Source organism: Leptodactylus fuscus, unplaced genomic scaffold (assembly GCF_031893055.1).
Source record: "Leptodactylus fuscus isolate aLepFus1 unplaced genomic scaffold, aLepFus1.hap2 HAP2_SCAFFOLD_133, whole genome shotgun sequence".
NCBI classification, from domain to species: Eukaryota; Metazoa; Chordata; class Amphibia; order Anura; family Leptodactylidae; genus Leptodactylus; species Leptodactylus fuscus.
In genome coordinates, this window is record NW_027440155.1 from 1 (window position 1) to 119,442 (window position 119,442).

General features: G+C 42.5%; 1 protein-coding gene across 1 annotated transcript; it reads left to right on the top strand.

The window, feature by feature from the left end:
- The first annotated feature begins 34,204 nt into the window (after positions 1-34,204).
- Positions 34,205-108,660, top strand: LOC142187075 (pancreatic lipase-related protein 2-like). Its single transcript, XM_075261439.1, has 13 exons — positions 34,205-34,257; positions 36,672-36,741; positions 41,322-41,370; positions 44,429-44,577; positions 50,672-50,800; positions 53,336-53,470; positions 53,649-53,757; positions 91,440-91,568; positions 96,125-96,243; positions 96,313-96,433; positions 103,161-103,275; positions 107,670-107,834; positions 108,572-108,660. Exons 2-13 carry the CDS (start codon positions 36,715-36,717, stop codon positions 108,621-108,623), a joined length of 1,299 nt encoding a protein of 432 aa, XP_075117540.1. The 5' UTR covers positions 34,205-34,257; positions 36,672-36,714; the 3' UTR covers positions 108,624-108,660.
- Positions 108,661-119,442: the final 10,782 nt, after the last annotated feature.

The following is a 119,442-nucleotide window of genomic DNA, read 5'->3' on the forward strand; positions in this document are numbered from 1 at the left end:
TCTTCTCAGGGTATGGGGGGGAGAAGACAGGAAAGGTGAGGAGAGGACTTCTCAGGGTATGGGGGGAGAAGACAGGAAAGGTGAGGAGAGGACTTCTCAGGGATTGGGGGGGAGAACGCAGGAAAGGTCAGGAGAGGACTTCTCAGGGTATGGGGGAGAAGACAGGAAAGGTCAGGAGAGGACTTCTCAGGGTATGGGGGGAGAAGACAGGAAAGGTGAGGAGAGGACTTCTCAGGGTATGGGGGGAGAAGACAGGAAAGGTCAGGAGAGGACTTCTCAGGGTATGAGGGGAGAAGACAGGAAAGGTGAGGAGAGGACTCCTCAGGGTATGGGGGGGGGGAGAAGACAGGAAAGGTGAGGAGAGGACTTCTAAGGGTATGGGGGGAGAAGACAGGAAAGGTGAGGAGAGGACTTCTCAGGGTATGAGGGGAGAAGACAGGAAAGGTCAGGAGAGGACTTCTCAGGGTAGGGGGGAGAAGACAGGAAAGGTCAGGAGAGGACTTCTCAGGGTATGAGGGGAGAAGACAGGAAAGGTCAGGAGAGGACTTCTCAGGATATGGGGGGAGAAAACAGGAAAGGTCAGGAGAGGACTTCTCAAGGTATGGGGAAGGGGAGAAGACAGGAAAGGTGAGGAGAGGACTTCTCAGGGTATGGGGGGGGGAGAGGAAAGGTGAGGAGAGGACTTCTCAGGGTATGGGGGGGGGAGAGGAAAGGTGAGGAGAGGACTTCTCAGGGTATGGGGGGAGAAGACAGGAAAGGTCCGGAGAGGACTTCTCAGGGTATGGGGGGAGAAGGCAGGAAAGGTCAGGAGAGGACTTCTCAGGTTATGGGGGGAGAAGACAGGAAAGGTCAGGAGAGGACTTCTCAGGGTATGGGGGGAGAAGACAGGAAAGGTCCGGAGAAGACTTCTCAGGGTATGGGGGGAGAAGACAGGAAAGGTCAGGAGAGGACTTCTCAGGGTATGGGGGGAGAAGACAGGAAAGGTGAGGAGAGGACTTCTCAGGGTATGGGGGGAGAAGACAGGAAAGGTCAGGAGAGGACTTCTCAGGGTATGGGGGGAGAAGACAGGAAAGGTCAGGAGAGGACTTCTCAGGGTATTGGGGGAGAAGACAGGAAAGGTCAGGAGAGGACTTCTCAGGTTATGGGGGGAGAAGACAGGAAAGGTCAGGAGAGGACTTCTCAGGGTATGGGGGGAGAAGACAGGAAAGGTCAGGAGAGGACTTCTCAGGGTATGGGGGGAGAAGACAGGAAAGGTCAGGAGAGGACTCAGGGTATGGGGGGAGAAGACAGGAAAGGAGAGGAGAGGACTTCTCAGGGTATGGGGGGGAGAAGACAGGAAAGGTGAGGAGAGGACTTCTCAGGGTATGGGGGGAGAAGACAGGAAAGGTGAGGAGAGGACTTCTCAGGGTATGGGGGGAGAAGACAGGAAAGGTCAGGAGAGGACTTCTCAGGGTATGGGGGGAGAAGACAGGAAAGGTCAGGAGAGGACTTCTCAGGGTATGGGGGGAGAAGACAGGAAAGGTGAGGAGAGGACTTCTCAGGGTATGGGGGGAGAAGACAGGAAAGGTCAGGAGAGGACTTCTCAGGGTATGAGGGGAGAAGACAGGAAAGGTGAGGAGAGGACTTCTCAGGGTATGGGGGGGAGAAGACAGGAAAGGTGAGGAGAGGACTTCTCAGGGTATGGGGGGAGAAGACAGGAAAGGTGAGGAGAGGACTTCTCAGGGTATGAGGGGAGAAGACAGGAAAGGTCAGGAGAGGACTTCTCAGGGTATGGGGGGAGAAGACAGGAAAGGTCAGGAGAGGACTTCTCAGGGTATGGGGGGAGAAGACAGGAAAGGTGAGGAGAGGACTTCTCAGGGTATGGGGGGAGAAGACAGGAAAGGTCAGGAGAGGACTTCTCAGTGTATGGGGGGAGAAGACAGGAAAGGTCAGGAGAGGACTTCTCAGGGTATGGGGGGAGAAGACAGGAAAGGTGAGGAGAGGACTTCTCAGGGTATGGGGGGGAGAAGACAGGAAAGGTCAGGAGAGGACTTCTCAGGGTATGGGGGGAGAAGACAGGAAAGGTGAGGAGAGATCTTCTCAGGGTATGGGGGGAGAAGACAGGAAAGGTGAGGAGAGGACTTCTCAGGGTATGAGGGGAGAAGACAGGAAAGGTGAGGAGAGGACTTCTCAGGGTATGGGGAGAAGACAGGAAAGGTGAGGAGAGGACTTCTCAGGGTATGAGGGGAGAAGACAGGAAAGGTCAGGAGAGGACTTCTCAGGGTATGGGGGGGAGAAGACAGGAAAGGTCACGAGAGGACTTCTCAGGGTATGGGGGGAGAAGACAGGAAAGGTGAGGAGAGGACTTCTCAGGGTATGAGGGGAGAAGACAGGAAAGGTGAGGAGAGGACTTCTCAGGGTATGAGGGGAGAAGACAGGAAAGGCCAGGAGAGGACTTCTCAGGGTATGGGGGGAGAAGACAGGAAAGGTCAGGAGAGGACTTCTCAGGGTATGGGGGGAGAAGACAGGAAAGGTCCGGAGAGGACTTCTCAGGGTATGGGGGGAGAAGACAGGAAAGGTCAGGAGAGGACTTCTCAGGTTATGGGGGGAGAAGACAGGAAAGGTCAGGAGAGGACTTCTCAGGGTATGGGGGGAGAAGACAGGAAAGGTGAGGAGAGGACTTCTCAGGGTATGGGGGGAGAAGACAGGAAAGGTCAGGAGAGGACTTCTCAGGGTATGGGGGGAGAAGACAGGAAAGGTCAGGAGAGGACTTCTCAGGGTATTGGGGGAGAAGACAGGAAAGGTCAGGAGAGGACTTCTCAGGTTATGGGGGGAGAAGACAGGAAAGGTCAGGAGAGGACTTCTCAGGGTATGGGGGGAGAAGACAGGAAAGGTGAGGAGAGGACTTCTCAGGGTATGAGGGGAGAAGACAGGAAAGGTGAGGAGAGGACTTCTCAGGGTATGAGGGGAGAAGACAGGAAAGGCCAGGAGAGGACTTCTCAGGGTATGGGGGGAGAAGACAGGAAAGGTCAGGAGAGGACTTCTCAGGGTATGGGGGGAGAAGACAGGAAAGGTCAGGAGAGGACTTCTCAGGGTATGGGGGGAGAAGACAGGAAAGGTCCGGAGAGGACTTCTCAGGGTATGGGGGGAGAAGACAGGAAAGGTCAGGAGAGGACTTCTCAGGTTATGGGGGGAGAAGACAGGAAAGGTCAGGAGAGGACTTCTCAGGGTATGGGGGGAGAAGACAGGAAAGGTGAGGAGAGGACTTCTCAGGGTATGGGGGGAGAAGACAGGAAAGGTCAGGAGAGGACTTCTCAGGGTATGGGGGGAGAAGACAGGAAAGGTCAGGAGAGGACTTCTCAGGGTATTGGGGGAGAAGACAGGAAAGGTCAGGAGAGGACTTCTCAGGTTATGGGGGGAGAAGACAGGAAAGGTCAGGAGAGGACTTCTCAGGGTATGGGGGGAGAAGACAGGAAAGGTCAGGAGAGGACTCAGGGTATGGGGGGAGAAGACAGGAAAGGAGAGGAGAGGACTTCTCAGGGTATGGGGGGGAGAAGACAGGAAAGGTGAGGAGAGGACTTCTCAGGGTATGGGGGGAGAAGACAGGAAAGGTGAGGAGAGGACTTCTCAGGGTATGGGGGGAGAAGACAGGAAAGGTCAGGAGAGGACTTCTCAGGGTATGGGGGGAGAAGACAGGAAAGGTCAGGAGAGGACTTCTCAGGGTATTGGGGGAGAAGACAGGAAAGGTCAGGAGAGGACTTCTCAGGTTATGGGGGGAGAAGACAGGAAAGGTCAGGAGAGGACTTCTCAGGGTATGGGGGGAGAAGACAGGAAAGGTCAGGAGAGGACTCAGGGTATGAGGGGAGAAGACAGGAAAGGAGAGGAGAGGACTTCTCAGGGTATGGGGGGGAGAAGACAGGAAAGGTGAGGAGAGGACCTCTCAGGGTATGGGGGGAGAAGACAGGAAAGGTGAGGAGAGGACTTCTCAGGGTATGGGGGGAGAAGACAGGAAAGGTCAGGAGAGGACTTCTCAGGGTATGGGGGGAGAAGACAGGAAAGGTCAGGAGAGGACTTCTCAGGGTATGGGGGGAGAAGACAGGAAAGGTGAGGAGAGGACTTCTCAGGGTATGGGGGGAGAAGACAGGAAAGGTCAGGAGAGGACTTCTCAGGGTATGAGGGGAGAAGACAGGAAAGGTGAGGAGAGGACTTCTCAGGGTATGGGGGGGAGAAGACAGGAAAGGTGAGGAGAGGACTTCTCAGGGTATGGGGGGAGAAGACAGGAAAGGTGAGGAGAGGACTTCTCAGGGTATGAGGGGAGAAGACAGGAAAGGTCAGGAGAGGACTTCTCAGGGTATGGGGGGAGAAGACAGGAAAGGTCAGGAGAGGACTTCTCAGGGTATGGGAGGAGAAGACAGGAAAGGTGAGGAGAGGACTTCTCAGGGTATGGAGGGAGAAGACATGAAAGGTGAGGAGAGGACTTCTCAGGGTATGAGGGGAGAAGACAGGAAAGGTGAGGAGAGGACTTCTCAGGGTATGGGGGGAGAAGACAGGAAAGGTGAGGAGAGGACTTCTCAGGGTATGAGGGGAGAAGACAGGAAAGGTCAGGAGAGGACTCAGGGTATGGGGGGAGAAGACAGGAAAGGAGAGGAGAGGACTTCTCAGGGTATGGGGGGGAGAAGACAGGAAAGGTGAGGAGAGGACTTCTCAGGGTATGGGGGGAGAAGACAGGAAAGGTGAGGAGAGGACTTCTCAGGGATTGGGGGGAGAACGCAGGAAAGGTCAGGAGAGGACTTCTCAGGGTATGGGGGAGAAGACAGGAAAGGTCAGGAGAGGACTTCTCAGGGTATGGGGGGAGAAGACAGGAAAGGTGAGGAGAGGACTTCTCAGGGTATGGGGGGAGAAGACAGGAAAGGTCAGGAGAGGACTTCTCAGGGTATGAGGGGAGAAGACAGGAAAGGTGAGGAGAGGACTCCTCAGGGTATGGGGGGGGGGGAGAAGACAGGAAAGGTGAGGAGAGGACTTCTAAGGGTATGGGGGGAGAAAACAGGAAAGGTGAGGAGAGGACTTCTCAGGGTATGAGGGGAGAAGACAGGAAAGGTCAGGAGAGGACTTCTCAGGGTAGGGGGGAGAAGACAGGAAAGGTCAGGAGAGGACTTCTCAGGGTATGAGGGGAGAAGACAGGAAAGGTCAGGAGAGGACTTCTCAGGATATGGGGGGAGAAAACAGGAAAGGTCAGGAGAGGACTTCTCAAGGTATGGGGAAGGGGAGAAGACAGGAAAGGTGAGGAGAGGACTTCTCAGGGTATGGGGGGGGGAGAGGAAAGGTGAGGAGAGGACTTCTCAGGGTATGGGGGGGGGAGAGGAAAGGTGAGGAGAGGACTTCTCAGGGTATGGGGGGAGAAGACAGGAAAGGTCCGGAGAGGACTTCTCAGGGTATGGGGGGAGAAGGCAGGAAAGGTCAGGAGAGGACTTCTCAGGTTATGGGGGGAGAAGACAGGAAAGGTCAGGAGAGGACTTCTCAGGGTATGGGGGGAGAAGACAGGAAAGGTCCGGAGAAGACTTCTCAGGGTATGGGGGGAGAAGACAGGAAAGGTCAGGAGAGGACTTCTCAGGGTATGGGGGGAGAAGACAGGAAAGGTGAGGAGAGGACTTCTCAGGGTATGGGGGGAGAAGACAGGAAAGGTCAGGAGAGGACTTCTCAGGGTATGGGGGGAGAAGACAGGAAAGGTCAGGAGAGGACTTCTCAGGGTATTGGGGGAGAAGACAGGAAAGGTCAGGAGAGGACTTCTCAGGTTATGGGGGGAGAAGACAGGAAAGGTCAGGAGAGGACTTCTCAGGGTATGGGGGGAGAAGACAGGAAAGGTCAGGAGAGGACTTCTCAGGGTATGGGGGGAGAAGACAGGAAAGGTCAGGAGAGGACTCAGGGTATGGGGGAGAAGACAGGAAAGGAGAGGAGAGGACTTCTCAGGGTATGGGGGGGAGAAGACAGGAAAGGTGAGGAGAGGACTTCTCAGGGTATGGGGGGAGAAGACAGGAAAGGTGAGGAGAGGACTTCTCAGGGTATGGGGGGAGAAGACAGGAAAGGTCAGGAGAGGACTTTTCAGGGTATGGGGGGAGAAGACAGGAAAGGTCAGGAGAGGACTTCTCAGGGTATGGGGGGAGAAGACAGGAAAGGTGAGGAGAGGACTTCTCAGGGTATGGGGGGAGAAGACAGGAAAGGTCAGGAGAGGACTTCTCAGGGTATGAGGGGAGAAGACAGGAAAGGTGAGGAGAGGACTTCTCAGGGTATGGGGGGGAGAAGACAGGAAAGGTGAGGAGAGGACTTCTCAGGGTATGGGGGGAGAAGACAGGAAAGGTGAGGAGAGGACTTCTCAGGGTATGAGGGGAGAAGACAGGAAAGGTCAGGAGAGGACTTCTCAGGGTATGGGGGGAGAAGACAGGAAAGGTCAGGAGAGGACTTCTCAGGGTATGGGAGGAGAAGACAGGAAAGGTGAGGAGAGGACTTCTCAGGGTATGGAGGGAGAAGACATGAAAGGTGAGGAGAGGACTTCTCAGGGTATGGGGAGAGAAGACAGGAAAGGTGAGGGGAGGACTTCTCAGGGTATGGGGGGAGAAGACAGGAAAGGTGAGGAGAGGACTTCTCAGGGTATGGGGGGGAGAAGACAGGAAAGGTGAGGAGAGGACTTCTCAGGGTATGCGGGGAGAAGACAGGAAAGGTCAGGAGAGGACTTCTCAGGGTATGGGGGGAGAAGACAGGAAAGGTCAGGAGAGGACTTCTCAGGGTATGGGGGGAGAAGACAGGAAAGGTGAGGAGAGGACTTCTCAGGGTATGAGGGGAGAAGACAGGAAAGGTGAGGAGAGGACTTCTCAGGGTATGGGGGGAGAAGACAGGAAAGGTGAGGAGAGGACTTCTCAGGGTATGAGGGGAGAAGACAGGAAAGGTCAGGAGAGGACTTCTCAGGGTATGAGGGGAGAAGACAGGAAAGGTCAGGAGAGGACTTCTCAGGGTATGGGGGGAGAAGACAGGAAAGGTCAGGAGAGGACTTCTCAGGGTATGGGGGAGAAGACAGGAAAGGTGAGGAGAGGACTTCTCAGGGTATGGAGGGAGAAGACATGAAAGGTGAGGAGAGGACTTCTCAGGGTATGGGGAGAGAAGACAGGAAAGGTCAGGAGAGGACTTCTCAAGGTATGGGGAAGGGGAGAAGAAAGGAAAGGTGAGGAGAGGACTTCTCAGGGTATGGGGGGAGAAGACAGGAAAGGTGAGGAGATGAATTCTCAGGGTATGGGGGAGAAGACAGGAAAGGTGAGGAGAGGACTTCTCAGGGTATGGGGGGAGAAGACAGGAAAGGTGAGGAGAGGACTTCTCAGGGTATGGGGGGAGAAGACAGGAAAGGTCAGGAGAGGACTTCTCAGGGTATGGGGGGAGAAGACAGGAAAGGTGAGGAGAGGACTTCTCAGGGAATGGGGGGAGAAGACAGGAAAGGTCAGGAGAGGACTTCTCAGGGTATGGGGGGAGAAGACAGGAAAGGTGAGGAGAGGACTTCTCAGGGTATGAGGGGAGAAGACAGGAAAGGTGAGGACAGGACTTCTCAGGGTATGGGGGGAGAAGACAGGAAAGGTCAGGAGAGGACTTCTCAGGGTATGGGGGGAGAAGACAGGAAAGGTCAGGAGAGGAATTCTCAGGGTATGAGGGGAGAAGACAGGAAAGGTCAGGAGAGGACTTCTCAGGGTATGGGGTGAGAAGACAGGAAAGGTGAGGAGAGGACTTCTCAGGGTATGGAGGGAGAAGACAGGAAAGGTCAGGAGAGGACTTCTCAGGGTATGGGGGGAGAAAACAGGAAAGGTCAGGAGAGGACTTCTCAAGGTATGGGGAAGGGGAGAAGAAAGGAAAGGTGAGGAGAGGACTTCTCAGGGTATGGGGGGAGAAGACAGGAAAGGTGAGGAGATGAATTCTCAGGGTATGGGGGAGAAGACAGGAAAGGTGAGGAGAGGACTTCTCAGGGTATGGGGGGAGAAGACAGGAAAGGTGAGGAGAGGACTTCTCAGGGTATGGGGGGAGAAGACAGGAAAGGTCAGGAGAGGACTTCTCAGGGTATGGGGGGGAGAAGACAGGAAAGGTCAGGAGAGGACTTCTCAGGGTATGGGGGGGAGAAGACAGGAAAGGTGAGGAGAGATCTTCTCAGGGTATGGGGGGAGAAGACAGGAAAGGTGAGGAGAGGACTTCTCAGGGTATGAGGGGAGAAGACAGGAAAGGTGAGGAGAGGACTTCTCAGGGTATGGGGAGAAGACAGGAAAGGTGAGGAGAGGACTTCTCAGGGTATGAGGGGAGAAGACAGGAAAGGTCAGGAGAGGACTTCTCAGGGTATGGGGGGGAGAAGACAGGAAAGGTCACGAGAGGACTTCTCAGGGTATGGGGGGAGAAGACAGGAAAGGTGAGGAGAGGACTTCTCAGGGTATGAGGGGAGAAGACAGGAAAGGTGAGGAGAGGACTTCTCAGGGTATGAGGGGAGAAGACAGGAAAGGCCAGGAGAGGACTTCTCAGGGTATGGGGGGAGAAGACAGGAAAGGTCAGGAGAGGACTTCTCAGGGTATGGGGGGAGAAGACAGGAAAGGTCCGGAGAGGACTTCTCAGGGTATGGGGGGAGAAGACAGGAAAGGTCAGGAGAGGACTTCTCAGGTTATGGGGGGAGAAGACAGGAAAGGTCAGGAGAGGACTTCTCAGGGTATGGGGGGAGAAGACAGGAAAGGTGAGGAGAGGACTTCTCAGGGTATGGGGGGAGAAGACAGGAAAGGTCAGGAGAGGACTCAGGGTATGGGGGGAGAAGACAGGAAAGGAGAGGAGAGGACTTCTCAGGGTATGGGGGGGAGAAGACAGGAAAGGTGAGGAGAGGACTTCTCAGGGTATGGGGGGAGAAGACAGGAAAGGTGAGGAGAGGACTTCTCAGGGTATGGGGGGAGAAGACAGGAAAGGTCAGGAGAGGACTTCTCAGGGTATGGGGGGAGAAGACAGGAAAGGTCAGGAGAGGACTTCTCAGGGTATTGGGGGAGAAGACAGGAAAGGTCAGGAGAGGACTTCTCAGGTTATGGGGGGAGAAGACAGGAAAGGTCAGGAGAGGACTTCTCAGGGTATGGGGGGAGAAGACAGGAAAGGTCAGGAGAGGACTCAGGGTATGAGGGGAGAAGACAGGAAAGGAGAGGAGAGGACTTCTCAGGGTATGGGGGGGAGAAGACAGGAAAGGTGAGGAGAGGACCTCTCACGGTATGGGGGGAGAAGACAGGAAAGGTGAGGAGAGGACTTCTCAGGGTATGGGGGGAGAAGACAGGAAAGGTCAGGAGAGGACTTCTCAGGGTATGGGGGGAGAAGACAGGAAAGGTCAGGAGAGGACTTCTCAGGGTATGGGGGGAGAAGACAGGAAAGGTGAGGAGAGGACTTCTCAGGGTATGGGGGGAGAAGACAGGAAAGGTCAGGAGAGGACTTCTCAGGGTATGAGGGGAGAAGACAGGAAAGGTGAGGAGAGGACTTCTCAGGGTATGGGGGGGAGAAGACAGGAAAGGTGAGGAGAGGACTTCTCAGGGTATGGGGGGAGAAGACAGGAAAGGTGAGGAGAGGACTTCTCAGGGTATGAGGGGAGAAGACAGGAAAGGTCAGGAGAGGACTTCTCAGGGTATGGGGGGAGAAGACAGGAAAGGTCAGGAGAGGACTTCTCAGGGTATGGGAGGAGAAGACAGGAAAGGTGAGGAGAGGACTTCTCAGGGTATGGAGGGAGAAGACATGAAAGGTGAGGAGAGGACTTCTCAGGGTATGAGGGGAGAAGACAGGAAAGGTGAGGAGAGGACTTCTCAGGGTATGGGGGGAGAAGACAGGAAAGGTGAGGAGAGGACTTCTCAGGGTATGAGGGGAGAAGACAGGAAAGGTCAGGAGAGGACTCAGGGTATGGGGGGAGAAGACAGGAAAGGAGAGGAGAGGACTTCTCAGGGTATGGGGGGGAGAAGACAGGAAAGGTGAGGAGAGGACTTCTCAGGGTATGGGGGGAGAAGACAGGAAAGGTGAGGAGAGGACTTCTCAGGGTATGGGGGGAGAAGACAGGAAAGGTCAGGAGAGGACTTCTCAGGGTATGGGGGAGAAGACAGGAAAGGTCAGGAGAGGACTTCTCAGGGTATGGGGGGAGAAGACAGGAAAGGTGAGGAGAGGACTTCTCAGGGTATGGGGGGAGAAGACAGGAAAGGTCAGGAGAGGACTTCTCAGGGTATGAGGGGAGAAGACAGGAAAGGTGAGGAGAGGACTCCTCAGGGTATGGGGGGGGGGAGAAGACAGGAAAGGTGAGGAGAGGACTTCTAAGGGTATGGGGGGAGAAGACAGGAAAGGTGAGGAGAGGACTTCTCAGGGTATGAGGGGAGAAGACAGGAAAGGTCAGGAGAGGACTTCTCAGGGTATGGGGGGAGAAGACAGGAAAGGTCAGGAGAGGACTTCTCAGGGTATGGGGGGAGAAGACAGGAAAGGTCAGGAGAGGACTCAGGGTATGGGGGGAGAAGACAGGAAAGGAGAGGAGAGGACTTCTCAGGGTATGGGGGGGAGAAGACAGGAAAGGTGAGGAGAGGACTTCTCAGGGTATGGGGGGAGAAGACAGGAAAGGTGAGGAGAGGACTTCTCAGGGTATGAGGGGAGAAGACAGGAAAGGTGAGGACAGGACTTCTCAGGGTATGAGGGGAGAAGACAGGAAAGGTCAGGAGAGGACTTCTCAGGATATGGGGGGAGAAAACAGGAAAGGTCAGGAGAGGACTTCTCAAGGTATGGGGAAGGGGAGAAGACAGGAAAGGTGAGGAGAGGACTTCTCAGGGTATGGGGGGGGGGAGAGGAAAGGTGAGGAGAGGACTTCTCAGGGTATGGGGGGGGGAGAGGAAAGGTGAGGAGAGGACTTCTCAGGGTATGGGGGGAGAAGACAGGAAAGGTCCGGAGAGGACTTCTCAGGGTATGGGGGGAGAAGGCAGGAAAGGTCAGGAGAGGACTTCTCAGGTTATGGGGGGAGAAGACAGGAAAGGTCAGGAGAGGACTTCTCAGGGTATGGGGGGAGAAGACAGGAAAGGTCCGGAGAGGACTTCTCAGGGTATGGGGGGAGAAGACAGGAAAGGTCAGGAGAGGACTTCTCAGGGTATGGGGGGAGAAGACAGGAAAGGTGAGGAGAGGACTTCTCAGGGTATGGGGGGAGAAGACAGGAAAGGTCAGGAGAGGACTTCTCAGGGTATGGGGGGAGAAGACAGGAAAGGTCAGGAGAGGACTTCTCAGGGTATTGGGGGAGAAGACAGGAAAGGTCAGGAGAGGACTTCTCAGGTTATGGGGGGAGAAGACAGGAAAGGTCAGGAGAGGACTTCTCAGGGTATGGGGGGAGAAGACAGGAAAGGTCAGGAGAGGACTTCTCAGGGTATGGGGGGAGAAGACAGGAAAGGTCAGGAGAGGACTCAGGGTATGGGGGGAGAAGACAGGAAAGGAGAGGAGAGGACTTCTCAGGGTATGGGGGGGAGAAGACAGGAAAGGTGAGGAGAGGACTTCTCAGGGTATGGGGGGAGAAGACAGGAAAGGTGAGGAGAGGACTTCTCAGGGTATGGGGGGAGAAGACAGGAAAGGTCAGGAGAGGACTTCTCAGGGTATGGGGGGAGAAGACAGGAAAGGTCAGGAGAGGACTTCTCAGGGTATGGGGGGAGAAGACAGGAAAGGTGAGGAGAGGACTTCTCAGGGTATGGGGGGAGAAGACAGGAAAGGTCAGGAGAGGACTTCTCAGGGTATGAGGGGAGAAGACAGGAAAGGTGAGGAGAGGACTTCTCAGGGTATGGGGGGGAGAAGACAGGAAAGGTGAGGAGAGGACTTCTCAGGGTATGGGGGGAGAAGACAGGAAAGGTGAGGAGAGGACTTCTCAGGGTATGAGGGGAGAAGACAGGAAAGGTCAGGAGAGGACTTCTCAGGGTATGGGGGGAGAAGACAGGAAAGGTCAGGAGAGGACTTCTCAGGGTATGGGAGGAGAAGACAGGAAAGGTGAGGAGAGGACTTCTCAGGGTATGGAGGGAGAAGACATGAAAGGTGAGGAGAGGACTTCTCAGGGTATGGGGAGAGAAGACAGGAAAGGTGAGGGGAGGACTTCTCAGGGTATGGGGGGAGAAGACAGGAAAGGTGAGGAGAGGACTTCTCAGGGTATGGGGGGGAGAAGACAGGAAAGGTGAGGAGAGGACTTCTCAGGGTATGCGGGGAGAAGACAGGAAAGGTCAGGAGAGGACTTCTCAGGGTATGGGGGGAGAAGACAGGAAAGGTCAGGAGAGGACTTCTCAGGGTATGGGGGGAGAAGACAGGAAAGGTGAGGAGAGGACTTCTCAGGGTATGAGGGGAGAAGACAGGAAAGGTGAGGAGAGGACTTCTCAGGGTATGGGGGGAGAAGACAGGAAAGGTGAGGAGAGGACTTCTCAGGGTATGAGGGGAGAAGACAGGAAAGGTCAGGAGAGGACTTCTCAGGGTATGAGGGGAGAAGACAGGAAAGGTCAGGAGAGGACTTCTCAGGGTATGGGGGGAGAAGACAGGAAAGGTCAGGAGAGGACTTCTCAGGGTATGGGGGAGAAGACAGGAAAGGTGAGGAGAGGACTTCTCAGGGTATGGAGGGAGAAGACATGAAAGGTGAGGAGAGGACTTCTCAGGGTATGGGGAGAGAAGACAGGAAAGGTCAGGAGAGGACTTCTCAAGGTATGGGGAAGGGGAGAAGAAAGGAAAGGTGAGGAGAGGACTTCTCAGGGTATGGGGGGAGAAGACAGGAAAGGTGAGGAGATGAATTCTCAGGGTATGGGGGAGAAGACAGGAAAGGTGAGGAGAGGACTTCTCAGGGTATGGGGGGAGAAGACAGGAAAGGTGAGGAGAGGACTTCTCAGGGTATGGGGGGAGAAGACAGGAAAGGTCAGGAGAGGACTTCTCAGGGTATGGGGGGAGAAGACAGGAAAGGTGAGGAGAGGACTTCTCAGGGAATGGGGGGAGAAGACAGGAAAGGTCAGGAGAGGACTTCTCAGGGTATGGGGGGAGAAGACAGGAAAGGTGAGGAGAGGACTTCTCAGGGTATGAGGGGAGAAGACAGGAAAGGTGAGGACAGGACTTCTCAGGGTATGGGGGGAGAAGACAGGAAAGGTCAGGAGAGGACTTCTCAGGGTATGGGGGGAGAAGACAGGAAAGGTCAGGAGAGGAATTCTCAGGGTATGAGGGGAGAAGACAGGAAAGGTCAGGAGAGGACTTCTCAGGGTATGGGGTGAGAAGACAGGAAAGGTGAGGAGAGGACTTCTCAGGGTATGGAGGGAGAAGACAGGAAAGGTCAGGAGAGGACTTCTCAGGGTATGGGGGGAGAAAACAGGAAAGGTCAGGAGAGGACTTCTCAAGGTATGGGGAAGGGGAGAAGAAAGGAAAGGTGAGGAGAGGACTTCTCAGGGTATGGGGGGAGAAGACAGGAAAGGTGAGGAGATGAATTCTCAGGGTATGGGGGAGAAGACAGGAAAGGTGAGGAGAGGACTTCTCAGGGTATGGGGGGAGAAGACAGGAAAGGTGAGGAGAGGACTTCTCAGGGTATGGGGGGAGAAGACAGGAAAGGTCAGGAGAGGACTTCTCAGGGTATGGGGGGAGAAGACAGGAAAGGTGAGGAGAGGACTTCTCAGGGTATGGGGGGAGAAGACAGGAAAGGTCAGGAGAGGACTTCTCAGTGTATGGGGGGAGAAGACAGGAAAGGTCAGGAGCGGACTTCTCAGGGTATGGGGGGAGAAGACAGGAAAGGTGAGGAGAGGACTTCTCAGGGTATGGGGGGGAGAAGACAGGAAAGGTCAGGAGAGGACTTCTCAGGGTATGGGGGGGAGAAGACAGGAAAGGTGAGGAGAGGACTTCTCAGGGTATGGGGGGAGAAGACAGGAAAGGTCAGGAGAGGACTTCTCAGGGTATGAGGGGAGAAGACAGGAAAGGTCAGGAGAGGACTTCTCAGGGTATGGGGAGAAGACAGGAAAGGTCAGGAGAGGACTTCTCAGGGTATGAGGGGAGAAGACAGGAAAGGTCAGGAGAGGACTTCTCAGGGTATGGGGGGGAGAAGACAGGAAAGGTCAGGAGAGGACTTCTCAGGGTATGGGGGGAGAAGACAGGAAAGGTCAGGAGAGGACTTCTCAGGGTATGAGGGGAGAAGACAGGAAAGGTGAGGACAGAACTTCTCAGGGTATGGGGGGAGAAGACAGGAAAGGTCAGGAGAGGACTTCTCAGGGTATGGGGGGGAGAAGACAGGAAAGGTGAGGAGAGGACTTCTCAGGGTATGAGGGGAGAAGACAGGAAAGGTCAGGAGAGGACTTCTCAGGGTATGGGGGGAGAAGACAGGAAAGGTCAGGAGAGGACTTCTCAGGGTATGGGGGGAGAAGACAGGAAAGGTCCGGAGAGGACTTCTCAGGGTATGGGGGGAGAAGACAGGAAAGGTCAGGAGAGGACTTCTCAGGTTATGGGGGGAGAAGACAGGAAAGGTCAGGAGAGGACTTCTCAGGGTATGGGGGGAGAAGACAGGAAAGGTGAGGAGAGGACTTCTCAGGGTATGGGGGGAGAAGACAGGAAAGGTCAGGAGAGGACTTCTCAGGGTATGGGGGGAGAAGACAGGAAAGGTCAGGAGAGGACTTCTCAGGGTATTGGGGGAGAAGACAGGAAAGGTCAGGAGAGGACTTCTCAGGTTATGGGGGGAGAAGACAGGAAAGGTCAGGAGAGGACTTCTCAGGGTATGGGGGGAGAAGACAGGAAAGGTCAGGAGAGGACTCAGGGTATGGGGGGAGAAGACAGGAAAGGAGAGGAGAGGACTTCTCAGGGTATGGGGGGGAGAAGACAGGAAAGGTGAGGAGAGGACTTCTCAGGGTATGGGGGGAGAAGACAGGAAAGGTGAGGAGAGGACTTCTCAGGGTATGGGGGGAGAAGACAGGAAAGGTCAGGAGAGGACTTCTCAGGGTATGGGGGGAGAAGACAGGAAAGGTCAGGAGAGGACTTCTCAGGGTATGGGGGGAGAAGACAGGAAAGGTCAGGAGAGGACTTCTCAGGGTATGGGGGGAGAAGACAGGAAAGGTGAGGAGAGGACTTCTCAGGGTATGGGGGGAGAAGACAGGAAAGGTGAGGAGAGGACTTCTCAGGGTATGGGGGGAGAAGACAGGAAAGGTCAGGAGAGGACTTCTCAGGGTATGGGGGGAGAAGACAGGAAAGGTCAGGAGAGGACTTCTCAGGGTATGGGGGGAGAAGACAGGAAAGGTGAGGAGAGGACTTCTCAGGGTATGGGGGGAGAAGACAGGAAAGGTCAGGAGAGGACTTCTCAGGGTATGGGGGGAGAAGACAGGAAAGGTCAGGAGAGGACTTCTCAGGGTATGGGGGGAGAAGACAGGAAAGGTCAGGAGAGGACTTCTCAGGGTATGGGGGGAGAAGACAGGAAAGGTCAGGAGAGGACTTCTCAGGGTATGGGGGGAGAAGACAGGAAAGGTCAGGAGAGGACTTCTCAGGGTATGGGGGGAGAAGACAGGAAAGGTGAGGAGAGGACTTCTCAGGGTATGGGGGGAGAAGACAGGAAAGGTCAGGAGAGGACTTCTCAGGGTATGGGGGGAGAAGACAGGAAAGGTCAGGAGAGGACTTCTCAGGGTATGAGGGGAGAAGACAGGAAAGGTGAGGAGAGGACTTCTCAGGGTATGGGGGGAGAAGACAGGAAAGGTGAGGAGAGGACTTCTCAGGGTATGAGGGGAGAAGACAGGAAAGGTCAGGAGAGGACTTCTCAGGGTATAGGGGGAGAAGACAGGAAAGGTCAGGAGAGGACTTCTCAGGGTATGGGAGGAGAAGACAGGAAAGGTGAGGAGAGGACTTCTCAGGGTATGGAGGGAGAAGACATGAAAGGTGAGGAGAGGACTTCTCAGGGTATGAGGAGAGAAGACAGGAAAGGTGAGGAGAGGACTTCTCAGGGTATGGGGGGAGAAGACAGGAAAGGTGAGGAGAGGACTTCTCAGGGTATGAGGGGAGAAGACAGGAAAGGTCAGGAGAGGACTTCTCAGGGTATGGGGGGAGAAGACAGGAAAGGTCAGGAGAGGACTTCTCAGGGTATGGGGGGAGAAGACAGGAAAGGTGAGGAGAGGACTTCTCAGGGTATGGAGGGAGAAGACATGAAAGGTGAGGAGAGGACTTCTCAGGGTATGGGGAGAGAAGACAGGAAAGGTGAGGAGAGGACTTCTCAGGGTATGGGGGGAGAAAACAGGAAAGGTCAGGAGAGGACTTCTCAAGGTATGGGGAAGGGGAGAAGACAGGAAAGGTGAGGAGAGGACTTCTCAGGGTATGGGGGGAGAAGACAGGAAAGGTGAGGAGATGAATTCTCAGGGTATGGGGGGAGAAGACAGGAAAGGTCAGGAGAGGACTTCTCAGGGTATGGGGGGAGAAGACAGGAAAGGTGAGGAGAGGACTTCTCAGGGTATGGGGGGAGAAGACAGGAAAGGTCAGGAGAGGACTTCTCAGGGTATGGGGGGAGAAGACAGGAAAGGTGAGGAGAGGACTTCTCAGGGTATGAGGGGAGAAGACAGGAAAGGTGAGGAGAGGACTTCTCAGGGTATGGGGGGAGAAGACAGGAAAGGTCAGGAGAGGACTTCTCAGGGTATGGGGGGAGAAGACAGGAAAGGTCAGGAGAGGACTTCTCAGGGTATGGGAGGAGAAGACAGGAAAGGTGAGGAGAGGACTTCTCAGGGTATGGAGGGAGAAGACATGAAAGGTGAGGAGAGGACTTCTCAGGGTATGGGGGGAGAAGACAGGAAAGGTGAGGAGAGGACTTCTCAGGGTATGGGAGGAGAAGACAGGAAAGGTGAGGAGAGGACTTCTCAGGGTATGGAGGGAGAAGACATGAAAGGTCAGGAGAGGACTTCTCAGGGTATGGGGGGAGAAGACAGGAAAGGTGAGGAGAGGACTTCTCAGGGTATGGGGGGAGAAGACAGGAAAGGTCAGGAGAGGACTTCTCAGGGTATGGGGGGAGAAGACAGGAAAGGTGAGGAGAGGACTTCTCAGGGTATGAGGGGAGAAGACAGGAAAGGTGAGGAGAGGACTTCTCAGGGTATGGGGGGAGAAGACAGGAAAGGTCAGGAGAGGACTTCTCAGGGTATGGGGGGAGAAGACAGGAAAGGTCAGGAGAGGACTTCTCAGGGTATGGGAGGAGAAGACAGGAAAGGTGAGGAGAGGACTTCTCAGGGTATGGAGGGAGAAGACATGAAAGGTGAGGAGAGGACTTCTCAGGGTATGGGGAGAGAAGACAGGAAAGATGAGGAGAGGACTTCTCAGGGTATGGGGGGAGAAGACAGGAAAGGTGAGGAGAGGACTTCTCAGGGTATGGGGGGAGAAGACAGGAAAGGTGAGGAGAGGACTTCTCAGGGTATGGGGGGAGAAGACAGGAAAGGTGAGGAGAGGACTTCTCAGGGTATGCGGGTAGAAGACAGGAAAGGTCAGGAGAGGACTTCTCAGGGTATGAGGGGAGAAGACAGGAAAGGTGAGGAGAGGACTTCTCAGGGTATGGGGGGAGAAGACAGGAAAGGTGAGGAGAGGACTTCTCAGGGTATGGGGGGAGAAGACAGGAAAGGTGAGGAGAGGACTTCTCAGGGTATGAGGGGAGAAGACAGGAAAGGTCAGGAGAGGACTTCTCAGGGTATGGGGTGAGAAGACAGGAAAGGTGAGGAGAGGACTTCTCAGGGTATGGAGGGAGAAGACAGGAAAGGTCAGGAGAGGACTTCTCAGGGTATGGGGGGAGAAAACAGGAAAGGTCAGGAGAGGACTTCTCAAGGTATGGGGAAGAGGAGAAGACAGGAAAGGTGAGGAGAGGACTTCTCAGGGTATGGGGGGAGAAGACAGGAAAGGTGAGGAGATGAATTCTCAGGGTATGGGGGAGAAGACAGGAAAGGTGAGGAGAGGACTTCTCAGGGTATGGGGGGAGAAGACAGGAAAGGTGAGGAGAGGACTTCTCAGGGTATGGGGGGAGAAGACAGGAAAGGTCAGGAGAGGACTTCTCAGGGTATGGGGGGAGAAGACAGGAAAGGTGAGGAGAGGACTTCTCAGGGTATGGGGGGAGAAGACAGGAAAGGTCAGGAGAGGACTTCTCAGTGTATGGGGGGAGAAGACAGGAAAGGTCAGGAGAGGACTTCTCAGGGTATGGGGGGAGAAGACAGGAAAGGTGAGGAGAGGACTTCTCAGGGTATGGGGGGGAGAAGACAGGAAAGGTCAGGAGAGGACTTCTCAGGGTATGGGGGGGAGAAGACAGGAAAGGTGAGGAGAGATCTTCTCAGGGTATGGGGGGAGAAGACAGGAAAGGTGAGGAGAGGACTTCTCAGGGTATGAGGGGAGAAGACAGGAAAGGTGAGGAGAGGACTTCTCAGGGTATGGGGGGAGAAGACAGGAAAGGTGAGGAGATGAATTCTCAGGGTATGGGGGAGAAGACAGGAAAGGTGAGGAGAGGACTTCTCAGGGTATGGGGGGAGAAGACAGGAAAGGTGAGGAGAGGACTTCTCAGGGTATGGGGGGAGAAGACAGGAAAGGTCAGGAGAGGACTTCTCAGGGTATGGGGGGAGAAGACAGGAAAGGTGAGGAGAGGACTTCTCAGGGTATGGGGGGAGAAGACAGGAAAGGTCAGGAGAGGACTTCTCAGTGTATGGGGGGAGAAGACAGGAAAGGTCAGGAGAGGACTTCTCAGGGTATGGGGGGAGAAGACAGGAAAGGTGAGGAGAGGACTTCTCAGGGTATGGGGGGGAGAAGACAGGAAAGGTCAGGAGAGGACTTCTCAGGGTATGGGGGGGAGAAGACAGGAAAGGTGAGGAGAGATCTTCTCAGGGTATGGGGGGAGAAGACAGGAAAGGTGAGGAGAGGACTTCTCAGGGTATGAGGGGAGAAGACAGGAAAGGTGAGGAGAGGACTTCTCAGGGTATGGGGAGAAGACAGGAAAGGTGAGGAGAGGACTTCTCAGGGTATGAGGGGAGAAGACAGGAAAGGTCAGGAGAGGACTTCTCAGGGTATGGGGGGGAGAAGACAGGAAAGGTCAGGAGAGGACTTCTCAGGGTATGGGGGGAGAAGACAGGAAAGGTGAGGAGAGGACTTCTCAGGGTATGAGGGGAGAAGACAGGAAAGGTGAGGAGAGGACTTCTCAGGGTATGAGGGGAGAAGACAGGAAAGGCCAGGAGAGGACTTCTCAGGGTATGGGGGGAGAAGACAGGAAAGGTCAGGAGAGGACTTCTCAGGGTATGGGGGGAGAAGACAGGAAAGGTCCGGAGAGGACTTCTCAGGGTATGGGGGGAGAAGACAGGAAAGGTCAGGAGAGGACTTCTCAGGTTATGGGGGGAGAAGACAGGAAAGGTCAGGAGAGGACTTCTCAGGGTATGGGGGGAGAAGACAGGAAAGGTGAGGAGAGGACTTCTCAGGGTATGGGGGGAGAAGACAGGAAAGGTCAGGAGAGGACTTCTCAGGGTATGGGGGGAGAAGACAGGAAAGGTCAGGAGAGGACTTCTCAGGGTATTGGGGGAGAAGACAGGAAAGGTCAGGAGAGGACTTCTCAGGTTATGGGGGGAGAAGACAGGAAAGGTCAGGAGAGGACTTCTCAGGGTATGGGGGGAGAAGACAGGAAAGGTGAGGAGAGGACTTCTCAGGGTATGAGGGGAGAAGACAGGAAAGGTGAGGAGAGGACTTCTCAGGGTATGAGGGGAGAAGACAGGAAAGGCCAGGAGAGGACTTCTCAGGGTATGGGGGGAGAAGACAGGAAAGGTCAGGAGAGGACTTCTCAGGGTATGGGGGGAGAAGACAGGAAAGGTCAGGAGAGGACTTCTCAGGGTATGGGGGGAGAAGACAGGAAAGGTCCGGAGAGGACTTCTCAGGGTATGGGGGGAGAAGACAGGAAAGGTCAGGAGAGGACTTCTCAGGTTATGGGGGGAGAAGACAGGAAAGGTCAGGAGAGGACTTCTCAGGGTATGGGGGGAGAAGACAGGAAAGGTGAGGAGAGGACTTCTCAGGGTATGGGGGGAGAAGACAGGAAAGGTCAGGAGAGGACTTCTCAGGGTATGGGGGGAGAAGACAGGAAAGGTCAGGAGAGGACTTCTCAGGGTATTGGGGGAGAAGACAGGAAAGGTCAGGAGAGGACTTCTCAGGTTATGGGGGGAGAAGACAGGAAAGGTCAGGAGAGGACTTCTCAGGGTATGGGGGGAGAAGACAGGAAAGGTCAGGAGAGGACTCAGGGTATGGGGGGAGAAGACAGGAAAGGAGAGGAGAGGACTTCTCAGGGTATGGGGGGGAGAAGACAGGAAAGGTGAGGAGAGGACTTCTCAGGGTATGGGGGGAGAAGACAGGAAAGGTGAGGAGAGGACTTCTCAGGGTATGGGGGGAGAAGACAGGAAAGGTCAGGAGAGGACTTCTCAGGGTATGGGGGGAGAAGACAGGAAAGGTCAGGAGAGGACTTCTCAGGGTATGGGGGGAGAAGACAGGAAAGGTGAGGAGAGGACTTCTCAGGGTATGGGGGGAGAAGACAGGAAAGGTCAGGAGAGGACTTCTCAGGGTATGAGGGGAGAAGACAGGAAAGGTGAGGAGAGGACTTCTCAGGGTATGGGGGGGGAGAAGACAGGAAAGGTGAGGAGAGGACTTCTCAGGGTATGGGGGGAGAAGACAGGAAAGGTGAGGAGAGGACTTCTCAGGGTATGAGGGGAGAAGACAGGAAAGGTCAGGAGAGGACTTCTCAGGGTATGGGGGGAGAAGACAGGAAAGGTCAGGAGAGGACTTCTCAGGGTATGGGAGGAGAAGACAGGAAAGGTGAGGAGAGGACTTCTCAGGGTATGGAGGGAGAAGACATGAAAGGTGAGGAGAGGACTTCTCAGGGTATGAGGGGAGAAGACAGGAAATGTGAGGAGAGGACTTCTCAGGGTATGGGGGGAGAAGACAGGAAAGGTGAGGAGAGGACTTCTCAGGGTATGAGGGGAGAAGACAGGAAAGGTGAGGAGAGGACTTCTCAGGGTATGGGGGGAGAAGACAGGAAAGGTCAGGAGAGGACTTCTCAGGGTATGGGGGGAGAAGACAGGAAAGGTGAGGAGAGGACTTCTCAGGGTATGGAGGGAGAAGACATGAAAGGTGAGGAGAGGACTTCTCAGGGTATGGGGAGAGAAGACAGGAAAGGTGAGGAGAGGACTTCTCAGGGTATGGGGGGAGAAAACAGGAAAGGTCAGGAGAGGACTTCTCAAGGTATGGGGAAGGGGAGAAGACAGGAAAGGTGAGGAGAGGACTTCTCAGGGTATGGGGGGAGAAGACAGGAAAGGTGAGGAGATGAATTCTCAGGGTATGGGGGGAGAAGACAGGAAAGGTCAGGAGAGGACTTCTCAGGGTATGGGGGGAGAAGACAGGAAAGGTGAGGATAGGACTTCTCAGGGTATGGGGGGAGAAGACAGGAAAGGTCAGGAGAGGACTTCTCAGGGTATGGGGGGAGAAGACAGGAAAGGTGAGGAGAGGACTTCTCAGGGTATGAGGGGAGAAGACAGGAAAGGTGAGGAGAGGACTTCTCAGGGTATGGGGGGAGAAGACAGGAAAGGTCAGGAGAGGACTTCTCAGGGTATGTGGGGAGAAGACAGGAAAGGTGAGGAGAGGACTTCTCAGGGTATGAGGGGAGAAGACAGGAAAGGTCAGGAGAGGACTTCTCAGGGTATGGGGTGAGAAGACAGGAAAGGTGAGGAGAGGACTTCTCAGGGTATGGGGGGAGAAGACAGGAAAGGTCAGGAGAGGACTTCTCAGGGTATGGGGGGAGAAAACAGGAAAGGTCAGGAGAGGACTTCTCAAGGTATGGGGAAGGGGAGAAGACAGGAAAGGTGAGGAGAGGACTTCTCAGGGTATGGGGGGAGAAGACAGGAAAGGTGAGGAGATGAATTCTCAGGGTATGGGGGAGAAGACAGGAAAGGTGAGGAGAGGACTTCTCAGGGTATGGGGGGAGAAGACAGGAAAGGTGAGGAGAGAACTTCTCAGGGTATGGGGGGAGAAGACAGGAAAGGTCAGGAGAGGACTTCTCAGGGTATGGGGGGAGAAGACAGGAAAGGTGAGGAGAGGACTTCTCAGGGTATGGGGGGAGAAGACAGGAAAGGTCAGGAGAGGACTTCTCAGTGTATGGGGGGAGAAGACAGGAAAGGTCAGGAGAGGACTTCTCAGGGTATGGGGGGAGAAGACAGGAAAGGTGAGGAGAGGACTTCTCAGGGTATGGGGGGGAGAAGACAGGAAAGGTCAGGAGAGGACTTCTCAGGGTATGGGGGGGAGAAGACAGGAAAGGTGAGGAGAGGACTTCTCAGGGTATGGGGGGAGAAGACAGGAAAGGTGAGGAGAGGACTTCTCAGGGTATGAGGGGAGAAGACAGGAAAGGTCAGGAGAGGACTTCTCAGGGTATGGGGAGAAGACAGGAAAGGTCAGGAGAGGACTTCTCAGGGTATGAGGGGAGAAGACAGGAAAGGTCAGGAGAGGACTTCTCAGGGTATGGGGGGGAGAAGACAGGAAAGGTCAGGAGAGGACTTCTCAGGGTATGGGGGGAGAAGACAGGAAAGGTGAGGAGAGGACTTCTCAGGGTATGAGGGGAGAAGACAGGAAAGGTGAGGAGAGGACTTCTCAGGGTATGAGGGGAGAAGACAGGAAAGTTCAGGAGAGGACTTCTCAGGGTATGGGGGGAGAAGACAGGAAAGGTCAGGAGAGGACTTCTCAGGGTATGGGGGAGAAGACAGGAAAGGTGAAGAGAGGACTTCTCAGGTTATGGGGGGAGAAGACAGGAAAGGTCAGGAGAGGACTTCTCAGGGTATGGGGAAGAGGAGAAGACAGGAAAGGTGAGGAGAGGACTATATGCTATTGTGTTGTAGATGTGAAGGACCTTGTGGTCTCATGACCAGATCTGTGCAGGTCCTTCAGGCTCAGTCCTATGTATGGACAGATCAGAGCCGGACATGAGGCAAACTGTGCAGGGAGCATGTCCACTGTGATGTGCAGGGGTGAAGCAGAGAGGACAATGACTGCAGAAACTGTACATATACATACATATACATATATATATATATATATATATATATATATTCGATATTCGTTTTGAATAGCCGCTCAATATTGGACTATTGGAAGGAATATGGAACCCCATTATAGTCTATGGGAGAAAATGCTTCGTTTCAGGGGATCCCACCATTCACCTCAGGAGAGTCACCAAGTCCACTTTGACACCCCAGGAAATGATGCCAACACCTCTGCAATGCAACTGGGCCAGCAGGGGGAGCATGTCTGGCGGCATCTAACACACCAAAGCCCCTCTATTACCCCAACATCACAGCCTAAGGGGTCATTCACACGGAGTAATGCGAGGCGTGTATCACAGCTGTACACGCCGGCATTACGGCAGACTGCTGAACACTTCCCATTCACTTCAATGGGAGCGCTCGTAACAGCGGCGTTTACAAGCGCTCCCATTGAAGTGAATGGGAAGTGTTCCGCAGTCTTCCGTAACGCCAGCGTGTACGGCTCTCATACACGCCTCGCATTACTCCGTGTGAATGACCCCTAACAAATACACACTATACACACTCACTACAACCTCTATAACTGTGGGAAATACCTGGAAACCTTCTTTACTCCCCAAATGGAGGGACACAAACCCCAATATAAGCTCCACAAAAATTACCAAGCCCCCCTTTATATCACATTCCCCATGAAAACCACAGATGGAATAGACAATGGGAAATCCTTCAGTCCCCCCCTGACCTGTCATTGTGGATGTGTGTGATGTGGGGAGACCTTCCAAAATTCACTTTTGTGGCCCTTAACATGAGCCCGTACAAATGAAGTTCCAGCCCTTAAGCTCTGTGTTACTCTGCCTATGGAGACTACAAGGTCTGGAAATCTTTAGCCACTATCCTATATGAGGGAGATATTGCAGACTTACCTACACCTGTTACTAGACTGGGGGCGCCCGCCCGTATTGTGAATATTCTTCCAGTATCACTTTCCTGGCATATAGATCTCCGTCTTGGCCTCCTGTTTCTTCCACCAATCTGCTAGAAATCCTTTCTTCTTCTCTGGCCGTGTTTGATGAGAACCAGTAGAGACATTTGTATGACGGGACCTGCTCTGTCTGTCCCAGATGGCTCTGATGTGCTACTTACTATGTATTACCACCTGCATTGTATACTGTGACCATATCGCTGCATGAGAATGGAAGACGACTATTTCTACCTGTAACATGTATATACATTGTATATAGCATCTATGTTCTCACTAGTCTGCACTGTATAGAATACATATGGTGTCTGTGTCTGCTCACATGTCGTACTAATGGATTGTATTCCCTCTGTAGAGTCTGAGGACGCGAGAACCTTCACATGTGCACCGTCTCTTCTCAAGTCTACAATTGTCTCAAATACATTTTGATTGCATCCAAACATCAGTGGGATCTGTATAAACCTCCTCCGCACAGTTACAGTCCTATGAAAAAGTTTGGGCACCCCTATTAATCTTAATCATTTTTAGTTCTAAATATTTTGGTGTTTGCAGCAGCCATTTCAGTTTGATATATCTAATAACTGATGGACACAGTAATATTTCAGGATTGAAATGAGGTTTATTGTACTAACAGAAAATGTGCAATATGCATTAAACCAAAATTTGACCGGTGCAAAAGTATGGGCACCTCAACAGAAAAGTGACATTAATATTTAGTAGATCCTCCTTTTGCAAAGATAACAGCCTCTAGTCGCTTCCTGTAGCTTTTAATCAGTTCCTGGATCCTGGATAAAGGGATTTTGGACAAACAATTCAAGTTCAGTTAAGTTTGATGGTCGCCGAACATGGACAGCCCGCTCTCAAATGATCTGAAAACAAAGATTGTCCCACATAGTTGTTCAGGGGAAGGATACAAAACGTTGTCTCAGAGATTTAACCTGTCAGTTTCCCCTGTGAGGAACATAGTAAGGAAATGGAAGACCACAGGGACAGTTCTTGTTAAGCCCAGAAGTGGCAGGCCAAGAAAAATATCAGAAAGGCAGAGAAGAAGAATGGTGAGAAGAGTCAAGGACAATCCACAGACACCTCCAAAGAGCTGCAGCATCATCTTGCTGCAGATGGTGTCACTGTGCATCGGTAACAATACAGCGCACTTTGCACAAATAGAAGCTGTATGGGAGAGTGATGAGAAAGAAGCCGTTTCTGCACGTACGCCACAAATAGAGTTGCCTGAGGTATGAAAAAGCACATTTGGACAAGGCAGCTTCATTTTGGAAGAAGGTCCTGTGGACTGATGAAACAAAGATTGAGTTGTTTGGTCATACAAAAAGGCGTTATGCATGGTGTCCAAAAAAAACAGCATTCCAAGAAAAACACTTGCTATCCACTGTAAAATTTGGTGGAGGTTCCATCATGCTTTGGGGCTGTGTGGCCAATGCCGGCACCGGGAATCTTGGTAAAGTTGAGGGTCGCATGGATTCCACTCAGTATCAGCAGATTCTTGAGAATAATGTTCAAGAATCAGTGACGAAGTTGAAGTTACGCCGGGGATGGATATTTCAGCAAGACAATGATCCAAAACACCAAAGCTCCAAATCCTCAGGCATTCATGCAGAGGAACAATGACAATGTTCTGGAATGGCCATCCCAGTCCCCAGACCTGAATATCATTGAACATCTGTGGGATGATTGGAAGCGGGCTGTCCATGCTCGGCGACCATCTAACTTAACTGAACGCGAATTGTTTGTCCAAAATACCTTTATCCAGGATCCAGGAACTGATTAAAAGCTACAGGAAGCGACTAGAGGCTGTTATCTTTGCAAAAGGAGGATCTACTAAATATTAATGTCACTTTTCTGTTGAGGTGCCCATACTTTTGCACCGGTCAAATTTTGGTTTAATGCATATTGCACATTTTCTGTTAGTACAATAAACCTCATTTCACTCCTGAAATATTACTGTGTCCATCAGTTATTAGATATATCAGACTGAAATGGCTGCTGCAAACACCAAAATATGTAGAACTAAAAATGATTAAGATTAATAGGGGTGCCCAAACTTTTTCATAGGACTGTATTGCTGCAAAAAACGCGCCAGGGAAGGTGGGAGGGGACACGAATATTTACTGCGTTTGCGGCCTGGTATTCGATGGAACGGCGTTGGCTCATCTCTAGTTACCACATAACCTATCTATCTGCACGGCTGGGGTGTTATGACTGCTGACATATCCTCTGCAATGTGAGGTGTACAGGGTTACAGGTGTACCCTGTGTTTGAAGTGCTGCACCCCACCGATTATTTTATAGGTCTTGAGGATCGGTTTCCAATAAAGATGAAGTGGACCGCCCCTTTAAGTACTGCGCTGTTGTAAAATGCTGTCTCAGCTGAAGTGTCACGTGTCTGCGACTGTTCTCCTCTAGGTGTCCCGTCTGATGAGCGGTATATGGACATAATAGCAGAATGTTCTGGAAAGAAATGATCACTTACCTTTAAGTCCAGAGAGCGCACTGAGAATCGGAAGAAACGCGTCCATGACCTGGAAGAAGCGAGAAGAATGTCAGATGTGAGAAGCTTCCACCATTGTATGAGGATGCAGCCAATGCTCTCTGGGATCAGCTGACGGCCAATACTCAGTAATATCACCGCACTCTTCCAGAGCGCAGCACCACGCCTTAAAGGGGTTGGTCACTTCTGCAATAATCTTCTTATAACAGCAAAAACAGAAGAGAATAAAGTGAGTCTGCAAATGCTTGAGCTACAAATCTCCTCCAGTTTTGTGTCCTCAGCTGTGGTGCAGAGCGATGCGTCTCAGTGGTTACAAGTCACCTGACCCTGCCGTCCTGTCTACTGTCTATAGATCAGGGCCATATAGATGACGCACCACGTAGGTTCCTATACATAGACTAGACAGCAGATAAAGGGTTAATGGCTGAGCTGATGACATAGGACAGATCATTACCAGGTAGTATGCTCGTCGCCCCGGGGCCGTGGTGTGTTGGTGCTCGGAGTAGTCACCCTCTTATACGCCTGAGAGTGGGAGGGGCCATGTGTCAGGAAAATTCCCGGCTGATAACGGGGTCAGAAGTCGATTATAACAGAATAATCTTCACCAATAAAAAACATGAACCAGGAAATCCAGGCCCAGGAGAGCGGCAGAGGACACGAGGACCCACAATGCTCTGCTCCAGGATTATATGGCGACGTCGGATTTCTCTTCCTCTCATTCTTCCCTTTTAATTGAACACTTTGTAACATGATCTACATGACAGGTAGATATATAGATAGAGATAGTGTCAGTGTGACCTATAGACTGTGACACTGACACTACACCCATCAGTCACCTATAGACTGTGACACTGACACTACACCCATCAGTCACCTATAGACTGTGACACTGACACTACACCCATCAGTCACCTATAGACTGTGACACTGACACTACACCCATCAGTCACCTATACACTGTCACACTGACACTACACCCATCAGTCACCTATAGACTGTCACACTGACACTACACCCATCAGTCACCTATAGACTGTGACACTGACACTACACCCATCAGTCACCTATAGACTGTGACACTGACACTACACCCATCAGTCACCTATAGACTGTGACACTGACACTACACCCATCAGTCACCTATACACTGTCACACTGACACTACACCCATCAGTCACCTATAGACTGTCACACTGACACTACACCCATCAGTCACCTATAGACTGTGACACTGACACTACACCCATCAGTCACCTATAGACTGTGACACTGACACTACACCCATCAGTCACCTATAGACTGTGACACTGACACTACACCCATCAGTCACCTATACACTGTCACACTGACACTACACCCATCAGTCACCTATAGACTGTCACACTGACACTACACCCATCAGTCACCTATAGACTGTGACACTGACACTACACCCATCAGTCACCTATAGACTGTGACACTGACACTACACCCATCAGTCACCTATAGACTGTGACACTGACACTACACCCATCAGTCACCTATACACTGTCACACTGACACTACACCCATCAGTCACCTATAGACTGTCACACTGACACTACACCCATCAGTCACCTATAGACTGTGACACTGACACTACACCCATCAGTCACCTATAGACTGTCACACTGACACTACACCCATCAGTCACCTATAGACTGTGACACTGACACTACACCCATCAGTCACCTATAGACTGTCACACTGACACTACACCCATCAGTGTATAGGTGACTGATGGGTGTAGTGTCAGTGTCACAGTGTATAGGTGACTGATGGGTGTAGTGTCAGTGTCACAGTCTATAGGTGACTGATGGGTGTAGTGTCAGTGTGACAGTGTATAGGTGACTGATGGGTGTAGTGTCAGTGTGACAGTGTATAGGTGACTGATGGGTGTAGTGTCAGTGTGACAGTGTATAGGTGACTGATGGGTGTAGTGTCAGTGTGACAGTGTACAGGTGACTGATGGGTGTAGTGTCAGTGTAACAGTGTATAGGTGATTGTTGGGTGTAGTGTCAGTGTCACAGTGTATAGGTGACTGATGGGTGTAGTGTCAGTGTGACAGTGTACAGGTGACTGATGGGTGTAGTGTCAGTGTGACAGTGTACAGGTGACTGATGGGTGTAGTGTCAGTGTGACAGTCTATAGGTGACTGATGGGTGTAGTGTCAGTGTGACAGTCTATAGGTGACTGATGGGTGTAGTGTCAGTGTGACAGTGTATAGGTGACTGATGGGTGTAGTGTCAGTGTGACAGTGTACAGGTGACTGATGGGTGTAGTGTCAGTGTGACAGTGTATAGGTGACTGATGGGTGTAGTGTCAGTGTGACAGTGTATAGGTGACTGATGGGTGTAGTGTCAGTGTGACAGTGTACAGGTGACTGATGGGTGTAGTGTCAGTGTGACAGTGTATAGGTGACTGATGGGTGTAGTGTCAGTGTGACAGTCTATAGGTGACTGATGGGTGTAGTGTCAGTGTGACAGTGTATAGGTGACTGATGGGTGTAGTGTCAGTGTGACAGTCTATAGGTGACTGATGGGTGTAGTGTCAGTGTGACAGTGTATAGGTGACTGATGGGTGTAGTGTCAGTGTGACAGTGTATAGGTGACTGATGGGTGTAGTGTCAGTGTGACAGTGTACAGGTGACTGATGGGTGTAGTGTCAGTGTGACAGTGTATAGGTGATTGTTGGGTGTAGTGTCAGTGTCACAGTGTATAGGTGACTGATGGGTGTAGTGTCAGTGTGACAGTGTACAGGTGACTGATGGGTGTAGTGTCAGTGTGACAGTCTATAGGTGACTGATGGGTGTAGTGTCAGTGTGACAGTCTATAGGTGACTGATGGGTGTAGTGTCAGTGTGACAGTCTATAGGTGACTGATGGGTGTAGTGTCAGTGTGACAGTCTATAGGTGACTGATGGGTGTAGTGTCAGTGTGAAAGTCTATAGGTGACTGATGGGTGTAGTGTCAGTGTGACAGTCTATAGGTGACTGATGGGTGTAGTGTCAGTGTGACAGTGTACAGGTGACTGATGGGTGTAGTGTCAGTGTGACAGTCTATAGGTGACTGATGGGTGTAGTGTCAGTGTGACAGTCTATAGGTGACTGATGGGTGTAGTGTCAGTGTGACAGTCTATAGGTGACTGATGGGTGTAGTGTCAGTGTCACAGTGTACAGGTGACTGATGGGTGTAGTGTCAGTGTGACAGTGTATAGGTGACTGATGGGTGTAGTGTCAGTGTGACAGTGTACAGGTGACTGATGGGTGTAGTGTCAGTGTGACAGTGTACAGGTGACTGATGGGTGTAGTGTCAGTGTGACAGTGTATAGGTGACTGATGGGTGTAGTGTCAGTGTGACAGTCTATAGGTGACTGATGGGTGTAGTGTCAGTGTGACAGTCTATAGGTGACTGATGGGTGTAGTGTCAGTGTCACAGTGTATAGGTGACTGATGGGTGTAGTGTCAGTGTGACAGTGTACAGGTGACTGATGGGTGTAGTGTCAGTGTGACAGTGTATAGGTGACTGATGGGTGTAGTGTCAGTGTGACAGTGTACAGGTGACTGATGGGTGTAGTGTCAGTGTGACAGTGTATAGGTGACTGATGGGTGTAGTGTCAGTGTGACAGTGTATAGGTGACTGATGGGTGTAGTGTCAGTGTGACAGTGTACAGGTGACTGATGGGTGTAGTGTCAGTGTGACAGTGTATAGGTGACTGATGGGTGTAGTGTCAGTGTGACAGTGTATAGGTGACTGATGGGTGTAGTGTCAGTGTGACAGTGTACAGGTGACTGATGGGTGTAGTGTCAGTGTGACAGTGTATAGGTGACTGATGGGTGTAGTGTCAGTGTGACAGTGTACAGGTGACTGATGGGTGTAGTGTCAGTGTGACAGTGTATAGGTGACTGATGGGTGTAGTGTCAGTGTGACAGTGTACAGGTGACTGATGGGTGTAGTGTCAGTGTGACAGTGTATAGGTGACTGATGGGTGTAGTGTCAGTGTGACAGTGTATAGGTGACTGATGGGTGTAGTGTCAGTGTGACAGTGTATAGGTGACTGATGGGTGTAGTGTCAGTGTGACAGTGTACAGGTGACTGATGGGTGTAGTGTCAGTGTGACAGTGTATAGGTGACTGATGGGTGTAGTGTCAGTGTGACAGTCTATAGGTAACTGATGGGCGTAGTGTCAGTGTGACAGTGTATAGGTGACTGATGGGTGTAGTGTCAGTGTGACAGTGTATAGGTGACTGATGGGTGTAGTGTCAGTGTGACAGTGTACAGGTGACTGATGGGTGTAGTGTCAGTGTGACAGTGTACAGGTGACTGATGGGTGTAGTGTCAGTGTGACAGTCTATAGGTGACTGATGGGTGTAGTGTCAGTGTGACAGTGTATAGGTGACTGATGAGTGTAGTGTCAGTGTGACAGTTTATAGGTGACTGATGGGTGTAGTGTCAGTGTGACAGTCTATAGGTGACTGATGGGTGTAGTGTCAGTGTGACAGTGTATAGGTGACTGATGGGTGTAGTGTCAGTGTGACAGTGTATAGGTGACTGATGGGTGTAGTGTCAGTGTGACAGTGTATAGGTGACTGATGGGTGTAGTGTCAGTGTGACAGTGTACAGGTGACTGATGGGTGTAGTGTCAGTGTGACAGTGTATAGGTGACTGATGGGTGTAGTGTCAGTGTGACAGTGTATAGGTGACTGATGGGTGTAGTGTCAGTGTGACAGTGTACAGGTGACTGATAGGTGTAGTTTCAGTGTCACAGTGTTTGTTACTTAAAGGAGTTCTCCAGTTTCTAATAGTAATGGCTGATCCTTTGTATAGATCCTCAAAATTAGACACAAAAGGGTCTGACACCCAGGAACCCGAATATCGGCTGCTCCGGGGCACTGCAGGGCCTGCTCATGTTTGCTTGTCAGTAACCACGCTGCTCACCCACCATAAAGAGTCGCAACAGCGTGCGGGTGACAGAGTGACCTCTTATATCAGAGCCCAGGAGCCTCTATTACATTCCTGTGAGCTGTGACTGTATTCACCTACGAAGTGTTTGGTAAGAATGTGGCGAGACCAGAAAATGTAACAAAGTAAGTGCACATAGTGTACATAGTGTACAGACTGTCATGTATCTGGTCGGATTGCTACTTTCTATTGTTGTATCTAATCCATATTGTCTGTTCCCATCTTATATCTATTCCTTCTCTTCTTATTATATCATCTTATTTCTGGATTTTTATACAATTATTGCTATTTACTTATTAATAATATTATTGGCATAATAATGTATTTATTATTACTAATAATAACAATAGATAGATGATAGATAGATAGATAGATAGATAGATAGGAGATAGATAGATAGATAGATAGATAGATAGATAGATAGATAGGAGATAGATAGATAGATAGATAGATAGATAGATAGGAGATAGATAGATAGATAGATAGATAGATAGATAGATAGATAGATAGGAGATAGATAGATAGATAGATAGATAGGAGATAGATAGATAGATAGATAGATAGATAGATAGGAGATAGATAGATAGATAGATAGATAGATAGATAGGAGATAGATAGATAGATAGATAGATAGATAGATAGATAGATAGATAGGAGATAGATAGATAGATAGATAGATAGATAGATAGATAGATAGATAGGAGATAGATAGATAGATAGATAGGAGATAGATAGATAGATAGATAGATAGATAGATAGATAGGAGATAGATAGATAGATAGATAGATAGATAGATAGGAGATAGATAGATAGATAGATAGATAGGAGATAGATAGATAGATAGATAGATAGATAGATAGATAGGAGATAGATAGATAGATAGATAGATAGATAGGAGATAGATAGATAGATAGATAGATAGATAGGAGATAGATAGATAGATAGATAGATAGATAGGAGATAGATAGATAGATAGGAGATAGATAGATAGATAGATAGATAGATAGGAGATAGATAGATAGATAGATAGATAGATAGATAGGAGATAGATAGATAGATAGATAGATAGATAGATAGATAGGAGATAGATAGATAGATAGATAGATAGGAGATAGATAGATAGATAGATAGATAGATAGATAGGAGATAGATAGATAGATAGATAGATAGATAGATAGATAGATAGATAGGAGATAGATAGATAGATAGATAGGAGATAGATAGATAGATAGATAGATAGATAGATAGGAGATAGATAGATAGATAGATAGATAGATTAATACAAGAAAGCTCTTCCCACGGCAAAGAGTCAAGAAAATCCACAGCCCAACCATTGAAAAAGCCAATACCGTCATTTACAAGCCTTTCTTCACTACCCCGAAACACATTGTCATACACACAGGCACAGAAGATCTCCCTGACCAGCCCCAACAGACAGCGGGCCAACTGGTCCAACTAGCAGAGAAAGCAAAGCAACAGTTCCCAGACAGTAGTATCATCCTGTCATCTCTGCTCCCACCAGAAGACATCTCTGAAGCTACCATCATGGGGATCAACAAAGAGCTGGCGACCAGAATCAGACAAACATCAGGCATCACCCTGGCACAACACCCCTCCATAGATAAGCGTCACCTATATGATGACAAACACCTCAATAAACATGGCGTCAGCCTCCTAGCGAAGGAATTCAAAGACTTAGTGCTCAACAGAGCCCCCGGGCCTAGACAACAAACAAGACAAAGAACCATGGAAATAATACCCGACAACCGCCAATATCCAAGACAGAACCCCCCAAAGATGTCACCTATCAAGAAAAAGCCAACCAGAGCAACCCAGAGCACCAACATAGAGACAATAAAGAGAATAGAGCATGCGGTCACTACAATGGCCACAACAGCAATGCACATAAACCAATACCTGGCCACACTGCAACCAACCAAGAACCCAGCCCGTCCTCTGCAGGACAGCTCATTACAAGGTTTACACACTGAAGATGAAATCACTAACTATCAGTAGTTGGAACATACAAGGGCTGAACGCCTCAGCCTATAGATCTAACCCAAAAGATCCAGACTTCATAGACAGACTAAAAAACATCATCAAACACATCATGTATCAGCGTCATCCTATCAGTATCTGACCTATAGACACATCATGTATCAGTGTCATCCTATCAGTATCTGACCTATAGACACATCATGTATCAGCGTCATCCTATCAGTATCTGACCTATAGACACATCATGTATCAGCGTCATCCTATCAGTATCTGACCTATAGACACATCATGTATCAGCGTCATCCTATCAGTATCTGACCTATAGACACATCATGTATCAGCGTCATCCTATCAGTATCTGACCTATAGACACATCATGTATCAGCGTCATCCTATCAGTATCTGACCTATAGACACATCATGTATCAGTGTCATCCTATCAGTATCTGACCTATAGACACATCATGTATCAGTGTCATCCTATATTAATATGATCTATGATCCCTTATTTCTTACACTGACACTTCTCACTTTTGAAGTTTCTTCTTTGGATTTGTCTGAGGTCATTATGGCTGACTGGGTTCTGTCACCGTTGTGCAGACAAAAGCCAACATTGTGCTCATATAAGCGGATGTACAGCGAGAAGTGCGGCCACTTCCCTGAGCTGTGGAACATTCTATCCTGTAACTATTGGCTGATCTGTACAATGAATTGCGAAATTCTCCAGAACTATTACATATATATCCTGAAGCCAAAGGCTCCGCCAGTCACTGACACTGCAGACTCAGGTGAGAGCTACATATATACTCATGGAGATATTCTATACAGAGATAGATAGATAGATAGATAGATAGATAGATAGATAGATAGATAGATAGGAGACAGATAGATAGGAGATAGATAGATAGATAGATAGATAGATAGATAGATAGATAGATAGGAGATAGATAGATAGATAGATAGGAGATAGATAGGAGATAGATAGATAGATAGATAGGAGATAGATAGATAGATAGATAGATAGATAGATAGATAGATAGATAGATAGATAGATAGGAGATAGATAGGAGATAGATAGATAGGAGATAGATAGATAGATAGATAGGAGATAGATAGGAGATAGATAGATAGATAGATAGATAGATAGATAGATAGATAGGAGATAGATAGATAGATAGATAGATAGATAGATAGATAGATAGGAGACAGATAGATAGGAGATAGATAGATAGGAGATAGATAGATAGATAGATAGATAGATAGATAGATAGATAGATAGGAGATAGATAGATAGGAGATAGATAGATAGGAGATAGATAGATAGATAGATAGGAGATAGATAGATAGATAGATAGATAGATAGATAGATAGATAGGAGATAGATAGATAGATAGATAGATAGATAGGAGATAGATAGATAGATAGATAGATAGATAGATAGATAGGAGATAGATAGATAGATAGATAGATAGATAGATAGATAGATAGAAGATAGATAGATAGATAGATAGGAGATAGATAGATAGGAGATAGATAGATAGATAGATAGATAGATAGATAGATAGATAGATAGGAGATAGATAGATAGATAGATAGATAGATAGATAGATAGGAGATAGATAGATAGATAGATAGATAGATAGGAGATAGATAGATAGATAGATAGATAGATAGATAGGAGATAGATAGATAGATAGATAGGAGATAGATAGATAGATAGATAGATAGATAGATAGATAGATAGATAGATAGATAGGAGATAGATAGATAGATAGGAGATAGATAGATAGATAGATAGATAGATAGATAGGAGATAGATAGATAGATAGGAGATAGATAGATAGATAGATAGATAGATAGATAGATAGATAGATAGATAGGAGATAGATAGATAGGAGATAGATAGATAGATAGATAGATAGATAGATAGATAGATAGATAGGAGATAGATAGATAGATAGATAGATAGATAGATAGATAGGAGATAGATAGATAGATAGATAGATAGGAGATAGATAGATAGATAGATAGATAGATAGATAGGAGATAGATAGATAGATAGATAGATAGATAGATAGATAGATAGGAGATAGATAGATAGGAGATAGATAGATAGGAGATAGATAGATAGATAGATAGATAGATAGATAGGAGATAGATAGATAGATAGATAGGAGATAGATAGATAGATAGATAGATAGATAGATAGATAGATAGATAGATAGGAGATAGATAGATAGATAGATAGATAGATAGGAGATAGATAGATAGATAGATAGATAGATAGATAGGAGATAGATAGATAGATAGATAGATAGATAGAAGATAGATAGATAGATAGATAGGAGATAGATAGATAGGAGATAGATAGATAGATAGATAGATAGATAGATAGATAGATAGGAGATAGATAGATAGATAGATAGATAGATAGATAGATAGGAGATAGATAGATAGATAGATAGATAGATAGATAGATAGGAGATAGATAGATAGGAGATAGATAGATAGATAGATAGATAGATAGATAGATAGATAGATAGATAGATAGGAGATAGATAGATAGGAGATAGATAGATAGGAGATAGATAGATAGATAGATAGGAGATAGATAGATAGATAGATAGATAGATAGATAGATAGATAGATAGATAGATAGATAGATAGATAGATAGGAGATAGATAGATAGATAGGAGATAGATAGATAGATAGATAGATAGATAGATAGGAGATAGATAGATAGATAGGAGATAGATAGATAGATAGATAGATAGATAGGAGATAGATAGATAGATAGATAGATAGATAGATAGATAGATAGGAGATAGATAGATAGATAGATAGATAGATAGATAGGAGATAGATAGATAGGAGATAGATAGATAGGAGATAGATAGATAGATAGGAGATAGATAGATAGATAGATAGATAGATAGATAGATAGATAGGAGATAGATAGATAGGAGATAGATAGATAGATAGATAGATAGATAGATGATAGATAGATAGATAGATAGATAGATAGATAGATAGATAGATAGATAGGAGATAGATAGATAGATAGATAGATAGATAGATAGATAGATAGATAGATTATAGTTTATGGGTGACAATCTCTTAGGTAATTCTCACTTCTCTCACATACCTGGGTGTTGCCATTTCTCCAGTAATAGATAATTCTGTAACTTCTTTCTTCTGCAGGATTTCCTTCTCTCTGTGGATAGAGATATAATAGATAGAATAGATGAGTGGCGCCCTCCCTGGTCCTATGGTAAGCACTTACTGCAGTGTATTCTGGGGCAGGTTGTCCTCCCCCAGTTCTCTATAAGCCCTCACCCTATATAGAGCGCCATTATTATGTACCGTTATATTCCGTCTTCTACTTCCCTGACTGTGTGTCAGTCTTCACTGCACTTCTGGTATTATCTTCACTGACATATGGGAGCCATCACACGGAGTTACGCTGCGCCTTTTTGGTACTTTTCCCTTATGGGGCCAGCAGTCAGCAGTTTAGCATGTCCCGATGCTGATGTTTTTATGTTCAGAATGAGCGCAGCGTATCTCCGTGTGGCGGCTTCCTATCTCTGATCTTTGCTATCACTGTGATGATCAGTAACTCTGCCTCATCTGTGCCGCTGATCTATGGGGGGGCCTGACTCTCTGATGATAAATATTCTAGGAGATTTGGGGGCGCCCCTCGTAACCTTGGATCTCTTCTACAGCCGCTGGTTCTGTGAATAACATTACATTAGGTATCTACTATTTCTCTAACTGTGACCCTGGTCTGGAGAAAAGTAGATGACAATATCAGAAAGCTACAATGACCCCTCCAGCACCCCATAGGGGGCACGCCGACTGCCATAAACTGGGGTCTGGGACTGGGCAACGGTAGGAGAAACGTCTCATTGTGTCATAAGAAAGTCTCCTATAGCAGAACCTCATAAACCCTATAATACCTCATAGATCCTTATATACCCCATAGAAGCCCCTAGATCCTTATATACCCCATAGAAGCCCCTAGATCCTTATATACCCCATAGAAGCCCCTACAACCTTATATACCCTATAGAAGCCCCTAGATCCTTATATACCCCATAGAAGCCCCTACAACCTTATATACCCTATAGAAGTCCCTAGAACCTTATATACCCTATAGAAGCCCCTAGATCCTTATATACCCCATAGAAGCCCCTACAACCTTATATACCCTATAGAAGCCCCTAGAACCTTATATACCCTATAGAAGCCCCTACAACCTTATATACCCCATAGAAGCCCCTACAACCTTATATACCCTATAGAAGCCCCTAGAACCTTATATACCCCATAGAAGCCCCTACAACCTTATGTACCCCATAGAAGCCCCTAGAACCTTATATATCCTATAGAAGCCCCTAGAACCTTATATACCCTATAGAAGCCCCTAGAACCTTATATACCCCATAGAAGCCCCTAGAACCTTATATTTTCTATAGAAGCCCCTAGAACCTTATATACCCTTAGAAGCCCCTAGAACCTTATATACCCTATAAAAGTCCCTAGAACCTTATATACCCTATAGAAGCCCCTAGAACCTTATATGCCCTATAGAAGCCCCTAGAACCTTATATGCCCTATAGAAGCCCCTAGAACCTTATATGCCCTATAGAAGCCCCTAGAACCTTATATACCCATAGAAGCCCATAGAACCTTATATACCCTATAGAAGCCCCTAGAACCTTATATGCCCTATAGAAGCTCCTAGAACCTTATATGCCCTATAGAAGCCCCTAGAACCTTATATGCCCTATAGAAGCCCCTAGAACCTTATATACCCATAGAAGCCCCTAGAACCTTATATGCCCTATAGAAGCCCCTAGAACCTTATATACCCATAGAAGCCCCTAGAACCTTATATACCCCATAGAAGTCCCTAGAACCTTATATACCCTATAGAAGCCCCTAGAACCTTATATGCCCTATAGAAGCCCCTAGAACCTTATATACCCCATAGAAGCCCCTAGAACCTTATATACCCTATAGAAGCCCCTAGAACCTTATATGCCCTATAGAAGCCCCTAGAACCTTATATGCCCTATAGAAGCCCCTAGAACCTTATATACCCATAGAAGCCCCTAGAACCTTATTATACCCTATAGAAGCCCCTAGAACCTTATATACCCATAGAAGCCCCTAGAACCTTATATACCCTATAGAAGCCCCTAGATCCTTATATACCCCATAGAAGCCCCTACAACCTTATATACCCTATAGAAGCCCCTGGAACCTTATATACCCCATAGAAGCCCCTGGAACCTTATATACCCCATAGTAGCCTCTACAACCTTATATACCCTATAGAAGCCCCTAGAACCTTATATACCACATAGAAGCCCCTACAACCTTATATACCCCATAGAAGCCCCTAGAACCTTATATACCCCATAGAAGCCCCTAGAACCTTATATACCCTATAGAAGCCCCTAGAACCTTATATTCCCCATATAAGCCCCTAGAACCTTATGTACCCCATAGAAGCCCCTAGAACCTTATATACCCTATAGAAGCCCCTAGATCCTTATATACCCCATAGAAGCCCCTACAACCTTATATACCCTATAGAAGCCCCTGGAACCTTATATACCCCATAGAAGCCCCTACAACCTTATATACCCCATAGAAGCCCCTACAACCTTATATACCCTATAGAAGCCCCTACAACCTTATATACCCTATAGAAGCCCCTAGAACCTTATATACCCCATAGAAGCCCCTACAACCTTATATACCCCATAGAAGCCCCTAGAACCTTATATACCCCTAGAAGCCCCTAGAACCTTATATACCCTATAGAAGCCCCTAGAACCTTATATACCCCATAGAAGCCCCTACAACCTTATATACCCTATAGAAGCCCCTAGAACCTTATATACCCCATAGAAGCCCCTACAACCTTATATACCCCATAGAAGCCCCTAGAACCTTATGTACCCCATAGAAGCCCCTAGAACCTTATATATCTTTTAGAAGCCCTAGAACCTTATATACCCTATAGAAGCCCCTAGAACCTTATATACCCTATAGAAGCCCCTAGAACCTTATATACCCCATAGAAGCCCCTAGAACCTTATATTTTCTATAGAAGCCCCTACAACCTTATATACCCTATAGAAGCCCCTAGAACCTTATATACTCATAGAAGCCCCTAGAACCTTATATACCCTATAGAAGCCCCTAGAACCTTATATACCCTATAGAAGCCCCTAGAACCTTATATACCCCATAGAAGCCCCAAGAACCTTATATACCCTATAGAAGTCCCTAGAACCTTATATGCCCTATAGAAGCCCCTAGAACCTTATATGCCCTATAGAAGCCCCTAGAACCTTATATACCCTATAGAAGTCCCTAGAACCTTATATGCCCTATAGAAGCCCCTAGAACCTTATATACCCTATAGAAGCCCCTAGAACCTTATATACCCTATAGAAGCCCCCTAGAACCTTATATACCCCATAGAAGCCCCTAGAACCTTATATACCCTATAGAAGCCCCTAGAACCTTATATACCCCATAGAAGCCCCTACAACCTTATATACCCCATAGAAGCCCCTAGAACCTTATATACCCTATAGAAGCCGCTAGAACCTTATATACCCTATAGAAGCCCCTACAACCTTATATACCCTATAGAAGCCCCTACAACCTTATATACCCTATAGAAGCCCCTACAACCTTATATACCCTATAGAAGCCCCTACAACCTTATATACCCCATAGAAGCCCCTACAACCTTATATACCCTATAGAAGCCCCTAGAACCTTATATACCCCATAGAAGCCCCTACAACCTTATATACCCCATAGAAGCCCCTACAACCTTATATACCCCATAGAACCCCCTACAACCTTATATACCCTATAGAAGCCCCTACAACCTTATATACCCCATAGAAGCCCCTACAACCTTATATACCCCATAGAAGCCCCTACAACCTTATATACCCTATAGAAGCTGCTAGAACCTTATATACCCCATAGAAGCCCCTAGAACCTTATATACCCTATAGAAGTCCCTAGAACCTTATATACCCTATAGAAGCCGCTAGATCCTTATATACCCTATAGAAGCCCCTAGAACCTTATATTCCCCATATAAGTCCCTAGAACCTTATATACCCATAGAAGCCCCTAGAACCTTATATACCCTATAGAAGCCCCTAGAACCTTATATACCCCATAGAAGCCCCTAGAACCTTATATTTTCTATAGAAGCCCCTAGAACCTTATATACCCTATAGAAGCCCCTAGAACCTTATATACCCCATAGAAGCCCCTAGAACCTTATATTTTCTATAGAAGCCCCTAGAACCTTATATACCCTATAGAAGCCCCTAGAACCTTATATACCCATAGAAGCCCCTAGAACCTTATATACCCTATAGAAGCCCCTAGAACCTTATATACCCTATAGAAGTCCCTAGAACCTTATATACCCTATAGAAGCCCCTAGAACCTTATATGCCCTATAGAAGCCCCTAGAACCTTATATACCCTATAGAAGCCCCTAGAACCTTATATACCCTATAGAAGTCCCTAGAACCTTATATGCCCTATAGAAGTCCCTAGAACCTTATATGCCCTATAGAAGTCCCTAGAACCTTATATGCCCTATAGAAGCCCCTAGAACCTTATATACCCTATAGAAGCCCCTAGAACCTTATATACCCTATAGAAGTCCCTAGAACCTTATATGCCCTATAGAAGTCCCTAGAACCTTATATGCCCTATAGAAGTCCCTAGAACCTTATATACCCTATAGAACCTCACCTTCCCCATACAACCTTCTAAGCTTCCATTTTTATCTTCCAGATGTTTTTGACATTTTTGAAGCTCCTCTCTGTGGTCGTCGTTGTACAAGGTAAGACATCTCATAATACATTTGTAGATAATCAAAAGCTAAACATTTTTGCAAATAAAAGTAATTAAAAAATTCTGAGAGTTTGAAAGATTTTCTCTAAATATCTTCTGGTCACAAGTTGCTCTCTTGAACGGCTGCCAATGGATACGACCACAAACGCAGAAACTTTCTATGGCCTTGGACCATGTGAGGATCCCAGCCATGATTTCTTATTGTAGAACATCACGGCTGGTTATCAGGAGGACACTGATAACCAGCCATGATGTCCTTATTGTGGTCAGGTTATCTTCTCATACATGTAGTGTCCTCCTGATAACCAGTCATGATGTCCTTATTGTGGTCGGGTTATCTTCTCATACATGTAGTGTCCTCCTGATAACCAGCCATGATGTCCTTATTGTGGTCGGGTTATCTTCTCATACATGTAGTGTCCTCCTGATAACCAGCCATGATGTCCTTATTGTGGTCAGGTTATCTTCTCATACATGTAGTGTCCTCCTGATAACCAGCCATGATGGCCTTATTGTGGTCAGGTTATCTTCTCATACATGTAGTGTCCTCCTGATAACCAGCCATGATATCCTTATTGTGGTCAGGTTATCTTCTCATACATGTAGTGTCCTCCTGATAACCAGCCATGATGTCCTCATTGTGGTCAGGTTATCTTCTCATACATGTAGTGTCCTCCTGATAACCAGCCATGATGTCCTTATTGTGGTCAGGTTATCTTCTCATACATGTAGTGTCCTCCTGATAACCAGCCATGATGTCCTTATTGTGGTCAGGTTATCTTCTCATACATGTAGTGTCCCCTCCTGATAACCAGCCATGATGTCCTTATTGTGGTCGGGTTATCTTCTCATACATGTAGTGTCCTCCTGATAACCAGCCATGATGTCCTTATTGTGGTCAGGTTATCTTCTCATACATGTAGTGTCCTCCTGATAACCAGCCATGATGGCCTTATTGTGGTCAGGTTATCTTCTCATACATGTGTCCTCCTGATAACCAGCCATGATGTCCTTATTGTGGTCAGGTTATCTCCTCATACATGTAGTGTCCTCCTGATAACCAGCCATGATGTCCTTATTGTGGTCAGGTTATCTTCTCATACATGTAGTGTCCTCCTGTAACCAGCCATGATGTCCTTATTGTGGTCAGGTTATCTCCTCATACATGTAGTGTCCTCCTGATAACCAGCCATGATGTCCTTATTGTGGTCAGGTTATCTCCTCATACATGTAGTGTTCTCCTGATAACCAGCCATGATGTCCTTATTGTGGTCAGGTTATCTTCTCATACATGTAGTGTCCTCCTGATAACCAGCCATGATGGCCTTATTGTGGTCAGGTTATCTTCTCATACATGTAGTGTCCTCCTGATAACCAGCCATGATGTCCTTATTGTGGTCAGGTTATCTTCTCATACATGTAGTGTCCTCCTGATAACCAGCCATGATGTCCTTATTGTGGTCAGGTTATCTCCTCATACATGTAGTGTCCTCCTGATAACCAGCCATGATGTCCTTATTGTGGTCAGGTTATCTTCTCATACATGTAGTGTCCTCCTGATAACCAGCCATGATGTCCTTATTGTGGTCAGGTTATCTTCTCATACATGTAGTGTCCTCCTGATAACCAGCCATGATGTCCTTATTGTGGTCCGGTTATCTTCTCATACATGTAGTGTCCTCTCCTGATAACCAGCCATGATGTCCTTATTGTGGTCAGGTTGTCTTCTCATACATGTAGTGTCCTCCTGATAACCAGCCATGATGTCTTGCATTCATGGTTATATCCACTGGCAACTGATCAAGACAACAGTCTGTGACCAAAAGATATTTAGAGAAAATATTTAAAAATCTGCAAAATTGTTTAACTTTTAATTATCTACAAACTTAAAAATAGTTATGTTCATGGGAATAGCCCTTTAATTGTAAAACCACAAGACAGTGGGGAAGATGCTGCAGCAGATCTTGCACATTGCCGTGGTTTTAATATGTGGCAAAATTTCCACTCAGGCTTTGACCATATAATTATCAGCAGTAACAGAAACGTCTTCCACCTCCACTATCACCACCAGTGCCACCACTATCACCACCACCACCATCACCACCAGTGCCACCACTATCACCACCACCAACCATCACCACCAGTGCCACCACTATCACCACCAGTGCCACCACTATCACCACCAGTGCCACCACTATCACCGCCAGTGTCACCACCACTATCACCACCACTATCACCACCAGTGCCACCACTATCACCACCACCACCATCACCACCAGTGCCACCACTATCACCGCCAGTGTCACCACCACTATCACCACCACCACCATCACCACCAGTGCCACCACTATCACCGCCAGTATCACCACCACTATCACCACCACCACCACTATCACCACCAGTGCCACCATTATCACCACCACCATCACCACCACTGCCACCACTATCACCACCACTATCACCACCAGTGCCACCATTATCACCACCACCATCACCACCAGTGCCACCACTATCACCACCACTATCACCACCAATGCCACCAGTGCCACCACCACTATCACCACCAGTGCCACCACTACCACCAGTGCCACATCTATCACCACCACCACTATCACCACCAGTGCCACCACTATCACCAGTGCCACCACCACTATCACCACCACCACTATCAACACCAGTGCCACCATTATCACCACCACCATCACCACCAGTGCCACCACTATCACCACCAGTGCCACCAGTGCCACCACCACTATCACCACCAGTGCCACCAGTGCCACCACCACTATCACCACCAGTGCCACCACTACCACCAGTGCCTCCACCACTATCACCACCAGTGCCACCTCTATCACCACCACCACTATCATCACCAGTGCCACCACTACCACCACCAGTGCCACCACAAACCACACACTTCATGTGCGTCACATTAAGCCCAGATTGATTATATAAATGGATCTTTAATATATTTTAGTAAGAGCTACAGCTTGTGTCATGGACCTCGCTATCTATATGTAACCTGTCTCTTACCCTATATGATATAGGTGAAAGAAAGTGCTATGAAGGCTGTGGATGTGTCCAAAATGACCCCCCCTACTGGTCGCTGACCAGGCTGTCACGATTCCCCTTAGATCCACCAACCATTAATACTACGTTCTTAGTGTACACACGAAATAACACTGAGAAGTATCAGGTAAGGGGTCTGTAGATCAGCACACTGCCCTCCTGGAATACTCTGTGCTGCAGTGAGCATCGTGTTGTAAGTGAAGGTACAGAGATGACTTGCTGCCCTTTGAATTGGGTGGAGTCCTCAGCCCATTGTATTGGGGGCCCTCAGTTTTCTATATAGGGGCTCTCTCGGCGCCTTGAAGTGGGGTCCTCCGCCCATTGTATTGGAGGTCCTCAGCCCCTTGTATTGGAGGTCCTCAGCCCCTTGTATTGGAGGGTCCTCAGTCCATTGTATTGGGGGGTCCTCAGTCCACTGTATTAGGGGTCCTCAGCCCCTTGTATTGGAGGGTCCTCAGTCCATTGTATTGGAGGTCCTCAGCCCCTTGTATTGGAGGGTCCTCAGTCCATTGTATTAGGGGTCCTCAGTCCATTGTATTGGGGGTCCTCAGCCCATTGTATTGGGGGGTCCTCAGTCCATTGTATTGGAGGGTCCTCAGTCCATTGTATTGGAGGGTCCTCAGCCCCTTGTATTCGAGGGTCCTCAGTCCATTGTATTGGGGGGTCCTCAGCCCCTTGTATTCGAGGGTCCTCAGTCCATTGTATTGGAGGGTCCTCAGCCTCTTGTATTCGAGGGTCCTCAGTCCATTGTATTGGAGGGTCCTCAGCCCCTTGTATTCGAAGGTCCTCAGTCCATTGTATTGGGGGTCCTCAGCCCATTGTATTGGGGGGTCCTCAGTCCATTGTATTGGAGGGTCCTCAGTCCATTGTATTGGAGGGTCCTCAGCCCCTTGTATTCGAGGGTCCTCAGCCCCTTGTATTGGGGGGTCCTCAGTCCATTGTATTGGAGGGTTCTAAGCCCCTTGTATTGGGGGTCCTCAGTCCATTGTATTGGGGGTTCTCAGCCCCTTGTATTGGGGGGTCCTCAGTCCATTGTATTGGGGGTTCTCAGCCCCTTGTATTGGAGGGTCCTCAGTCCATTGTATTGGGGGTTCTCAGCCCCTTGTATTGGGGGTCCTCAGTCCATTGTATTGGGGGGTCCTCAGCCCATTGTATTGGGGGGTCCTCAGCCCCTTGTATTGGAGGCTCCTCAGTCCATTGCATTGGGGGGTCCTCAGCCCCTTGTATTGGGGGTCCTCAGCCCCTTGTATTGGGGGTCCTCAGCCCATTGTATTGGGGGGTCCTCAGCCCCTTGTATTGGAGGGTCCTCAGTCCATTGTATTGGGGGGTCCTCAGCCCATTGTATTGGGGGGGGTTCTCAGCCCCTTGTATTGAGGGGTCCTCAGTCCATTGTATTGGGGGGTCCTCAGCCCCTTGTATTGGGGGTCCTCAGCCCATTGTATTGGGGGGTCCTCAGTCCATTGTATTGGGGGGTCCTCAGCCCCTTGTATTGGAGGGTCCTCAGTCCATTGTATTGGGGGTCCTCAGCCCATTGTATTGGAGGGTCCTCAGTCCATTGTATTGGGGGGGTTCTCAGCCCATTGTATTGGGGGGGTTCTCAGTCCATTATATTAGGGGGTCCTCAGCTCCTTGTATTGGAGGGTCCTCAGTCCATTGTATTGGGGGGTCCTCAGTCCATTGTATTGGAGGCTCCTCAGTCCATTGTATTGGGGGGTCCTCAGTCCACTGTATTAGGGGTCCTCAGCCCCTTGTATTGGAGGGTCCTCAGTCCATTGTATTGGAGGGTCCTCAGCCCCTTGTATTGGAGGGTCCTCAGTCCATTGTATTGGGGGGGTTCTCAGCCCATTGTATTGGGGGGTTCTCAGTCCATTATATTAGGGGGTCCTCAGCTCCTTGTATTGGAGGGTCCTCAGTCCATTGTATTGGGGGGTCCTCAGTCCATTGTATTGGAGGCTCCTCAGTCCATTGTATTGGGGGGTCCTCAGTCCACTGTATTAGGGGTCCTCAGCCCCTTGTATTGGAGGGTCCTCAGTCCATTGTATTGGAGGGTCCTCAGCCCCTTGTATTGGGGGGTTCTCAGCCCCTTGTATTGGAGGTCCTCAGCCCATTGTATTGGGGGGTCCTCAGTCCATTGTATTGGAGGGTCCTCAGTCCATTGTATTGGAGGGTCCTCAGCCCCTTGTATTCGAGGGTCCTCAGTCCATTGTATTGGGGGGTCCTCAGCCCATTGTATTGGGGGGTCCTCAGTCCACTGTATTAGGGGTCCTCAGTCCATTGTATTGGGGGTCCTCAGTCCATTGTATTGGAGGTCCTCAGCCCCTTGTATTGGAGGGTCCTCAGTCCACTGTATTAGGGGTCCTCAGTCCATTGTATTGGGGGTCCTCAGTCCATTGTATTGGGGGTCCTCAGCCCATTGTATTGGGGGGTCCTCAGTCCATTGTATTGGAGGGTCCTCAGTCCATTGTATTGGAGGCTCCTCAGCCCCTTGTATTCGAGGGTCCTCAGTCCATTGTATTGGGGGGTCCTCAGCCCCTTGTATTCGAGGGTCCTCAGTCCATTGTATTGGAGGGTCCTCAGCCTCTTGTATTCGAGGGTCCTCAGTCCATTGTATTGGAGGGTCCTCAGCCCCTTGTATTCGAGGGTCCTCAGTCCATTGTATTGGGGGTCCTCAGCCCATTGTATTGGGGGGTCCTCAGTCCACTGTATTGGAGGGTCCTCAGTCCATTGTATTGGAGGGTCCTCAGCCCCTTGTATTCGAGGGTCCTCAGCCCCTTGTATTGGGGGGTCCTCAGTCCATTGTATTGGAGGGTTCTAAGCCCCTTGTATTGGGGGTCCTCAGTCCATTGTATTGGGGGTTCTCAGCCCCTTGTATTGGGGGGTCCTCAGTCCATTGTATTGGGGGTTCTCAGCCCCTTGTATTGGAGGGTCCTCAGTCCATTGTATTGGGGGTTCTCAGCCCCTTGTATTGGGGGTCCTCAGTCCATTGTATTGGGGGGTCCTCAGCCCATTGTATTGGGGGGTCCTCAGCCCCTTGTATTGGAGGCTCCTCAGTCCATTGCATTGGGGGGTCCTCAGCCCCTTGTATTGGGGGTCCTCAGCCCATTGTATTGGGGGGTCCTCAGCCCCTTGTATTGGAGGGTCCTCAGTCCATTGTATTGGGGGGTCCTCAGCCCCTTGTATTGGAGGGTCCTCAGTCCATTGTATTGGGGGTTCTCAGCCCATTGTATTGGGGGGTCCTCAGCCCATTGTATTGGGGGGTCCTCAGCCCCTTGTATTGGAGGGTCCTCAGTCCATTGTATTGGGGGGTCCTCAGCCCATTGTATTGGGGGGGTTCTCAGCCCCTTGTATTGAGGGGTCCTCAGTCCATTATATTGGGGGGGTCCTCAGCCCCTTGTATTGGGGGTCCTCAGCCCATTGTATTGGGGGGTCCTCAGTCCATTGTATTGGGGGGGTCCTCAGCCCCTTGTATTGGAGGGTCCTCAGTCCATTGTATTGGGGGTCCTCAGCCCATTGTATTGGAGGGTCCTCAGTCCATTGTATTGGGGGGGTTCTCAGCCCATTGTATTGGGGGGGTTCTCAGTCCATTATATTAGGGGGTCCTCAGCTCCTTGTATTGGAGGGTCCTCAGTCCATTGTATTGGGGGGGTCCTCAGTCCATTGTATTGGAGGCTCCTCAGTCCATTGTATTGGGGGGTCCTCAGTCCACTGTATTAGGGGTCCTCAGCCCCTTGTATTGGAGGGTCCTCAGTCCATTGTATTGGAGGGTCCTCAGCCCCTTGTATTGGGGGGTTCTCAGCCCCTTGTATTGGAGGTCCTCAGCCCCTTGTATTGGAGGGTCCTCAGTCCATTGTATTGGGGGGTCCTCAGTCCACTGTATTAGGGGTCCTCAGCCCCTTGTATTGGAGGGTCCTCAGTCCATTGTATTGGAGGTCTTCAGCCCCTTGTATTGGAGGGTCCTCAGTCCACTGTATTAGGGGTCCTCAGTCCATTGTATTGGGGGTCCTCAGTCCATTGTATTGGGGGTCCTCAGCCCATTGTATTGGGGGGTCCTCAGTCCATTGTATTGGAGGGTCCTCAGTCCATTGTATTGGGGGGGGTTCTCAGCCCCTTGTATTCGAGGGTCCTCAGTCCATTGTATTGGGGGGTCCTCAGCCCCTTGTATTCGAGGGTCCTCAGTCCATTGTATTGGAGGGTCCTCAGCCCCTTGTATTCGAGGGTCCTCAGTCCATTGTATTGGAGGGTCCTCAGCCCCTTGTATTCGAGGGTCCTCAGTCCATTGTATTGGGGGTCCTCAGCCCATTGTATTGGAGGGTCCTCAGTCCATTGTATTGGAGGGTCCTCAGCCCCTTGTATTCGAGGGTCCTCAGCCCCTTGTATTGGGGGGTCCTCAGTCCATTGTATTGGAGGGTCCTAAGCCCCTTGTATTGGGGGTCCTCAGTCCATTGTATTGGGGGTTCTCAGCCCCTTGTATTGGGGGGTCCTCAGTCCATTGTATTGGGGGTTCTCAGCCCCTTGTATTGGAGGGTCCTCAGTCCATTGTATTGGGGGTTCTCAGCCCATTGTATTGGGGGGTCCTCAGCCCCTTGTATTGGAGGCTCCTCAGTCCATTGCATTGGGGGGGTCCTCAGCCCCTTGTATTGGGGGTCCTCAGCCCATTGTATTGGGGGGTCCTCAGCCCCTTGTATTGGAGGGTCCTCAGTCCATTGTATTGGGGGGGTCCTCAGCCCATTGTATTGGGGGGGTCCTCAGCCCCTTGTATTGGAGGGTCCTCAGTCCATTGTATTGGGGGGTCCTCAGTCCATTGTATTGGGGGTCCTCAGCCCCTTGTATTGGGGGTCCTCAGCCCATTGTATTGGGGGGGTCCTCAGCCCATTGTATTGGAGGGTCCTCAGTCCATTGTATTGGGGGTCCTCAGCCCATTGTATTGGGGGGGATTCTCAGCCCCTTGTATTGGGGGGTCCTCAGTCCATTGTATTGGGGGGTCCTCAGCCCCTTGTATTGGGGGTCCTCAGCCCATTGTATTGGGGGGTCCTCAGTCCATTGTATTGGGGGGTCCTCAGCCCCTTGTATTGGAGGGTCCTCAGTCCATTGTATTGGGGGTCCTCAGCCCATTGTATTGGAGGGTCCTCAGTCCATTGTATTGGGGGGTCCTCAGCCCATTGTATTGGAGGGTCCTCAGTCCATTGTATTGGGGGTCCTCAGCCCATTGTATTGGAGGGTCCTCAGTCCATTGTATTGGGGGGGGTTCTCAGCCCATTGTATTGGGGGGGTTCTCAGCCCATTGTATTGGGGGGTCCTCAGCCCCTTGTATTGGAGGGTCCTCAGTCCATTGTATTGGGGGTCCTCAGCCCATTGTATTGGGGGTCCTCAGCCCATTGTATTGGGGGGTCCTCAGCCCCTTGTATTGGGGGTCCTCAGTCCATTGTATTGGGGGGGGTTCTCAGCCCCTTGTATTGGGGGGTCCTCAGCCCCTTGTATTGGGGGGTCCTCAGCCCCTTGTATTGGGGGGGTCCTCAGCCCATTGTATTGGGGGGGGTTCTCAGCCCCTTGTATTGGGGGGTCCTCAGTCCATTGTATTGGAGGGTCCTCAGCCCCTTGTATTGGGGGTCCTCAGCCCATTGTATTGGGGGGGTCCTCAGTCCATTGTATTGGGGGGGTCCTCAGCCCCTTGTATTGGAGGGTCCTCAGTCCATTGTATTGGGGGGGTCCTCAGCCCATTGTATTGGAGGGTCCTCAGTCCATTGTATTGGGGGGGGTTCTCAGCCCATTGTATTGCGGGGGGTTCTCAGCCCATTGTATTGGGGGGTCCTCAGCCCCTTGTATTGGAGGGTCCTCAGTCCATTGTATTGGGGGTCCTCAGCCCATTGTATTGGGGGTCCTCAGCCCATTGTATTGGGGGGTCCTCAGCCCCTTGTATTGGGGGTCCTCAGTCCATTGTATTGGGGGGTTCTCAGCCCATTGTATTGAGGGGGTTCTCAGCCCCTTGTATTGAGGGTCCTCAGCCCATTGTATTGGGGGGTCCTCAGCCCCTTGTATTGGAGGGTCCTCAGTCCATTGTATTGGGGGTCCTCAGCCCCTTGTAATTGGGGGGGGGTTCTCAGCCCCTTGTATTGGGGGTGTCATTACTATAGACTACTTGTATTGGGGGGGGGTTCTCAGCCCCTTGTATTGGGGGTGTCATTACTATAGACTTAGTAGATGTCTTTGTTCCTTTCTTCCAGATTGTCAGCGCCAGAAACCTCTCCACGTTTAATCAATCATATTTTGACTGCAGTCGCCCCTGCACAGTCTTTGTCATCCACGGCTACCTGGAGAGTGGATATGACTGGTGGCCCACAGAAATGTGCAAGGTACTTATGTGGGGGTCGTGGTCCTGACTCGTCACCTCAGCAGTGTCAGTCCAAGATCTCAGACCAGACATCCCTGATACAGGGGGCCAATCCTAAAAATGTAATAATGTCTGTAGCTCCGTGTCATATGGACATTGTATAGTGTGACTACTAGATGACACATGTGCGGTATGTGGGTATTATTTGTGCACTGTATGGCGGTATTTTATGGTCCTGCTACTAAGATGCTGCACCGGATATTATTACAGTCACATGAGAATGGTGTACACACGACATGACATCACATATATGTACACATGACATGACAACAGCACATACGTGTACACATGACATGACAACAGCACATACGTGTACACATGACATGGCAACAGCACATACCTGTACACCTGACATGACAACAGCACATACCTGTACACATGACATGACAATAGCACATACGTGTACACATGACATGACAACAGCACATACGTGTACACATGACATGACAACAGCACATACATGTACACATGACATGACAAAAGCACATACATGTACACATGACATGACAACAGCACATACATGTACACATGACATGACAACAGCACATGCCTGTACACCTGACATGACAACAACACATACGTGTACACATGACATGACAACAGCACATACGTGTACACATGACATGACAACAGCACATACCTGTACACATGACATGACAACAGCACATACATGTACACATGACAACAGCACATACATGTACACATGACATGACAACAGCACATACATGTACACATGACATGACAACAGCAAATACCTGTACACCTGACATGACAACAGCACATACGTGTACACATGACATGACAACAGCACATACATGTACACATGACATGACAACAGCACATACATGTCCACACGAAATGACAACAGCACATACATGTACACATGACATGACAACAGCACATACATGTACACATGACATGACAACAGCACATACCTGTACACCTGACATGACAACAGCACATACGTGTACACATGACATGACAACAGCACATACGTGTACACATGACATGACAACAGCACATACGTGTACACATGACATGACAACAGCACATACGTGTACACATGACATGACAACAGCACATACCTGTACACATGACAACAGCACATACATGTACACATGACAACAGCACATACCTGTACACATGACATGACAACAGCACATACATGTACACATGACAACAGCACATACATGTACACATGACATGACAACAGCACATACATGTACACATGACATGACAACAGCACATACCTGTACACCTGACATGACAACAGCACATACGTGTACACATGACATGACAACAGCACATACGTGTACACATGACATGACAACAGCACATACATGTCCACACGAAATGACAACAGCACATACATGTACACATGACATGACAACAGCACATACATGTACACATGACATGACAACAGCACATACCTGTACGCCTGACATGACAACAGCACATACGTGTACACATGACATGACAACAGCACATACGTGTACACATGACATGACAACAGCACATACGTGTACACATGACATGACAACAGCACATACGTGTACACATGACATGACAACAGCACATACCTGTACACATGACATGACAACAGCACATACATGTACACATGACAACAGCACATACATGTACACATGACATGACAACAGCACATACATGTACACATGACATGACAACAGCACATACCTGTACACCTGACATGACAACAGCACATACGTGTACACATGACATGACAACAGCACATACGTGTACACATGACATGACAACAGCACATACGTGTACACATGACATGACAACAGCACATACGTGTACACATGACATGACAACAGCACATACGTGTAACATGACATGACAACAGCACATACGTGTACACATGACATGACAACAGCACATACGTGTACACATGACATGACAACAGCACATACGTGTACACATGACATGACAACAGCACATACATGTACACATGACATGACAACAGCACATACGTGTACACCTGACATGACAACAGCACATACGTGTACACATGACATGACAACAGCACATACGTGTACACATGACATGACAACAACACATACATGTACACATGACATGACAACAGCACATACATGTACACATGACATGACAACAGCACATACGTGTACACATGACATGACAACAGCACATACATGTACACATGACATGACAACAGCACACACATGTACACATGACATGACAACAGCACATACCTGTACACCTGACATGACAACAGCACATACCTGTACACATGACATGACAACAGCACATACGTGTACACATGACATGACAACAGCACATACGTGTACACATGACATGACAACAGCACATACGTGTACACATGACATGACAACAGCACATACGTGTACACATGACATGACAACAGCACATACCTGTACACATGACATGACAACAGCACATACCTGTACATATGACATGACATTGTTGCACTGACCATGTGACAACTTTCTTTCAGGCCATTTTGCAATTCCATGATTGCAATTGTATATCGGTGGACTGGAAGGGCGGATCCTTCGACCTCTATGATCGGGCGATAAATAACATCCAGGTTGTCGGGGGAGTAATCGCCTATTTTATTAACACGACCATAGTGAGTAGAATCCAAGAGGAAGAGAAATACAACCTGGGGAGGGGGAGGGGATAAATAGATTAGATACTGCGGATACCTGCTGCGGAGGGGGTATCTAATCTACCCAGCACCTTCTCTCTGTATATACACACACATGAAGTATATACATAATAACACCACCAGATATCCTTGTCTATAGGAGACGTTTGGCTGCTCACTGAATAGAACAATCCTGATCGGTCACAGTCTCGGAGGCCAAGTACTTAATGAAGTTGGAAAAAGACAACCGGGAATTTCCAAAATGTATGGTAAGTTCTCATTGTGATATCGTGTATAGAGAGAATATCATCATGTAGTGAAGAAAGAGAATATATCTCTACTAGAGGTGAGCGAACAGGAAGATATTCAATATTCGTTCCGAACAGCCCCTCAATATTCGACTATTTGTACAAATATCAAACCCATAATACTCTATGGAGAAACAATGCTCGTTTCAGGGGATCCCACCATTCTACTCAGGAGGTCACCAAGTCCACTATGACACCCCAAGAAATGATGCCAACACCCTGCAATGTAACTGGGACAGCAGGGGGCGCATGTCTGGGGGCATCTAACACACCAAAGTCACTGTATTATGATCTGATTCCTGTCAGCTTCCGATATGCCAGAGCTGACTTTGTCAAATAGGAATGCAATGACCAGCGTTGATTGGCCGAATACCATACAGAGAACAGCATTCAGCCAATCAACACTGGTTCTGCCGGAGACTCGTCTGTGAGGAGGCGGAGTCTAATATCGGACCAGAATGGAGACTGTTGTGGACCGATCTTAGACTCCGCCTGTACAAGAATATAACTACAATAATACTGCTCCTATGTATAAGAATATAACTACTATAATACTACTATGTACAAGAATATAACTACTATAATACTGCTCCTATGTACAAGAATATAACTACTATAATACTACTATGTACAAGAATATAACTACTATAATACTACCTCCTATGTACAAGAATATAACTACTATAATACTACTCCTATGTACAAGAATATAACTACTATAATACTACCTCCTATGTACAAGAATATAACTACTATAATACTACTATGTACAAGAATATAACTACTATAATACTACCTCCTATGTACAAGAATATAACTACTATAATACTGCTCCTATGTACAAGAATATAACTACTATAATACTACTATGTACAAGAATATAACTACTATAATACTACCTCCTATGTACAAGAATATAACTACTATAATACTGCTCCTATGTACAAGAATATAACTACTATAATACTCCTATGTACAAGAATATAACTACTATAATACTACTCCTATGTACAAGAATATAACTACTATAATACTACTCCTATGTACAAGAATATAACTACTATAATACTACTATGTACAAGAATATAACTACTATAATACTACCTCCTACGTACAAGAATATAACTACTATAATACTACTCCTATGTACAAGAATATAACTACTATAATACTACTATGTACAAGAATATAACTACTATAATACTACTCCTATGTACAAGAATATAACTACTATAATACTACTCCTATGTACAAGAATATAACTACTATAATACTACTCCTATGTACAAGAATATAACTACTATAATACTACTCCTATGTACAAGAATATAACTACTATAATACTACTCCTATGTACAAGAATATAACTACTATAATACTACTCCTATATACAAGAATATAACTACTATAATACTACTCCTATGTACAAGAATATAACTACTATAATACTACTCCTATGTACAAGAATATAACTACTATAATACTACTCCTATGTACAAGAATATAACTACTATAATACTACCTCCTATGTACAAGAATATAACTACTATAATACTGCCTCCTATGTACAAGAATATAACTACTATAATACTACTCCCTATGTACAAGAATATAACTACTATAATACTGCTCCTATATACAAGAATATAACTACTATAATACTGCTCCTATGTACAAGAATATAACTACTATAATACTACTCCTATATACAAGAATATAACTACTATAATACTACCTCCTATGTACAAGGATATAACTACTATAATACTGCTCCTATGTACAAGAATATAACTACTATAATACTGCTCCTATGAACAAGAATATAACTACTATAATACTACTCCTATGTACAAGAATATAACTACTATAATACTACTATATACAAGAATATAACTACTATAATACTACTCCTATGTACAAGAATATAACTACTATAATACTACCTCCTATGTACAAGAATATAACTACTATAATACTGCTCCTATGTACAAGAATATAACTACTATAATACTACTATGTACAAGAATATAACTACTATAATACTACTCCTATGTACAAGAATATAACTACTATAATACTACCACCTATGTACAAGAATATAACTACTATAATACTACTCCTATGTACAAGAATATAACTACTATAATACTACCTCCTATGTAAGAGAATATAACTACTATAATACTGCTCCTATGTACAAGAATATAACTACTATAATACTGCTCCTATGTACAAGAATATAACTACTATAATACTACCTCCTATGTACAAGAATATAACTACTATAATACTGCTCCTATGTACAAGAATATAACTACTATAATACTGCTCCTATGTACAAGAATATAACTACTATAATACTACTCCTATGTACAAGAATATAACTACTATAATAATACTCCTATGTACAAGAATATAACTACTATAATACTACCTCCTATGTACAAGAATATAACTACTATAATACTACCTCCTATGTACAAGAATATAACTACTATAATACTACCTCCTATATACAAGAATATAACTACTATAATACTACCTCCTATGTACAAGAATATAACTACTATAATACTACCTCCTATGTACAAGAATATAACTACTATAATACTACCTCCTATGTACAAGAATATAACTACTATAATACTACCTCCTATGTACAAGAATATAACTACTATAATACTACCTCCTATATACAAGTATATAACTACTATAATACTACTCCTATATACAAGAATATAACTACTATAATACTACTCCTATGTACAAGAATATAACTACTATAATACTACCTCCTATATACAAGAATATAACTACTATAATACTACTCCTATATACAAGAATACAACTACTATAATACTACTCCTATGTACAAGAATATAACTACTATAATACTACCTTCTATATACAAGAATATAACTACTATAATACTGCCACCTATGTACAAGAATATAACTACTATAATACTACCTTCTATGTACAAGAATATAACTACTATAATACTACCTCCTATATACAAGAATATAACTACTATAATACTACTCCTATATACAAGAATATAACTACTATAATACTACTCCTATGTACAAGAATATAACTACTATAATACTACCTCCTATATACAAGAATATAACTACTATAATACTACTCCTATATACAAGAATATAACTACTATAATACTACTCCTATGTACAAGAATATAACTACTATAATACTACCTCCTATATACAAGAATATAACTACTATAATACTGCCACCTATGTACAAGAATATAACTACTATAATACTACTCCCTATGTACAAGAATATAACTACTATAATACTACCTTCTATGTACAAGAATATAACTACTATAATACTACTCCTATGTACAAGAATATAACTACTATAATACTACTCCTATGTACAAGAATATAACTACTATAATACTACTCCTATGTACAAGAATATAACTACTATAATACTACTCCTATGTACAAGAATATAACTACTATAATACTACTCCTATGTACAAGAATATAACTACTATAATACTACTCCTATGTACAAGAATATAACTACTATAATACTGCTCCTATGTACAGGAATATAACTACTATAATACTACTCCTATGTACAAGAATATAACTACTATAATACTACCGCCTATGTACAAGAATATAACTACTATAATACTACTCCTATGTACAAGAATATAACTACTATAATACTGCTCCTATGTACAGGAATATAACTACTATAATACTACTCCTATGTACAAGAATATAACTACTATAATACTGCTCCTATGTACAAGAATATAACTACTAAAATACTACTCCTATGTACAAGAATATAACTACTATAATACTACTCCTATGTACAAGAATATAACTACTATAATACTGCTCCTATATACAAGAATATAACTACTATAATACTACTCCTATGTACAAGAATATAACTACTATAATACTACCTTCTATGTACAAGAATATAACTACTATAATACTACTCCTATGTACAAGAATATAACTACTAAAATACTACTCCTATGTACAAGAATATAACTACTATAATACTACTCCTATGTACAAGAATATAACTACTATAATACTGCTCCTATATACAAGAATATAACTACTATAATACTACTCCTATGTACAAGAATATAACTACTATAATACTACCGCCTATGTACAAGAATATAACTACTATAATACTACTCCTATGTACAAGAATATAACTACTATAATACTACTCCTATGTACAAGAATATAACTACTATAATACTGCTCCTATGTACAAGAATATAACTACTATAATACTGCCCCTATGTACAAGAATATATCTACTATAATACTACTATGTACAAGAATATAACTACTATAATACTACTCCTATGTACAGGAATATAACTACTATAATACTGCTCCTATGTACAAGAATATAACTACTATAATACTACCTCCTATGTACAAGAATATAACTACTATAATACTGCTCCTATGTACAGGAATATAACTACTATAATACTACCTCCTATGTACAAGAATATAACTACTATAATACTACCTCCTATGTACAAGAATATAACTACTATAATACTGCCCCTATGTACAAGAATATAACTACTATAATACTGCCCCTATGTACAAGAATATAAATACTATAATACTACTATGTACAAGAATATAACTACTATAATACTACTCCTATGTACAGGAATATAACTACTATAATACTGCTCCTATGTACAAGAATATAACTACTATAATACTACCTCCTATGTACAAGAATATAACTACTATAATACTACCTCCTATGTACAAGAATATAACTACTATAATACTGCTCCTATGTACAAGAATATAACTACTATAATACTGCCCCTATGTACAAGAATATAACTACTATAATACTACTCCTATGTACAAGAATATAACTACTATAATACTGCCCCTATGTACAAGAATATAACTACTATAATACTACTCCTATGTACAGGAATATAACTACTATAATACTGCTCCTATGTACAAGAATATAACTACTATAATACTACCTCCTATGTACAAGAATATAACTACTATAATACTGCTCCTATGTACAAGAATATAACTACTATAATACTACTCCTATGTACAAGAATATAACTACTATAATACTACCTCCTATGTACAAGAATATAAGTACTATAATACTACCTCCTATGTACAAGAATATAACTACTATAATACTGCCCCTATGTACAAGAATATATCTACTATAATACTACTATGTACAAGAATATAACTACTATAAAACTACTCCTATGTACAGGAATATAACTACTATAATACTGCTCCTATGTACAAGAATATAACTACTATAATACTACCTCCTATGTACAAGAATATAACTACTATAATACTGCTCCTATGTACAAGAATATAACTATTATAATACTACTCCTATGTACAAGAATATAACTACTATAATACTACTCCTATGTACAAGAATATAACTACTATAATACTACCTCCTATGTACAAGAATATAACTACTATAATACTACTCCTATGTACAAGAATATAACTACTATAATACTACTCCTATGTACAAGAATATAACTACTATAATACTACCTCCTATGTACAAGAATATAACTACTATAATACTGCTCCTATGTACAAGAATATAACTACTATAATACTACCTCCTATGTACAAGAATATAACTACTATAATACTACCTCCTATGTACAAGAATATAACCACTATAATACTACTCCTATGTACAAGAATATAACTACTATAATACTGCTCCTATGTACAAGAATATAACTACTATAATACTGCTCCTATGTACAAGAATATAACTACTATAATACTACCTCCTATGTACAAGAATATAACTACTATAACACTACCTCCTATGTACAAGAATATAACTACTATAATACTACCTCCTATGTACAAGAATATAACTACTATAATACTACTCCTATGTACAAGAATATAACTACTATAATACTGCTCCTATGTACAAGAATATAACTAATATAATACTACCTCCTATGTACAAGAATATAACTACTATAATACTACCTCCTATGTACAAGAATATAACTACTATAATACTACTCCTATGTACAAGAATATAACTACTATAATACTACCATATACAAGAATATAACTACTATAATACTGCTCCTATGTACAAGAATATAACTACTATAATACTGCCTCCTATGTACAAGAATATAACTACTATAATACTACTCCTATGTACAAGAATATAACTACTATAATACTACCATATACAAGAATATAACTACTATAATACTGCTCCTATGTACAAGAATATAACTACTATAATACTACTCCTATGTACAAGAATATAACTACTATAATACTACCTCCTATGTACAAGAATATAACTACTATAATACTACTCCTATGTACAAGAATATAACTACTATAATACTACTCCTATGTACAAGAATATAACTACTATAATAGTACCTCCTATGTACAAGAATATAACTACTATAATACTACCTCCTATGTACAAGAATATAACTACTATAATACTACTCCTATGTACAAGAATATAACTACTATAATACTACCTCCTATGTACAAGAATATAACTACTATAATACTACCTCCTATGTACAAGAATATAACTACTATAATACTACTCCTATGTACAAGAATATAACTACTATAATACTACTCCTATGTACAAGAATATAACTACTATAATACTACCTCCTATGTACAAGAATATAACTACTATAATACTGCTCCTATATACAAGAATATAACTACTATAATACTACCGTCTATGTACAAGAATATAACTACTATAATACTACCTCCTATGTACAAGAATATAACTACTATAATACTACTCCTATGTACAAGAATATAACTACTATAATACTACCTCCTATGTACAAGAATATAACGACTATAATACTACTCCTATGTACAAGAATATAACTACTATAATACTACTCCTATGTACAAGAATATAACTACTATAATACTACTATGTACAAGAATATAACTACTATAATACTACTCCTATGTACAAGAATATAACTACTATAATACTACTCCTATGTACAAGAATATAACTACTATAATACTACTCCTATGTACAAGAATATAACTACTATAATACTGCTCCTATATACAAGAATATAACTACTATAATACTACTCCTATGTACAAGAATATAACTACTATAATACTACCTCCTATGTAAGAGAATATAACTACTATAATACTGCTCCTATGTACAAGAATATAACTACTATAATACTGCTCCTATGTACAAGAATATAACTACTATAATACTACCTCCTATGTACAAGAATATAACTACTATAATACTGCTCCTATGTACAAGAATATAACTACTATAATACTGCTCCTATGTACAAGAATATAACTACTATAATACTACTCCTATGTACAAGAATATAACTACTATAATACTACTCCTATGTACAAGAATATAACTACTATAATACTACCTCCTATGTACAAGAATATAACTACTATAATACTACCTCCTATGTACAAGAATATAACTACTATAATACTACCTCCTATATACAAGAATATAACTACTATAATACTACCTCCTATGTACAAGAATATAACTACTATAATACTACCTCCTATGTACAAGAATATAACTACTATAATACTACCTCCTATGTACAAGAATATAACTACTATAATACTACCTCCTATATACAAGTATATAACTACTATAATACTACTCCTATATACAAGAATATAACTACTATAATACTACTCCTATGTACAAGAATATAACTACTATAATACTACCTCCTATATACAAGAATATAACTACTATAATACTACTCCTATATACAAGAATATAACTACTATAATACTACTCCTATGTACAAGAATATAACTACTATAATACTACCTCCTATATACAAGAATATAACTACTATAATACTGCCACCTATGTACAAGAATATAACTACTATAATACTACCTTCTATGTACAAGAATATAACTACTATAATACTACCTCCTATATACAAGAATATAACTACTATAATACTACTCCTATATACAAGAATATAACTACTATAATACTACTCCTATGTACAAGAATATAACTACTATAATACTACCTCCTATATACAAGAATATAACTACTATAATACTACTCCTATATACAAGAATATAACTACTATAATACTACTCCTATGTACAAGAATATAACTACTATAATACTACCTCCTATATACAAGAATATAACTACTATAATACTGCCACCTATGTACAAGAATATAACTACTATAATACTACTCCCTATGTACAAGAATATAACTACTATAATACTACCTTCTATGTACAAGAATATAACTACTATAATACTACTCCTATGTACAAGAATATAACTACTATAATACTACTCCTATGTACAAGAATATAACTACTATAATACTACTCCTATGTACAAGAATATAACTACTATAATACTACTCCTATGTACAAGAATATAACTACTATAATACTACTCCTATGTACAAGAATATAACTACTATAATACTACTCCTATGTACAAGAATATAACTACTATAATACTGCTCCTATGTACAGGAATATAACTACTATAATACTACTCCTATGTACAAGAATATAACTACTATAATACTACCGCCTATGTACAAGAATATAACTACTATAATACTACTCCTATGTACAAGAATATAACTACTATAATACTGCTCCTATGTACAGGAATATAACTACTATAATACTACTCCTATGTACAAGAATATAACTACTATAATACTGCTCCTATGTACAAGAATATAACTACTAAAATACTACTCCTATGTACAAGAATATAACTACTATAATACTACTCCTATGTACAAGAATATAACTACTATAATACTGCTCCTATGTACAAGAATATAACTACTATAATACTACCTTCTATGTACAAGAATATAACTACTATAATACTACTCCTATGTACAAGAATATAACTACTATAATACTACCTTCTATGTACAAGAATATAACTACTATAATACTACTCCTATGTACAAGAATATAACTACTAAAATACTACTCCTATGTACAAGAATATAACTACTATAATACTACTCCTATGTACAAGAATATAACTACTATAATACTGCTCCTATATACAAGAATATAACTACTATAATACTACTCCTATGTACAAGAATATAACTACTATAATACTACCGCCTATGTACAAGAATATAACTACTATAATACTACTCCTATGTACAAGAATATAACTACTATAATACTACTCCTATGTACAAGAATATAACTACTATAATACTGCTCCTATGTACAAGAATATAACTACTATAATACTGCCCCTATGTACAAGAATATATCTACTATAATACTACTATGTACAAGAATATAACTACTATAATACTACTCCTATGTACAGGAATATAACTACTATAATACTGCTCCTATGTACAAGAATATAACTACTATAATACTACCTCCTATGTACAAGAATATAACTACTATAATACTGCTCCTATGTACAGGAATATAACTACTATAATACTACCTCCTATGTACAAGAATATAACTACTATAATACTACCTCCTATGTACAAGAATATAACTACTATAATACTGCCCCTATGTACAAGAATATAACTACTATAATACTGCCCCTATGTACAAGAATATAACTACTATAATACTACCTCCTATGTACAAGAATATAACTACTATAATACTACCTCCTATGTACAAGAATATAACTACTATAATACTGCCCCTATGTACAAGAATATAACTACTATAATACTGCCTCCTATGTACAAGAATATAACTACTATAATACTGCCCCTATGTACAAGAATATAACTACTATAATACTGCCCCTATGTACAAGAATATAAATACTATAATACTACTATGTACAAGAATATAACTACTATAATACTACTCCTATGTACAGGAATATAACTACTATAATACTGCTCCTATGTACAAGAATATAACTACTATAATACTACCTCCTATGTACAAGAATATAACTACTATAATACTACCTCCTATGTACAAGAATATAACTACTATAATACTGCTCCTATGTACAAGAATATAACTACTATAATACTGCCCCTATGTACAAGAATATAACTACTATAATACTACTATGTACAAGAATATAACTACTATAATACTACTCCTATGTACAGGAATATAACTACTATAATACTGCTCCTATGTACAAGAATATAACTACTATAATACTACCTCCTATGTACAAGAATATAACTACTATAATACTGCTCCTATGTACAAGAATATAACTACTATAATACTACTCCTATGTACAAGAATATAACTACTATAATACTACCTCCTATGTACAAGAATATAAGTACTATAATACTACCTCCTATGTACAAGAATATAACTACTATAATACTGCCCCTATGTACAAGAATATATCTACTATAATACTACTATGTACAAGAATATAACTACTATAATACTACTCCTATGTACAGGAATATAATTACTATAATACTGCTCCTATGTACAAGAATATAACTACTATAATACTACCTCCTATGTACAAGAATATAACTACTATAATACTGCTCCTATGTACAAGAATATAACTATTATAATACTACTCCTATGTACAAGAATATAACTACTATAATACTACTCCTATGTACAAGAATATAACTACTATAATACTACCTCCTATGTACAAGAATATAACTACTATAATACTACTCCTATGTACAAGAATATAACTACTATAATACTACTCCTATGTACAAGAATATAACTACTATAATACTACCTCCTATGTACAAGAATATAACTACTATAATACTGCTCCTATGTACAAGAATATAACTACTATAATACTACCTCCTATGTACAAGAATATAACTACTATAATACTACCTCCTATGTACAAGAATATAACCACTATAATACTACTCCTATGTACAAGAATATAACTACTATAATACTGCTCCTATGTACAAGAATATAACTACTATAATACTGCTCCTATGTACAAGAATATAACTACTATAATACTACCTCCTATGTACAAGAATATAACTACTATAATACTACCTCCTATGTACAAGAATATAACTACTATAACTCTACCTCCTATGTACAAGAATATAACTACTATAATACTACCTCCTATGTACAAGAATATAACTACTATAATACTACTCCTATGTACAAGAATATAACTACTATAATACTACCTCCTATGTACAAGAATATAACTACTATAATACTACTCCTATGTACAAGAATATAACTACTATAATACTACTCCTATGTACAAGAATATAACTACTATAATACTACCTCCTATGTACAAGAATATAACTACTATAATACTACTCCTATGTACAAGAATATAACTACTATAATACTACTCCTATGTACAAGAATATAACTACTATAATAGTACCTCCTATGTACAAGAATATAACTACTATAATACTACCTCCTATGTACAAGAATATAACTACTATAATACTACTCCTATGTACAAGAATATAACTACTATAATACTACCTCCTATGTACAAGAATATAACTACTATAATACTACCTCCTATGTACAAGAATATAACTACTATAATACTACTCCTATGTACAAGAATATAACTACTATAATACTACTCCTATGTACAAGAATATAACTACTATAATACTACCTCCTATGTACAAGAATATAACTACTATAATACTGCTCCTATATACAAGAATATAACTACTATAATACTACCGTCTATGTACAAGAATATAACTACTATAATACTACCTCCTATGTACAAGAATATAACTACTATAATACTACTCCTATGTACAAGAATATAACTACTATAATACTACCTCCTATGTACAAGAATATAACGACTATAATACTACTCCTATGTACAAGAATATAACTACTATAATACTACTCCTATGTACAAGAATATAACTACTATAATACTACCTCCTATGTACAAGAATATAACTACTATAATACTACTCCTATGTACAAGAATATAACTACTATAATACTACCTCCTATGTACAAGAATATAACTACTATAATACTACTCCTATGTACAAGAATATAACTACTATAATACTACCTCCTATGTACAAGAATATAACTACTATAATACTACTCCTATGTACAAGAATATAACTACTATAATACTGCTCCTATATACAAGAATATAACTACTATAATACTACTCCTATGTACAAGAATATAACTACTATAATACTACTCCTATGTACAAGAATATAACTACTATAATACTACCTCCTATGTACAAGAATATAACTACTATAATACTACCCCCTATGTACAAGAATATAACTACTATAATACTACTCCTATGTACAAGAATATAACTACTATAATACTACTATGTACAAGAATATAACTACTATAATACTACTCCTATGTACAAGAATATAACTACTATAATACTACTCCTATGTACAAGAATATAACTACTATAATACTACTATGTACAAGAATATAACTACTATAATACTACTCCTATGTACAAGAATATAACTACTATAATACTACCTCCTATGTACAAGAATATAACTACTATAATACTACTACTATGTACAAGAATATAACTACTATAATACTACCTCCTATGTACAAGAATATAACTACTATAATACTACCCCCTATGTACAAGAATATAACTACTATAATACTACTCCTATGTACAAGAATATAACTACTATAATACTACTACTATGTACAAGAATATAACTACTATAATACTACTCCTATGTACAAGAATATAACTACTATAATACTACTCCTATGTACAAGAATATAACTACTATAATACTGCTCCTATGTACAAGAATATAACTACTATAATACTGCTCCTATGTACAAGAATATAACTACTATAATACTGCTCCTATGTACAAGAATATAACTACTCTAATACTGCTCCTATGTACAAGAATATAACTACTATAATACTGCTCCTATGTACAAGAATATAACTACTATAATACTGCTCCCTATGTACAAGAATATAACTACTATAATACTACCTCCTATGTACAAGAATATAACTACTATAATACTACTCCTATGTACAAGAATATAACTACTATAATACTACCTCCTATGTACAAGAATATAACTACTATAATACTACTCCTATGTACAAGAATATAACTACTATAATACTACTCCTATGTACAAGAATATAACTACTATAATACTACCTCCTATGTACAAGAATATAACTACTATAATACTGCTCCTATATACAAGAATATAACTACTATAATACTACCTCCTAGCTGTGAGGACGTGTTTTTGTAGCTCTCCTGAGGCTCCTGATGTCTGGAGATAGCCCAGGGCGGGGCCACCCTGGGTGGGGAAGTTCCCCTGCCAAGGCCCAGGCTCCAAGGCCTTCTCTGGGAAGCAATTCCCAGACAACTAAAAAAATGGATGGAAATCCTAAAGTCCCCAGTAATGGGAATCGTGTCCAGTGTGTCAGCAGTCCTAGTGCAGCAAGCCAAGATGGGAAGAAAGTTGTAAAGGAAGAAGTAACGGAAGCAAGCAGTAGTACGGTGCAACAACCAAGCAAAATGGTTGAATGTAAGGAGCAAACTTTGCAGCCTGTGCAGACTCCATTGCAGGTTGCAGGTGTCCAGTCCACCCCACCCTCCTGCAGACAGAGGAGAACATCCCTGGAGAAGCAGACCATGCAGGAGAACATGCAGCAGTCTGTATTGGTACGGTCTGAGCGGACAAGATCTGGAAGCGGTAACTACAAAAATGTAGTGAAGGCAGTGGAGGAGATCAAAGGGAGACCAGCGGGGAAGCTTCAAGGTACCAGCAGTACAGTCACTGGAAATAAACTGGGACATAGTCCCCAGTCTGGACATTGTGGGCCCATGGCAGTGACAACAGCCGTAGCATGTCAGAAATCACAGGCTACACCAACCAGAAGCCATACTGGGGGTAACCAACCTGCAAAGCTCTCCAACAATGCACAGACTGTCATGGCTACTGAGCGAGCACCAGAACTGCGCCTGGCAGACGAGATCCCAGCACTGGTCAAGCGACTGGAGACATTGAAGGCCAGTAAAATGTATCTGCAGAGACAGATTGAATGTGCGTATAATCTAAAAAAGTCTGCATGCCCTGAGAAACTGGTGTTACTGGACAGGAAGCTGAGCGCACTGGCGAAAGAGCTCGCCGAGAACGTACGGGAGACCGAGACTGTACTGGAGCAAATGGGACCGGTGGGAGAATCGTACAGAAACCAGCAGCGGTTCCAGGAATACCAGAAGTCACCATCACCTTGTGCTAAAGCTGGGTCTGAACCCTCTCAAGGTGGCAGCCAGCAGTCCCATGTAAAACCAGTTCTGCAGCCAGCAAGTTTCCCTTTTAAGGAAGGGAATTTGTACGGGAAAGCGACCAGTGTTCAGCAACAGCAAAAACCTGCAGCAGTTCTCAGCAAGGCACCACAAGTCCCAGCAACCAGCACTTTGCAACCAGGTCATGGACCCCTGCCTAATGGTAATGAAGTAGCAGCTGTGCAGACACCACAAGTCCCAGGAGACAAGTCATTGCAGCAGGACTATGGACTCTTACCTGAAGGTACTGGGGGAGTAACATATTTGGGGTTACAGGTTGTGGACTCTGTTGTGCAGGACTCTGCTGCCGCTGACTGTAGTGGTAATATGGACTCTGCTATGCAGGACTCTGCTGCCGCTGACTATAATACTAATATGGACTCTGCTGTGCAGGACTCTGCTGCCGCTGATTGTCTGACTAATGTGCCTGATATTATGGATATTCCTGTATGTGATAACGGCCCAGCAGGGGAAGGTGTTTCTGGGGGGGATCCTTCACTATCTATGGCGTCAGACCCCTCTGCAGTCCAGTCTCTGGAGTCTGGTGATATTGCAGACATAGAGGTTGATGGTGGGGCGGACACAGGACAGTCCAGTGTGCAGGACTTTCCCCCTCTAGATACTCGCGCAGTAGCAGAACCGCATGGTACAGGTGCTCAGCAGCCCACACAGCGCCCACAAACACGCCAAGATGGCGGATCTGGCCGTACCTCCTCAGGGAATGCCTGGAGCCGCGGTGCTCCATCTTTTGCATCAAACTCCAATTATACAGGCCAGGCTTTCAGGAGGAGGAATGTAGTCAGGTTTAGGCACGGAGGTGCCAAGGAGGATCTGCCGGATAGGAGGTTTGTGGTCCGAGAGCTCCTATGTACCCAGATGGGCTTTGTGCCGACTGATATCCTGGCCGTCATAAACCTTCCTGACCGCCAGGGGTACGATGTTAGTTTTAAGCTGATGTCTGATCTGGACCGGTTCTGGGCCAATCTCACCAGGTTGAGAGATACGGAAGGTTGGGATAAGTTCAGTTTCATCCCCATCTCTAGGCCAGATACAGCCTCTGTCACAATTGTATTTTGGAATGAAGCCGTTCCCCCTCAGGACATAGTCATCTGGCTCAGGAGGCATTGTGACCTCATGTCCGATCTTAGTAAGAACAGGGATGAAGACGGGGTCTGGACCGGTGGGTGGAGGGTCCTGGTGAAGTTGCGTCAGCAGAACAACATAACCCAACATCTGCCCAATTCGTTCTTTATAGGCCGAGAAAAAGGGATCTGCTTCTATGCGGGTCAGCCTCGCCGGTGCTTCAAGTGTGGGAAGGCCGGCCATGTGGCCAGTGTATGCTCCATGGTAAAGTGTAGCCTATGTAATGAAATGGGCCACGTGAGTGCCACATGCCAAAGCATTAGGTGTAACCTGTGCGGTCGGATCGGTCACCCCCACAGAGATTGTCCTGATGCCTGGCATAACATCTGTAAGGATAGCCCTGATGAGGACTTGCTGGCAGCGGCTGATGACATACAGGAGGAGGAGGAGGCGCTATTGTCAGGGTCAGTAGTCACGGAGGCGGAGCCTCAACCACATACAGGTGATACCACCCAAGACCAGGCCGAGTCAGGTCCCATTGAGACGACCATGGAGGTTGTCGAGCAGGTTGTACAACCCTCAGTGGTCGTCTCTTCTCCTGCCCGATCATCCAACAATAATAAAAGGAGGAAGAAGGATAAAGCCAGCCGTAAGCCTGAGGGTGAGTGGACCACAGTAGAAAAGCCTACAAAGATGAGAGTAAGTAGTGCAGGCGAGGTCACTGCAACGGGGAATAGATTTAGTGTCCTATCAGAGTCAGACGGAGAAGCAGAACTAGACAGAGAACTCTCACGAATGATGGCGGAGTATGAGGATGAACCAGAGGGTGATCCCCCCACTAAGAGGAGACCCCACCAAGATGAGGGGCAGTCCGAATCAGACATGGAAACAGCTGGTCACCAGGACACCTCTGACTCTGATCTATGACAATGGGGCCCATCTCTCTGTTTCTCATATTCCTAGTTGTTCTGATGGCAGGTTTCTATCTTAAAGTTATCTCTAGTAATGTGAATAGCATCCGAGCAAGGAGGACAAGACACGCAGTGTATGAACATCTGAGATATCTTGATGCCGATGTCTATTTCTTACAAGAAACCCGTTTAAATACTTTAGGACTAATACGAGAAGCAGAGAGAGAATGGAAATCTGGCCCGTCCTTCTGGTCTCTGGCTGTGGAACCTTATGCCGGGGTTTCTATACTGTTTAACACCCCTGATGTCACCATACACAGATTCACTGAGGTTCTGATGGGGAGGTGCCTGGTTTTAGAAGTTACCATCCGAGGCAGAAGGCTCCGACTCATTAATATCTATGGTCCACCGCAGTCGGTGATGGAAAGGGCACGTCTGTTTGATGAAGTCAAGCAGTACTTGTTTACATCTGTTCCGGTAGTCATGGCAGGGGACTTCAATGCCACCATGTCATCCAGTGACAGACCTACTGGTCGGCCTCTCACCAGGGACTGCAAGGTCTTAAGCAGAATTATTTCCCAGGCTGGTCTGTCTGATGTGTTTACTGAGGGTGGTAGGAAACCCAAATTCACTTACTCCTGCGCTGGTAGATGCAGTCGGATAGACTTAGCTCTGGTCAGTCCCGCTGAGCATGTTAGTGAGAAAAGTGAAAAGACAGTCCCTTATTCTGACCATCTGGCTTTGTATTTTTGCTTGGGCTCCACAAAACGCCCTGATATTGGGAGAGGCCTATGGAAGCTCAATTCCAGCCTCTTGGACGATGACTGTGTCCGGAGTTGTGTCCACTCTCTATTTCAGAACCAGCTTGAGAGAGTGGTGTTTTATGACAACATGGCAGACTGGTGGGAGGATGTCAAGGAGGAGATCAGATCCCTCTTAAGGAGACTGTCAGTTAAGAAGGGGAAGAGTAAGTATAGCCAGTATCTCAGGCTGCGGAAAGAATTAGAGTCACTCTATTCGGCGGGCGGGGATAACCAACAGAAGATTGACCGGCTGAAATCTGAGATCAGTCAGTATCAGTACCGCAGGTATACATCCCTGGTTCTTGAACGGGATTATGGGTCCTTAGGGGCTCCGGATCCTTTTGAGAATTGCAGGGAGCGGGTGGCAAATAAATCGGTCACAGGTCTCACTGACTCCCAGGGTGTGTTACAGGAGTCTCGGGAGGGTATCCTGGGGGTGGTGAGAACTTACTATGCTGACTTGTTTCAGAAGAAGGTTTTGGATAGAGAGAAGGTGGCTCAATTCTTGGAGGCAACTCCAGGTCCTGATACTAATGATTTGGACTTTTCTCCTTTGACAGCAGAGTTAACAGTGGAGGAGGTGAAAGAGGCCATAGATAAGTTACATCTGAAGAAGGCACCAGGTCCAGATGGGATTACAGCTGAGTTCTATAAGAAATTCCGAGACCTCTTGGCACCAATTCTCGTGGATGTATACAAAACTAGTCTAGAAAACCACCTGATGCCTCCATCCATGAGAGTGTCCTCCCTGATCCTGCTGTCTAAAGGTAAAGAGCCTAGTGACATCAAGAACTGGAGGCCGATTGCCCTCTTGAATGTCGATAGGAAGATTCTTGCAAAAATTCTGTTCTCTAGATTAGTTTGTTTGTCCCCGGCACTGTTGGCAGGCTCACAGTTTGGCACAGTTAAAGGGCGGAACATCTCTGGAGCAGTTATCTCGATAAGGGAGATGTTTGAGAGATGTAAAGCTCTGAGGTGTGGGAGATATGTTGTGAGTCTTGACCAGGCTAAGGCCTTTGACAGAGTAGACCATGAGTATCTATGGGCGACTTTGACAAAGTACGGTATTCCGGGACAATTTGTGGATTGGCTGAGAACTTTGTACCGCGAGGCGGAGAGCTTTCCTCTGATTAATGGTTGGCAGGGTGATGCTTTCAGGGTTGAGGCAGGGGTGAGACAAGGTTGCCCACTGAGTCCATTACTGTATGTGTTTGCCATAGACCCGTTTCTTAGGTCACTGCAGGAGTGTGATTTTCAGGGGGCGCCGGTCCCCCACTGCTTGCCCCTGAGAGTTGTTGCCTACGCGGATGATGTGACTGTGGTGATATCTGAGCCTCGTGAGGTGGAGATGTTGTCTGCAGCCATCAGAAGTTACTCAGAGGCCTCCGGGTCTCTTGTCAACCTTGAGAAGAGTCAAGCTCTCTGGACGGGTCATACTGGTCCTACATTTGATCTGCCGCAGTTTGCCCAGGCCTCCTCCTATATTAAGATCCTTGGGGTGAAATTCGGGAGGGATGATAATTGCAGACTAAATTGGGAAGAAAAGTTGGAATCCGGAAATGCAAAGGTTCAGCGATGGAAGAACTGGAGGCTGACCTATAGAGAAAGGGTTAAAATGTTGAAGACTTACCTGGTCCCTGTCTTCTTGTACGTCTCTGTTGTCTTTCCTTTGCCAGAATCTTTCTCCACTAGGCTCTTTAGCCTGTTCTTCCAACTTTTGTGGGGGAACAGGTTGAACCCAGTAAAAAGAGGGATAACCTACCTACAGAGGAGAGAGGGTGGGCTGGATATGTTAAATCCAAGGGTGTTTTTTGACTCCATGTTTCTAAAAGTAAATTTTGGTTGCCTGGACTCAGATAACAGCTCCCTGTGGGTAAATAGTATCAGGGACTGGATATTGCCTTTTGCAGAATCCTGGGTGCGAGGCGGCAGCCTTAAGAGGGGTCGATCGACTCGTGACTACCTCCCCCAGTATCTGGACTATGGCATAAGGTGCCTGAAAAAATGGGGTATTGAAAAGACCTATCTGGTGAGTAAGACCAGGAGAGATCTATACACCAGGGTATGTAAGACCTTCTATTGTCTCCAGCCGGCATTGAGGGACTGTACATCTATAACCCTGCAGGATAGTCTGAGGCTCCTCACTGGTCGGAGGCTCCCTGCAAAGTTCTTTGACATTGCCTGGCTATCTCTGCATGGGAAACTTTTTGTAAGAGGCAACTTAAAGCATCTCAGTGTGACAGATCGGGCATGTCCATTAGGTTGTCAGCAGGAGGAGACCATGGCACATTTTATATCAGAGTGCGGGGGAGGGCGAAAGATCTGGCAGGAAATATCCCGGAGGCTGAAAATTCCCCGATTACAGTCTCTCAAATACCCCGAGATTGTATATGGCATCCCCAGTAATATAGGTGACATTAACCGGGAGACCCTGTATATTATTATTACTGTCATCAAATATTATCACTGGCATACGAGGACCCAGGTGTCCCTACACAGAGAGCCCTTCCGTCATATGACCGCTGTCACATATATCATATCTGAACTGAGGTGGATAAAGTCTCTGGAGGTCAGAAAAAAGTCTGATAATGTAAAATTGTGGAGAAATGTATATATCGATTGCTGAATACTCTGATAACACTGCAAATAAGTCTGGTCATTTATTTATGGATTTATTTTTTTTCCCCCTCTTTATCCTGCCAGCAATGGACTCTTAAGTTAAAGTGATTCTCATTTTTGTTATCTGACAGACATGTCTGATTTATGTTATATTATTATTATTATTATTATTATTATTATTAGTTATTAATTCTGCTGGAATGTAATGTATTTTTGTTTTGTTTTTACTAATAAAAATTACCTCCTATGTACAAGAATATAACTACTATAATACTGCTCCTATGTACAAGAATATAACTACTATAATACTGCTCCTATGTACAAGAATATAACTACTATAATATCGCCCCCTATGTACAAGAATATAACTACTATAATACTACTCCTATGTACAAGAATATAACTACTATAATACTACTCCTATGTACAAGAATATAACTACTATAATACTACTCCTATGTACAAGAATATAACTACTATAATACTACTCCTATGTACAAGAATATAACTACTATAATACTGCTCCTATGTACAAGAATATAACTACTATAATACTGCTCCCTATGTACAAGAATATAACTACTATAATACTACCTCCTATGTACAAGAATATAACTACTATAATACTACTCCTATGTACAAGAATATAACTACTATAATACTACTCCTATGTACAGGAATATAACTACTATAATACTACTCCTATGTACAAGAATATAACTACTATAATACCGCCCCCTATGTATAAGAATATAACTACTATAATACTACCTCCTATGTACAAGAATATAACTACTATAATACTACCTCCTATGTACAAGAATATAACTACTATAATACTGCTCCTATGTACAAGAATATAACTACTATAATACTGCTCCTATGTACAAGAATATAACTACTATAATACTACTATGTACAAGAATATAATTACTATAATACTACTCCTATATACAAGAATATAACTACTATAATACTACTCCTATATACAAGAATATAACTACTATAATACTACTCCTATGTACAAGAATATAACTACTATAATACTACTCCTATATACAAGAATATAACTACTATAATACTACTATGTACAAGAATATAACTACTATAATACTACTCCTATGTACAAGAATATAACTACTATAATACTACTATGTACAAGAATATAACTACTATAATACTACTCCTATATACAAGAATATAACTACTATAATACTACTCCTATATACAAGAATATAACTACTATAATACTACTCCTATGTACAAGAATATAACTACTATAATACTACTCCTATATACAAGAATATAACTACTATAATACTACTATGTACAAGAATATAACTACTATAATACTACTCCTATGTACAAGAATATAACTACTATAATACTGCTCCTATGTACAAGAATATAACTACTATAATACTGCTCCCTATGTACAAGAATATAACTACTATAATACTACCTCCTATGTACAAGAATATAACTACTATAATACTACTCCTATGTACAAGAATATAACTACTATAATACTACTCCTATGTACAAGAATATAACTACTATAATACTACTCCTATGTACAAGAATATAACTACTATAATACTACTCCTATATACAAGAATATAACTACTATAATACTACTCCTATGTACAAGAATATAACTACTATAATACTACTCCTATATACAAGAATATAACTACTATAATACTACTCCTATGTACAAGAATATAACTACTATAATACTACTCCTATATACAAGAATATAACTACTATAATACTACTCCTATGTACAAGAATATAACTACTATAATACTACTCCTATGTACAAGAATATAACTACTATAATACTACTCCTATATACAAGAATATAACTACTATAATACTACTCCTATGTACAAGAATATAACTACTATAATACGACTCCTATGTACAAGAATATAACTACTATAATACTACTCCTATGTACAAGAATATAACTACTATAATACTACTCCTATATACAAGAATATAACTACTATAATACTACTCCTACATACAAGAATATAACTACTATAATACTACTCCTATGTACAAGAATATAACTACTATAATACTACTCCTATATACAAGAATATAACTACTATAATTCTACTCCTATGTACAAGAATATAACTACTATAATACTGCTCCTATGTACAAGAATATAACTACTATAATACTACTATGTACAAGAATATAACTACTATAATACTACTATGTACAAGAATATAACTACTATAATACTGCCCCTATGTACAAGAATATAACTACTATAATACTGCCCCTATGTACAAGAATATAACTACTATAATACTGCCCCTATGTACAAGAATATATCTACTATAATACTACTCCTATGTACAAGAATATAACTACTATAATACTGCTCCTATGTACAAGAATATAACTACTATAATACTACTCCTATGTACAAGAATATAACTACTATAATACTACTATATACAAGAATATAACTACTATAATACTACTCCTATGTACAAGAATATAACTACTATAATACTACTCCTATGTACAAGAATATAACTACTATAATACCACTCCTATGTACAAGAATATAACTACTATAATACTGCTCCCTATGTACAAGAATATAACTACTATAATTCTGCTCCTATGTACAAGAATATAACTACTATAATACTGCTCCTATGTACAAGAATATAACTACTATAATACTACCTCCTATGTACAAGAATATAACTACTATAATACTGCTCCTATGTACAAGAATATAACTACTATAATACTACTCCTATGTACAAGAATATAACTACTATAATACTACTCCTATGTACAAGAATATAACTACTATAATACTACCTCCTATGTACAAGAATATAACTACTATAATACTACCTCCTATGTACAAGAATATAACTACTATAATACTACCTCCTATATACAAGAATATAACTACTATAATACTACCTCCTATGTACAAGAATATAACTACTATAATACTACCTCCTATGTACAAGAATATAACTACTATAATACTACCTCCTATGTACAAGAATATAACTACTATAATACTACCTCCTATATACAAGTATATAACTACTATAATACTACTCCTATATACAAGAATATAACTACTATAATACTACTCCTATGTACAAGAATATAACTACTATAATACTACTCCTATGTACAAGAATATAACTACTATAATACTACTCCTATGTACAAGAATATAACTACTATAATACTACCTCCTATATACAAGAATATAACTACTATAATACTGCCACCTACGTACAAGAATATAACTACTATAATACTACTCCCTATGTACAAGAATATAACTACTATAATACTACCTTCTATGTACAAGAATATAACTACTATAATACTACTCCTATGTACAAGAATATAACTACTATAATACTACTCCTATGTACAAGAATATAACTACTATAATACTACTCCTATGTACAAGAATATAACTACTATAATACTACCTCCTATGTACAAGAATATAACTACTATAATACTGCTCCTATGTACAGGAATATAACTACTATAATACTACTCCTATGTACAAGAATATAACTACTATAATACTACCTTCTATGTACAAGAATATAACTACTATAATACTACTACTATGTACAAGAATATAACTACTATAATACTACCGCCTATGTACAAGAATATAACTACTATAATACTACTCCTATGTACAAGAATATAACTACTATAATACTACTCCTATGTACAAGAATATAACTACTATAATACTGCTCCTATGTACAGGAATATAACTACTATAATACTACTCCTATGTACAAGAATATAACTACTATAATACTGCTCCTATGTACAGGAATATAACTACTATAATACTACTCCTATGTACAAGAATATAACTACTATAATACTACCTCCTATGTACAAGAATATAACTACTATAATACTACCTTCTATGTACAAGAATATAACTACTATAATACTACTCCTATGTACAAGAATATAACTACTAAAATACTACTCCTATGTACAAGAATATAACTACTATAATACTACTCCTATGTACAAGAATATAACTACTATAATACTACCTTCTATGTACAAGAATATAACTACTATAATACTACTCCTATGTACAAGAATATAACTACTAAAATACTACTCCTATGTACAAGAATATAACTACTATAATACTACTCCTATGTACAAGAATATAACTACTATAATACTACCTTCTATGTACAAGAATATAACTACTATAATACTACTCCTATGTACAAGAATATAACTACTAAAATACTACTCCTATGTACAAGAATATAACTACTATAATACTGCTCCTATATACAAGAATATAACTACTATAATACTGCTCCTATATACAAGAATATAACTACTATAATACTACTCCCTATATACAAGAATATAACTACTATAATACTACTCCTATGTACAAGAATATAACTACTATAATACTACCTTCTATGTACAAGAATATAACTACTATAATACTACTACTATGTACAAGAATATAACTACTATAATACTACCGCCTATGTACAAGAATATAACTACTATAATACTACTCCTATGTACAAGAATATAACTACTATAATACTACTCCTATGTACAAGAATATAACTACTATAATATTACCTTCTATGTACAAGGATATAACTACTATAATACTACTCCTATGTACAAGAATATAACTACTATAATACTGCTCCTATGTACAGGAATATAACTACTATAATACTACTCCTATGTACAAGAATATAACTACTATAATACTGCTCCTATGTACAGGAATATAACTACTATAATACTACTCCTATGTACAAGAATATAACTACTATAATACTACCTTCTATGTACAAGAATATAACTACTATAATACTACTCCTATGTACAAGAATATAACTACTAAAATACTACTCCTATGTACAAGAATATAACTACTATAATACTACTCCTATGTACAAGAATATAACTACTATAATACTGCTCCTATATACAAGAATATAACTACTATAATACTACTCCTATGTACAAGAATATAACTACTATAATACTACCGCCTATGTACAAGAATATAACTACTATAATACTGCTCCTATGTACAAGAATATAACTACTATAATACTACTCCTATGTACAAGAATATAACTACTATAATACTACTCCTATGTACAAGAATATAACTACTATAATACTACCTCCTATGTACAAGAATATAACTACTATAATACTACTCCTATGTACAAGAATATAACTACTATAATACTGCTCCTATGTACAAGAATATAACTACTATAATACTGCCCCTATGTACAAGAATATATCTACTATAATACTACTATGTACAAGAATATAACTACTATAATACTACTCCTATGTACAGGAATATAACTACTATAATACTGCTCCTATGTACAAGAATATAACTACTATAATACTACTCCTATGTACAAGAATATAACTACTATAATACTACCTCCTATGTACAAGAATATAACTACTATAATACTACTCCTATGTACAAGAATATAACTACTATAATACTACCTCCTATGTACAAGAATATAACTACTATAATACTACTCCTATGTACAAGAATATAACTACTATAATACTACTCCTATGTACAAGAATATAACTACTATAATACTACCTCCTATGTACAAGAATATAACTACTATAATACTACTCCTATGTACAAGAATATAACTACTATAATACTACCTCCTATGTACAAGAATATAACTACTATAATACTACCTCCTATGTACAAGAATATAACTACTATAATACTACTCCTATGTACAAGAATATAACTACTATAATACTACTCCTATGTACAAGAATATAACTACTATAATACTACCTTCTATGTACAAGAATATAACTACTATAATACTACTCCTATGTACAAGAATATAACTACTATAATACTACCTCCTATGTACAAGAATATAACTACTATAATACTACCCCTATGTACAAGAATATAACTACTATAATACTACTCCTATGTACAAGAATATAACTACTATAATACTACTATGTACAAGAATATAACTACTATAATACTACCTCCTATGTACAAGAATATAACGACTATAATACTACTCCTATGTACAAGAATATAACTACTATAATACTACTCCTATGTACAAGAATATAACTACTATAATACTACTCCTATGTACAAGAATATAACTACTATAATACTACCTCCTATGTACAAGAATATAACTACTATAATACTACTCCTATGTACAAGAATATAACTACTATAATACTACCTCCTATGTACAAGAATATAACTACTATAATACTACCTCCTATGTACAAGAATATAACTACTATAATACTACTCCTATGTACAAGAATATAACTACTATAATACTACTCCTATGTACAAGAATATAACTACTATAATACTACTCCTATGTACAGGAATATAACTACTATAATACTACTCCTATGTACAGGAATATAACTACTATAATACTACTCCTATGTACAAGAATATAACTACTATAATACTGCTCCTATGTACAGGAATATAACTACTATAATACTACTCCTATGTACAAGAATATAACTACTATAATACTACCTTCTATGTACAAGAATATAACTACTATAATACTACTCCTATGTACAAGAATATAACTACTAAAATACTACTCCTATGTACAAGAATATAACTACTATAATACTACTCCTATGTACAAGAATATAACTACTATAATACTGCTCCTATATACAAGAATATAACTACTATAATACTACTCCTATGTACAAGAATATAACTACTATAATACTACCGCCTATGTACAAGAATATAACTACTATAATACTGCTCCTATATACAAGAATATAACTACTATAATACTGCCCCTATGTACAAGAATATATCTACTATAATACTACTATGTACAAGAATATAACTACTATAATACTACTCCTATGTACAGGAATATAACTACTATAATACTGCCCCTATGTACAAGAATATATCTACTATAATACTACTATGTACAAGAATATAACTACTATAATACTACTCCTATGTACAGGAATATAACTACTATAATACTGCTCCTATGTACAAGAATATAACTACTATAATACTACCTCCTATGTACAAGAATATAACTACTATAATACTGCTCCTATGTACAAGAATATAACTACTATAATACTGCCCCTATGTACAAGAATATATCTACTATAATACTACTATGTACAAGAATATAACTACTATAATACTACTCCTATGTACAGGAATATAACTACTATAATACTGCTCCTATGTACAAGAATATAACTACTATAATACTACCTCCTATGTACAAGAATATAACTACTATAATACTACTCCTATGTACAGGAATATAACTACTATAATACTACCTCCTATGTACAAGAATATAACTACTATAATACTACCTCCTATGTACAAGAATATAACTACTATAATACTGCCCCTATGTACAAGAATATAACTACTATAATACTGCCCCTATGTACAAGAATATAACTACTATAATACTGCCCCTATGTACAAGAATATAACTACTATAATACTACTATGTACAAGAATATAACTACTATAATACTACCTTCTATGTACAAGAATATAACTACTATAATACTACCTCCTATGTACAAGAATATAACTACTATAATACTACCTCCTATGTACAAGAATATAACTACTATAATACTACCCCCTATGTACAAGAATATAACTACTATAATACTACTCCTATGTACAAGAATATAACTACTATAATACTACTCCTATGTACAAGAATATAACTACTATAATACTACCTCCTATGTACAAGAATATAACTACTATAATACTACCTCCTATGTACAAGAATATAACTACTATAATACTACCTCCTATGTACAAGAATATAACTACTATAATACTACCTCCTATGTACAAGAATATAACTACTATAATACTACCTCCTATGTACAAGAATATAACTACTATAATACTACTCCTATGTACAAGAATATAACTACTATAATACTACTCCTATGTACAAGAATATAACTACTATAATACTACTCCTATGTACAGGAATATAACTACTATAATACTACTCCTATGTACAAGAATATAACTACTATAATACTGCTCCTATGTACAAGAATATAACTACTATAATACTACTCCTATGTACAAGAATATAACTACTATAATACTACCTCCTATGTACAAGAATATAACTACTATAATACTACTCCTATGTACAAGAATATAACTACTAAAATACTACTCCTATGTACAAGAATATAACTACTATAATACTACTCCTATGTACAAGAATATAACTACTATAATACTGCTCCTATATACAAGAATATAACTACTATAATACTACTCCTATGTACAAGAATATAACTACTATAATACTACCGCCTATGTACAAGAATATAACTACTATAATACTGCTCCTATGTACAAGAATATAACTACTATAATACTACTCCTATGTACAAGAATATAACTACTATAATACTACCTCCTATGTACAAGAATATAACTACTATAATACTACTCCTATGTACAAGAATATAACTACTATAATACTGCTCCTATAGAATATAACTACTATAATACTGCTCCTATGTACAAGAATATAACTACTATAATACTGCCCCTATGTACAAGAATATATCTACTATAATACTACTATGTACAAGAATATAACTACTATAATACTACTCCTATGTACAGGAATATAACTACTATAATACTGCTCCTATGTACAAGAATATAACTACTATAATACTACCTCCTATGTACAAGAATATAACTACTATAATACTGCTCCTATGTACAGGAATATAACTACTATAATACTACCTCCTATGTACAAGAATATAACTACTATAATACTACCTCCTATGTACAAGAATATAACTACTATAATACTGCCCCTATGTACAAGAATATAACTACTATAATACTGCCTCCTATGTACAAGAATATAACTACTATAATACTGCCCCTATGTACAAGAATATAACTACTATAATACTACTATGTACAAGAATATAACTACTATAATACTACTCCTATATACAGGAATATAACTACTATAATACTGCTCCTATGTACAAGAATATAACTACTATAATACTACCTCCTATGTACAAGAATATAACTACTATAATACTGCTCCTATGTACAAGAATATAACTACTATAATACTGCCCCTATGTACAAGAATATAACTACTATAATACTACTATGTACAAGAATATAACTACTATAATACTACTCCTATGTACAGGAATATAACTACTATAATACTGCTCCTATGTACAAGAATATAACTACTATAATACTACTCCTATGTACAAGAATATAACTACTATAATACTACTCCTATGTACAAGAATATAAGTACTATAATACTACCTCCTATGTACAAGAATATAACTACTATAATACTGCCTCCTATGTACAAGAATATATCTACTATAATACTACTATGTACAAGAATATAACTACTATAATACTACTCCTATGTACAAGGAATATAACTACTATAATACTGCTCCTATGTACAAGAATATAACTACTATAATACTACTCCTATGTACAAGAATATAACTACTATAATACTACCTCCTATGTACAAGAATATAACTACTATAATACTGCTCCTATGTACAAGAATATAACTACTATAATACTACCTCCTATGTACAAGAATATAACTACTATAATACTACCTCCTATGTACAAGAATATAACCTACTATAATACTACTCCTATGTACAAGAATATAACTACTATAATACTACTATGTACAAGAATATAACTACTATAATACTGCTCCTATGTACAAGAATATAACTACTATAATACTACTCCTATGTACAAGAATATAACTACTATAATACTACCTCCTATGTACAAGAATATAACTACTATAATACTACTCCTATGTACAAGAATATAACTACTATAATACTGCTCCTATGTACAAGAATATAACTACTATAATACTACTCCTATGTACAGGAATATAACTACTATAATACTACTCCTATGTACAAGAATATAACTACTATAATACTACCTCCTATGTACAAGAATATAACTACTATAATACTACTCCTATGTACAAGAATATAACTACTATAATACTACCTCCTATGTACAAGAATATAACTACTATAATACTGCTCCTATGTACAAGAATATAACTACTATAATACTACCTCCTATGTACAAGAATATAACTACTATAATACTACTCCTATGTACAAGAATATAACTACTATAATACTACCTCCTATGTACAAGAATATAACTACTATAATACTACTCCTATGTACAAGAATATAACTACTATAATACTACTCCTATGTACAAGAATATAACTACTATAATACTACCTCCTATGTACAAGAATATAACTACTATAATACTACCTCCTATGTACAAGAATATAACTACTATAATACTACTCCTATGTACAAGAATATAACTACTATAATACTACCTCCTATGTACAAGAATATAACTACTATAATACTACCTCCTATGTACAAGAATATAACTACTATAATACTACTCCTATGTACAAGAATATAACTACTATAATACTACTCCTATGTACAAGAATATAACTACTATAATACTACCTCCTATATACAAGAATATAACTACTATAATACTACCTCCTATGTACAAGAATATAACTACTATAATACTACTCCTATGTACAAGAATATAACTACTATAATACTACTCCTATGTACAAGAATATAACTACTATAATACTGCTCCTATGTACAAGAATATAACTACTATAATACTACCTCCTATGTACAAGAATATAACTACTATAATACTACTCCTATGTACAAGAATATAACTACTATAATACTACTCCTATGTACAAGAATATAACTACTATAATACTACCTCCTATGTACAAGAATATAACTACTATAATACTACCTCCTATGTACAAGAATATAACTACTATAATACTACTCCTATGTACAAGAATATAACTACTATAATACTACTCCTATGTACAAGAATATAACTACTATAATACTACCTCCTATGTACAAGAATATAACTACTATAATACTACTCCTATGTACAAGAATATAACTACTATAATACTACTCCTATGTACAAGAATATAACTACTATAATACTACTCCTATGTACAAGAATATAACTACTATAATACTACCTCCTATGTACAAGAATATAACTACTATAATACTACTCCTATGTACAAGAATATAACTACTATAATACTACTCCTATGTACAAGAATATAACTACTATAATACTACTCCTATGTACAAGAATATAACTACTATAATACTACCTATGTACAAGAATATAACTACTATAATACTACTCCTATATACAAGAATATAACTACTATAATACTACCTCCTATGTACAAGAATATAACTACTATAATACTGCTCCTATGTACAAGAATATAACTACTATAATACTACTCCTATGTACAAGAATATAACTACTATAATACTACCCCTATGTACAAGAATATAACTACTATAATACTACTCCTATGTACAAGAATATAACTACTATAATACTACTCCTATGTACAAGAATATAACTACTATAATACTACTCCTATGTACAAGAATATAACTACTATAATACTACTCCTATGTACAAGAATATAACTACTATAATACTACTCCTATGTACAAGAATATAACTACTATAATACTACTCCTATGTACAAGAATATAACTACTATAATACTACTCCTATGTACAAGAATATAACTACTATAATACTACTCCTATGTACAAGAATATAACTACTATAATACTACTCCTATGTACAAGAATATAACTACTATAATACTACTCCTATGTACAAGAATATAACTACTATAATACTGCTCCTATGTACAAGAATATAACTACTATAATACTGCTCCTATGTACAAGAATATAACTACTATAATACTACTATGTACAAGAATATAACTACTATAATACTACTCCTATATACAAGAATATAACTACTATAATACTACCCTATGTACAAGAATATAACTACTATAATACTACTCCTATGTACAAGAATATAACTACTATAATACTACTATGTACAAGAATATAACTACTATAATACTACTCCTATATACAAGAATATAACTACTATAATACTACTCCTATGTACAAGAATATAACTACTATAATACTACTATGTACAAGAATATAACTACTATAATACTACTCCTATATACAAGAATATAACTACTATAATACTACCTATGTACAAGAATATAACTACTATAATACTACTCCTATGTACAAGAATATAACTACTATAATACTACTCCTATGTACAAGAATATAACTACTATAATACTACTCCTATGTACAAGAATATAACTACTATAATACTACTATGTACAAGAATATAACTACTATAATACTACTCCTATGTACAAGAATATAACTACTATAATACTACTCCTATGTACAAGAATATAACTACTATAATACTACTCCTATATACAAGAATATAACTACTATAATACTACTCCTATGTACAAGAATATAACTACTATAATACTACTCCTATGTACAAGAATATAACTACTATAATACTACCTATGTACAAGAATATAACTACTATAATACTGCTCCTATGTACAAGAATATAACTACTATAATACTGCCCCTATGTACAAGAATATAACTACTATAATACTGCTCCTATGTACAAGAATATAACTACTATAATACTACTCCTATGTACAAGAATATAACTACTATAATACTACCTATGTACAAGAATATAACTACTATAATACTGCTCCTATGTACAAGAATATAACTACTATAATACTACTCCTATGTACAAGAATATAACTACTATAATACTACTATGTACAAGAATATAACTACTATAATACTACTCCTATGTACAAGAATATAACTACTATAATACTACTCCTATGTACAAGAATATAACTACTATAATACTACTCCTATGTACAAGAATATAACTACTATAATACTACTCCTATATACAAGAATATAACTACTATAATACTACTCCTATGTACAAGAATATAACTACTATAATACTACTCCTATGTACAAGAATATAACTACTATAATACTGCTCCTATGTACAAGAATATAACTACTATAATACTACTCCTATGTACAAGAATATAACTACTATAATACTACACCTATATACAAGAATATAACTACTATAATACTGCTCCTATGTACAAGAATATAACTACTATAATACTACTCCTATATACAAGAATATAACTACTATAATACTACTCCTATGTACAAGAATATAACTACTATAATACTACTCCTATATACAAGAATATAACTACTATAATACTGCCCCTATGTACAAGAATATATCTACTATAATACTACTCCTATGTACAAGAATATAACTACTATAATACTACTCCTATATACAAGAATATAACTACTATAATACTACTCCTATGTACAAGAATATAACTACTATAATACTACTCCTATATACAAGAATATAACTACTATAATACTACTCCTATATACAAGAATATAACTACTATAATACTACTCCTATGTACAAGAATATAACTACTATAATACTACTCCTATATACAAGAATATAACTACTATAATACTACTCCTATGTACAAGAATATAACTACTATAATACTACTCCTATATACAAGAATATAACTACTATAATACTACTCCTATGTACAAGAATATAACTACTATAATACTACTCCTATATACAAGAATATAACTACTATAATACTACTCCTATATACAAGAATATAACTACTATAATACTACTCCTATGTACAAGAATATATCTACTATAATACTACTCCTATATACAAGAATATAACTACTATAATACTACTCCTATATACAAGAATATAACTACTATAATACTACTCCTATGTACAAGAATATAACTACTATAATACTACTCCTATATACAAGAATATAACTACTATAATACTGCCCCTATGTACAAGAATATATCTACTATAATACTACTCCTATGTACAAGAATATAACTACTATAATACTACTATGTACAAGAATATAACTACTATAATACTACTATGTACAAGAATATAACTACTATAATACTACTCCTATATACAAGAATATAACTACTATAATACTACTCCTATGTACAAGAATATAACTACTACAATACTACTCCTATGTACAAGAATATAACTACTAAAATACTACTCCTATGTACAAGAATATAACTACTATAATACTACTCCTATGTACAAGAATATAACTACTATAATACTACTCCTATATACAAGAATATAACTACTATAATACTACTCCTATGTACAAGAATATAACTACTATAATACTGCTCCTATGTACAAGAATATAACTACTATAATACTACTCCTATGTACAAGAATATAACTACTATAATACTACTATGTACAAGAATATAACTACTATAATACTGCCCCTATGTACAAGAATATAACTACTATAATACTGCCCCTATGTACAAGAATATAACTACTATAATACTGCCCCTATGTACAAGAATATATCTACTATAATACTACTCCTATGTACAAGAATATAACTACTATAATACTACTATGTACAAGAATATAACTACTATAATACTACTATGTACAAGAATATAACTACTATAATACTACTCCTATGTACAAGAATATAACTACTATAATACTGCCCCTATGTACAAGAATATAACTACTATAATACTACTCCTATGTACAAGAATATAACTACTATAATACTACTATGTACAAGAATATAACTACTATAATACTACTCCTATGTACAAGAATATAACTACTATAATACTACACCTATGTACAAGAATATAACTACTATAATACTACTCCTATGTACAAGAATATAACTACTATAATACTACTCCTATGTACAAGAATATAACTACTATAATACTACTATGTACAAGAATATAACTACTATAATACTACTCCTATGTACAAGAATATAACTACTATAATACTACACCTATGTACAAGAATATAACTACTATAATACTACTCCTATGTACAAGAATATAACTACTATAATACTACTCCTATGTACAAGAATATAACTACTATAATACTGCTCCTATGTACAAGAATATAACTACTATAATACTGCTCCTATGTACAAGAATATAACTACTATAATACTACCTTCTATGTACAAGAATATAACTACTATAATACTACCTTCTATGTACAAGAATATAACTACTATAATATTACTCCTATGTACAAGAATATAACTACTATAATACTGCTCCTATGTACAAGAATATAACTACTATAATACTGCTCCTATGTACAAGAATATAACTACTATAATACTACTCCTATATACAAGAATATAACTACTATAATACTGCTCCTATGTACAAGAATATAACTACTATAATACTACTCCTATGTACAAGAATACAACTACTATAATACTACCTTCTATGTACAAGAATATAACTACTATAATACTACTCCTATGTACAAGAATATAACTACTATAATACTACTCCTATGTACAAGAATATAACTACTATAATACTACTCCTATGTACAAGAATATAACTACTATAATACTACCTTCTATGTACAAGAATATAACTACTATAATACTACTCCTATGTACAAGAATATAACTACTATAATACTACTCCTATGTACAAGAATATAACTACTATAATACTACCTTCTATGTACAAGAATATAACTACTATAATACTACTCCTATGTACAAGAATACAACTACTATAATACTGCCTCCTATGTACAAGAATATAACTACTATAATACTACTATGTACAAGAATATAACTACTATAATACTACCTTCTATGTACAAGAATATAACTACTATAATACTACTCCTATGTACAAGAATATAACTACTATAATACTACTCCTATGTACAAGAATATAACTACTATAATACTACCTTCTATGTACAAGAATATAACTACTATAATACTACTCCTATGTACAAGAATATAACTACTATAATACTACCTTCTATGTACAAGAATATAACTACTATAATACTACTCCTATGTACAAGAATATAACTACTATAATACTACCTTCTATGTATAAGAATATAACTACTATAATACTGCTCCTATATACAAGAATATAACTACTATAATACTACTCCTATATACAAGAATATAACTACTATAATACTACTCCTATGTACAAGAATATAACTACTATAATACTACTCCTATGTACAAGAATATAACTACTATAATACTACCTTCTATGTACAAGAATATAACTACTATAATACTACTCCTATGTACAAGAATATAACTACTATAATACTACTCCTATGTACAAGAATATAACTACTATAATACTACTCCTATGTACAAGAATATAACTACTATAATACTACCTTCTATGTACAAGAATATAACTACTATAATACTACTCCTATGTACAAGAATATAACTACTATAATACTACTCCTATGTACAAGAATATAACTACTATAATACTACCTTCTATGTACAAGAATATAACTACTATAATACTACTCCTATGTACAAGAATACAACTACTATAATACTACCTTCTATGTACAAGAATATAACTACTATAATACTACTCCTATGTACAAGAATATAACTACTATAATACTACTCCTATGTACAAGAATATAACTACTATAATACTACCTTCTATGTACAAGAATATAACTACTATAATACTACTCCTATGTACAAGAATATAACTACTATAATACTACCTTCTATGTACAAGAATATAACTACTATAATACTACTCCTATGTACAAGAATATAACTACTATAATACTACCTTCTATGTATAAGAATATAACTACTATAATACTGCTCCTATATACAAGAATATAACTACTATAATACTACTCCTATATACAAGAATATAACTACTATAATACTACTCCTATGTACAAGAATATAACTACTATAATACTACTCCTATGTACAAGAATATAACTACTATAATACTACCTCCTATGTACAAGAATATAACTACTATAATACTACTCCTATGTACAAGAATATAACTACTATAATACTACCTCCTATGTACAAGAATATAACTACTATAATACTACTCCTATGTACAAGAATATAACTACTATAATACTGCTCCTATGTACAAGAATATAACTACTATAATACTACTATATACAAGAATATAACTACTATAATACTACTCCTATGTACAAGAATATAACTACTATAATACTGCTCCTATGTACAAGAATATAACTACTATAATACTACTATATACAAGAATATAACTACTATAATACTACTCCTATGTACAAGAATATAACTACTATAATACTACTATATACAAGAATATAACTACTATAATACTACTCCTATGTACAAGAATATAACTACTATAATACTACCTCCTATGTACAAGAATATAACTACTATAATACTACTCCTATGTACAAGAATATAACTACTATAATACTGCTGATTCTTTTACAGCTCTGGATCCCGCGAGCCCCGGTTTTGAGTTTGAAGCTCCTGAAGTTAGATTGGATCCTACAGACGGGGTGCAGGTTATCGTCTTACACACGGATGCAGGTGCTGATCAGATACAGTTCATGTTTCTGCAGCTCCGCCTGTTATTCTGGATACAGGTGACGTTGTGTCTTTCTCTTTCAGGGCCGATCGGTTTGGGGATGAAGAGATCTGTCGGTCACGTGGATTTGTTTCCTAATGGAGGACAGCTAATGACAGGATGTAGCGGGAGTCAGTTCTTGGACTTCAACCTTACTAATGGCCTAGTTGACGGTAACTGCACATTGTGACATCTCAGGACAAACCACATGTGTGTGGGCTACGGTGACTACTGCGATGTCCACCGATTAAGGGCATCAGTCACTCCCGGGCCCCAGGGGCCCCTCTAGCTGGAACCAATAGACCAGTATTATAAATGGTCCAAATGCACAACCAGGGAGCGTCGGCACAGTCAGCAGACTTTACACCACAAGAGAAGCAGTTCATTTTGTAGGATGGAAAACAGTCAATGTCTGCATTGTCAATTCAGAAAAAGCACGTGTCTGGCGATTTATTTAGTATTCAGACCAGGGGTCAGCAACCTTCGGCACCCCAGCTGCTGTGAAACTACAACTCCCAACATGCTTGGACATGTTCCAAGGCCAACAGAGCAGGTAGGCATGCTGGGAGTTGTAGTTTTACAATAGCTGGCGGGCCGAAGGTTGCCGACCCCTTGATTAGATGCTTCCGACCATCCCATTCCCTTGTCTGAAGCAAAAACCATGTGCCGTAGACGGAGGTTCTGCCCGGGTACTGCATGGTCTGTGTAGACATTTATCCCATACATTCCCCGTCCTGATGTTACAATTGTATCCAAAAGAAACCTTCACTTATATTGAATAGGAAAGTATATTAATGTCCGAACACTAAACTATTCCCTTAATTCTGAAGATATCTGAGACAAAGATTTACAAAGATTTACAAAGATTCTATACGTGCCTCAATGAGATCCTTTTAGGATTGTTTTTAGGATCTATTCAACCCCAACTTTACTCTGCAGTGAAATATACGACAGCTGCTCATGTGATTTCCTTTCCGGGCATTGAATAGACTGGATACAATTGTAACAACCTAGTAGAGTGATCTCTGTGGCCTCAGTCACTATGATAAATCTGGTGTAGTATCAGCCTGCTGGCCTAGGGATATACTATAGATTTGTGCGGCCTCAGTCACTGTGATATATCTGGTGTAGTATCAGCCTGCTGGCCTAGGGTTATACTATGGATTGGAGCGGCCTCAGTCACTGTGATAAATCTGGTGTAGTATCAGCCTGCTGGCCTAGGGGTATACTATAGATTTGTGCGGCCTCAGTCACTGTGATATATCTGGTGTAGTATCAGCCTGCTGGCCTAGGGTTATACTATGGATTGGAGCGGCCTCAGTCACTGTGATATATCTGGTGTAGTATCAGCCTGCTGGCCTAGGGTTATACTATAGATTGGTGCGGCCTCAGTCACTGTGATAAATCTAGTGTAGTATCAGACTGCTGACCTAGGGTTATACTGTGGATTGGTGCGGCCTCAGTTACTGTGATAAATCTGGTGTAGTATCAGCCTGCTGGCCTAGGGTTATACTATAGATTGGTGCGGCCTCAGTCACTGTGATAAATTTGGTGTAGTATCAGACTGCTGACCTAGGGTTATACTATAGATTGGTGCGGCCTCAGTCACTGTGATAAATCTGGTGTAGTATCAGACTGCTGACCTAGGGTTATACTATGGATTGGTGCGGCCTCAGTCACTGTGATATATCTGGTGTAGTATCAGCCTGCTGACCTAGGGTTATACTATAGATTGGTGCGGCCTCAGTTACTGTGATATATCTGGTGTAGTATCAGCCTGCTGGCCTAGGGTTATACTGTGGATTGGTGCGGCCTCAGTCACTGTGATAAATCTGGTGTAGTATCAGACTGCTGGCCTAGGGTTATACTATAGATTGGTGCGGCCTCAGTCACTGTGATATATCTGGTGTAGTATCAGCCTGCTGGCCTAGGGTTATACTGTGGATTGGTGCGGCCTCAGTCACTGTGATAAATCTGGTGTAGTATCAGACTGCTGGCCTAGGGTTATATACTGTGGATTGGTGCGGCCTCAGTCACTGTGATAAATCTGGTGTAGTATCAGACTGCTGGCCTAGGGTTATACTATAGATTGGTGCGGCCTCAGTCACTGTGATATATCTGGTGTAGTATCAGCCTGCTGGCCTAGGGTTATACTGTGGATTGGTGCGGCCTCAGTCACTGTGATAAATCTGGTGTAGTATCAGACTGCTGGCCTAGGGTTATACTATAGATTGGTGCGGCCTCAGTCACTGTGATATATCTGGTGTAGTATCAGCCTGCTGACCTAGGGTTATACTATAGATTGGTGCGGCCTCAGTCACTGTGATAAATCTGGTGTAGTATCAGACTGCTGGCCTAGGGTTATACTATGGATTGGTGCGGCCTCAGTCACTGTGATAAATCTGGTGTAGTATCAGACTGCTGGCCTAGGGTTATACTATGGATTGGTGCGGCCTCAGTCACTGTGATATATCTGGTGTAGTATCAGACTGCTGGCCTAGGGTTATACTGTGGATTGGTGCGGCCTCAGTTACTGTGATAAATCTGGTGTAGTATCAGCCTGCTGGCCTAGGGTTATACTATGGATTGGTGCGGCCTCAGTCACTGTGATAAATCTAGTGTAGTATCAGACTGCTGACCTAGGGTTATACTATAGATTGGTGCGGCCTCAGTCACTGTGATAAATCTGGTGTAGTATCAGCCTGCTGGCCTAGGGTTATACTGTGGATTGGTGCGGCCTCAGTTACTGTGATAAATCTGGTGTAGTATCAGCCTGCTGGCCTAGGGTTATACTATGGATTGGTGCGGCCTCAGTCACTGTGATAAATCTGGTGTAGTATCAGACTGCTGGCCTAGGGTTATACTGTGGATTGGTGCGGCCTCAGTTACTGTGATAAATCTGGTGTAGTATCAGCCTGCTGGCCTAGGGTTATACTATGGATTGGTGCGGCCTCAGTCACTGTGATAAATCTGGTGTAGTATCAGCCTGCTGGCCTAGGGTTATACTATGGATTGGTGCGGCCTCAGTCACTGTGATATATCTGGTGTAGTATCAGACTGCTGGCCTAGGGTTATACTGTGGATTGGTGCGGCCTCAGTTACTGTGATAAATCTGGTGTAGTATCAGCCTGCTGGCCTAGGGTTATACTATGGATTGGTGCGGCCTCAGTCACTGTGATAAATCTAGTGTAGTATCAGACTGCTGGCCTAGGGTTATACTGTGGATTGGTGCGGCCTCAGTCACTGTGATATATCTGGTGTAGTATCAGCCTGCTGGCCTAGGGTTATACTATGGATTGGTGCGGCCTCAGTCACTGTGATAAATCTGGTGTAGTATCAGCCTGCTGACCTAGGGTTATACTATAGATTGGTGCGGCCTCAGTTACTGTGATAAATCTAGTGTAGTATCAGCCTGCTGGCCTAGGGTTATACTATGGATTGGTGCGGCCTCAGTCACTGTGATAAATCTAGTGTAGTATCAGACTGCTGGCCTAGGGTTATACTGTGGATTGGTGCGGCCTCAGTCACTGTGATATATCTGGTGTAGTATCAGCCTGCTGGCCTAGGGTTATACTATGGATTGGTGCGGCCTCAGTCACTGTGATAAATCTGGTGTAGTATCAGCCTGCTGACCTAGGGTTATACTATAGATTGGTGCGGCCTCAGTCACTGTGATAAATCTGGTGTAGTATCAGACTGCTGGCCTAGGGTTATACTATGGATTGGTGCGGCCTCAGTTACTGTGATAAATCTGGTGTAGTATCAGCCTGCTGGCCTAGGGTTATACTATAGATTGGTGCGGCCTCAGTCACTGTGATAAATCTGGTGTAGTATCAGACTGCTGGCCTAGGGTTATACTATGGATTGGTGCGGCCTCAGTCACTGTGATAAATCTGGTGTAGTATCAGCCTGCTGGCCTAGGGTTATACTGTGGATTGGTGCGGCCTCAGTTACTGTGATAAATCTGGTGTAGTATCAGCCTGCTGGCCTAGGGTTATACTATGGATTGGTGCGGCCTCAGTCACTGTGATAAATCTAGTGTAGTATCAGACTGCTGGCCTAGGGTTATACTGTGGATTGGTGCGGCCTCAGTCACTGTGATATATCTGGTGTAGTATCAGCCTGCTGGCCTAGGGTTATACTATGGATTGGTGCGGCCTCAGTCACTGTGATAAATCTGGTGTAGTATCAGCCTGCTGACCTAGGGTTATACTATAGATTGGTGCGGCCTCAGTCACTGTGATAAATCTGGTGTAGTATCAGACTGCTGGCCTAGGGTTATACTATGGATTGGTGCGGCCTCAGTTACTGTGATAAATCTGGTGTAGTATCAGCCTGCTGGCCTAGGGTTATACTGTGGATTGGTGCGGCCTCAGTCACTGTGATAAATCTGGTGTAGTATCAGACTGCTGGCCTAGGGTTATACTGTGGATTGGTGCGGCCTCAGTCACTGTGATAAATCTGGTGTAGTATCAGACTGCTGGCCTAGGGTTATACTATGGATTGGTGCGGCCTCAGTCACTGTGATAAATCTAGTGTAGTATCAGACTGCTGGCCTGCGGCTGCTGACTGGTTTAGCTCTCTGAGCATTGCCTATAATTGTCACGCCCCATCAGCTGTAGAGCAGGGCTGGGCTGCTGGCGGGGTCTCTGCAGTACTACTCCACCTGTCCGTCACTACTACTACTCCCATCTCTCACACTGTCTTCTATGTTTTTGGATCCCACTAGCTGCTCGATACGTGGCCTTGTGTAATCACGTCACCAGTTACTACATGCTCATCGCATCGATCCTCACTCCAGGGGGCTTCATGGGTTACTGCGCCTCCAGCTACGACGCATTCAAGCAGGTAAGTCCTGACCCCAGGGCGGGGTCATCAGGTCACAGTGCACACCTGACCTATCCCCTCCCCCTCCAGGGCGAAGGATTCCCCTGCTCCAATGGCAACTGCTACTTATTGGGCTTCAATCCCGAACCTGAGAACATCTCATCCTGCCGCACGTACTACCTGAACACCGGACCGCGAGACAATTACCCACGTAGGTCTATACCATCAGGATAATGGGGGTGGTAGTAATTAATGATAGTAGGATGATGAGGAGTAGTACTAATAGTAGGATGATGGGTAGTAGTACTAATAGTAGGATGATGGGTAGTAGTACTAATAGTAGGGGGATGGGTAGTAGTACTAATAGTAGGGGGATGGGTAGTAGTACTAATAGTAGGGGGATGGGTAGTAGTACTAGTAGTAGGGGATGGGTAGTAGTACTAATAGTAGGATGATGGGTAGTAGTACTAATAGTAGGATGATGGGTAGTAGTACTAATAGTAGGGGGATGGGTAGTAGTACTAATAGTAGGGGGATGGGTAGTAGTACTAGTAGTAGGGGATGGGTAGTAGTACTAATAGTAGGATGATGGGTAGTAGTACTAATAGTAGGATGATGGGTAGTAGTACTAATAGTAGGGGGATGGGTAGTAGTACTAATAGTAGGGGGATGGGTAGTAGTACTAATAGTAGGATGATGGGTAGTAGTACTAATAGTAGGATGATGGGTAGTAGTACTAATAGTAGGGGGATGAGGAGTAGTACTAATAGTAGGAGGATGAGCAGTAGTACTAATAGTAGGATGATGGGTAGTAGTACTAATAGTAGGATGATGGGTAGTAGTACTAATAGTAGGGGGATGGGTAGTAGTACTAATAGTAGGATGATGGGTAGTAGTACTAATAGTAGGATGATGGGTAGTAGTACTAATAGTAGGGGGATGAGGAGTAGTACTAATAGTAGGAGGATGAGCAGTAGTACTAATAGTAGGAGGATGAGCAGTAGTACTAATAGTAGGATGATGAGTAGTAGTACTAATAGTATGGGGATGAGTAGTAGTACTAATAGTAGGATGATGAGTAGTAGTACTAATAGTAGGATGATGGGTAGTAGTACTAATAGTAGGGGGATGGGTAGTAGTACTAATAGTAGGAGGATGGGTAGTAGTACTAATAGTAGGATGATGGGTAGTAGTACTAATAGTAGGGGGATGGGTAGTAGTAATAATAGTAGGGGGATGGGCAGTAGTACTAGTAGTAGGATGATGGGTAGTAGTACTAGTAGTAGGATGATGAGGAGTAGTACTAATAGTAGGAGGATGAGCAGTAGTACTAATAGTAGGGGAATGGGTAGTAGTACTAATAGTAGGATGATGAGGAGTAGTACTAATAGTAGGATGATGGGTAGTAGTACTAATAGTAGGGGGATGAGGAGTAGTACTAATAGTAGGATGATGGGTAGTAGTACTAATAGTAGGAGGATGAGCAGTAGTACTAATAGTAGGAGGATGAGTAGTAGTACTAATAGTAGGATGATGGGTAGTAGTACTAATAGTAGGGGGATGGGTAGTAGTACTAATAGTAGGATGATGGGTAGTAGTACTAATAGTAGGAGGATGAGCAGTAGTACTAATAGTAGGAGGATGAGTAGTAGTACTAATAGTAGGATGATGAGTAGTAGTACTAATAGTAGGATGATGGGTAGTAGTACTAATAGTAGGGGGATGGGTAGTAGTACTAATAGTAGGAGGATGAGCAGTAGTACTAATAGTAGGATGATGAGTAGTAGTACTAATAGTATGGGGATGAGGAGTAGTACTAATAGTATGGGGATGAGTAGTAGTACTAATAGTAGGATGATGAGTAGTAGTACTAATAGTAGGAGGATGAGCAGCAGTACTAATAGTAGGATGAGGAGCAGTAGTACTAATAGTAGGATGAGGAGCAGTAGTACTAATAGTAGGGGGATGAGGAGTAGTACTAATAGTAGGAGGATGAGCAGTAGTACTAATAGTAGGGGGATGAGGAGTAGTACTAGTAGTAGGATGATGAGGAGTAGTACTAATAGTAGGATGATGAGGAGTAGTACTAATAGTAGGATGATGAGGAGTAGTACTAATAGTAGTAGGATGATGAGTAGTACTAATAGTAGGATGATGGGTAGTAGTACTAATAGTAGGATGATGGGTAGTAGTACTAGTAGTAGGGGGATGGGTAGTAGTACTAATAGTAGGGGGATGGGTAGTAGTACTAATAGTAGGGTGATGAGGAGTAGTACTAATAGTAGGATGATGAGGAGTAGTACTAATAGTAGGATGATGAGGAGTAGTACTAGTAGTAGGATGATGAGGAGTAGTACTAATAGTAGGATGATGAGGAGTAGTACTAGTAGTAGGATGATGAGCAGTAGTACTAATAGTAGGATGATGGGTAGTAGTACTAATAGTAGGATGATGGGTAGTAGTACTAGTAGTAGGGGGATGGGTAGTAGTACTAATAGTAGGGTGATGGGTAGTAGTACTAATAGTAGGATGATGAGGAGGAGTACTAATAGTAGGGGGATGGGTAGTAGTACTAATAGTAGGGGGATGAGGAGTAGTACTAATAGTAGGAGGATGAGCAGTAGTACTAATAGTAGGGGGATGAGGAGTAGTACTAGTAGTAGGATGATGAGGAGTAGTACTAATAGTAGGATGATGAGGAGTAGTACTAATAGTAGGATGATGAGGAGTAGTACTAGTAGTAGGATGATGAGGAGTAGTACTAGTAGTAGGATGATGAGGAGTAGTACTAATAGTAGGAGGATGAGCAGTAGTACTAATAGTAGGAGGATGAGTAGTAGTACTAATAGTAGGATGATGGGTAGTAGTACTAATAGTAGGGGATGGGTAGTAGTACTAATAGTAGGGTGATGGGTAGTAGTACTAATAGTAGGATGATGAGGAGGAGTACTAATAGTAGGGGAATGGGTAGTAGTACTAATAGTAGGGGGATGGGTAGTAGTACTAATAGTAGGAGGATGGGTAGTAGTACTAATAGTAGGATGATGGGTAGTAGTACTAATAGTAGGGGGATGGGTAGTAGTAATAATAGTAGGGGGATGGGCAGTAGTACTAGTAGTAGGATGATGGGTAGTAGTACTAGTAGTAGGATGATGAGGAGTAGTACTAATAGTAGGAGGATGAGCAGTAGTACTAATAGTAGGGGAATGGGTAGTAGTACTAATAGTAGGATGATGAGGAGTAGTACTAATAGTAGGATGATGGGTAGTAGTACTAATAGTAGGGGTATGAGGAGTAGTACTAATAGTAGGATGATGGGTAGTAGTACTAATAGTAGGAGGATGAGCAGTAGTACTAATAGTAGGAGGATGAGTAGTAGTACTAATAGTAGGATGATGGGTAGTAGTACTAATAGTAGGGGGATGGGTAGTAGTACTAATAGTAGGATGATGGGTAGTAGTACTAATAGTAGGAGGATGAGCAGTAGTACTAATAGTAGGAGGATGAGTAGTAGTACTAATAGTAGGATGATGAGTAGTAGTACTAATAGTAGGATGATGGGTAGTAGTACTAATAGTAGGGGGATGGGTAGTAGTACTAATAGTAGGAGGATGAGCAGTAGTACTAATAGTAGGATGATGAGTAGTAGTACTAATAGTATGGGGATGAGGAGTAGTACTAATAGTATGGGGATGAGTAGTAGTACTAATAGTAGGATGATGAGTAGTAGTACTAATAGTAGGAGGATGAGCAGCAGTACTAATAGTAGGATGAGGAGCAGTAGTACTAATAGTAGGATGAGGAGCAGTAGTACTAATAGTAGGGGGATGAGGAGTAGTACTAATAGTAGGAGGATGAGCAGTAGTACTAATAGTAGGGGGATGAGGAGTAGTACTAGTAGTAGGATGATGAGGAGTAGTACTAATAGTAGGATGATGAGGAGTAGTACTAATAGTAGGATGATGAGGAGTAGTACTAATAGTAGGATGATGAGGAGTAGTACTAATAGTAGGATGATGAGGAGTAGTACTAGTAGTAGGATGATGAGTAGTACTAATAGTAGGATGATGGGTAGTAGTACTAATAGTAGGATGATGGGTAGTAGTACTAGTAGTAGGGGGATGGGTAGTAGTACTAATAGTAGGGGGATGGGTAGTAGTACTAATAGTAGGGTGATGAGGAGTAGTACTAATAGTAGGATGATGAGGAGTAGTACTAATAGTAGGATGATGAGGAGTAGTACTAGTAGTAGGATGATGAGGAGTAGTACTAATAGTAGGATGATGAGGAGTAGTACTAGTAGTAGGATGATGAGCAGTAGTACTAATAGTAGGATGATGGGTAGTAGTACTAATAGTAGGATGATGGGTAGTAGTACTAGTAGTAGGGGGATGGGTAGTAGTACTAATAGTAGGGTGATGGGTAGTAGTACTAATAGTAGGATGATGAGGAGGAGTACTAATAGTAGGGGGATGGGTAGTAGTACTAATAGTAGGGGGATGAGGAGTAGTACTAATAGTAGGAGGATGAGCAGTAGTACTAATAGTAGGGGGATGAGGAGTAGTACTAGTAGTAGGATGATGAGGAGTAGTACTAATAGTAGGATGATGAGGAGTAGTACTAATAGTAGGATGATGAGGAGTAGTACTAGTAGTAGGATGATGAGGAGTAGTACTAGTAGTAGGATGATGAGGAGTAGTACTAATAGTAGGAGGATGAGCAGTAGTACTAATAGTAGGAGGATGAGTAGTAGTACTAATAGTAGGATGATGGGTAGTAGTACTAATAGTAGGGGATGGGTAGTAGTACTAATAGTAGGGTGATGGGTAGTAGTACTAATAGTAGGATGATGAGGAGGAGTACTAATAGTAGGGGAATGGGTAGTAGTACTAATAGTAGGGGGATGGGCAGTAGTACTAATAGTAGGGGGATGGGTAGTAGTACTAATAGTAGGATGAGGAGCAGTAGTACTAATAGTAGGGGGATGAGGAGTAGTACTAATAGGAGGATGAGCAGTAGTACTAATAGTAGGAGGATGGGTAGTAGTACTAATAGTATGGGGATGAGTAGTAGTACTAATAGTAGGGGGATGAGGAGTAGTACTAATAGTAGGAGGATGAGCAGTAGTACTAATAGTAGGGGGATGAGGAGTAGTACTATTAGTAGGATGATGAGGAGTAGTACTAATAGTATGATGATGAGTAGTAGTACTAATAGTAGGATGATGAGGAGTAGTACTAATAGTAGGATGATGAGGAGTAGTACTAGTAGTAGGATGATGAGAAGTAGTACTAATAGTAGGATGATGGGTAGTAGTACTAATAGTAGGAGGATGGGTAGTAGTACTAATAGTAGGATGAGGAGCAGTAGTACTAATAGTAGGGGGATGAGGAGTAGTACTAGTAGTAGGATGATGAGGAGTAGTACTAATAGTAGGATGATGTATAGTAGTACTAATAGTAGGGGGATGGGTAGTAGTACTAATAGTAGGAGGATGGGTAGTAGTACTAATAGTAGGATGAGGAGCAGTAGTACTAATAGTAGGGGGATGAGGAGTAGTACTAGTAGTAGGATGATGAGGAGTAGTACTAATAGTATGATGATGAGTAGTAGTACTAATAGTAGGGGGATGAGTAGTAGCACTAATAGTAGGGTGATGGGTAGTAGTACTAATAGTAGGATGATGAGGAGTAGTACTAATAGTAGGGGGATGGGTAGTAGTACTAATAGTAGGATGATGGGTAGTAGTACTAATAATAGGGGGATGGGCAGTAGTACTAATAGTAGGATGATGGGTAGTAGTACTAATAGTATGGGGATGAGTAGTAGTACTAATAGTAGGGGGATGAGGAGTAGTACTAATAGTAGGAGGATGAGCAGTAGTACTAATAGTAGGAGGATGGGTAGTAGTACTAATAGTAAGAGGATGAGTAGTAGTACTAATAGTAGGATGAGGAGGAGTAGTACTAATAGTAGGGGATGAGGAGTAGTACTAATAGTAGGGGGATGAGTAGTAGTACTAATAGTAGGGTGATGGGTAGTAGTACTAATAGTAGGAGGATGAGTAGTAGTACTAATAGTAGGATGATGAGGAGTAGTACTAATAGTAGGGGATGAGGAGTAGTACTAATAGTAGGGGGATGAGTAGTAGTACTAATAGTAGGGTGATGGGTAGTAGTACTAATAGTAGGAGGATGAGTAGTAATACTAATAGTAGGATGATGAGGAGTAGTACTAGTAGTAGGATGATGAGGAGTAGTACTAATAGTAGGGGGATGAGTAGTAGTACTAATAGTAGGATGATGAGGAGTAGTACTAGTAGTAGGATGATGAGGAGTAGTACTAATAGTAGGGGATGAGGAGTAGTACTAATAGTAGGAGGATGAGGAGTAGTACTAATAGTAGGATGATGAGTAGTAGTACTAATAGTAGGAGGATGAGTAGTAGTACTAATAGTAGGATGATGATGAGTAGTAGTACTAATAGGATGATGATGAGTAGTACTAATAGTAGGATGATGAGTAGTAGTACTAATAGTAGGATGATGAGTAGTACTAATAGTAGGATGATGAGGAGTAGTACTAATAGGATGATGATGATGATGAGTAGTACTAATAGTAGGATGATGAGGAGTAGTACTAATAGGATGATGATGAGGAGTAATACTAATGTAGGATGATGAGGAGTAGTACTAATAGGATGATGATGATGAGGAGTAGTACTAATGTAGGATGATGAGGAGTAGTACTAATAGTAGGGGGATGAGTAGTAGTACTAATAGGATGATGATGATGATGATGATGATGATGTTGACTGCCACATGATATAATGTAAACATCGTACATAGTTCTGAATCAGGAGGCTCAGGCTGAGCAGAGATAGAAAGATCCTGTAATATGTGTATTTGTACATCTGTATATAACATCTTGTATCTGCAGGATGGAGATTCAGTCTGACTGTGAAGACTAAAGGAAGCACTTGGGCATTTTTGGGCACTATCAGTGTCACCCTGCACAGCTCTTCAGGTTCATCCTATGAATACAAAATGATCAAGTAAATAGCAGAATACTGCACAGTACTACTTCTATTATCCTGTGTGCGCTGACTACTGACTGAAATATTTCTCTAGTCCTGTATATATGGGCAGTGCACAGTACCACTTCTCTTCCTCTGTATATATGGACAGTGCACAGTACTACTTCTCTAGTCCTGTATATATGGACAGTGCACAGTACTACTTCTCTAGTCCTGTATATATGGACAGTGCACAGTACTACTTCTCTAGTCCTGTATATATATATACAGTCCTATGAAAAAGTTTGGGCACCCCTATTAATCTTAATCATTTTTAGTTCTAAATATTTTGGTGTTTGCAGCAGCCATTTCAGTTTGATATATCTAATAACTGATGGACACAGTAATATTTCAGGATTGAAATGAGGTTTATTGTACTAACAGAAAATGCGCAATATGCATTAAACCAAAATTTGACCGGTGCAAAAGTATGGGCACCCTTATCATTTTATTGATTTGAATTCCCCTAACTACTTTTTACTGACTTACTGAAGCACAAAATTGGTTTTGTAACCTCACTGAGCTTTGAACTTCATAGCCAGGTGTATCCAATCATGAGAAAAGGTATTTAAGGTGGCCAATTGCAAGTTGATCTCCTATTTGAATCTCCTCTGAAGAGTGGCATCATGGGCTACTCAAAACAACTCTCAAATGATCTGAAAACAAAGATTGTCCAACATAGTTGTTCAGGGGAAGGATACAAAACGTTGTCTCAGAGATTTAACTTGTCAGTTTCCACTGTGAGGAACATAGTAAGGAAATGGAAGAGCACAGGGACAGTTCTTGTTAAGCCCAGAAGTGGCAGGCCAAGAAAAATATCAGAAAGGCAGAGAAGAAGAATGGTGAGAAGAGTCAAGGACAATCCACAGACACCTCCAAAGAGCTGCAGCATCATCTTGCTGCAGATGGTGTCACTGTGCATCGGTAACTATACAGCGCACTTTGTACAAATAGAAGCTGTATGGGAGAGTGATGAGAAAGAAGCCGTTTCTGCACGTACGCCACAAATAGAGTTGCCTGAGGTATGAAAAAGCACATTTGGACAAGGCAGCTTCATTTTGGAAACAAAAATTGAGTTGTTTGGTTATAAAAAAAGGCGTTATGCATGGCGTCCAAAAAGAAACAGCATTCCAAGAAAAACACATGCTACCCACTGTAAGATTTGGTGGAGGTTCCATCATGCTTTGGGGCTGTGTGGCCAATGCCGGCATCGGGAATCTTGTTAAAGTTGAGAGTCGCATGGATTCCACTCAGTATCAGCAGATTCTTGAGAATAATGTTCAAGAATCAGTGACGAAGTTGAAGTTACGCCGGGGATGGATATTTCAGCAAGACAATGATCCAAAACACCGCTCCAAATCCTCAGGCATTCATGCAGAGGAACAAGGACAATGTTCTGGAATGGCCATCCCAGTCCCCAGACCTGAATATCATTGAACATCTGTGGGATGATTGGAAGCGGGCTGTCCATGCTCGGCGACCATCTAACTTAACTGAACGCGAATTGTTTGTCCAAAATCCCTTCATCCAGGATCCAGGAACTGATTAAAAGCTACAGGAAGCGACTAGAGGCTGTTATCTGTGCAAAAGGAGGATCTACTAAATATTAATGTCACTTTTCTGTTGAGGTGCCCATACTTTTGCACCGGTCAAATTTTGGTTTAATGCATATTGCACATTTTCTGTTAGTACAATAAACCTCATTTCAATCCTGAAATATTACTGTGTCCATCAGTTATTAGATATATCAAACTGAAATGGCTGCTGCAAACACCAAAATATTTAGATCTAAAAATGATTAAGATTAATAGGGGTGCCCAAACTTTTTCATAGGACTGTATATATATGGACAGTGCACAGTACCACTTCTCTAGTCCTGTATATATGGGCAGTGCACAGTACTACTTCTCTAGTCCTGTATATATGGGCAGTGCACAGTACCATTTCTCTTCCTCTGTATATATAGACACTGCACAGTACCACTTCTCTTCCTCTGTATATATAGACAGTGCACAGTACCACTTCTCTAGTCCTGTATATATGGACAGTGCACAGTACCACTTCTCTAGTCCTGTATATATGGACAGTGCACAGTACCACTTCTCCTGTATATATGGACAGTGCACAGTACCACTTCTCTAGTCCTGTATATATGGACAGTGCACAGTACCACTTCTCCTGTATATATGGACAGTGCACAGTACTTCTTCTCTAGTCCTGTATATATGGACAGTGCACAGTACCACTTCTCTAGTCCTGTATATAAGGACAGTGCACAGTACTACTTCTCTTCTCCTGTATATATGGAGAGTGCACAGTACCACTTCTCTAGTCCTGTATATATGGACAGTGCACAGTACCACTTCTCTAGTCCTGTATATATGGACAGTGCACAGTACCACTTCTGTTGTCCTGTATATATGGAGAGTGCACAGTACCACTTCTCTAGTCCTGTATATATGGACAGTGCACAGTACCACTTCTCCTGTATATATGGACAGTGCACAGTACCACTTCTCCTGTATATATGGAGAGTGCACAGTACCACTTCTGTAGTCCTGTATATATGGAGAGTGCACAGTACCACTTCTCTAGTCCTGTATATATGGACAGTGCACAGTACCACTTCTCTTGTATATAAGGACACTGCACAGTACCACTTCTCTTGTATATTAGGACACTGCACAGTACCACTTCTCTTGTATATTAGGACACTGCACAGTACTACTTGTCTCCTGTATATAAGGACAGTGCACAGTACTACTTCTCTTGTATATAAGGACACTGCACAGTACTACTTCTCCTGTATATAAGGACACTGCACAGTACTACTTCTCCTGTATATATGGATAGTGCACAGTACCACTTCTCTTGTATATTAGGACACTGCACAGTACCACTTCTCTTGTATATTAGGACACTGCACAGTACTACTTCTCTTGTATATTAGGACACTGCACAGTACCACTTCTCTTGTATATTAGGACACTGCACAGTACTACTTCTCTTGTATATAAGGACACTGCACAGTACCACTTCTCTTGTATATAAGGACACTGCACAGTACCACTTCTCTTGTATATTAGGACACTGCACAGTACTACTTCTCTTGTATATTAGGACACTGCACAGTACTACTTCTCTTGTATATTAGGACACTGCACAGTACCACTTCTCTTGTATATTAGGACACTGCACAGTACCACTTCTCTTGTATATAAGGACACTGCACAGTACCACTTCTCTTGTATATAAGGACACTGCACAGTACCACTTCTCTTGTATATTAGGACACTGCACAGTACCACTTCTCTTGTATATAAGGACACTGCACAGTACCACTTCTCTTGTATATAAGGACACTGCACAGTACCACTTCTCTTGTATATTAGGACACTGCACAGTACCACTTCTCTTGTATATTAGGACACTGCACAGTACCACTTCTCTTGTATATTAGGACACTGCACAGTACTACTTCTCTTGTATATTAGGACACTGCACAGTACCACTTCTCTTGTATATTAGGACACTGCACAGTACCACTTCTCTTGTATATTAGGACACTGCACAGTACCACTTCTCTTGTATATTAGGACACTGCACAGTACCACTTCTCTTGTATATTAGGACACTGCACAGTACCACTTCTCTTGTATATTAGGACACTGCACAGTACTACTTCTCTGGTATATTAGGACACTGCACAGTACCACTTCTCTTGTATATTAGGACACTGCACAGTACTACTTCTCTTGTATATTAGGACACTGCACAGTACTACTTCTCTTGTATATTAGGACACTGCACAGTACTACTTCTCTTGTATATTAGGACACTGCACAGTACTACTTCTCTTGTATATTAGGACACTGCACAGTACTACTTCTCTTGTATATTAGGACACTGCACAGTACTACTTCTCTTGTATATTAGGACACTGCACAGTACTACTTCTCTGGTATATTAGGACACTGCACAGTACCACTTCTCTTGTATATTAGGACACTGCACAGTACCACTTCTCTTGTATATTAGGACACTGCACAGTACTACTTCTCTTGTATATTAGGACACTGCACAGTACTACTTCTCTGGTATATTAGGACACTGCACAGTACCACTTCTCTTGTATATTAGGACACTGCACAGTACTACTTCTCTGGTATATTAGGACACTGCACAGTACTACTTCTCTTGTATATTAGGACACTGCACAGTACTACTTCTCTTGTATATTAGGACACTGCACAGTACTACTTCTCTTGTATATTAGGACACTGCACAGTACTACTTCTCTGGTATATTAGGACACTGCACAGTACTACTTGTCCCCTGTATATTGCATGTCATTCTCTCGCTTGTATTTGCAGCATCTCCTTGGTTGGTGGCCAGGTATACTCCGCCTTTCTTGACGTTCCCTTCCCTCCTCCTATCGTTTCGGTGACATTCCGATGGAAGAGTCCACTTTCCCTCTTATTTGGCCCATCCTTGTGGGCGGAGTCTGTGACCCTGACATCCTGGATTGATGGATCAGTGTACGTATCCTGCGGGGTTGGGGGCCTGTATACTGCGGTCACAGGGTATACAGCTAGTGCGGGGTCCCTGGAGATGGTCTGTCCCTATCACTTCCAGTGTGCAGGGGAGACAGGGGTGTAATGGTTGGGGTATACCGCCCCCCTGCTATTATTATACTGTGGGTAGGTGACAGATCTATACAGCAGTGCTACTCGCCGCTCCGGCCTCTGCCACCACACACGGCTGTCTTCCCTCATTGGCGTGGGTTACGTTGCGACAATGGCCTGACCCATGTGACTGCAGTACAGAGGCCGCAGACGGCAGGGAGTCACCCGGAGGGGTAAGGAGACGAGTTATTATGTCGTCGCCTCCCATCATTAGATTCTGTACAACGGACGCAGAATTTGTTGGGGTTCGTTCAACAATCCTCTTGCCGTGAGCCCTGCTGACCGATCCCCGCTCCTGCTCACCTCCACTAATGGGCCCTAGAAATATCTAACACACGGGACCCCTGAAGGGGAAGCAGAGGTGGCCGGGAGCAGGGAAGTACATAGGGCCCGCGGGTAACGGCCGGTAGCCGCCGCTATGGAGGTACTTAGACCACTGAGGGGAGCGGCAGGAGGCCGCCATGCAGTCACCCCCCATCTCCAATCAGGTCCGTCCCTGGATCTGTAATACATCTGGATCAGTGAGCCCTACATGTGTATGTGCCGTGTAGAATGTGTGACACGTATGTATCTCATCTGTATCTCCTCAGCTACAAGTTCTGTGGTGGTGAAACCAAAACCCTGAGCCCTGAGTGTCCATAACTGAGCAACGGATCAGCAAGACGGGCCCGACCGAGAAAGATTATTCTGATAACCTGATATGTGACATAATAAAGTATCAGATATTACTGACAACCAGCCTGTATATATCATGTCTGAGAGGTAGTCACAGCCCCGCCCCCTGTTACTGACAACCAGCCTGTATATATCATGTCTGAGGGGTTGTCACAGCCCCGCCCCGTTACTGACAACCAGCCTGTATATATCATGTCTGAGAGGTAGTCACAGCCCCGCCCCCTGTTACTGACAACCAGCCTGTATATATCATGTCTGAGAGGTAGTCACAGCCCCGCCCCCTGTTACTGACAACCAGCTGTATATACCATGTCTGAGAGGTAGTCACAGCCCCGCCCCCTGTTACTGACAACCAGCTGTATATATCATGTCTGAGAGGTAGTCACAGCCCCGCCCCCTGTTACTGACAACCAGCTGTATATATCATGTCTGAGAGGAAGTCACAGCCCCGCCCCCTGTATATATCATGTCTGAGAGGTAGTCACAGCCCCGCCCCCTGTTACTGACAACCAGCTGTATATATCATGTCTGAGAGGTAGTCACAGCCCCGCCCCCTGTTACTGACAACCAGCCTGTATATATCATGTCTGAGAGGTAGTCACAGCCCCGCCCCCTGTTACTGACAACCAGCTGTATATATCATGTCTGAGAGGTAGTCACAGCCCCGCCCCCTGTTACTGACAACCAGCTGTATATATCATGTCTGAGAGGTAGTCACAGCCCCGCCCCCTGTTACTGACAACCAGCCTGTATATATCATGTCTGAGAGGTAGTCACAGCCCCGCCCCCTGTTACTGACAACCAGCTGTATATATCATGTCTGAGAGGTAGTCACAGCCCCGCCCCCTGTATATATCATGTCTGAGAGGTAGTCACAGCCCCGCCCCCTGTTACTGACAACCAGCTGTATATATCATGTCTGAGAGGTAGTCACAGCCCCGCCCCCTGTTACTGACAACCAGCCTGTATATATCATGTCTGAGAGGTAGTCACAGCCCCGCCCCCTGTTACTGACAACCAGCCTGTATATACCATGTCTGAGAGGTAGTCACAGCCCCGCCCCCTGTTACTGACAACCAGCCTGTATATATCATGTCTGAGAGGTAGTCACAGCCCAGCCCCCTGTTACTGACAACCAGCTGTATATATCATGTCTGAGAGGTAGTCACAGCCCCGCCCCCTGTTACTGACAACCAGCCTGTATATATCATGTCTGAGAGGTAGTCACAGCCCCGCCCCCTGTTACTGACAACCAGCTGTATATATCATGTCTGAGAGGTAGTCACAGCCCCGCCCCCTGTATATATCATGTCTGAGAGGTAGTCACAGCCCCGCCCCCTGTTACTGACAACCAGCCTGTATATATCATGTCTGAGAGGTAGTCACAGCCCCGCCCCCTGTTACTGACAACCAGCTGTATATATCATGTCTGAGAGGTAGTCACAGCCCCGCCCCCTGTTACTGACAACCAGCTGTATATATCATGTCTGAGAGGTAGTCACAGCCCCGCCCCCTGTTACTGACAACCAGCCTGTATATATCATGTCTGAGAGGTAGTCACAGCCCTGCCCCCTGTTACTGACAACCAGCTGTATATATCATGTCTGAGAGGTAGTCACAGCCCCGCCCCCTGTTACTGACAACCAGCTGTATATATCATGTCTGAGAGGTAGTCACAGCCCCGCCCCCTGTTACTGACAACCAGCCTGTATATATCATGTCTGAGAGGTTGTCACAGCCCCGCCCCCTGTTACTGACAACCAGCCTGTATATATCATGTCTGAGAGGTAGTCACAGCCCCGCCCCCTGTTACTGACAACCAGCTGTATATATCATGTCTGAGAGGTAGTCACAGCCCCGCCCCCTGTTACTGACAACCAGCTGTATATACCATGTCTGAGAGGTAGTCACAGCCCCGCCCCCTGTTACTGACAACCAGCTGTATATACCATGTCTGAGAGGTAGTCACAGCCCCGCCCCCTGTTACTGACAACCAGCTGTATATATCATGTCTGAGAGGTAGTCACAGCCCCGCCCCCTGTTACTGACAACCAGCCTGTATATATCATGTCTGAGAGGTTGTCACAGCCCCGCCCCCTGTTACTGACAACCAGCCTGTATATATCATGTCTGAGAGGTAGTCACAGCCCCGCCCCCTGTTACTGACAACCAGCTGTATATATCATGTCTGAGAGGTAGTCACAGCCCCGCCCCCTGTTACTGACAACCAGCTGTATATACCATGTCTGAGAGGTAGTCACAGCCCCGCCCCCTGTTACTGACAACCAGCTGTATATATCATGTCTGAGAGGTAGTCACAGCCCCGCCCCCTGTTACTGACAACCAGCCTGTATATATCATGTCTGAGAGGTAGTCACAGCCCCGCCCCCTGTTACTGACAACCAGCCTGTATATATCATGTCTGAGAGGTAGTCACAGCCCCGCCTCCTGTTACTGACAACCAGCCTGTATATATCATGTCTGAGAGGTTGTCACAGCCCCGCCCCCTGTTACTGACAACCAGCTGTATATACCATGTCTGAGAGGTAGTCACAGCCCCGCCCCCTGTTACTGACAACCAGCCTGTATATATCATGTCTGAGAGGTAGTCACAGCTCCGCCCCCTGTTACTGACAACCAGCCTGTATATATCATGTCTGAGAGGTAGTCACAGCCCCGCCCCCTGTTACTGACAACCAGCTGTATATATCATGTCTGAGAGGTAGTCACAGCCCCGCCCCCTGTTACTGACAACCAGCTGTATATATCATGTCTGAGAGGTAGTCACAGCCCCGCCCCCTGTTACTGACAACCAGCCTGTATATATCATGTCTGAGAGGTAGTCACAGCCCCGCCCCCTGTTACTGACAACCAGCCTGTATATCATGTCTGAGAGGTAGTCACAGCTCCGCCCCCTGTTACTGACAACCAGCTGTATATATCATGTCTGAGAGGTAGTCACAGCCCCGCCCCCTGTTACTGACAACCAGCCTGTATATACCATGTCTGAGAGGTAGTCACAGCCCCGCCCCCTGTATATATCATGTCTGAGAGGTAGTCACAGCCCCGCCCCCTGTTACTGACAACCAGCTGTATATATCATGTCTGAAGGGAGTCACAGCCCCGCCCCCTGTTACTGACAACCAGCCTGTATATATCATGTCTGAGAGGTTGTCACAGCCCCGCCCCCTGTTACTGACAACCAGCTGTATATATCATGTCTGAGAGGTAGTCACAGCCCCGCCCCCTGTTACTGACAACCAGCCTGTATATACCATGTCTGAGAGGTAGTCACAGCCCCGCCCCCTGTTACTGACAACCAGCCTGTATATATCATGTCTGAGAGGTAGTCACAGCCCCGCCCCCTGTTACTGACAACCAGCCTGTATATATCATGTCTGAGAGGTAGTCACAGCCCCGCCCCCTGTTACTGACAACCAGCCTGTATATATCATGTCTGAGAGGTAGTCACAGCCCCGCCCCTGTTACTGACAACCAGCCTGTATATACCATGTCTGAGAGGTAGTCACAGCCCCGCCCCTGTTACTGACAACCAGCCTGTATATATCATGTCTGAGAGGTAGTCACAGCCCCGCCCCCTGTTACTGACAACCAGCCTGTATATATCATGTCTGAGAGGTAGTCACAGCCCCGCCCCCTGTTACTGACAACACTGCTAGAATAGTATATATGTATATAGTTATACTGTTGCAGATTTTCCCGTGTCCTTGGTCTCCGGCGCTCCCGGGAATGATACGGAGCCTCAGGCATTGGCAGAAAGACAAAGACAGGACAGAAAGTTCTAGAGAACATGAAACTGGATGTGAAGCCAAGAACTTATTCATCCGGGATATGGCAAGTCAGCAGGAGGAGGAGGAGGAGCAGGGGCAGCGGGGGCTCAACTACAGGGGCAGCGGGGGCTCACCTACAGGGGCAGCGGGGGCTCACCTACAGGGGCAGCGGGGGCTCACCTACAGGGGCAGCGGGGGCTCACCTACAGGGGCAGCGGGGGCTCACCTACAGGGGCACATCTATAGGGGCAGCTGCCCCAGACTCCAGCGTCTCTCTACTACATAATACAATCCTAGTATAAAGTGGACATGGACCACACGGGGCGCCGCCTCCTCCTCTGCCAGGTGTTTGGGGTCAGTAAGTGTTCACCAGCACAACATGAGGGCCTCATTACAATGTTAGTGCCCCCAAACTAAAGTTATTCCACCCCCAGCCCCCCTGTGAGCTGTGCAGAGACCTCCCTTCTACAGATATGTCCCCGCCATGAAGCAAAGACACCCCCCCCCCCCCCCCCGAGTCCTCAATACTCCGGGTAATAATCGGGTGCCTCTACCCAGGAAGGGGTTAACAAAGCGACTCCATAAAGTTTAGTTGTGGAGCTTCTCCCGGATTGTAGAGGATCTGAGCCAAAGTAAACGCGGATGTCAAGTACAAAGAGTCTTATAGAACAGGAGGCCCTGCGGCCAGGACTAGGGGTTCACTGTGCACCCCCGAGCTGTGGGGTCTCCTGAGGGGTCACCACATCAACCAGACGACTGGACATCTCCTTTGTAGAATGAAGGGTTAACCACATGGACAAACATGTCCTACCTGGGGCTACATGGCGGCCATCGGAACGCTTAGGAGACCAAAACAAGGCCTCAAACCATAGGACACGATGAAGACTTTGGACTCCATTACATCATCTGCCTTCACTTGTTACAATGTGTCAGTGCAGGCAAAATAATGGATACAAAGGTCACAACCCTCAGCTGAATGAGCAGGACTAGAGATTGGGTGGACCCCATTAGCACACGCCGGGGTCCACCCAAATATCCCAAATGGTTTGGTTCTTAATGGAAACAAATAATTTGAGATTGGACTCGGATGAACCACAATGGCGGCCGCCAGAGGCATCGCGGTAAAAGATTAGGTGGAGGCGTAAGAAATAAAAGACATTGCTACTCACCGTCCCTCACCTCCATTGTGATTGGGCCACAGCGGTCACATGGGCTCACCAAGCATCAGAGTGTACCCCCAGGTGCATGATGTCATCAACATCAGACAGAGAGGCCCCTCCCCATTCCCCTCCCATTTCCCCTCCCCATTCCCCTCCCATTTCCCCTCCCCTTTCCTCTCCCCATTCCCCTCCCATTGCTCCTCCCATTTCCCCTCCTCTCCCCATTCCCCTCCCCATTGTAGACTCTGCAGTGCCCGGGGATCAGACATATGACGGGTGAATACAAATGAGACAAGTGGAGGATGAAACGGAGAAGATTTATTCATAGTAGTAAATACAAAGCAGATACAAAAGGGCAAGAAATCTGCAACAAATCAGCGGGGGCGACGACAATCCCAAGATCACCTGCAAAAAAGGAAAGAAGTGAGAATCTGCTGCGGAAATAGGAGGAGACGGGAGAGATGGAAGTTCTCATGGACTAGAACCGCACGTAACAAATCACAGCCAAAGACACAGCAAATACACCGCTACTCACACAGCAAAGACACCGCTAATCACAGAGAAAATACACCGCTAATCACAGAGAAAAGACACCGCTAGTCACAGAGAAAAGACACCGCTAATCACAGAGAAAAGACACCGCTAATCACAGAGGAAATACACCGCTAATCACAGAGGAAATACACCGCTACTCACACAGCAAAGACACCGCTAATCACACAGCAAATACACCGCTAATCACAGAGAAAAGACACCGCTAATCACACAGCAAATACACCGCTAATCACACAGCAAAGACACCGCTACTCACACAGCAAAGACACCGCTACTCACAGAGAAAATACACCGCTAATCAGAGAGAAAATACACCGCTACTCACAGAGAAAATACACCGCTACTCACAGAGAAAAGACACCGCTAATCACAGAGAAAAGACACCGCTAATGACGGAGAAAATACACCGCTAATCACAGAGAAAATACACCGCTAATCACAAAGAAAAGACACCGCTAATCACAGAGAAAATACACCGCTAATCACACAGCAAATACACCGCTAATCACAGAGAAAAGACACCGCTAATCACAGAGAAAATACACCGCTAATCACAGAGAAAATACACCGCTAATCACAGAGAAATGACACCGCTAATCACAGAGAAATGACACCGCTAATCACAGAGAAATGACACCGCTAATCACAGAGAAAATACACCGCTAATCACAGAGAAATGACACCGCTAATCACAGAGAAATGACACCGCTAATCACAGAGAAAATACACCGCTAATCACAGAGAAATGACACCGCTAATCACAGAGAAATGACACCGCTAATCACAGAGAAATGACACCGCTACTCACACAGCAAAGACACCGCTAATCACAGAGAAAAGACACCGCTAATCACAGAGAAAATACACCGCTACTCACACAGCAAAGACACCGCTAATCACACAGCAAATACACCGCTAATCACAGAGAAAATACACCGCTACTCACAGAGAAAATACACCGCTAATCACAGAGAAAATACACCGCTAATCACGGAGAAAAGACACCGCTAATCACAGAGAAAAGACACCGCTAATCACACAGCAAATACACCGCTAATCACACAGCAAAGACACCGCTAATCACACAGCAAATACACCGCTAATCACAGAGAAAAGACACCGCTAATCACACAGCAAATACACCGCTAATCACGGAGAAAAGACACCGCTACTCACAGAGAAAAGACACCGCTAATCACAGAGAAAATACACCGCTAATCACAGAGAAAATACACCGCTAATCACAGAGAAAAGACACCGCTAATCACAGAGAAAATACACCGCTAATCACACAGCAAATACACCGCTAATCACAGAGAAAAGACACCGCTAATCACAGAGAAAAGACACCGCTAATCACACAGCAAATACACCGCTAATCACGGAGAAAAGACACCGCTAATCACAGAGAAAATACACCGCTAATCACAGAGAAAATACACCGCTAATCACAGAGAAATGACACCGCTAATCACAGAGAAATGACACCGCTACTCACACAGCAAAGACACCGCTAATCACAGAGAAAAGACACCGCTACTCACAGAGAAAATACACCGCTAATCACAGAGAAAATACACCGCTAATCACAGAGAAAAGACACCGCTAATCACAGAGAAAAGACACCGCTAATCACGGAGAAAAGACACCGCTAATCACAGAGAAAATACACTGCTAATCACAGAGAAAATACACCGCTAATCACAGAGGAAATACACCGCTACTCACAGAGAAAATACACCGCTAATCACAGAGAAAAGACACCGCTACTCACAGAGAAAAGACACCGCTAATCACAGAGAAAAGACACCGCTAATCACAGAGAAAAGACACCGCTAATGACGGAGAAAATACACCGCTAATCACAGAGAAAAGACACCGCTACTCACAGAGAAAATACACCGCTAATCACAGAGAAAAGACACCGCTAATCACAGAGAAAAGACACCGCTAATGACGGAGAAAATACACCGCTAATCACAGAGAAAATACACCGCTAATCACAGAGAAAAGACACCGCAAATCACAGAGAAAAGACACCGCTAATCACAGAGAAAAGACACCGCTAATCACAGAGAAAAGACACCGCTAATCACAGAGAAAATACACCGCTAATCACAGAGAAAAGACACCGCTAATCACAGAGAAAAGACACCGCTAATCACAGAGAAAATACACCGCTAATCACACAGCAAATACACCGCTAATCACGGAGAAAAGACACCGCTACTCACAGAGAAAATACACCGCTAATCACAGAGAAAAGACACTGCTAATCACAGAGAAAATACACCGCTAATCAGAGAGAAAATACACCGCTACTCACAGAGAAAATACACCGCTAATCACAGAGAAAAGACACCGCTAATCACAGAGAAAAGACACCGCTAATCACACAGCAAATACACCGCTAATCACGGAGAAAAGACACCGCTACTCACAGAGAAAATACACCGCTACTCACACAGCAAAGACACCGCTAATCACAGAGAAAATACACCGCTAATCAGAGAGAAAATACACCGCTAGTCACAGAGAAAAGACACCGCTAATCACAGAGAAAAGACACCGCTAATCACAGAGAAAAGACACCGCTAATCACACAGCAAAGACACCGCTAATCACAGAGAAAATACACCGCTACTCACACAGCAAAGACACCGCTAATCACAGAGAAAATACACCGCTAATCACAGAGAAATGACACCGCTACTCACACAGCAAAGACACCGCTAATCACAGAGAAAATACACCGCTACTCACACAGCAAAGACACCGCTAATCACAGAGAAAATACACCGCTACTCACAGAGAAATGACACCGCTACTCACAGAGAAAAGACACTGCTAATCACAGAGAAAATACACCGCTAATCAGAGAAAATACACCGCTAATCACACAGCAAATACACCGCTAATCACGGAGAAAAGACACCGCTACTCACAGAGAAAATACACCGCTAATCACAGAGAAAAGACACTGCTAATCACAGAGAAAATACACCGCTAATCAGAGAGAAAATACACCGCTACTCACAGAGAAAATACACCGCTAATCACAGAGAAAAGACACCGCTAATCACAGAGAAAAGACACCGCTAATCACACAGCAAATACACCGCTAATCACGGAGAAAAGACACCGCTACTCACAGAGAAAATACACCGCTACTCACACAGCAAAGACACCGCTAATCACAGAGAAAATACACCGCTAATCAGAGAGAAAATACACCGCTAGTCACAGAGAAAAGACACCGCTAATCACAGAGAAAAGACACCGCTACTCACAGAGAAAATACACCGCTACTCACACAGCAAAGACACCGCTAATCACAGAGAAAATACACCGCTACTCACACAGCAAAGACACCGCTAATCACAGAGAAAATACACCGCTAATCACAGAGAAATGACACCGCTACTCACACAGCAAAGACACCGCTAATCACAGAGAAAATACACCGCTACTCACACAGCAAAGACACCGCTAATCACAGAGAAAATACACCGCTACTCACAGAGAAATGACACCGCTACTCACAGAGAAAAGACACTGCTAATCACAGAGAAAATACACCGCTAATCAGAGAGAAAATACACCGCTACTCACAGAGAAAATACACCGCTAATCACAGAGAAAAGACACCGCTAATCACAGAGAAAAGACACCGCTAATCACACAGCAAATACACCGCTAATCACGGAGAAAAGACACCGCTACTCACAGAGAAAATACACCGCTACTCACACAGCAAAGAACCGCTAATCACAGAGAAAATACACCGCTAATCAGAGAGAAAATACACCGCTAGTCACAGAGAAAATACACCGCTACTCACACAGCAAAGACACCGCTAATCACAGAGAAAATACACCGCTACTCACACAGCAAAGACACCGCTAATCACAGAGAAAATACACCGCTAATCACAGAGAAATGACACCGCTACTCACACAGCAAAGACACCGCTAATCACAGAGAAAATACACCGCTACTCACACAGCAAAGACACCGCTAATCACAGAGAAAATACACCGCTAATCACAGAGAAATGACACCGCTAATCACAGAGAAAATACACCGCTACTCACAGAGAAAATACACCGCTACTCACAGAGAAAATACACCGCTAATCACAGAGAAATGACACCGCTACTCACACATCAAAGACACCGCTAATCACAGAGAAAATACACCGCTAATCACAGAGAAAATACACCGCTAATCACAGAGAAATGACACCGCTAATCACAGAGAAAATACACCGCTACTCACAGAGAAAATACACCGCTACTCACAGAGAAAATACACCGCTAATCACAGAGAAAAGACACCGCAAATCACAGAGAAAATACACCGCTAATCACACAGCAAATACACCGCTAATCACAGAGGAAATACACCGCTAATCACAGAGAAAATACACCGCTAATCACAGAGAAAATACACCGCTAGTCACAGAGGAAATACACCGCTAATCACAGAGAAAATACACCGCTAATCACAGAGAAAATACACCGCTAATCACAGAGGAAATACACCGCTAATCACAGAGGAAATACACCGCTAATCACAGAGAAAATACACCGCTAGTCACAGAAAAAATACACCGCTAATCACAGAGAAAAGACACCGCTAATCACACAGCAAAGACACCGATAATCACAGAGAAAATACAAAGCTAATCACAGAGAAAATACACCACTAATCACACAGCAAAGGCACCGCTAATCACATAGAAAATACACCGCTACTCACAGAGAAAATACACCGCTAATCACAGAGAAAAGACACCGCAAATCACAGAGAAAAGACACCGCTAATCACAGAGAAAAGACACCGCTAATCACAGAGAAAATACACCGCTAATCACAGAGGAAATACACCGCTAATCACAGAGAAAAGACACCGCAAATCACAGAGAAAAGACACCGCTAATCACACAGCAAATACACCGCTAATCACGGAGAAAAGACACCGCTAATCACAGAGAAAATACACCGCTAATCACAGAGAAAAGACACCGCAAATCACAGAGGAAATACACCGCTAATCACAGAAAAGACACCGCTAATCACAGAGAAAAGACACCGCTAATCACAGAGAAAATACACCGCTAATTACAGAGGAAATACATCGCTAATCACAGAGAAAAGACACCGCAAATCACAGAGAAAAGACACCGCTAATCACACAGCAAATACACCGCTAATCACAGAGAAAAGACACCGCAAATCACAGAGGAAATACACCGCTAATCACAGAGAAAAGACACCG

Coding starts and splice junctions, on each gene's coding strand:
- LOC142187075 (XM_075261439.1), top strand. CDS start 36,715: ATGAGTGGCGCCCTCCCTGGTCCTATG. Junction 44,578..50,671: donor ATAACACTGAGAAGTATCAG/GTAAGGGGTCTG, acceptor CCTTTCTTCCAG/ATTGTCAGCGCCAGAAACCT. Junction 50,801..53,335: donor GGCCCACAGAAATGTGCAAG/GTACTTATGTGG, acceptor ACTTTCTTTCAG/GCCATTTTGCAATTCCATGA.